The 144,179-nt window shown below is 41.9% G+C and overlaps 3 protein-coding genes across 4 annotated transcripts; all 3 read left to right on the top strand.

Moving 5' to 3' along the window:
• Positions 1-13,021: 13,021 nt before the first annotated feature.
• On the top strand, positions 13,022-104,846 carry LOC132901257 (uncharacterized). Its single transcript, XM_060943577.1, has 14 exons — positions 13,022-13,606; positions 27,941-28,036; positions 31,252-31,485; positions 31,674-31,833; positions 32,310-32,369; positions 45,274-45,785; positions 49,249-50,188; positions 53,395-53,553; positions 70,743-71,422; positions 81,081-81,176; positions 83,253-83,486; positions 83,675-83,834; positions 97,533-97,589; positions 104,280-104,846. Exons 1-14 carry the CDS (start codon positions 13,022-13,024, stop codon positions 104,807-104,809), a joined length of 4,503 nt encoding a protein of 1,500 aa, XP_060799560.1. The 3' UTR covers positions 104,810-104,846.
• Positions 17,390-23,727, top strand: LOC132864397 (uncharacterized). 2 transcript variants are annotated; one of them, XM_060897821.1, is made up of 14 exons: positions 17,390-18,342; positions 19,077-19,295; positions 19,417-19,478; positions 21,422-21,536; positions 21,643-21,777; positions 21,883-21,954; positions 22,062-22,094; positions 22,220-22,288; positions 22,377-22,457; positions 22,546-22,608; positions 22,695-22,897; positions 23,021-23,180; positions 23,271-23,358; positions 23,490-23,727. In XM_060897821.1, exons 4-14 carry the CDS (start codon positions 21,428-21,430, stop codon positions 23,521-23,523), a joined length of 1,047 nt encoding a protein of 348 aa, XP_060753804.1. In that variant the 5' UTR covers positions 17,390-18,342; positions 19,077-19,295; positions 19,417-19,478; positions 21,422-21,427; the 3' UTR covers positions 23,524-23,727. The 2 variants fall into 2 exon arrangements, with proteins under 2 accessions (XP_060753804.1, XP_060753803.1); XM_060897820.1 differs by having other exon boundaries at positions 19,077-19,478.
• Positions 104,847-116,797: 11,951 nt separating the features above from the next.
• LOC132901258 (E3 ubiquitin/ISG15 ligase TRIM25-like) lies at positions 116,798-135,178 on the top strand. The gene is made up of 3 exons (XM_060943578.1): positions 116,798-116,836; positions 127,133-127,726; positions 135,050-135,178. Exons 2-3 carry the CDS (start codon positions 127,142-127,144, stop codon positions 135,176-135,178), a joined length of 714 nt encoding a protein of 237 aa, XP_060799561.1. The 5' UTR covers positions 116,798-116,836; positions 127,133-127,141.
• The last annotated feature ends 9,001 nt before the right edge of the window (positions 135,179-144,179 follow it).

The following is a 144,179-nucleotide window of genomic DNA, read 5'->3' on the forward strand; positions in this document are numbered from 1 at the left end:
TTCACTCTCTTTAAAAAGGGCCAGCTATATAATTTATTTCATATATATATTTGAAAACTAGAAGTTTCAAGGTTTTTAATGGTGTCATATGTTTGAATGACAAAAACTCACAGGGTTACAGATGTGTTTTTGGAGAAGTGTCAAATTGCCCGCCGGCGGGCACTTGACTTGAGAGGGTTTTAACCTAAGGTTTCCTCTGCAGTGTCACATATTATAGCCGTGATCACCGAGTTCAATTGCTCTACATCATCACCGACATGTGACAGAACCCCCATAAGTTTAACATCCGCGTTCATGCTATATAGTCCCCAGTTGGCCTCTCTCATATTCCACCTAGGATGCAAATTGTCCTCCAAATGAACATAGTGCTGTTTTATCTTGACCAAAATAGGGAAGTGATCACTTCCTAAGGAGTTTTTAAGCACTTCCCACTGAGTGGTTCCTGCTACCTGTTCTGATACTATAGTGAGATCTATGGCTGAGTCCACCCCACACAATACATCATATCTTGTCCCCCTTCCATCATTCATGCACACTAAGGCCCTGTCCACACGGCAACGGATTCAGGTGACTCCGATACAATTGCTTATCGTTTAGGCCTGGCGTCCACACGGCACCGGCGTTTTGGGTGCCCAAAACGCAATCTTTTTGAGAACGGGTTCCAGAGTGGAAAGATCTGGCAACGTTGCCGTTGTGAAGTCGTCTGGATGAGTAAAACGGATTTGTTTACGATGACGTCACAACCACATGACTGTGAGTGCTTCACGCCGGGTAGAAGTGTAACGAATATCACCAGGAAAAAGCCTTACAGAGCACTAGTGAGAGTGAAACACGAGCTTAGATATTATTATTATTATTATTATTATTATGTTCAGTGTTAGTTCACAGTAGTAATGCAAGAAGCAGAATAGTGACAGTAATAGTGAAGCAAAAACATGCAATTGTACAAACACTGCAGCTCTACAGCAAAATATTCATTTATGAAATGGTCTGATTCTTAACACCAGTAGTGCCAATGAGCTTCTCATTGCGATGCGAGTTGTCAACAAATCCTATAACTTGGTTCATGAAACGCACTTACAAAATATTTTCACTGTGAATATTTATTGTGTAATGGTGCAAAGTGAGAGAGAGAGAGAGAGAGAGAGTCAATCCCGCCAGCAAAAATAGAGAAAAAAAGAGCGATCTCACCTCTTCAGATGTGGGTTTAAGTCCTACAATACATTCCTCAAAAAGGGCGTAGAGGAGCAAATTAATCATTATTTAATTAGCATTCAATTTATTCCGGACCATTAAAGACACCGCCTTCCGCGTAGAATCATAGGTCATCCTCGCCGCCATTTTGGAGAGGTCAAAGCGGAGAATAAAGATTAGCTGCGTTTAACTGTACCAACAGGTTTGCCATCCAAACAAGATCACATGGGATTACCTTTCACAGGTAAGACTGGAAAAATACTTTTCATTGTATTTGGTCATTATAATGTAATTTTACAAACATATTTTCCTGACTTTGTGGCTAATATGCATCCTTACTTCTTCTATTGTTCTGGTGTCTCCGAAGGGACCGTCTTACAGCGCCCCTAGAGGTGTGGCATGTGTATTGCATCGTTTTCAGCAAGCGTTGCGTTGCCATATGGACCTGATATTTTACTGATTGTTGCCCATTTGGACGCGATATATTTTTAAATAACATCTCGTTGCCGTTGTCGTGTGGATGTAGCCTAACTTACAATCATCCATAAACTCTTCGACTACCCGCCCATTGTCATCTGTTCTATTACTTCCCCATAGTGTGTTGTGAGCATTAAAATCCCCACAAAAAAATCAATTTGCTACTTACTTGCCCGCAGATTCTCTCAAGTAGCTCTCTTGTAATCTTTAGACATGGATTGTAAAAATTAACCACTTCAAACTTTGTATCCCCAGCCCACGCTTCAGTCCCAATAACTTCCGCTTCTATATTTAATTTTAAAGGCTTATAACTAAGACCCTGTTGGATGAACATAGCTACTCCTCCTCCTGGTCCTATACCTCTATCCTTCCGTATAGCTGTGTATCCAAATATTCTGAAGTCCAGTGATGGTTTCAACCAGGTTTCCTGTACACATATGATGTTTGGTTTATCATGTTGCTTTTCAATAAAATACTTAAATTCTTGGCCATTTGCTATTAAGCTTCTGGCGTTCCACTGCAGTATGGACAGTACCATCACAATCCGCCACCACATGACTGCTGACTTTCATTTACCTTTGCTGTTAGTATTTCATTAATTGCTTCAAAGGACAGATCTTCCATTCCAAGATACTTCTTAGCTGCTCGTATGATGATATAGGTTTTTTGTGTCCTACTTTCTACTGTTGCTGAACAATTAATACATTCCACCACAAATGCAACAAATTTCCGTTTGTCTACAATGAGGGTGTTGTCGTTGACATTGTGTCTCGGAGTTTGAACAAATGTTTGCGGTAGAGGCTGGGAGGCAGAAAGTACTCGGGCGATGGGCTTTGCTTTGCTATTCACTTTCTTAATAGCTTCAGCGTAAGACAATTTCTCCTTTACTCGCACATTCTGTACTTGCACTGCTTTTTTGTGTTCCTCGCACCCTTTATATGCCGCACTATGTTCGCCCCCACAATTACAGCACTTTATTTTTTGTACCTTCAGCGCATTTGCCATAATCATGTTCGCCCCCACATTTGGCGCAGCGGGGTTTAGCCCTGCATACCGCGGCAATGTGTCCGAATCTTTGGCATTTGTAACACCTCATGGGGGGGGGGGGGGGGGGGGGGGGGGGGATATATGGTCTAACGCTGTAACTGACATACCCAATTTTAATCCTGTCTGGCAATTTATCCTCATCCATCACCAGCATAACAGACAGACTTGCACTTTTAATTCCATTTCTTGTGATAGGTAGACGTTTCACTTTAATAACTCGTGCACCCCTCACACTAGTTTTAATCTCTTCTTCAGACATGTCGGTCGATACTCCTGAAATCACCCCCAAAACTTTTCCTCTCTCTTCCCACACCTGTGGTTTAATCGCTTTCCCCAAGAACATCTTACACTTCATTAAACCTTGTTGCTGGTTTCTATCTCGACAAACAATCATTAGATTACCATCTCTCAAAGGCAAGACTGCAAGAATATTTCCGACCAGTTTGTGAACTTCTTCACTGGCCTTTATGGGATTGACAGTACACGGGGATTGAAATCGAAGTATTACTTTTAATTCAGTTGGTTTACCTTCCTCCCTACCGCTCTCGTCAGATTCAGATGATTGTCCCTTCCTTCTCTTGTTGTGATTGACCGTCTGAAATTCACCTGCTTCAGGGCGTCTTTCATTAGCCTGTATCGGGTCAATGCCTTGCTCCATACCATCTATTTCTTCTCCCTCATCCTCGCCTGCCATCCTGCTTCCTCCCGGATCACACCTCAACCCCCCTACAGCTGGTCAGAAAACATGCGACAAAAGAAGGCGGCGAAAAAATCCGGAAAACACCGTGTTCATTTTCCGAAAAAGGCCTCTCCAGGCCACGCCTTAAAAAAAAAAGCAGCTCTCTTTAAAGCCACGCCCACTCTCTCTGCCACACAGATCCAGGAAGTCCATTTCAGGAAATAGGAGGGAAGAGATCTGAAGGGGGCGGGGTCATGGCATGCGGCTGGATTGTGAATGGACAGAGGATGGCAGGAGGAAGTGACGGATCAGGAAGTGAGCTGGGAGGAATGGATGAGGGCGGCGGGAAAGACGAAGGTTGGTGGACTGCAACTTTTAAAAATAGTCGTAAACGAAGGAAGCGGAAGCAACGAGGGAGAAATGTGAGTGTTGAAGACACGGACAGTGATGAAAGCATGGGAGCTGCAGGGAAACAAGTTGAAGAGTATAAAGTGATAATTAAACTAACTCAAGAAGGAGCGGCATTCAGTGAGTGGAACCCGATTCAACTAACCAAAGCGATAAACAAACTGGTAGGTGATGTGAAGAGCCAAGATACTACGAAGTGGAGCACTTTTAGTTGTGTGCAGAGATAGTACTCAGCAAGGGAGGGCCATCAAACTGAACAAGAATTCCTCTTTATAATATTATCAATACAATCAGCATTTGTTACCGGATCAGAGATATTTTGAGCTAATCTTGGTCCAACATTAACAAAAAACATTATTAAAACTATTAGCAACTACATCCATGTTATAATTTTCGATGTCTTTGTCATTAAAGTATTTAGGGTAATGTATTTGTCCAGAGCCATCTTTAATAATACTATTTAATATATTCCATCTTCATTTAATATTATTTTTGCTATTATCTATTAATTTGCCATAATGATCCTTCCTACATCTCCTTATGATACTCGTTAACTTGTTTTTATATATTTTTTTATATTTATTTTCTGCCTCTTTGGTTCTTAATTTAATAAATTCTCTATATAGAGTATTTTTCTTCTCACAGGCATTTTGTAATCCCTTAGTAATCCAAGGTTGGTCATTATAGTTTTGTATTATATTGCTTCAGTGGGCAATTCTTATCATATAATAATTTGAATATACTTAAAACTAGGGCTGGGTATCACCAGATACCTCACAATATGATACTATGGCGATATTTTGCCCACGATAACGATATTATCACGGTACAGTGATTCTGCGATAATCGATATATTGCAAGAAATTTCAACCACATCACGATATCTGTGTCACTGAAGAAAATCAGAATTTATTGACCACTGTAAAATTACATTTCACATACATAACTACACACTCTTGCCAGACATATATTTGTCTCTATTCTACTGCTGGCAAAACCAAGAGTTGCTTCACTACAACATACAGAAAATTCCCATTTCTGTGCTAGTATTATCAACTTTTCTGTAAGCATGGACAGTGCATAACAGTGCTGCTTAACAAGCAGAATCAAATTGTTTTATGAAAACTTAAAACTTGCACTGCAGACTGCACAGACATTTCAGTGCTAACACTAATATCAATTTGTTCTTTGTAAACTTGAGAACATATACCTGAGAACATTTAACTTGTGCTTATTTTGCAGGAACAACACACTGTCTGAAACGCATTGAAAAGTGCAGTGGGCATCTTAATTGGAGCATCTTAATCAGGGATGCAAACAGCGCGCCTTTTGGCGGATGGCGCCTTTTTCACGCCTGAATCGCGCAGATCCGATTTTTTTTTGGGGGGGGGGGCGTTGGAGTGTCTGATTATAATTTCAAAGTAAATTCTGTATTAAAATTACTAAATAAGCAAATCCGTTACAGTCCATGAAACAAGAAGTGTAAGGATGAGGAAAAAACAGTTTAAATCGGGAAGCTGCGCACATTTGCGCAGCCTGAGCGGCAGGACTGCGCAAATGTGTGCAGCTTCCCGATTTAAACTGTTTTTCCTCATTCTTACACTTCTTGTTTCATGGACTGTAATGGATTTGCTTATTTAGTAATTTTAATACAGAATTTACTTTGAAATTATAATCAGACACTCCAATGCCCCCCCTAAAAAAAAAAATTCAGATCTGCGCGATTCAGCCGTGAAAAAGGCGCTATCCGCCAAAAGGCGCGCTGTTTGCATCCCTGCTTAATTTTATTGGAGCGAAACAGGTTTTGCAAAGTGCATTCTCTTTGTCCGGCTCACTTTTTTTTTTTTTTTTTTTCTCTCCTTTCCTTTGGAATCCAAAGTGCCTCCAAACATCTGCCTTAAAGTTCGGTGGCGTCTCTAGGTTTATGTTAACAGCCATGCTTGCCTGTTTTTTTTTTTTTCCTCACTGCAACCGTCGGGGAAAAAAGAGAAGACGAAGAGTGCCTTGCAGTGAGGTAGCGGCACAGCGACACCTCGCGGAGCGGAGGTGCGGAAGTCGTACTGGATTTACAACCCGTCTGAAACATGATTTTATTATTTGAAAAAATATCGATATTCAAATTTTGAGTATCGATATTGAATCGGAAGACAAAGTATCGCGATATATCGCCATATCGATATTTTTGCACACCCCTACTTAAAACGTTATCATATGCTCTATCAATGCTATTCTCTGTATAAACTGATTCCCCGTCTTGCAGTAATAAATCATTATTTAATGCAAACATGGCTTCCTCTGTCCTAACTCTTCTGTACTTAAGTTTATGGTCTGTCACATTTCTCTTGCAATTACAGTCATAAATTGTAAAAACTGGTAGATGATCACTGATATCATTGATTAATATTCCACTTATAATGTTATCTATGTCATTGGTAAATCTATTATCTATTAAAGTAGCACTATGGTCAGTAATTCTGGTGGGTCTGGTAATTTTTGGGTGGAGACTCATACTGTACATGGTATTAATAAATTCCTCAGTCATACTGTGCTTATTAGGGTTCAACAGATCAATATTAGTATCCCCACAAATGAAGATCACTTTTTTTATTATTATCTACTGTAAATGTCTTTTCTACCCAGTCCTTAAACGCCTCTATACTAGTTTCTGGCACTCTATATATACAGCTAATTAATACATTTCTACTTTTTTTTTCAATATTAATTTCAATTGTTAAAAATTCTAATAAATGATCAATCACTGTTATCATGCCCTCTATTAACTTATAATTCAAATTACAGTCCACATACACCGCCACTCCTCCTCCACCTTTATTTTTCCTGTTTATAGAATTAAATTCATATCCAGCCAGTTCGAAATCCACTCCTTTCTCCAGGTCAATCCAGGTCTCCGATACGGCAATTATGTTGAATGGATGAGTAAACTGACTTCAGTATTTCTTGATGTGTTTGAAGTTAGTGTCCATGCTTCTGCTGTTGAAGTGTATTATTGATCATTTCCCCACAGCCTGAGTGGACTGATTGTACTGTTCCTCTGTGTAATGGTGGCAATTGTCATTAATGGTTGAGAAAAAGTTATTGTCCGGGTCTGTCATTTTCTATATCCAATAGTTTATGGTCAGTGAATTCATGTGGTTTCAGTTCCAGGTTTTCATAATCAACAAGCATTTGCTTTAGCCGAGTAGTGTTCCGAGTAATGGATGAAGAGTTATTTCAGTGTGTGTCATGGTTGAGTTTGGTGTAGCGTCATGTCAGTATCGGTTACCTTACAGTCCCGATAGCCATCACTGGTATTTGTCCAAGTCCTCGATATGACCAGAACTCTCGCCTCCTCCGGTGTACCGTTCAGCTTAATGAATACTTTGCAGTTGTTGATCCATGTAGATTTTTATTTTCTTTCTTCAGATGTCGTGCTTTTCTGGCGATGTCAGCATTGCGTTTTGCCAGGTGCTCGTTGATGTAGACGTTTGTACCTTTTCAGTTTCCTTTCTTGTTTCAGCAATGCAGCTTTGTTTCCGATTGATGAATCTCATGATGATGGCAGTGTTTTCCTTGTCTCTCCTGGGTAGAATGTGGCAGGCCTCAACGTTGCTGCAATTAGTGATGGGATGTTCGGCTCTTTTCAGAGAGCCGGCTCTTGTGGCACGGCTCCCAAAGAAGAGCCGGCTCTTTCAGCTCCCAAACGGCTCTTAATTTATTTTTATCTGTAGCCTCATATTTTAGCCTAACTTGGCAAATATGAACGCTTTGTGTGTTGATAAACCCTTTTGCATTTAGTGTTTTTATGAGAAGCCTTATAATTGACTAATTTTGTGCATTTGTTCTGTTACAAAAGCAGGCATTCTTACTTTTGTTTAATATCTTAATCAAACTTTTAATTTAACAGAAAAACAAATGAACAAAACACTGCAAACAAATCCACAGAACCAGAACAGAAACAGAACCAAACTCAGTAACCCAACAGTATGTCCTCAGTGCAGGTTGGCATTCAAAAAACTCAAATGCCTCAGCTTGGATGGGCTGATGCGGTTTCTCCTCTCAGTTAGTATCTGCCCTGTTTTTGAGAAGACTCTCTCTGAAGAAACAGATGTTGCCACAATGCACAGTCTCCCCTCCATCACCTTCACCAGGTGTGGGAAGACTGAGGCCTTGGCCTGCCACCAGCTCAGTGGGTCTTCTGCTTGTTGGATGAGGGGCTCCTCAAGATAACATCACATCTCCGTTATAACATCAGCTGTAGTATTTCTCCTTGCAGCATCTCCTGTAGCTCTTTCATCAAAGAGTCTCCACACAGCAGGAGTTTGTGGCTCCTCCTCCACTTGGCCCTCTAATGGTGGAGCTGGCTGGCTGCTGGGGGTGCATTTTGCTGCTGCCGCAGTTATTCTCTGAAGTGCCTCGTCAACAGCTCTGTTGTCACTGAATGCAAACTTTTTTTAAACCTAGGATCCAGTAATGTGGTTTCTGAAGGTCTCTGCATGCTCTTGCGACAAGGCTTTCGCAGATAGCTTTTCGCAGACAGTTGTAATTTATCATTGAGCGGGGAGTATAGGTGTGCGCGATGTTATTCACCGCAACAAGGCAAGGGGGCGCGAAATCGCTAGGAGTAGTTGGTGGGTGTGGTTAGTGGAGTGTTTATCCTCCGGTTACTGAGCAACAGGTCATTCAACACCAACAACAATGGTGAATGTCCTTATAATGACTAGAATTGGAGTTGTATAGATGCATGTACTTCCTCACTTCCTTGATCAACCACTCTTCGTGCTGCTCCATCTTCACTCGTGTTTTTAAAAATGGCGGTAGTGAAAACAAACCAAAGCGGAAGTGCGTGTACCGCGGATGTAGAGTGGACCAATCAGAGCCCTCTTGTCTGCAACGCTGTCTGCGAGGCTGTCTGTGGTGGTCACAATTTTTGGGAGGTGCGCGCAGAGCGTCTGTGAAGGCGGGGGCTTCGCAGACGCCATCTGCAAGGACTGGGTTGTCGGCATAAATTGGCCCTGAGAGGACCGTGTTGAACTCCATATGCAGAAATTTTCGGTCCATGGCTGAACAAAGAGCCGCAACCAATTCCTTTACTTTCTGCACGGTTACTGTCAGTTGGTGTTGGGCTGTCACAGGCTGAAGACCTTTGCAAAGCAGGAGCATTTTGGAGGCTGTGACATAGCTGAAGGAGAGACAACAGCAACTTTTAAAATTAGGCTTTTTAAAAATTGTGGCATATTGCTTTTTCAATTTAGTTTTGTCAATCATATGTGTTGTTTCTGCAATGTATAATAGTGACTGAATAGTAGTAGAGAAAAAAAACAATTGTCCAAGGTACCTGTCTGCACTTATCTCCACAGTCACTGAATACAAACTGTTATGTGATTCATTTTACAAGCTAATCTAACATCACATTCCTCAAGGACAGTTTGCTAGCTAGCAGCCGGTCACTGCACTGTAACCGCACTTGCTAATTGACACGGTAGCTAAACCTGCTTGCTGTTTTTGTGACCACACCCCCAGAGCGAATATTCATGAGCGAATTTCAGGGATGTGATTTTTCCGCGAATTCGCGGAATTCCGCTTTTTTCACCTCAAAACTTGAAAAAAAAAATGTTTCCGATTTTCCCCTCAAATCTATATTCGTATCCTATTCGTTCCGAATTTGTTTGAAAGATGGCAGCCTCGGATTTGCATCTTTACGCCTCGATCACGGAGGCTGCCATCTTTCAACTCTTTGTTTGAAGCGAGCGCATTCATTGGTTGTTACAGAGTGATGGGCCAATCATGTACCTCGTTTCATCTCATTGACGTAATTACGTCATTTACGCAATTACATCATTGAGATGAAACGAGGTACGTGATTGGCCCATCGCTCTGTAACAACCAATGAACGCGCTTGTTAGATAGCTGTACGTAAGCTCGCTTCAAACAGAGTTGAAAGATGGCAGCCTCCGTGATCGAGCGTAAAGTGCGCGCGCGTGAGTGAGAGAGAGAGTGCGCGCGCGAGAGAGAGTGCACGCGAGCGAGAGAGTGAGAGGGCGCGCGAGTGAGAGAGTGTGTGGCGCACGAGTGAGAGAGTGTGTGTGTGTCAGAGTTGCATGTTGACCATTAAATTGGCTTGAATTTGTTAATCATGACAAGTTTTTTCTTGTGTGTTTGCTTGCCATTTTAGTACAATTTTTAAGTCAGAAAACCCCAAAACCCAGGAGCTTCGGGGGGCTTCCCCCCTTGTCCCCCCACCAGGGTGCTGCCCTGGACCAGCTGGGGGCCTGCGGCCCCCAGACCCCCGTCTAAAATTTTCAGATAATTTCACCAGCCCCAAATCACATCCCTGGAATTTGTGTGGTGTTTCTCCCAGTGGAAACCTACAGGAACCATTTGTGTACCACGCACAGAGCAGGATTTTTTTTTTTCTTCAATCAGAAATATTGGTAGGGACATGCCCATACCCAATTCTACGCCTGTGGTCTGTACAACAGAGCAACGTGTTATTGTCTTTTCCCCATTCAGTGGATCCCCTGGCTGGATAACTGTTGCATGCTGGGAGGCCCCGCCTCTGACAGAGAGCCGTGTGAGATGACCGAAAACAGCGCAGTGTTTTATTCAGTCAATGGGTCAAGCTAATACTCTGGCGACTTCCCTGTGTTGATAAACGGTGCGTAAATGCCAAAATCGCAGTAAAAAAAATTACCGAGTTCATGTTGATTTACCGTATGATAAGTCAGTATATCGAATATCGCGACCGGCCTACTCTCACCTAGTGAGGGGGAAAGGTATTGCTTGGTGATGGTTGATATATTCTCCAAGTGGATAGAAGTTTTCCGTACAGCAAAAAAGGACTCAGACGCGGTGGCCAAGGCCTATGGGATATAATTCCCCGATGGGGCATTCCAAGGAAGATTTCCAGTGATAATGGCACGCCATTTATAAGCCAGGCGTTAAAACAATGGGGTAATTATCTGGGAATAGACTTGAGACAACATTGTGCATACCACCCTGCTAATGGAGGAACGGTAGAATGGGACATTGAAAAATAAACTGAGCAAATGCTGTGCTGAAACAGGACTAGGGTGGACAAAGGTCCTACCCATAGTATTAATGCAGATGAGAATGAGAGAGAGACCAAAGCATGGTTTGAGCCCCTCGGAGATATTGTTTGGAAGACCCCCAAACACAGGGATGGGTCCCATTACACCAGGATGCCCTGACCTTTCCTTATGTGATGTTGAATTACTGTGCAACCCTCTCTTCTGCTCTGAATAATATTCACAAACGGGTGAGATCAGCCTTACCAGTCCCGGTGCTGGGACCACTGCATGGCCTGAAATCTGGTGATGGAGTGGTGATAAAGGACTTCAGAGGGACGAAGTGGAACAAGCCCAGGTGGACGGGACCATCCCAAGTGCTGCTCACCACACAGTCAGCTGTAAAAGTGGACAACAGAGCCACATGGGTACACACCAGCCACTGCAGAAGAGTACCTGAACCAACAGACAAGCAGCACAAGGAGGCCCTGGTACAGGAAGGAGATTAAGACAGCATTCAAGAAGCCCTCAGGGGGCCTCGTCGCACCGTGAGTGGACACTCTGCTATCAAGAGCCCCTTAGGGGGACCAACGAACAATGACACATCGACACACACAGCCACATGACAGACTGTGCATTCCAACGCATTCTTCATTCTGTACCTAATTGTGAACCTCATACATGGTATAAGTAGTATTTGCTAGTTTGTCCAGTGACGGAGATTAATGCACGAGATAATGAGATGAGATTACAGGAGCAGTGTCTGACACTACAGGTACTCCAGGGGGCAGACTTCTCAGCTGGAAAAATAAGATAGAGATCAAACTGTTAACTGGGTTCATGACCTATTAACTGATCATTTCAATCACATGGTGATAGCTGAAAGAATCCATTCTGACTACACATACACTAGCGTATGATACCTAGCTGATTTAGGGAACAGGACTAAGTGCCTTAGGTGTAGAGACTTCTATAGAAAACACCCAATACCACGTAGTTCATTAACTGACTACTGCCACAGACTGGACAGTAACCAGTAGGTGAACCCTGTATGACAGTATTATAGATTTAATGTTCTCATTTACATGATAAAAGGGGGAATTGTAGAGTAAATTTTAGTGTCCCGCTGTTTTGTAATTTTCCTTTTCACTGAGCGTTTCCTCTTCAAGGACTAACGACTCAGAACATTCACCACCGCAACATGTTAATCTTATCATGCTTGTTATGTGCGTAGCAGATGTGCATACAAACCAGCGATTAGAGAAGATCCAATCAGCTTTAGAGCTGATCACGCTCCGGCATGTAATTGCAATAGATGTCTCCTTTTTATCTAGTAAAGAGTATATATAGATTTGAGAACAAAGGGACGGTATGAGTGGTGTGTTGAACCCTTATCACTATGTGTCTGTTTCTGCAATAAACCTCCTTTAACTTGCAAAAGGACGAGACTGGTGTTGGTGTTTGTCATTTTTCAACGACGTGTTGGAAAGATCTTCAGGAGCAGCATCAGGGCCATTTCTGACTTTAATTTTAGTATAATGTGTTAAATGGATGTGAACAAGAAGTCAGGAAATGAGATGAGGAGAAATTTTTATTTTTTAATTTTGATCAAAAACACTTCCACTGTTGAGGTATTTATAGATTTATTTTTAGAATGTACTTAAACACTTTTCCCCTTCTGCTTTTTCATCTTATCCTTGGGCATTTTTTGATCATTTTATTTTTACTGCTTGACCATTTTGTAGTTTTAGATTATTATGGTTTCAGAATGGGATCAGAAATTTAAACATAATGTAAGTAAACTATGTGCAAATATTACAACAAATTCAATATAAAATGTTTTTAAATTACAGTTACAGAGAATGGATGGATGATCAGATCAATTAATCACGTCAGAATCCTGTTCATGAGAGAGAGAGAGAGAGATGTGTTCATAGTTTAAATGAACAATCACTGGTAAGATTGTTCAAGTCTATACGCCCTGTAGGAAATACACACACACACACACACACACACACACACTTTCAAATCTCTTCACACTGAATAGCAATTTGCTAACATAGCCAGGCCCCTACTGACACATTACAAAAAAGCGTCTCTCTCTCTCTGCCACACAGAACACAAACAGGAAGTTCATTTCAGAGAAAACGAAACTCAGCAGAAAGTTCAGAGTCTCTCTCAGTACAGGAAAATGGCAGAGGTTGGTGTTTCAGTGGATCAGTTCAGCTGTCCAGTGTGTCTGGATCTCCTGATGGATCCTGTAGCTATTCCCTGTGGACACAGTTACTGTAAGGTGTGTATTAATGGCTGCTGGGATCAGGAGGATGTGAAGGGCGTCTACAGCTGCCCACAGTGCAGAGTGACTTTCACCCCAAGGCCTGTTCTGTGCAGGAACAACATGCTGGCTGAAGTGGTGGAGAAACTGAAGAAGACTGAACTCCAAGCTGCTTCTCCTGCTCACTGTTACGCTGGACCTGGAGATGTGGAGTGTGATTCCTGCACTGGGAGAAAATACAAAGCTGTCAAGTCCTGTCTGGTGTGTCAGGCCTCCTATTGTGAAGCTCATCTTAAACCTCACTATCAGTCTCCTGCCTTTAAGAAGCACAAGTTAGTTGAAGCCTGTGCAGAGCTCCAAGAGAAGATCTGCTCTGAACACGACAAACTGATCGAGATCTTCTGTCGTACTGACCAAAGCTTCATCTGTTATTTGTGTACAATGGATCAGCACAGAGGCCATGATACCGTTGCAGCTAAAGCAGAAAGAAATGAAAAACAGGTGAGAACTGGACATCATTCTTCTTTTCCAAGTCATTTTATACAAATTCTATTTCTACTCTAATTTCTGTTCAGTGGATTTAATTGGTTCTCTGACTGTCATTCTCTGTGAAGTAAATTTTTATTTCCAGTCAAACAGTAATATGTAAAGAAATGTGAGATGTCAGTTTGCTTTAAACAGCTAACAACCTTCTTCCAGCATTTTACAGCTAAAGTGCTCACGTGACTGTGTTAAAGCTCTGTAACTGGATATCATATTTCATAACATTTAATGATCTACAGGTTAAAAAAAATCTTTATCTTTCTGAATGTGAGTGGATTTGTGATCCATTTCTGAGAACTTCTTTGGGATGAATGATCCTGATTCTGGAAAGTTCAAATCTCTGCAGAGATTTTGGTCAAAACTTGGCGTTAATGTGAACATTCACTAGATTGATGAAGTTCAATCCCAATGTTCACTGATGGTTCCTTTAATCCGGTGGAATTGGGTGTGGTTTTGAATGTACACACAGCACCTTAAAGAAGTAAACCTGAACAAATAACTCCCATGAATCCAGATGTGCACTGTGCATGTCTCCCCCCTCTAAACTTACTGAGAAATAAAAGGGAACAGTGATGATGCGCACTGCTCTCAGATCAGTCTTCTTCTTCTGTCAGGTTTTATGGCAGTTTACAAGCAAAGTGTATTACCGCCATCTACTGGACTGAGGTGCAATCAAATGGATGTCATTTCAAAGAAAAAATTGAATAAAAAGGAAAAACAACGCAAAACAACAAACTAAATCCTATTTGCTAATTTTGTCACTTTGATAAATGTTATCATAGCACAAGTGATGTTTTCTGATCTCGGCTCACCTAATAAGGTGTCTAAAGAAAAGGCTTTCTTGACTGCGTTCACTTCCCTCTTCAGTTTTTCTCTTTGTAGAATTTTAAGCACCTTGAAAGAACATGATCTACATCCTCTCTCACTCCACAAAGTTCACTTTTTCCAGATGGATGTTTGTTTGCAACGTATAAGCTGTTATTTAATCCAGTATGGCCTATTCTCAGTCTTGTAAACCAAACCTCCTCCTGTCTGTTTGGGTAACTCGGTTTGCTACTTGAGATCTTTTTGTATATTATACAAGTGTCTACCTTTCTTCTCCTTATCCCATTCAGCTTGCCATATGTTAACTTTGTTTAATGAGTACCTTAATGTGCATATCACAGGTAAATTCAGGAGCAAGATCAATGTAATTCTCCTATTTTATATTAAACTTTGGTCAAATGTCTGTAACATTCTGCATTTAAAAAATTTTTTTTTTTTTACCTTGCACAATACCAGAAAAATTCAGTTGAAATCAAGCCGTTTGAGGTGAATTGGTCTGCCTCTGAAAAAACTTGGCATTTGAATTTCCCAGGAAACATTGATTTTCGTGACGTCATCTGCGGGACGCCTCCCTCTGAATCCTACATCAGCACTGGTTTGTTTCTGAGAAGATGACCTGGTGGTTTTCTGCAAATTTCTTCAACGTTATTGTGTAATTATTAAAATGGTTAACAGATGTATCGTAGGAGGGTGTAGCAACACCAATCTTGATGGGATTAGTACTCATCGTTTTCCAAAAGACCGGATAATGAGAGAGAAATGGGAGCGCTTGGTCTACACAGGCTGTGCACTGAAACCGGGCAAGCTCTCACATCCTGCCGGCGCTTCTGCAGGTGACCTCACGACTCTGGCTCCAGACTCCCTTGGGATTTTTCCAGATGCGTTTTGTTATTTTATTTTTTTCTGCTGTAGACAGATGGCCTTGTGCAAAATTACCCTTCTGGATGAGTGTGTAAAGGGACATACTTTCATATTAAAAAAAAAAAAACCTAAATTGGTCCAGAATATGCACTTTAACTTCTGATCTACTGAGTGGAATACTTAACTGAACCTCCTCTTCTTTGGTTGCCTCTTTTGCCAGCTTGTCTGCTTCCTCATTGCCACCAACTCCTTTATGGGCTGGAACCCATACAAACTGGATTGATATTCCCTGTTGACTGATTGCAAATAAGATATTATTAATTTCATTCAATAAGTCCTGTCGGCATGACGATTCTCCACTTTGAACGGATGTGAGAGATGACAGAATCAGAACAAATAACTGCTTTAGGGGGCCTAGTTTCTTCTATCCACTGTAATGCAATAATAATGGCTGTCATTTCAGCTGCAAATATAGACAGATGATCTGATGTTCTCTTTTTAATAGAGATTTTGTAATCAGGGATATAAACTGCAATACCTGTTTTACCCTCTGAATCTTTAGATGCATCTGTATAAACCTGTGTTGTATTATAGTACCTACTTCCTAAATATTGCTCTATGTTCTGATCCACTCCTCCAGATTTAGCTATCTCTTTGGTTTCCATGATCACCGTAGGGGAGCAAAACAACCAAGGTGGAGTTGTTACCAGGGCCACAGTCTTACTACAAATGATATCATCTATTCCCAATTGACTTGCTAATTTGTTACCATCCCATCCAAAGCTACAAATCTGGGATCTGCCATACTCCCAACACTCACTGAGAACTTTTTTTAGTAGGGTGTGATGCCTCATGTCCATTTAAATTAATCCAGTAAGCCATACTCAACTTAAGATGTCTGAGGCTTAAGGGCATTTCTCCTGATTCTACTTGCAACGCTGGTATGGAAGAAGTTCTAAATGCACCACAACATGTCCTGAGACTTTTAGCCTGCATTCTATTGAGTTCATTAAGCAATGTCTTAGATGCTGAAAGATACACAATACAGCCATAATCTGAAACTGATTTCATCAGTGCAATATAAATTATTTTAAGGGACATCCCTGAGTCTCTCCAGTTGTACCCTGATAAACATTTCAAAACATTAATGCCCTTTTTGCATTTCTCAGTTATTTTCTGAATATGTTCCTTCAATGTTAACTTGACATCAAACCAAACTCCCAAGTACCTAACAATATTAACTTGCTCTAAGGACTGGTTATACAACTTAAGCTCTAGTGTGGGACTTACTCTTTTCTTTGAAAAACAAATAACACAGAACGTTAATGTACCGTTAGCCTATGGTTCTCTAAAGGTTTGTTAGAACGTAACCAACAACTAACATTTAGAGAACGTTTCCTCATGGTTATGCATAAACCTAACGAAGCCAAACGTCCCCGAAACGTTGAGGTAACTAACCAACTGAAACGTTATCATTTGGTTACACTATAACCTCCACACAACGTTATGTTTGGTTGTTTTTTTGTTGTTCTGAGAACTATACTATCTGCTTTTCCTGATGCTGGCTAAATTATCTTTTAATCTTTTATTTCAACCTCTTTTGTACTTGTAGCCTATTTTTTTTTTGCCATAGTAAACTGTCACATATAACTTTCCTTTTGTTATGCATTGTTATGTCGTGCCATTTTGGTTTGGAATCCAACCCTCACACATTGAAAACACCATATGGTCAACAGAAATGTGTGCATACTAGGCCAGATAAATAGGCTAGTCTATGTTGAGTTGTGAGATATATTGCAAGGAAATTTTCACAAAAATAGGCGACAAACCCATGTACATTCCTGAGTAATGTGTTTTGACTGCCTAAAGCAGTGGTTGCCAACCTTTTTTGGCCTGGGACCCCATTTTTACATCACCAATTTTGACCCCATACACATTTTTTAGATTTTATAGAGATTGCACAGTGTCACATATTCTATATTTTGATCAGCAGCCTAGCCTTCAGTTATGTGGATGTTTTCTTTTCAAAGCTGATATATAGCATTTTATTTGTAATATATAACATAATTAGTTGAACATTTTTTATTTTCAGTATTTTCCTTCTATTGGTTATTTCAGGCGACTCCAATTCAATTCCAGGAGACCCCATTAAGAACGAAGGAAAGGAAGCATTTTGAGTGTTAAATGTAAAAGATATTTTACTGGGCAAGAAGGGAATGGTGAAAGCAAAAATGGACAGGTTAAATGTTTTTCTAGTTAGTGCAATGTGGGCAGAGTGTGGCTGATTTGCAGAAATAAACTTATAGGCTAAATTTGTTTGGATTGTAAGTGGTGATGTTTTTTGTGGAATTCAAGTGATCTGTAATGAGCAGGCTGCAGCATATATCATATGAAGAGGGTGAACATGGTTTGGCAATGGGTCGTTGTGACTTGGTGCACAGTCTTGTGTGGTGCAAATTGGCTCCTGATAATATGGCAGAGCAGCAACAAAAGTTTGACCTTTAAGTTGTGGTCACACATTTCGCCCTCAAAACATGCTGCATTACAATAATGCCTACATTTTCTCATGCACATACTTCTGGTACATTATCCCTATTGTTGCCCCAACTACATTTTCTCATGCACATACTTCTGGTACTATTGTTGCCCCAACTCACTCACACCCAGCTCCATTGATCAACTTATTTGTACTTTGTCCTAACAACAACCAAATCCACCCTGTACCACTAACAAAATCTGCTGCAATACAAAAATCCACTTCTCTTCTCCTCTTATTTTCTAAAAATAAAAGTCCAGCTAGGTAGCTTCGATGCATCATCATCCTGCACATTACCCAGAATTCTCTGTGCTTTCAAACAGCTCTAAGGCAAATAACAAAATGGCGGACTTAATGGATGCTACGATAGCCCTTTTATTTAGCTATTTGAAAATTTCACCGAGTCTCCTTGTTGGATTTAGAACTACCAGCGCCAGTGTACGTTATCTGGATTTACAGTACGTGCGATCAGGTAATGTGTTATTTTATTCTGTATAAATGTGAATAGTATTCACCTAGCAGTTAGCTGCTATGCGTGCAACCATCTCCGGTCACATTATACGAAGTGAATCGTTGTTGGTATCTCTAAAACACGTCTTTTCCAGTCTCCCATCTGACAAAGAACTTGTACATAATTCTTTCACCTTTGTTGTGATTTAGCACGCTGATATAATGCTATGTAGCATACCTTAGCATGGCTAACGCCATAGCGCCGAGGTTACGCATGATTACCCCATATCGATATACATGTCGTGTAGGTGACGGTGTTCTCTGTTAAAATGTCTGTGTATTTGTGCCTCAGAACAGCGGCATAACAGCAGTACGGATTTCCCCATGTATTATTTGACGAAATATAGTATGTTGGTGGATAAAACCTCATGTGATGGCCTACTTTTGTAGGCTGCAAAGATCAGCAACACATTTACTGCAGTACTCTGTTAGCCTAGCTCACTCAAACCACACTGCTTAGAGTTTAGAATATAGCACGAGACAAGCACTGTAGTTCAGAGGTTGCACAGAAAACGTAACGTAACTTTTACTGTCTGTTGAAAAACAACACTTTGTTGGTGTGAAGGGTTGTCATAAAAGTTAATAATCATCATGTATTAAATCCAATGGATAAGGGAATCTGAACTATAAAATAAGTAACTTATTTTATAGTTCAGATTCCCTTATCCATTGGATTTGTTCCCATGGGGTCTACAGGAAGAAACGAGACCTAGCCACTGTAAGTTGTTGATTGGTCAGGTTGCCTGACGCAACGGCATGTGACGCAAAACGAACACTCCTCATTGGCTGGACAGATGGATAAGAGGACGTAGGTGCGTGTAGTAAAGTCACTGCCCGGAACTTGGATTTGGAAGCAAACGTCTCTGTTGGAAGTACTGAAGCCTGCTTCTGTTCAAGTACTCTACTTTGGAAAAGGTAATTTGTGATTTCTTTCTGGTTGTGGTTATACCTTAAAGGAGAATTCCGTCTGTTTTGCAAATATGTCTCAAACGTTTGTGGTCAAGGAAAGTTGCTAATGATGCCTTTGTTTTCACAGATGAGTTCACAGACAATGCTATTGAGGTTGTGCCATCTTCATGGCTTGGACACACTTCTGAGGTACGAGTCTTTTTTTTTTTTTTTTTTTTGTCGATACATAGCAAATATGTATGCTTACATATATGCCTATATACTTTTGATAGCAAATATATATATGCTTATTTATTTATATATATATATATATATATATATATATAATAAAAAATATATATAGGGTGCGATTTGTCAAAAAACCAGAAGGGGGGATTTTTTTTTTTTTAATCATGAAACGTCACAAAATTAAGGTAACAATAGGCTAACAGCTCAATAACATCCGATGATATCAAATGAATAACACTAAATGAAAACGAACACTAAACCAGAGATAGTAAATTCATCTTCCTATCTCTCTGACTAAATACACGAACACTAACACAACAAAGTTCGCATTGCTTGTCGCGTTGCTGTGATGTTTCTCTCCCTCCGGATTAAATGGACAGTGACTCGAAAATCACTAAAATACATGAATACTAAATGAACAGTTTGCTCTGATGGCGCAGTTCATGTGGCCTTTTCTGCTTTCCCGTCGGTGCGCTATCCGCCGCGTTTCGCCCTTCTTTAATCCACATTTCTGCGAATTTCTCAGCAGGGAAGGAACGCACGTCTGGCCCATTGACAGCGAGGAAAAGAAGGCTGTCAGTGTGGATACATTCATTCTGTTGCGCTCATCAGTCAGGATGTGATTCATGGCGCTAAATCCACGTTCACACTCTGATTATCTACAATATATCTATTTGCTGGGGATGTTCGTAGGGTTGCCAACTTTCTCATATCCAAATGAGGGACACTTTGTTCCGGGTGCGGACAAGTACCGGTACAGGCCCTGTACACGCACCCCAGCGCCCCAAAATAGTTACAGTACCGATTCGCCTTTAGGTGAGGGTTTCAAATGTAGGCCACTACAAATTCATTTCTAAAATAGAGCTTTTAAAAATTAATAGACCAATTAATGGATATTTTTAAGTAACTTAATGCAAAATAACAAACAATTCTAATATTATTGTCTCATTTTTCTATTTTAAACTTTGGCCAAATAATTCATCAGGCCATATTTATGAAGGCAATGTCAAACTGAAAAAGTATTTGCTGTAGCTGTAAAACCCTGATATTTGCTTAATTGTCCATTTGAAAACCCTAAGAACCTTCTGCAATGCTTCATAGCAGAAGAAGAAGAGAGAAAGACATCACAAAGGCAGGAGTGAGGCAGAAAAGCTCCCCTACTATAGGCTGAGGTCTATCCTGTTTCGGAAGTTTTTTTTTTTTTTTAAGCTATCTGCTATCCTTATCGAACAGTTAGGCTGTATCCACTGGCTGCACCATCTGCTCTAGTTTAATTTGATGCCTATTTTGTCAGTATAGCTTAAAAATTCAGGATATGGCAACAGTGAATGGTTTTAAATCGCAGATGACCGCGACTCGCGGTAATAGCGCTTCTCACGGCAATTACGCGATTTACACCACAGCATTGGAGTGAGGGGCAGGATCTGTACCTGACGGGACAAATTAAAATTACCCCAAAAAATGGGATGTCCCGCCCAATACGGGAAGGTTGGCAACCCTAGACGTTCATGAACGTCAAAGCTGCCACTTCAGGTCATTTTGAAAGTGAGTGCAATGTAGACCATAGAAAACTGTGTCACAACATGCCTGTCATGTCAACTTTTTTTTTTGGTTTGTTTGTTTTATTGACGGGGTTGTCCCCGAGGATTTTTTTCAGCAGAGATAAAAACCAGAGGGGGGGATGATCCCCACCATCCCCCCCAGCAAATCGCGCTCTCTCTCTCTCTCTCTCTCTCTCTCTCTCTCTCTCTCTCTCTCTATATATATATATATATATATATATATATATATATATATATATATATATATATATAAAATTTATTTTTATATATATATATATATATATATATATATATATATATATATATATATATATATATATATATATATATATTTTTTTTTAGCATGGCATGGTCTGCTACTGGACGACACACAATGTGCGATTGCATGTTGTGAAGTGCCGAGCACCAAATACAACTTGGGCCAAACATCCCGTTAAGAAAACCTGGTACGAAACAGGTGAGCTATCGCTGCTATGCACTACATAGAATATACTGAATTGTTCTCTCTATGGCAGCACTTTTTTTTTTTTTTTGTGCTACTGACTAAAAGTCATTTTCCATAGATTCATACGCCAAAGCTGAACAGAAGTGTTTGCAATTGATGGAGTCCTCAAGTGTTGAGACAGAGGATGATGTGAACACTTTTGCAATAAGGCAGCGTAAGTGCCCAAGGAGGTTTGTCTCCGAATCCTCTGATGGTAAGCTCTCTTCACTAATGACAACATTAGTTACTCAATTCAGTGTTCATTTTCAAGTAATTTACAAGAAATTTACATTGCACATTGTATGGTCTTTCCTTCCAGATGATTCTGCTCCAGTGGTAGCAGCAACCAAGAAGCAACCCAAGACTCGGACTGTGGCTGGAAGCCCTGTGTGTAAGTTAACAGTTCCCAAATCATCATTCATAGCTTGGAGCTAACATTCATGATGAATAACCGGTGTATATTACGTGACTGATCTGATGTTTGTGTGCTCTTTTCAGGTCAGCAGGACCCAATGCCCCTACCACCACAATGTAAGTGTTTTTCAATTTATTTGTAAATCTCTAATGTATTATCATAGGTTCTTCTTTTGCGAATACCATGTATAAGACCCCCCCCCCAATAAATGACTTAACATCCATATGCACCATCTTTTCAGGGTCAACACCAGCTGGGACTGGAGCCAGTCCTCACCACCCTAGCCCAAGTCCTGTTGACCCTGTTCAAGGTACAGTTGCTTTCAAGTTCCCATTTACAGATGTTGGAATACAAAGTCATGAACAGGAAAACTAACATTTTCTTTTTGAAAACTTCAGCCAGCAGCCGGGCACTACACCCAATTCAGTCAGCCAGGCACCTCCAAGAATCACTGGAAACCTCTTTTGACTCTGTTCAAGGTACAGTTGCTTTCAAGTTCCCATTTACAGATGTTGGAATACAAAATCATGAACAGGAAAACTAATATTTTCTTTTTGAAAACTTCAGCCAGCAGCCGGGCACTTCATGACGGACAGGGTGTCTCGGCTATCGCAGCCATGTTTGAGAGAAGTAAGTACTTTTATACACACTAACTAGTTCACTCACTCAGGAAAGTACATTATAAATTACAACTTCCATCACATTTGTCCCCATAGTCACAGAGGCCCACATGAGTCGCTTGATGCGGAGGCTCGAGGCTAGGTTTGACAAGATCGAGTCATTGGTGGAGACCAACGCCCCGACACACACGCCTCAACTCCAGCAAGATGATGTGGTGTTGGCTAAACCATGCAGCATGGTGATGGAGCTGCTGGAGTTGGATAGGAGTCTGGAACAACCAGACAAGAGGAACAAGATGGTAATTTTTTTTATCTATCTATCTATCTATCTATCTATCTATCTATCTATCTATCTATCTATCTATCTATCGTATAAGCTCGCTACAGTAATTTTCATTGTATAATTATTTTTTTTTTTACAGCAACATTTTCTTGAAACTGTCGGAGGGGCAGGTTTAGGGGCAGCCATTCACCGTATGCTACGCCGAGCGGCAAATAATGAGGTACTCGCCCAGTACAGCTTGCGGGGCAGACGGGCCAAAATGTCCTTTGATGACCTCATTCTGTGCAAGATTATAAAGGGTAAGTGTTTATATATTGATCACATCACTTTTATGCCATGCTTGACTGACTAGGTTTTGATGTGTAACTTTCCTTTATTTTGCCTTCTAGCTGCATGTGTCAAAAAATTTCCTGGCCATACGGAAGCTGAAGTGGAGGAATGCCTTGGGCAGACTCTAAAATTTGCACCACACAGACGGTATACTTCTGCTCTCTAATTTGGTGCAATCACAGAAATTTCGTGGTTGGTAGTAGGGTGGTTTATCATGCTTTTGTGGACATGTGCTCATTGTTCTTGTTTTTAAACATTTTGTTCCTTTTTCTTTTCAGATCAGCTGGTCAGCAGCAACGGATGGACAATTGAATTGTGAACAGTGATTTTTATTCTATTTTTTGTGAAGTGATTTTTTTTTATTCTATTTTGTTTGTTATTGAATGCACAGTTACACTTTAAAAAACTGTTATTTCTATTTTATTCTGTTTTGAATGTGTTTTATTGAATGCACCGTTTCAGAAACTTTTCTATTTTATTCTGTTTTGTATATATGATTGTTTTATTGAATGCACTGTTACACTTTCAGAAACTTTTCTATTTTATTTTTTATTTTCAAACATTTTTTTTATTCAAATTTGTTATTGATATTTTCTCATTAAACTTTCAAGACCTGCCAAATTTGTCTGTTCATTCATCACTGAGTTTTCTCATGTAGATATGCTAGCAGTTGTGTTGATGTTGCTAATTAGTTGAAAGCAAAATCTAACCAAAACATAACATTCTACAACGTCAGGGGGACGTTAGGCTAACATTCAGGGAACCAAACATGCAACCAGCAAGGTTAGGGGAAGGGCAGGGGAAGGTTGTTGTTGTAACCAACAGGAAACGTTTGGGCAACGTCAGAAAAACTTTCCATGGCAACCAAGTGGCAACCAAACCTAACGTATATGCACCGTATAGGCAACCAAAGGCGTACGTGCCCAGAACGTTCTGGGAACATAAAATTGTTACTAGAGTCTTTTCTACAGACAAATGAAAACCCCACTCACATGCCCATTTTTCTACCTTGCTGATAGCTCTAATATTGCATCTTGCATTTTAGTTCTAATATCAATATTTCGTCCTTTTATCCACAAAGCTCCATCATCAGCATATAATGCTCTACTGATTCTAATGTCATCTATTTTATTAAAAACATCATTAATCAGAATGTTGAACAGTACTGGACTGCATACACTACCTTGAGATGTTCCATTTTCTATTGAATCGATGTTAGAGAAGTTAACCCCAACTCTTACTTCTATTGTTCTGTCCTTGAGGAAGTCTCTAATCCAGTTAAACATCTTGCCACCAATACCCATCCTATTCAGCTTAATTAACAACCCTGCCTTCCATAGCATATCATGCGCTTTCTCTCTATCAAAGAATGTTGCTAAAACTGATTCGTTATTGACTTGTGCTTTCCTTATTTCATTTTCTAAACATACAATAGGGTCCACTGTAGTACGTCCACTACGGAAGCCGCTCTGGTGTGGGGAGACAAGACCTCTTTTTTTCAATTTCATATACTAGCCTTCTAGTGATCATTCTTTCCATAATCTTACATAAATTAGATGTTAATGCTATTGGCCTATAACTTTTAACTTCAGTTTTATCCTTCCCTGGTTTTCCAATCGGAACCACTACAGAATGTTTCCAACACAAAGGCAATCTACCTTGCTCCCAAATCTTATTAAAAAGACTTAAAATTACATATTTAGCCACGTCATTGACTTCATTAATCATTTTATAACATATACCATCTTTCCCTGGTGAAGTGTTCCTAACCCCATTTAACACTCTCCTAAGCTCAAATAATGTAAAATCCTTATCAAGTACACTCTCACTTATTACCTGCTTTTCCAGTCATCCTCTATTCTCATCTATTACTTTAACTCTCCAAGACAATTCATCATCAGTTAAGTTCTGTGAATGATGAACCTTAACAAAACTTTTCGCAAGCATCTGTTTTCTCTTCATTAGTTACTGCCTCCACATCATTGTTTTTAATCACAGGTAAGGAAAACTCCCTTCTAATGCCTCCCATCTTTTTAATCACGCTCCAAATATCATCCCTTTTGATTTCCGCCCTATTTTAGAACAGAAATCATGCCAATATTTCCTTTTAGCTTCTCTTATAATTCTTTTAACCTTTGAATGTGATGTTTTTTTTTTTTGTATTCCATTAAATTGGTATAGGAATAGTTTGATTGAACAATTTTGAAAGCTTTATTTCTAGCTTTAATTGCTTCCTTACAATCATCTGACCACCAAGGTACCATTCTCTTTTTCCTCATCCCAGAAGATTTGCCAAGAACCTCTTCTGCTGACTCACATAATATATTTGTAATGATTGAGTTTAACTCAGAGTGGCACGGTGGTGTAGTGGTTAGCGCTGTCGCCTCACAGCAAGAAGGTCCGGGTTCGAGCCCCGTGGCCGGCGAGGGCCTTTCTGTGTGGAGTTTGCATGTTCTCCCCATGTCCGCGTGGGTTTCCTCCGGGTGCTCCGGTTTCCCCCACAGTCCAAAGACATGCAGGTTTGGTTAACTGGTGACTCTAAATTGACCGTAGGTGTGAATGTGAGTGTGAATGGTAGTCTGTGTCTATGTGTCAGCCCTGTGATGACCTGGCGACTTGTCCAGGGTGTACCCCGCCTTTCACCCGTAGTCAGCTGGGATAGGCTCCAGCTTGCCTGCGACCCTGTAGAACAGGATAAAGCGGCTAGAGATAATGAGATGAGATGAGACATACCATCTAGCATCTCTCTCAAGATTCTTTTACCAGGGTTATAAAAGTTGATAATTTTAATCTTAGTTTTACCGACCCAAATCTCAACCAGAACTGCTTCAACCTCTTTATCTATATTTAAAGCTCTGTAATTAATCCCCTGCTGAATAAATGTGGCCACTCCACCTCCTGCAGTATCCCTGTCTTTACGCACTGCTAGGTATCCATATATATTATTAAATCAAGTGATGGTTTTAACCAGGTTTCCTGTATACAGATAATGTTTGGTTTAACAACTTGTTCCTCAATAAAGTGTTTTAGTTCCTGACCATTAGCAATTAAGCTCCTGGCATTCCACTGTAGAATAGATAAAGTCATTATTAACTGCCACGTGGTGCTTGACTATCAGATACCCCTAATACCATATTGTGAATGGAATCAACTGACAATTCATGAATCTCTAGATAATTTTCCGCTGCTTTTTAAATTATTTTAATTCTGTCAATTCTACTTGCTACTTGGGCTGAGCAATTAACCACTTCCACCATAAAAGCAATGAAAATTTTTCTTCTCCACAATTCAAGTCTCTTCAGTTACTTTACAGCATTTCAGAGTCGTTTGAGTTTGACTCGGGGGTAAAACTACAGGAGTCATACTTCCTTTAACCCTTGATTTTGCTTGGTTTTCTTTGTCAACCTTTTTAATAGCTTCGGCATGAGTAACGCTCTCTTTCACCTTAACACTTTGCACTTGAATTGCTCTTTTATACATCTCACACCCTTTATAGGCCGCACTGTGTTCACCTCCACAGTTACAGCACTTGATTTTTGTTCCTTCCTCACATTTACCATATTCATGTTCGCCTCCACATCTAGCACACTAGGTTTTGACTTGCACACAGAAGAAATGTGTCCATATCGCTGACATTTAAAGTATCTAATTGGTGGGGGGATGTAAGGCCTCGTCATATAACTTAAATATTCAATCATGATCCGCTCAGGCATCTTAACCTCATCCAACACTAACAAGACAGACAAACTTGGTCCTTTAGTTCCATTCCTAATTACTGGCAAACGCTTGACTTTGTTGATTTTAACTCCTTTAACATTGCTTTTAATATCGTCCTCTAACAAGTCAGTCGATACACCTGATATCACCGCCATTACTTTACCTCTTTCTTCCCAGTCTTGGGCTTTAACGTGTTTCCCCAGTAAAGTTTTAAGCTTCATTAATCCCATTCTCTGATCTCTATCTTGACAAACAACTAACAGGTTACCATCTTTTAACGTTGTGATGGAGCGAACTTCACCTACTTGCCTATAAATGGCTTCACTGACTTTCAGTGGGTTTAGTATACAAGGGGTTTGAAATCGGATCACAACTTTAACATCAGCCCTCGATCTTTTCGCTTCATCTTGTTTAGCTTTCACCTTTCTTTTCTTCGATGTTCTTTTGAACCAAATTCCATTTACCTGACTTATCTTCACCTTCACTTTTATAGTACTCTCACTGTCATTCTCTTCTGAAAACTCCTCCAAATCATTAGTTTCACACTCATCTAGAACTCCTTTCAATCCATGATCGCACCCCAGTTCACCAAACGCCAGTTGCAATGAATCTGGCGGCTCTTTCGCATTCCCGGAAGCACTCATCGTGTTTTTTCTCAGATCAGTCTGTCTGTGAATCCCATTGAAAGTCACAGCTGCCTTTTGAACAGTTTCACTCCAGAGAATATTGCTGAACTACCTTGATGTTTCTGTCACACAAATAACATTGAAATAACAATCAGTTGACATTTTCACAGAAAACGAAACTTAGAATATCATAAGTGGTGCAAACATATGAAGATAGAAGTTACTTCATTTTGGGTGTCTTTTAATTTTAGTTAGTTCTAGAGGCGATATTTCTAGTTTTCATTGAAATGTTTTTATTGACTTTTTTTTTAGTTTTTTTTTCTTTTTGGCTATAATTGTGTAGAAGATGATGAAATGTATTTAAAATGTATTTTATTTGTTCTCAGAATGAGCTAAAGGAGGAGCAGATGAAATCCCAGCAGAGGATCCAGGAGAAGCAGGAGGAGGTGCAGGAGCTGAAACAGGCTGTGGACACTATTAAGGTGAGGAGTGAAGAGTCGCTGTGTTTCAATTAACCTGCTTAAAGGAGATACGCAGAACCATGGCCTCATTTTTTGTTTATAAATGCCTTGAGAACAGTGGCGGTTGGCCCATAGGGGGTGCTCGGGCGCCGCCCTCCCAGATGTGGAGGGGAAAAAATATATACGGTATAAACAAATGTTATTAGCAAAGTCAGTTTTACTTGGTGTGTGCCTACATGCAATCTGAATTATTTAAACATTTTCCACCAACTGACTCTCATTCAACAGTGAATTTCCACCGACAGACTCGTATCATTTCTCTTCTTGGGCACTTGTCAACGCACCCCAGAAGTGCAGTGAAATAGCCAATCGTGTATAGTTGCTAGGGAAAAATAATAAATATTTGGCCAATCAGCATCGCCGAATTTAATGGTTTTGGGGCGCTGGAAATTTCGCCTCTGCTACAGAAAATGTGGGAAAGTTTTGGTTGCTATGGTGATAAACTTGAGGTCTCGGGTCAGTCAGTCAGAGAGATGATGGCGATGATGACAGTTGAGGGGCAGCTTCCACCAAATTCAGTGAGATCTTTGTTGAACTACCCTTTCGCGAGAAGGACGATGGTGGAAAAAATCCGTGTTAAGGAGCTGCGACCCGACAAGCCCGAAATAAACATCACCCAGCCAACCAAGGAGAAAGTTAAAGCCTACAACAGGACGTTTTGCAGGAGTTGGTTCCAGCGTAAATCGTGGCTGACAGGCTGTGGATCAGCCAATGCACTTTTTTGTTTCCCCTGCATCCTTTTCAAAAGTGACAGGTGTGATTTGACGTGGACACAGTCTGGACAAACTGACTTAAAGCAGCTCTCCGAACGAATCAAGAAGCAGGAAAGATCAAGAGTTCACATGGGAAACTGCGTAAAGCTAGCTGTGCTTGGAAGGATTAGCATAGCGGCGCAGCTCGACGATGGGCACCACATTGCTGGAAGAAGGGACAATGAAGAGGTCGATAAAAACCATCATATTTTATCTAAGATCATCGATTGTGTTAAATTTTGTGGTGCTTTTGAACTAGCAATGCGGGGACAGACAGACGAGCAAAGTTCTTGTACAAATAAGAACTCTCCACCCCATTCACTCACTCATTTCATCTACTCTCTTTCTCACACACAGACATACAAATACCCACCTACTCAGACTCGCACTCACCCACTTAAAAATCACATCATACTCTCTCTCCTCACTCACTCACTCACTACACAGTCCAACTTCACAAACACACACTGACTCAAAGTAGGAACATCACTCTCTCCCTTTGGAGTTTGGACAGAGGAGATGCAAGGACTAAATCTGCCGAGTGTAAACATAACGCCACTGTTGAATCAGAACTTGTCTTTGTTATTATTGTTAGTTTTGGTTCGTGTTGTCTCTCAGTTCTGAACTGGACAGTAACTTCAAATCCTTCACTCTCTCTCACAGAAATCTTACCCTCATCTCAGAAACACACACACACACACACCACCCCTCTCTCTCTCTCTCTCTCTCTGGTTAGAGGTGATGTTCAAAACTAGACTTTTGGTTCATACTGGACAATAATCACACATCTTTCTTGTCATAGTTTGTATTCACAACAAGAGTGTCAACACTGTGTTTCACTCCCCCTCTCTCTCTCGTTTCACAGAAATACACCTAGCTCAGAACACACACACACACACACACACACCACCTCTCTTTCTTTTGAATGACCTTGACGTCCGTAACGTCACAGCAGGAAGGCTATCAGTCTCATCGCCATTTCTGCTATACTAAAACACAGAGCTAACTGCAACTTCCAGCTTCCGTTTTGAGCTAATTTATTGCCATGCCATGTAAATGTGTTGCTGGCCGGTGCAGCAACATGACAGAAGGTGGATTTATGTTGCAAATGGACTGTGGGGGAAACCGGAGCACCCGGAGGAAACACACGGGGAGAACATGCAAACTCCACACAGAAAGGCCCTCGCCGGCCACGGGGCTCGAACCCAGACCTTCTTGCTGTGAGGCGACAGCACTAACCACTACACCACCGTGCCGCCCCTGCAGTACCATTAATTAATTAAATAAAACTACAAGAAAAGGAAAAAATTTATTTTATAATTTTTTTTTTTTAAAAAAGGAAAGCAAGTTCAGTGGCACCAGCTCTCCCCCAGTTTGAGCCGAGGGTTGTTGGTAAAACCCAGGATGGAACGGGACGTGACATATTATCGCTCAGGCAGCGACCTCCCTGCGGTTGTTGCTAAAACCGGCGATGTCCCATCCCGGGTTTTAGTAATTGCCTGAGCCGAGCAGTAATGCTGGAGTACTCAGTATGGAGAAAATGGAGAATGAGTGGAGCAGCCATCTGATTTCTAAACTGGATATTGTTGCCATCTCGCCCTTACGTGGAAGAAGCGAATGAACAGAGAACTGAATGAACAACTGAATGTCAGATTGTTTCAAAACAATCGGCCACAAGATCGGCCTTCAAGAAGCGAGAACGCAGACGGGTAAGCTCCGACTCTCATTTGGATAAAAACAACAGAAACAACACATTGTTTACCTGCATTTAGATTAATACATGTAACTTGTATTGTGTATTTAAGTTACTGGTCTAAGATTTATTTAATTTGCTTCAGAATGTGATTCTCAGTTCATCTGATTATTTAATGAGCCTTTTACGTTTTATCAGTGAAAATGCATGCATGTACATGTATGTTGCATAAGTTATAACACCTATCCTGTTTTAATGAGAGTCAACCCACAATCAATGAAGTCAAATCAGTCTTAGTTGAGCAAGTCAGTAACAGTATTTCTTACTTTCACCATAAATTTTTATTTATATGACTTTGGTCTATAGCTGTCAAAGGCCTCGGCCTTAAAACCGGTTCCCGCAGTGACGTCACACGCTCAGGGCTGGCTGGCTCAGCGGGGCAGCTCCAATGCCAAATTTGGGGTCGAGTTTAACTCTCAATTTTTTTTTGATTCCCATTTATGCAGCATATAAGAGTCAAGGATGGAGATACTATCCACTCAGAAATGTATTTAAAAATAAAGGTTCTGTGTATCTCCTTAAAATAGTGAACTAAAAAAACAAGGAATCAAAACCCGGGGTTTAACAAAAACAACTCAAATATCTCGAGAGAGAGAGTTTATTTTTACAGGGTATCCCATTAGACCATTTTTTTTCTCTCTGTGTGTGTGTGTGTGTGTGTGTGCTAACAGAAGCGGTACCAGGCAGCAGTAGATGACAGTGAGAGGATCTTTACTGAGATGATCAGCTCCATGGAGAAAAAGCGCTCGGAGGTGACGGAGCTGATCAGAGCTCAGGAGAAAGCTGAACTGAGTCGAGCTGAACGACTCCTGAAGCAACTGGAGCAGGAGATTGCTGATCTTCAGAGGAGAGTCACTGAGCTGGAGCAGCTTTCACACACACACGATCACATCCACTTCCTCCAGGTAACACTCACTGTCTGATCTACAGAGGGCGCTGTTCCTCACAAAGTTTCCTCCTACAAGCTCATTACAGCAACAATAAATGTTCCTGTCTGAGATCCCAAGTGTGTCTTTGGTCTGATTCAGTCTGAGATTCATTCGTTCCTCTCCTACACTTTTCTCCTTCTCTATTCTGTGTTTCCTCTCTGTAGAGTTTCCCGTCTCTCTGTGTTTCTCCTGGATGTGACGACTCACCCAGCTTCACTGTCAATCAACATCTCTCATTTGATGGAGTGAGGAAATCTCTCTCAGATCTGAAAAAACAAGTTAAGAAAATCTGTGAGGAGGAATTCAATGTAATCCATCCACAAGGTAAACAAACAAACATTTGTTCTATATCACAGTAAAGAGAGCCATAAAATTAATGTAACCGAAATAAAACGTAAGCAGGAACAAAACCGCATCAAATCACAAAGCATTAGTATTAGCCTCAGAAATTACAAATAAATTTCCCAGATAAACAGGACCTTAATCACAAATCCACAAACTAATCTTATTGAACTTTACACATGACAAATATGATGAACATTAGATCAGAACCGAGGCCTTAATTCCTCCATAAAATCCATCAGAAAGTAAAAACACACACATTGTCAGAGCTTCAGCTGGGAAAAGTTTTTTGCTTCTCATGATTCTTACATTCAAATGCTGCACAGTGTGATGACATTTTGGCTGATCTCTAAATCATGTCTGACTGAGAGCAGTGAGGAATCTAATTTTTCATTTTCATGCTTTAAACTGTTTTCGTGTCATTTTTCAGTCTCCATTTTGTCTCTGTGTCTCTACAGCTGCAGCAGTTCACATGATTTTACCCTCAAAACCAAAGAGCAGAGAAGATTTCCTGCAGTGTAGGTGTAACACACACACACACACACACACACTCTTCAACTCAGAGGAGGACCGCCCACATAAAGACCTTTCTTTTGTTCAACACACACACACACTGTGTATCAATAATAGTTTATTTATATCACACACACAAATCTAATACATACAAAGGATAAAATGCTGCCTTTTATTGGCTGCTGTTCTCTGGAACAGTATTGATGAATCTTTCCAGAGTCTTAGCTTCAGCAATTTCAAAAGTACGATTATCGCTTCTAACTAGTAATCTAATCTCACTCGGCAGAAAAAAATAATGGATTACTGTTATAAAGAAGAAAGCTAGTCGCACAGAGACACAATGATAAAATACAATATTTCAACAAATACAATAAAACAATAAAAAGAGGGAAAAAAATGAAATGACAGTGTGAGGAAAAGAGAAAGGAATGCTGATCTGAAGCGATAATCGTACTTTTGATAGAACGCTTGAAATTGCTGAAGCTAAGACTCTGGAAAGATTCATCAATACTGTTCCAGAGAGCAGCAGCTTTGAAGCGAATATTAAACTTGCCATCGTTAGTTCTGGCTGAAGGAACACAAAATGAAGATCTCGAAGCCAGTCAAGTTTTATACTTGTGCCTTGATGCTAAAAGTGTCAAAAAGTTATCAAAGGCAGGCAGCAAATAAACTAGAATGAAATTTAAATGTAAAAATACTGTTTAAGTACAACCCCGATTCCAAAAAAGTTGGGACAACGTACAAATTGTAAATAAAAACGGAATGCAATGATGTGGAAGTTTCAAAATGCCATATTTTATTCAGAATAGAACATAGATGACATATCAAATGTTTAAACTGAGAAAATGTATCATTTAAAGAGAAAAATTAGGTGATTTTAAATTTCATGACAACACATCTCAAAAAAGTTGGGACAAGGCCATGTTTACCACTGTGAGACATCCCCTTTTCTCTTTACAACAGTCTAAACGTCTGGGGACTGAGGAGACAAGTTGCTCAAGTTTAGGGATAGGAATGTTAACCCATTCTTGTCTAATGTAGGATTCTAGTTGCTCAACTGTCTTAGGTCATTTTTGTCGTATCTTCCGTTTTATGATGCGCCAAATGTTTTCTATGGGTGAAAGATCTGGACTGCAGGCTGGCCAGTTCAGTACCTGGACCCTTCTTCTACGCAGCCATGATGCTGTGATTGATGCAGTATGTGGTTTGGCATTGTCATGTTGGAAAATGCAAGGTCTTCCCTGAAAGAGACGTCGTCTGGATGGGAGCATATGTTGCTCTAGAACCTGGATATACCTTTCAGCATTGATGGTGTCTTTCCAGATGTGTAAGCTGCCCATGCCACACGCACTAATGCAACCCCATACAATCAGAGATGCAGGCTTCTGAACTGAGCACTGATAACAACTTGGGTCATCCTTCTCCTCTTTTGTCCGAATGACACGGCGTCCCTGATTTCCATAAAGAACTTCAAATTTTGATTCGTCTGACCACAGAACAGTTTTCCACTTTGCCACAGTCCATTTTAAATGAGCCTTGGCCCAGAGAAGACGTCTGCGCTTCTGGATCATGTTTAGATACGGCTTCTTCTTTGAACTATAGAGTTTTAGCTGACAACGGCGGATGGCACGGTGAATTGTGTTCACAGAATGTTCTCTGGAAATATTCCTGAGCCCATTTTGTGATTTCCAATACAGAAGCATGCCTGTATGTGATGCAGTGCCATCTAAGGGCCCGAAGATCACGGGCACCCAGTATGGTTTTCCGGCCTTGACCCTTACGCACAGAGATTCTTCCAGATTCTCTGAATCTTTTGATGATATTATGCACTGTAGATGATGATATGTTCAAACTCTTTGCAATTTTACACTGTCGAACTCCTTTCTGATATTGCTCCACTATTTGTCGGTGCAGAATTAGGGGGATTGGTGATCCTCTTCCCATCTTTACTTCTGAGAGCCGCTGCCACTCCAAGATGCTCTTTTTATACCCAGTCATGTTAATGACCTATTGCCAATTGACCTAATGAGTTGCAATTTGGTCCTCCAGCTGTTCCTTTTTTGTACCTTTAACTTTTCCAGCCTCATATGGCCCTTTTCCACTACCCTTTATCAGCTCACTTCAGCCCGACACGGCTCGCGTTTCGACTACCTCAGAACAGCACGACTCAGCTCGCTTCAGCCCTGCTTAGCACCCAAAACTCGCACTGTTTTGGAGTGGGGCTGAAGCGAGCCAAACCGAGCCGAGTGGGGCTAGGGGCGTGAGGAGACACTCCCCTGTGCACTGATTGGTGAGGAGGCGTGTCCTCACATGCCCACACACGCCCCGTGAGCACGCTGGGATCTGTAAACACCGTAAACCCGGAAGAAGAATAATTACGAATTACGAGAATTTCTGAAGCCTTGTGCGCCTCGCCTCATCTATACGCTCTTGCCAGTATCTGTTGGCCTTGTCGGTGGCACCAAGACCAGCAACACTAACGACTCCATGTCCTCCATGTTTATTGTTTACTATCCGGGTCGTGAGACTACCGTTTAAAAGATCACTGATGTCACTGTTTGCGCCGCCTAACAACATCACGTGACGTCCACCCACTTTCGCTAACTCCACCCAATGTGTCCACCCACTTCCAGCCAGCACGGTTCAGCGCGGTTGTAGTCGAAATGCAACTCCAACAGCCCCACTCAGCTCGACTCAGCACGGCACGGCTCAGCCCAACTCAGCCGCGTTTGTAGTGGAAAAGCGGCATTATTGCCCCTGTCCCAACTTTTTTGAGATGTGTTGGTGTCATGAAATTTCAAATGAGCCAATATGTGTCATGAAATTTCAAAATGTCTCACTTTCGACATTTGATATGTTGTCTATGTTCTATTGTGAATACAATATCAGTTTTTGAGATTTGTAAATTATTGCATTCCGTTTTTATTTACAATTTGTACTTTGTGCCAACTTTTTTGGAATCGGGGTTGTAATCTATAAAATCAGAGAATTTCATCATCTCCAGCTTTTTAAAAATAGGAGGTGTGTGTTCATTAAAAGAAGCTAAATTAATAATTCTGACAGCTTTCTTCTGGAGTACAGTTATCGGTCGAAGGGTAGTTTCATAAGTATTACCCCAAACTGTATCACCGTATATTAAAAAAGAATAAATAAGAGAGTAGTACAGCTGAGTTAGAATACTTTGAGAAACATAGTGATGAAGCTCAGCAATAATTCCAAAGCCTCTGGAGATTTTCTTGCTCTACTGGTGGATGTGTTTCCTCCTGATGAGGTGAGAGTCGAAAACTACTCCAAGATACCTGATGTGGTTCTTCTGTTTAATCGGCTTATAATTAATTTTCAGGAAATGGTTCTGCTCAATTTCTTTTGGGGTGGATTTAAAAAAAAGAACAAATTGTTTTGTCGACATTCAGAGAGAATTTATTTGCACAAAGCCACGCGATGATATCAGAATTACTTTATTAATCCCCGGAGGGAAATTCAAATTTGCAACCAAGCTCCCGAATATTGACTAATTCAGAATTTACCCTGGCTTCTAGAGAATCTAAAGATGAATCTGCCAGGAATAAATTTGAGTCACCTGCAAAAAGATGAAAATCAAATATATTGGAGCAGTTCACAAAATCATTTATGTATAAGAGAAATAGAAGGGGGCCATGAAGTGAACCCTGTGGTACTCCACATGAAATTGGTAAAGAGCTGGATGAAATATTACCGATTGAAACAAACTGATGTCTATTTGATAGATATGAGGCAAACCAATCATGGACAACCCCACGTATGCCATAAGAATATAACTTTGCTTACAAAATATCATGATCTATGGCATCAACGGCTTTACTCAGACAAAGAATGATACCACAGGAAAATTTGCCATCTTCAATTGCTCTTTGGATTTTATCAGTGATTTAGTAAAAGTGCATGTTCTGTAGATCTGTTGTCATGGAAACCAAACTGACCAGAATATATTAAATCAAACTTCTCTTGATATGTATTCAGCCTATTTTACATGAGTTTTTCGAATATTTTTGATAAAAATTGACAAAAGAGAAATTGGTCTATGATTAGAAGTTAACAGTTGAGCTCCTGCTTTAAACACGGGTCTGAGACGAGCAAGTTGAAAAGAATCAGGAACAGTACCAGAAGTAAAGGAGAAGTGATGTAGGATCTCCACAGGCTTTGAGATTGAGTTTAATATCTTGAACAGGGCTACAGAAATACTAAAGGGGCCACAAGCCTCTCCAGACTTGAGCTGGAGAAAAAAGCCTTGAATTTCTTGTGTCCATGTAGGACTAAGAAGAAAGCTGTCGCTTGTCAGAGAAGCAAGAAAATCTGAAAATATTTTGTTGACCTTTGGTATTGCTTGGCTGATACTTTTACCAATGTCTGCAAAATAAACATTGAACTCATTTGCTAGATTCTTTTACCTATAGGAGTCAAATGGTTTAGCTTATTTCTCTACACTTTGTACTGAGCATACAGGCACTGATTTCTCGTCTTGATCGATTTTTCTATACAATTTGATTTTATAATTCATTGTTCTAAGACTGAAGGGAAATCCAAGGTTCAGATTTGAGTTTGATTTCCTTCCTTGACATGGTTTTTCAGAGGAACATGAGTGGTAATAATTTAATCAGAGTTTTCAAGAAAGCTGGAGAATGTCATGAATATCAGGCTCACCATCGGACTGGCTAGAGCAGTCAATTTGTTGAAAATCATAAATGAATGCATCTTCATTGAACCATATGAAATCTATCCATTATCCATAACCGCTTATCCGGTGCAGGGTTACAGGCAAGCTGGAGCCTATCCCAGCTGACTATGGGCGAGAGGCAGGGTACACCCTGGACAAATCACCAGGTCATCGCAGGGCTGACACATAGAGACAAACAACCATTCACACTCACATTCTCACCTACAGTCAATTTAGAACCAACAATTAGCCTAACCTGCAGGTCTTTGGACGGTGAAGGAAACTCACACAGACACAGGGAGAACATGCAAACTCCACACAGAAAGGCCCCCATTGCCCACTGGGCTTGAACCCAGAACCTTCTTGCTGTGAGGTGATAGTGCTAACCACTACACCACTGTGCCACCTGCCATAGGAACTCTCTTCTCTAAACTTGCTTATTCAATGGGGAGGGTGAATTGAGTCAAAAGACAAAAAGTTGGGAAAATGGTTAGTTAGGTCATTATAAAATATTCCCATTATATGTAGCATATTTAAAGGATATGGGACATGAAACATAAATGCACGCTATATCAGTTTCTTTCCATTAAAAATATGAATTTATTGCATCAACAAATACAAAATCATCTATTAAGTTCAGCAAAATCGTTATATTCGTGATGATTATATGGCATTTCTGCTCGACTTCCGATATGCATTTTTTGCAACCGGAAGAGCCGCTGTCACGTGATCATACGTCACAAAAACTTTCAGGCACAGCACAAGCGGGTAGATGAATGGAGAAGTGGATGACAAGAAAATTTTTTTATGGTCTTTAAAGTACATTGGACATCATACATTGGACATCATGGTGTATTGTGCTGCTTATGGTTGCAATAATTCCAATGGGAAATGCCCTGGAGTAAGTTTTTTTGCATTCCCCAAGGACCCGAAGCTGAGGAAAGTGTGGGCTCACCTGCGCATGCGCAGTAGGCTTCACGCATGTGCAGTAGGCTTGGTAGGACAAATCCAAGAGGTAGGATAACTTTACAGAACACCTGTTGAAAAAACTTTGCACCTACTGTTTCCCACAAACTGTGTTCGGACCATTTCACTGAGGATTCTTTCAACATTAATACTCAGGTACTGAGCGATATTAATTCATGAAACAGGAAGTATAAGGATGAGAAAAAAACAGTTTAAATCGGGAAGCTGCGCACATTTGCGCCAGGCTGCACAAATGTGTGCAGCTTCCCGATTTAAACTGTGTTTTTCTCGTCGTTATACTTCATGTTTCATGAATTAATATTGCTATTTTTTTTAAAAAATCGGATCTGCGCGATTCAGCCGTGAAAAAGGCAGCATCCTCCGAAAGGCGCGCTGTTTGCATCCCTGCACGGAGGCCAGGGGACAGGGCAGGAATATTTTTGTTGATATGAGTGATCCGGTGCAATTTCGCGACCCCCCTGTTGAAGACCTCTGCGCTAAGCGTCTGAAAGCCGAGGTAAGGATTAGTATTATAATTTTGGGTGTATCAATTATTATCATAATTCTGACTCGTTTCGCCATTTTGAATGTTTTCATCTCGGACTCTGGAAGCATTGTATCTCAATCTAGAAAAATATCAACAAAAAAAACTAGCTTGCAACGGACTTTAGCTAGATCTATGATGAACTTTCAATGTATGATACAAAAATAATACTTCTTTCAACAGATCATTAGCCTTTGAGAAGAATTGTTTTTAACTTACCAGGAAGTGTTATCCAGCCGACCGCTTTCAGTTTCATGAGGGCTGAATGAACTCTCACTCTCAGAATCATCTGACCCGTCAGAGTAAAGACAAGATCTATGTTCATGTGAATTTCCAGCTATCGGTTCGAATTGATAGGGTCTAACTTCACATCTCTGTGAAACATCGGGAATATCACTGTCGATGGTGTCCATTTCGGTAACCTGTTTACATTAGATTCCCAAGCGCTGGCTCCTTGGAAAGTTTTTGTTACGTCACGGGTCACGTGACCACCTAGCTCATTAACGAATCCTTGTTTTACGCTGATGTATAAAAAAACTTGAATAATGTGATGATTTTCACATTTTTGATGCCCTGCAGTGATTTAGATGGCATTTCTTATGTCCTTTATACATAATTATGCCCAGGTAAAAATCCATGTCCCATATCCTTTAAGTCATCTGACCATCCATTATCCTTAACCGCTTATCCTGTGCAGGGTCAGCTGGGATAGGCTCCAGCTTGCCTGTGACCCTGCACAGGATATTTAAGTGAATTAAAATATATATCGTCAATAAACATGGCTGAAACAAATAGGAAGGTAAAGTATTGATAAATTCACCTGTAGGTATCCGAGTGTCTGAATTCATCAGATTTAAGTTTAGGTTGCTCACAAAAATACAAAGCTTTGACTCCTCATGGATTTTATCAATTATTATTGAAAGCTTATCCAGAAATGGCTGAAAAGAACTGTTTCGGTGTCTGTATCTCACACCACAAACTATGTTCTTACTGCCTTCATTATGGAGCTCAGCAGAAACTGATTCGTCTTGATCAGAAGTATTAAGGTCATCTCTTAGATTATAACTTCAGGAATTTATGAAGAGTCCAATTTGGAGTGTTGGGAAATGTAATTAAAGTCAGGTAAGTAAAAATTGACAACTATCTTTGAGTTGAATGCCAGGTTTCTGAAAGGCAAAGGATCTTCAATAGATGATCTAAAGTACTGAGTATGTGTTGAAATTCATCAAATTTAGCTGAGAGGCTCCTGATAATATAGTGAAGGAAAGAGAACAACTTGTCAGATAAACAAGAAGATAGTCATCTATATCCCCCGCACTATATACCAAGTTTCAAGGAATTATTTGTCATGTTTTTCAAGTTCTGCTGCAGGAAACTAACCCTACCTCTTTACACTGACCTCAGCAGCCCATGACATAAACCCACCGGACCTTTGGTCCAGGTGAGCTAAAAATTAAAATTTCACGTCTTAGTATCAAAAGGCACATACACATTACTTCATCAACACATATACCAACTTTCAAGACCAAACCACTCATAGTTTTCAAGTTCTGCTCTGAAAACCAAACCTACCCGATAGACAAAGTCTGAATTTTTTTTTCTTTCAATTACGTTCATTATGTCATATATTAAATATAGTTAGTTTTTTTTTCTTTATCAGACATCTAGTTTTTAGGTTTGTTTACCTGACATGTTTCGACGTACGACTGTCGTCTTCCTCAGAGTGTCACCGGATGTTATTGGTGACGCATCTTTTTATCAGCTGATGTTTCCGAAGGCGTGGCCTTCCTGTCTGGTTTGACAGGTCGGTCACGCCTTATACTGTCTGTTCGTCCCCTGCAAGATGGCACTCCAGGTATGGGAGAGCATGTATGCTCCCTCATCCCGGTTGATGGTCCTCGGACTTCGCTTACGGATCTCCATGGCCTCCCTGATCCAGCGCTGATGTTTATTATCTTCTGTGCGGATGACTCTGGCATTCCCCCAGTCCATAATATGATTTTCCCTTTTGCAGTGATCTGTTATGGCTGACTTGTAATTTTCCTGTTGTGCCTTTTCTTTTATTGTTCGGGTTTGTCTTGTAGCTGTCTCCTTTTCGCACTCTTTCTTATGTTCATTTTTTCTTGTGTTGAAACTCCTTCCTGTCTCCCTGATGTAAGTTTTATTGCATAATTGACATGGAATCTCATATATGGTGTTGCATCTGTTGTCCGGATGTATTCTGTCTTTGGGATGAACCAGGATCTGACGGAGTGTTGTGTGTGGTTTGACAGGTGTGTTAATGTTGTGTTTCCTCATTGCTCTTTGAATGCGTTCCGTTATTCCTCTAATGTATGGTAATGTCACTACTCCCCTGTGTTCTTGTTTGTTGGTTTGTTTTTTCTCTTTCTTCTGTGTTTTATTGTTTTTGACCTGTTCCTCCCCTTTGGATATTGCCCATTGTGGATATTGACATGCCTTCAGTGCATGTTGTATATGTTGTTCCTCCTGTTCTTTGTCCTGTGGATCTGTAATTATTGCTGCGCGTTCATGTAATGTTCTAACTACTGACATTTTGTGCATTATGGGGTGTTCGGAAGTCCAGTTTAAATATTGGTCGGTGTGTGTGGGTTTTCTGTGTACTTTTATTTTGATGTCCCCATCGTCCGTGTGATGTATTTTTAAGTCCAAAAATGTTATTGACTGCTCCGTTTCCTCTTCATGTGTGAATTTTATATTACCGGTATTGTCTATGGTGTTGAGATGGTCGGTGAGTTGTTGAGTGTGTCCCCTCTTAACTTTTTCCAGTATGTCATCCACGTAACGTTTCCAGAGTGTTGGCCTGTATTCTGCTGGTATTGTAGTGAGTGCTTTCTGCTCCAGATCTTCCATGAAAAGCCACACACGATGGCTGATAGTGGGTCTCCCATGGCAAAACCTTCCTTCTGTCTGTAAATTGTATTCCTGAACTGAAAGTATGTGGATGTGGCGATGAATTGAAGGAGCTGAGTGATGTCTTGTACTGTGAGGTTTGTGCGTTTCTTGAGCATCCTATCTGTTTTTAATTTTTCTTGTACTACCTGTATGGTGGCTTCCGTGGGTGTTCTGGTGAAAAGAGATATGACGTCGTGTGATATGAAAACTTCGTCTTGCTGCATTTTGATGTTTTTAAGTTCTTCTGCCAGTTGTTTTGAGTTTTTGCAGTGTTGGTCTGTGAGTCCTAGTAATGGTTTAATTATTTCGGTGAGTGCTTTTGATAAGTTGTGTGTCACTGAACCAATGCTATCTACTATGGGGCGTAATGGTGTTCCTGGTTTGTGTATCTTTGGTGTGCCGTAAATCCTGGGGATGACGTTGGCTGTGGGTACTAAATGATTGTATGCCTGTTTATCTATTTTATTTTCATCGAGTAGCGGTTTGAGTAGTGCTTTAAGTTTCTTTTTCTTGTCTTCAGTTGGGTCTTTTCTTAATATCTCAAATGCGTTGTCACTGAGTAATTAAATCATTTTCTTTTCATATTCATCAGTGTCCATAATAACTGTTGTCCTGCCTTTATCTGCTGGGAGAATTGTGATGTCATTATTTTTTGCTAATGCTGGATCAGGGAGGCCATGGAGATCCGTAAGCGAAGTCCGAGGACCATCAACCGGGATGAGGGAGCATACATGCTCTCCTATACCTGGAGTGCCATCTTGCAGGGGACGAACAGACAGTAGAAGGCGTGACCGACCTGTCAAACCAGACAGGAAGGCCACGCCTTCGGAAACATGAGCTGATAAAAGATGCGTCACCAATAACATCCGGTGACACTCTGAGGAAGACGACAGTCGTACGTCGAAACATGTCAGGTAAACAAACCTAAAAACTAGATGTCTGATAAAAAAGAAAAAAAAAACTAACTAAAGTCTGAAATTGTTTCTATGGAAACATGAAAAATTAAAATTTCTCAAATTTCTTAGTAGGAAAAGGCACATCTACATCACCTTGTTAACGTGTATACCAAGTTTCAGAGCCGTATCATGAATCGTTTTGGATATATGCTCCGGAAACGAACTTTGCTCAAAGTCAAAATCTATTGCTATGTAAAAATTTGAAAAATACTTTTTTCCAAAAATCGAAAATAGCAAAAGGCACCAGTTCACATGTTGCTTGATATGTATACAAAGGTTCATGAAGATATCTTCAGTAGTTTTAAAGATATGGCCCAGAAACGAAAACGTGACCAGACGGATGGGTTGATGGACAGAACCTGTTTCTATATCCTTCTCCAACCTTCGTTTGGGTGGGGGATAATTATGAAGTTCTTGAGAAGAATGAAAATCGTGTGGGCAATAGGACCTAGAATTAATATGACGAGTATTCACGTCAGGATTGAAATCATTTAGCTTTAGTGATAATTCTAATCATCATAATTAATCTAATATTTATAAGCAGTAATAACGTCAGCTTGATTCACGCACAATTATACTGACAAAGTTAAGGTCAAACAGAAAAAGACGCCACGATACAACACTAAAGATTGAAGTATTTTGTGTGTACAGAATGCTGAGGGAAAAGGGAGGAAAAGAAAAAAATGGCTGAATGTGAAAGCTGTTTGGAGTGGTTCCATCAGGAATGTGAAGGGACCCCAGGGCCTGTTTTTCACGATGGGGGGCAGCAACTGCAGAATCTAAAGGGGATGAGCTGCAGTGGGTGAAGACGGACCACCAAAAGCAAGATTTTGTTCATTAACTTGGTTATTAATGCATAAACAACAATTTATTAACACATCAGCACCATCTTTTAAACTTGAATGGTCTTCAGAAGTCACAAATCTAAGCTTGAAGGTTGATTTTATAGACATGGTATCTACATTTTAAGCTGGGATTTTATAAAGCTCCTGAGCTGACATCGTTATGGCTGAGAATTATGGCGATGACACGATCAATCTCAGAATTCCAGACATGATAAACAAAAGTACAACACTTATTCAGAAGGTCATTAAAGGAACCGCCTCGATCCAAACACAGTGAGGAGAAATCCTGTTCCTCAATAAAAATCAATAAAGGTTCTCTGAAATGTTACTACGGCTACAGAAGGACTCTGAATCCAACACGCACACGTTATCCTCTTCATGTTTATCTAAACCTTTTCCTGTGCAGACACAATTATACTGAGCATAAATTCATACAGAGACTGTGTGTGTGTGTGTGTGTGTGTGTGTGTGTGTGTGTGTGTGTGTGTGAGAGAGAGAAAATAAGAGTACTGAATAACAAAGGTATATAAAAAACTAATGTTTATAAGTTATTTTAAAATGGAAAACTGTGTGAATAATAATGTAAAGTGTCAGAACACTGTTGTGATGTAGGAATTAAAACATGCTGTACATTTCTCTGAACAGTAGGTGTCGCTAGTGAACTCTGTTGAATGAGACTCCGAGTCATGAATCTTTTCGTGAATCACAACCACTGAGCTCTATATAAAACCTGGAGGGCTCCGAACCCATTCCCCTCTGTAGAGACGAGTGAAGCCATCTGGACGCCGTCTTACCACTCGCATAGCGTGGATTTGGTTTGTGTGTTAAACCGTCGTCTCATCTCATTATCTGTAGCCGCTTTCTACAGGGTCGCAGGCAAGCTGGAGCCCATCCCAGCTGACTACGGGCAAAAGGCGGGGTACACCCTGGACAAGTCGCCAGGTCATCACAGGGCTGACACATATAGACAGACAACCATTCACACTCACATTCACACCTACGGTCAATTTAGAGTCACCAGTTAACCTAACCTGCATGTCTTTGGACTGTGGGGGAAACCGGAGCACCCGGAGGAAACCCACGCGGACACGGGGAGAACATGCAAACTCCGCACAGAAAGGCCTTTGCCGGCCACGGGTCTCGAACCCGGACCTTCTTGCTGTGAGGCGACAGCACTAACCACTACACCACCGTGCTGCTATGAGAGATAATAATAATAATAATAACACAAAAGGCTGTACAATACTTCCTTTCTATTTAGGACAGCTGTTGAAACAGGATTATTTTCTCATGTTATTTGCCATTTTCACTTCATTCTCACAGTCATGTCTTAACAGTATTTATTCATCACATAATTCACTGTCATTTTAGACACAAATGATTCAGTTTTAATGCTTTTTCTTTTTAAGACGACACAGTGTTTAGCAAATGGGGTAACTTTTAACGTGGCAAATGTAATAAGAAACACAGCGTCTGACAGTATGGATGCCGGATGCACCGTCTGGCCAAATGCTTCAGCGAGATGACGACTGGACTGAACCCACACTCCACAAGCAGTTAACAAAACTCATCTTGCATAGGCGTGAATTATTTTATTTTCCAATGCATACATCATTCATAATTCTGATTAAAGTTGTATTTGTTTGCCACATTAAAAGTTACCCCATTTGCTGAACAGTGCGTGGGCTTAAAAAGAAAAAGCTTCATTCTCACATGTTTTAACAGTATTTATTGGTCACAATTTTGCTAATTGAATCTTTTGTGTCTAAAATGTGACCAATAAATACTGTTAAAACAGAGGGGAATGGGTTCGGAGCCCTCCAGATTTTATATCGAGCCGAGGCCTCTTTCGTCATCGGTCACGTGGTTCGTCTGCCACGCCCCCTTCTACTCCATTCGCGCTTCGGAGCCTCACGACAGACAGGTGTCTCACACACACTTCTTATAAATCCTGTGATTAACATCTAACCTGTGGATATTTTATTGTTTTAGATTTCTGTTATCTGACTCTGGATCCAAACACAGTAAATCCTAACCTCATTCTGTCTGAGAAGAACAGAGCGGTGACACACAGTGAGACAGAACAGAGATACTCTGATCATCCAGAGAGATTTGACTCCTGGCCTCAGGTGTTGTGTAAGGAGAGTGTGTGTGGACGCTGTTACTGGGAGGTGGAGTGGAGGGGTGCTGTGGAAATATCAGTCTCATATAAAGAGATCAGCAGGAAAGGAGGGGGTAATGAGTGTGGGTTTGGATACAACAGTCAGTCCTGGAGTCTGTGGTGTTTTTATTCCTCTGTCTGTTTCCGACACAACAACATTCAGACTGATCTCCGAGGTCCAGCATCCTCCAGAATAGGAGTGTATGTGGATCACAGTGCAGGAACTCTGTCCTTCTACAGCGTCTCTGACCCGATGAGGCTCCTCCACAGAGTCCACACCACATTCACTCAGCCTCTATACGCTGGGGTCGGGATTGGTTTTGTCTCATCTGTGAGGTTTTGTGATCCGATGAAAAAATGAAATGTTGGTAAAAGTTGAAATGTTGAGTAAAATTATAACTGAGGTGTCAGATTGAATTTCTCCCTGAAATACAAAGACACTTTTGTGTGCAGAAACTGTGGCACTAATGAATTATTATTTTCAGAGTGCATCTGTTTTATAGATTAATAAGAAAATAAGTTACATAAATGTCTTAATGCAGAATATAAGATGTTTCTAGAAAAAAATTCAGACTATTTCACATGTCTGCACTATTATGAGATTTATTACACTGATATGAAAGTTTAGAATGTCTCAAATTCTGTTTTTTCTTTGGCAAAATCTGTTTCTTCAGAAATAAAACTTCCTCAAACTACTGCGTCTTTCTGTCCTGCTGCTGGTGGAAACACACCCTACTGTGTGTAAGAACACTTTTAACAATTTTGTGTCTTGAACCATTTTCTGTTAAAAAAATAATAATTACACTCACTGTATTCAGACCCCTTTAAAAAATATTTAAAATATGGAATAAATACAGGGTTATTTTGCAGGTTTTGGAATCTATCCATATAAAGATTATTTACAAATTATTGTTTTCAGTTTTAATTTCAATTTCCACATACAATATCACCTTTTTCTGATTTGGGGCTGTTTTTCCTCTCAGATGCCTGATTTAATGTCAGTGATGTGTCTCTCTCCCCATGTTCTAAACTCATTTGTACTAGTTTATTGTACTTTAAAACTAATAAATGATGTAATCAATTAAAACAATAAAATAGTGTTAATTTTAATTACCGGGGCATAAAAACTCCCTTTGTGTTTCTACTTTTCTATTTCCATTTAAAGGCCAAATGACGACTATTAATCAAACTCAGGTTTATAAAAGATGCTTCATAAACTCAAGATCCAAACACTGTGTCAAAACAAAACTTTATTAAACAGAGATCAGTTTAAATCCCAGAGGGAGCGCTCGTGTCTCTCTCCATCACTACACACTGGGAACTGCACACACTTCAGGCCTCACACACCACACACTGGTTTCCTGTGAGGCCTTCACTAATGTGCAGCTCCACACGTGCGCTAGCGTACGGGGAAAAACCACAAACGCCACCGATCCAGTATCGTCAGGATTCTCTGTTCAGACACAAATATACAGTACAAAACAACAAAAAGCAAAATAAAACTACAGTTTCAGATGGAACAGCTGGAAAAGGGCTGATGATCAGGAGAAGGACGCCTGGGATCCAGTCCTGTTCTAAAGGAATGCCATAATTAGGTGTAAATCATGATACGATGATGAGACTTAAGATCGGCCCACGCCTAGTCGAAACCTGAAGAGGTGAATTAAACAACAAGGTGGAAAAGGATGAAGTGATTTCATTATGAACTTTGTTTGGATGACGAGAACATTAATTCTTCTTATAAGTCTTCTATAACTGGACACTGTAGAGTCAAAGTGTTAAGTGTGTTTGAAAGGTCTTCAGGAGCAGCATCAGGGCCATTTCTGACTTGAATTTTAGTATAATGTGTTAAATTGGTGTTAACAAGAAGTCAGGAAATGAGATGAGAAATTTTTATTTTTTAACTTTGATCAAAACATTTCCACTGTTCAGGTATTTATAGATTTTATTTTTAGAATATAGTTCTCTCTCTCTCACACACACACACACACACACACACACACACACACACACACACACTTTTCCCCTTCTGCTGTTTCATTTTATCCTTGGGCATTTTTCTGATCTTTTTATTTTTACTGCTTGACCATTTTGTAGTTTATTAGATTATTATGGTTTCAGAATAGGATCAGAAATTTAAACATAATGTAAGTAAACTATGTGCAAACATTACAACAAATTCAATATAAAAGATGTTTTTAATTGTCCAGTCATATGTGACACAACAAATAAAATAAATGACAAAAGAAAAGTACACATGGGGGAAAAGTGTAAAGGAATAGCAGTGTTTGGTCAGATCAATCCCACAGTCCAAAGACATGCAGGTTAGGTTAACTGGTGGCTCTAAATTGACTGGAGGTGTGAATGTGAGTGTGAACGGTTGTGTGTCTCTGTGTGTCGCCCTGTGATGATCTGGTGACTTGTCCAGGGTGAACCCCACCTCTCACCCATAGTCAGCTGGGATAGGATCCAGCTTACCCACGACCCTGCACAGGATAAGCGGCTACAGAGAATGGATGGATGGACAGATCAGTTAATCACTTCAGAATCGTGTTCCTAAGAGAGAGAGAGAGAGAGAGAGAGAGAGAGATGTGTTCATTGCTCACTGAAAGGAATAGAAAATGTAAAGTAAATACATGCATGGGTTGGTAGCTTGTAATATTGAGAGCCTGTAAGAAAAGTTTCAGGCATGTTTGACCATTTATAAGAAAGTTGTGAGCGTTTTTGTATCGCTGCTCTAATGCCACCAGGAGGCCGCCATGTTGCCTGTTGGAAGGGCGATGCGTGACGTCATTTGGGCGCAAAGCTGAGTGTAGCTCTTCAGTACTGAAGGAGCAAAGCGAAAGGTCTGCTAAGGTGAGAATGTCGATTTTTTCACTATACATCTGAAATAGTGTATTAATGAGCTGCAACCCTGATTTCTGGACAAACCTGAACTCTTTACCTGTAAAACGAGGCTGAAACTGCGTTATACTACTCGTTAGCACGCTTAGCATGCTCTCGACTCATTCATGAAAAACTTCATCAAGACGTCCCCAGGCTAGCCGACCGTAATTACCGTGGTAGACAGTCCAACTCCCGCAGCAACGCAGAAAGAGGGTAAACAAACACTGCTTTACTATACAGGATTCATCTGAACATTACAGCAGGATGCACTTGTACGAGAAAAGGCAGAAATATTGCCAGAAACCCCCGAGCTGCTGGTATGGGATGGATTTATCTGGTAAAATTCATACATGGAAAGCCTGGGTGCCCACTACGTCGATCGCGATCGACCGGTTGATCTCGAAGGCAGGGATGGTAGTTCTCATGATTGATATGTAAATATTAATATATTTGTTATGAAATTTAAAAAAAAAAAACGTCATGGTCATTTTTACATGTAAACAAATTCGCTTTTTCCCTGAAGCAAAATGTCAGCCAAGCGCTGCGTCAAAAAAATTGTTACATTAGGTTACCATGACAACCAGGTTGCGCGAGAGACTCATAACACTGAGGCGCTAAACAACAAAACTGTCTGAAACAGCAGCAAAATGAATGAAGAGCCATCGAAGAAAAAGGCCAAAACTTACTATTTTCATGAGGAATGGGAGGAGGACTTTTTTTTCATGACGTCACACAGTAAATGTCTGTGTCTCATCTGCAATGGCAGCATTTCCATACCGAAGAAGGGAAATATTGAGAGACACTATTGTACGGTCCACAGGAGTTACGACAATGACTTTCCTCCGAAAACTGAGTTGAGGAAGAGGAAGGTGAGAGAATTAAAATCTCAGTTAGTTGGACAACAATCTCTCTTCACAAAGCCGAATTCAAAGGCGAAAGCGGCCACCGAAGCGTCATTCCGGGTGAGTCACTCCATCATCAAACACAAAAAGTCTTTCCAAGATGGAGAGGTGATGAAAGAGGCATTCCTTGAGGCAGCGGACCCACTTTTTCGTGACTTCAAGAACAAAGCCGACATACTCGCTTCAATCAAGGCAATACAGTTGTCTAGAAACTCAGTTACAAGGCGCTCTGAAATGATGTGCGAGAATCTGACAGAGCAGCTTCAGAAGGATATTGCGAACTGTGAGTGTTTCTCACTGCAGTTAGACGAGTCAACAGACATCGGTGACACTGCGCAATTGTGCCTGTACATTCGCATGGTTTTCTCAGATATGACGGCAAAAGAGGAGCTTTTGACGATCCTGCCCATGAAGGAACACACAAGGGGAGAGGACATTTTCAAGACCTTCATGGACTTTGCGGAGAAAGCCCAACTCCCGTTGTGTAAACTCGTGTCAGTCACAACAGACGGTGCGCCTGCCATAGTGGGCCGTGCCAATGGATTCATTGCAAAATGCAGAGAGCACGACGCATTCCCAAACTTCCTGAACTACCACTGCATAATTAACCAGCAGGCATTGTGCGCAAAAATGCTGAACATGAACGAAATCATGGATGTGACTACCAAGATAGCCTGTTCAATTCGAGCGAGGTCCCTCCAAAGACGGCTGTTCCGTGCGCAATTGGAGGAGGCTGACTGTGAGTACTCTGACCTCTTACTGCACACGGACGTGAGATGGCTTAGCAGGGGCAAATTTTTGCAGCAGTTTCGAGACCTCTGTCTGGAGATCAGGCAGTTTTTTCTGGACAGTAAGCAGCTAGAACACAAACAGCTTAATGATAGCCAGTGGCTGCTCGACTTGGAGTTTTTAACAGACCTGACAAACATGCTGAACGATCTTAATTTGGAGTTGCAAGGCAAAGACAAAAGCGTTGTCAACATGATCAGCTCAGTCAATGCATTTAAAAGCAAAATGAAACTGCTGGTTTCAAAGATGCAGCGCCGTGATTTAGGAAACTTCCGAAACCTCGCCTCGGAGCTGGAGATGCAAGGGAGGGCGTTTGCGCAACTTAACAGTGCGCACTACACTGAGCAGATTGAAATTCTCCAGTCAGAGTTTGAGAAGCGATTTCAAGACTTTGCTTTGCTCGAGCCACTAGCTACATTCATGCGCCACCCATTCGGGGAAGATACTGAGGTGGATTCCCTCGCCTCAAAAGTTGCGGCACTGTTTCAGCTGAACACGTCTGCCGTGGAAGACAAGATGCTGATGCTGCAGTCTGACATCGAGTTGAAGTCCAGGGCGCATGGGCCGTTTTGGAATTTACTCACGGAGGCGAAGTACCCGAACATGCGGCAATGTGCCACCTCCTTAACTGCATTGTTCGGCTCCACTTATTTGTGTGAGTCGGCCTTTTCGCATATGAAGATCATTAAGCCCAAATACCGCTCCAGTATGTCCGACGATCATCTCGAGGCCTACTTGAGGCTCGCTACCAGCAGCTACTGTCCGGACTATGCAGCCCTCTCTGACTCCCTCCAGTGCTGATCATCATCGGATTAAGATCTGATTTAGGGCCTACATCAGTATGCTATGTATTAAAGTTGTGCTGTTGCTAAGTTCCACGGTAAAAAAAAAAAAGAAAAGAAAGAAGGAAAAAAATATAAAAGAAGGAAAAATGTTTTTATATAAAATTGTTGTAAATGTCAAATCTCTGTCTAGCAGGCTATACAAAAGTCAGTTGATGTGAACAAAAATGTTTTGGGGTTTACAATGCCTGTCTGGATGCATTTAACTTTTTTTTCTAAACATAGCCCATTTTTTTTTTTACAGTGGGCTTGTTTCATGTTTACATATTAGTAGTTTGCGGTTTATAAAAGTTAACAGTGATTTGAACAAAAATACATGTTTAGGAGTACAAAGCTTATGCATTTAACATAATTTGAATGCAAATTTCAGTCACCTTTTTGTATGCATGTTTGCATATTATTAAACAAATTGCATATAAATTTTTATAAATCAAAACAAGTGTCATTATTGTTATTATTATTATTATTATTATTAGTAGTAGTAGTAGTAGTAGGCCTAGTAGTAGTAGTAGCAGTACTAGTAGTCATAGTAGGCCTAGTAGTGGTAACAACCTAGTCCGAGTAGATCATATTAACATGGTCATTATAAAAGTAGCTCGCGAATCAAAATATTGTGGGCACCCCTGATGTAAAGGATACAGTATAAATAGCACCGAGGACAACACAAAGAATAAAATACACTTATTGCCAATATGGTCCTCTTGATGACAGCAGGAAACAATAAAATATACCAGACAATAATAAATTGACAAAATTCTATCAACAATGATGAAAGTCATAAACAAAAATATGCTAACTGTAATTATCACAGAGTACAACTAGATTACAGAAATAGCACCAAAATTATTAAAAATTAGTTACACACACAAAACTGGGTTTGGAATTTACTCCATAAAATTTAAGAAACAGGTGAAACAGTTATCACGTGTTTGACGTCACTTACAATCCACGGCCGTATTCGATAAAATGGACCACAGCGCCAGCGACATTTCTTCACTGATTTCCTCGAGTATTTCGGACAATGACACGAATAACGATGAGGATGATGATAAACAAGCATTACCGTATCAATTAGTTACACACAAGTGAACAATATTTATAGAGTTGTTTTAGTCAGTCATTACTGAGGCTTTTCTGAGAACACTGAATCAAAGCAAGACACCCAACAAACATCGAGCTGCTTAGCTGCATCAGCAATTATTACGTTTACGCCCAAAGGAACTCAAAATAACATCACGCTTGATAAAAACTTAGGGAAGCCATAAAGTGTTTTCTTACCCTTTGAATTTCTCTTTTGCGGACTACTGACCGTTTTGTCTCGTTTGTAAGCTTCAAGTCTTACTCGCTATGCGGAGCTTCCGTGTCTTGCACCCAAATGATGTCAGAATTGCCGGAAACGATCGGGGGGAATTTTCTGATTAGTTAAAATATTTTCAATGGCGGTATCCATGAACTCATCCATTCTGCATAGAAACTGACTTTCGGAGATGGAGATCTTTGTTGTGTGAGCTCCTAATTTTCAATTATTCACATGAATCGTTAGTTTATGAGATAAACTATCTTCATAATTGCATTTTAAAAATGGATTTTCTTTTCTTTTAAACTACCACTGGCAAGATTGTTCAAGTTTATATGCCCTGCAGGAAATACACACTCACACACACTCAGTGCGTTTACATGCACATAGAGAAAATCGAATTTCTGCTGTTGCTCGACTGAAATCGAAGTTCTAAATGGCATGGAAACACCTTAGCTCGGCTGAAATTGAACCGAACTTGATTTCTCGTAATCGAGCTACACGACCTAGATTATACGATTTTTGCCGAGCTACTTAGTGCATGTAAACCCTATCGAGCTACGGAGTCGAGCTACTTACTTCAGCACTGCCCCTTCTGGAAGTGACGAGTGACGAGACCACAAGAGGGAAACACAACAGCCTCAGTCGAAAAAAAAAAAAACTAGCCTCGGTCGGCATGACACTTCAAATCAACTTCAACTTAGTGCCCATTTTATTAGGAACACTTCTGTTCGTACATACAAACTACAAACACTCTTTTTGTGAACACGGAACTGATAACTTTGTTTATACTCTTGAACAATGTTGCCAGATACTGCTGACGTTTTCCAGCCCAAAATATGTTTAAAACCCACCAAAATGCACTTAAAACCGCCCAATTAGGCGGGAAACCACCCAATCTGGCAACACTGCGAATAGCTCTTCTTCATGACGACAACCAGAAGTGTACCAACACGATGGGGCGTGTAGCGCCACCTGTGGCTCGGGTGCACAATGTACCTCACACAATTGCTCGATTTCTTTGTGTGCATGTAGGATTGGATTTCTCTGGCACCCCTGCTGGGACCCTTAGCTCGATTACCGACAGTAGCTCGATTTGGATGTGCATGTAAACGTACTGTCTGTTTCAAATCTCTTCACACCGAATAGCAATTTGCTAACATAGCCAGGCCACGCCTTACACATTACAAAAAAGCAGCTCTCTCTAAAGCCACGCCCACTCTCTCTGCCACACAGAACCAGGAAGTCCATTTCAGGAAAGAGGAGGGAAGAGATCTGAAGGGGTCGGGATCATGGCATGCGGCTGGATTGTGAATGGACAGAGGATGGCAGGAGGAAGTGACGGCTCAGGAAGTGAGCTGGGAGGAATGGATGAGGGCGGCGGGAAAGACGAAGGTTGGTGGGCTGCAACTTTTAAAAATAGTCGTAAATGAAGGAAGCGCAAGCAACGAGGGAAAAATGTGAGTGTTGAAGACACGGACAGTGATGAAAGCATGGGAGCTGCAGGGAAACAAGTTGAAGAGTATAAAGTGATAATTAAACTAACTCAAGAAGGAGCGGCATTCAGTGAGTGGAACCCGATTCAACTAACCAAAGCGATAAACAAACTGGTAGGTGATGTGAAGAGCCAAGATACTACGAAGTGGAGCACTTTTAGTTGTGTGCAGAGATAGTACTCAGCAAGGGAGGGCCATCAAACTGAACAAGAATTCCTCTTTATAATATTATCAATACAATCAGCATTTGTTACCGGATCAGAGATATTTTGAGCTAATCTTGGTCCAACATTAACAAAAAACATTATTAAAACTATTAGCAACTACATCCATGTTATAATTTTCGATATCTTTGTCATTAAAGTATTTAGGGTAATGTATTTGTCCAGAGCCATCTTTAATAATACTATTTAATATATTCCATCTTCATTTAATATTATTTTTGCTATTATCTATTAATTCGCCATAATGATCCTTCCTACATCTCCTTATGACACTCGCTAACTTGTTTTTATATTTTTTATCTTTATTTTCTGCCTCTTTGGTTCTTAATTTAATAAATTCTTTATATAGAGTATTTTTCTTCTCACAGGCATTTTGTAATCCCTTAGTAATCCAAGGTTGGTCATTATAGTTTTGTATTCTATTGCTTCAGTGGGCAATTCTTATCATATAATAATTTGAATATACTTAAAACGTTATCATATGCTCTATCAATGCTATTCTCTGTATAAACTGATTCCCAGTCTTGCAGTAATAAATCATTATTTAATGCAAACATGGCTTCCTCTGTCCTAACTCTTCTGTACTTACGTTTATGGTCTGTCACATTTCTCTTGCAATTGCAGTCATAAATTGTAAAAACTGGTAGATGATCACTGATATCATTGATTAATATTCCACTTATAATGTTATCTATGTCACTGGTAAATATATTCTCTATTAAAGTAGCACTATGTTCAGTAATTCTGGTGGGTCTGGTAATTTTTGGGTGGAGACTCATACTGTACATGGTATTAATAAATTCCTCAGTCATACTGTGCTTATTAGGGTTCAACAGATCAATATTAGTATCCCCACAAATGAAGATTACTTTTTTTATTATTATCTACTGTAAATGTCTTTTCTACCCAGTCCTTAAACGCCTCTATACTAGTTTCTGGTGCTCTATATATACAGCTAATTAATACATTTCTACTTTTTTCAATATTAACTTCAATTGTTAAAAATTCTAACAAATTATTAATCACCATTGTCATGCCATCTATTAACTTATAATTCAAATTACAGTCCACATACACCGCCACTCCTCGTCCACCTTTATTTTTCCTGTTTATAGAATTAAATTCATATCCAGCCAGTTCGAAATCCACTCCTTTCTCCAGGTCAATCCAGGTCTCCGATATGGCAATTATGTTGAATGGATGAGTAAACTGACTTCAGTATTTCTTGATGTGTTTGAAGTTAGTGTCCATGCTTCTGCTGTTGAAGTGTATTATTGATCATTTCCCCACAGCCTGAGTGGACTGATTGTACTGTTCCTCTGTGTAATGGTGGCAATTGTCATTAATGGTTGAGAGAAAGTTATTGTCTGGGTCGATGTCATTTTCTATATCCAATAGTTTATGGTCAGTGAATTCATGTGGTTTCAGTTCCAGGTTTTCATAATCAACAAGCATTTGCTTTAGCCGAGTAGTGTTCCGAGTAATGGATGAAAGAGTTATTTCGGTGCGTGTCATGGTTGAGGTTGGTGTAGTGTCATGTCGGTATTGATTACCTTGCAGTCCTGATAGCCATCACTGGTATTTGTTCAAGTCCTCGATATGACCAGAACTCTCGCCTCCTCCGGTGTACCGTTCAGCTTAATGAATACTTTGCAGTTGGTGATCCATGTAGATTTTTATTTTCTTTCTTCAGATGTCGTGCTTTTCTGGCGATGTCAGCATTGCGTTTTGTCAGGTGCTCGTTGATTGTAGACGTTTGTACCTTTTCAGTTTCCTTTCTTGTTTCAGCAATGCAGCTTTATGTTTCCGATTGATGAATCTCATGATGATGGCAGTGTTTTCCTTGTCTCTCCTGGGTAGAATGTGGCAGGCCTCAATGTTGCTGCAATTAGTGATGGGATGTTCGGGTCTTTTCAGAGAGCCGGCTCTTGTGGCACAGCTCCCAAAGAAGAGCCGTGTCTTTCGGCTCCCAAACGGCTCTTAATTTATCATCTGTAGCCTCATATTTTAGCCTAACTTGGCAAATATGAATGCTTTGTGTTAGGGGTTGACCGATAATCGGCCTGGCCGATATATCGGGCCGATATTCTGCATTCTTAGGGTTATCGGTATCGGCCATAATTTCCAACGATATGCCAATAACATGCCTTTTTGCAGCCATTTCGTTCCTAATGCGACTGTCACTGCACGTCCTTTCCTGCACTCGCCTCTCTGAGTTCAAGAACACGGTCCCGCCCACCACAACATCTGATTTGTTTGGCACAAGAGATATAGCCAATCGACACGTGTAGCTAAACACTGAACTGTTTCAAGGCGGCCGTACGGGCACTCGAGCAGAAGCGGCACAAGGGATACAGCCAATCAACACGCGTAGCTAAACACTGTGAACTGTTTCAAAGCGGCCGTATGGGCACTCGGGCAGAAGCAGATCCCACTTCAAGGTAAGGACACGCTGCTTTTGCCGCAATAAGTCACAAACGCACAAGTTGCAAAAGCACAACATCATTATATGTTTACATTCTTCATCTACTACTCGTTAAAATTGTCCATTTGCATCTGTGTAGCCAGGCAAACTTGGCTTACGGAAGGAAGCACTTGAATTAGCCTACAACCAACTAGTCTCGCTGAAACTACATGTAATGTTGTCCATAGTAAGCAGTCCCCAGCATAACGTAGGCTGCAGTCATTTTTAAATCCCCGTCTGGAAATGTTGTGAATGTGTCAGTAGTTCTACTCGAACAGTAGAATGACAGCCATACAGAGAGGTGGTCAAGGGAAGACGAAATAAAACGTAGTGTTTGTGTTCTGTAGGCTAGCGCAAGCCTACTGGCTATTTGTTATGGTGATGAGTAAACTTCATGACGTGACTCGTGCTCAAAAAGCGCATTGCACTTGTATGTGTTAGGTAACTTTAAAAAGCGCTATTTGAACATTTAAACAAGCCAGGTGTGATATGGTGCTAGTAGGCTATGTAATACTGTAGGGAGGGCATTAAAAGCATTAGAATGTAGATGGTTACTTGTTAAGTTGTTACATAATAGGGAGTGATAGCCTACTTTATGTTTGATTTTACTTTTTAAAAAATGCTGCAGGCAGCTCCCTACACTTGATTTGTTATTTAAAAACTACTTCAAGTTGGTAAGTCTTACTTAGTTCTTAGTGTAAAAGAATCCAGAGTGTATTTTCATTTATTTTCCACTGAAAATGGTGAGCTGTAATATAGTAGGGAGTGATTTATTTTTTTTATTGGTGAAGATTTTATTATTATTTTATTTCTCATTTTATTCTAACTGTTTGACTTTATTGTACAAATGCTGCTGGCATCTCCCTGCACAAAATTTCATGTTCAATTTTACAATTAAACATGCATTTCATGGATATGAAGGTCTGTGTCAGTGTGTGCTATGTTTAATTTCATGTGAATTATAATGTTTACATTTATCGGTTGCACATATCGGTTATCGGCATCCCAATTCCATAATAATCAGTATCGGTATCGGCCCTGAAAAAACATATCGGTCGATCCCTACTTTGTGTGTTGATAAACCCTTTTGCATTTAGTGTTTTTATGAGAGGCCTTATAATTGCCTAATTTTGTGTATTTGTTCTGTTACAAAAGCAGGCATTCTTACTTTTGTTTAATATTTTAATCAAAATTTTAATTTAAATTTAACACACAAACAAATGAACAAAACACTGCAAACAGATCCACAGAACCAAACTCAGTAACCCAACAGTATGTCCTCAGTGCAGGTTGGCATTCAAAAAACTCAAATGCCTCAGCTTGGATGGGCTGATGCGGTTTCTCCTCTCAGTTAGTATCTGCCCTGTTTTTGAGAAGACTCTCTCTGAAGGAACAGATGTTGCCACAATGCACAGTCTCCCCTCCATCACCTTCACTAGGTGTGGGAAGACTGAGGCCTTGGCCTGCCACCAGCTCAGTGGGTCTTCTGCTCGTTGGATGAGGGGCTCCTCAAGATAACATCGCATCTCCATTATAACATCAGCTGTAGTATTTCTCCTTGCAGCATCTCCTGTAGCTCTTTCATCAAAGAGCCTCCATGCAGCAGAAGTTTGTGGCTCCTCCTCCACTTGGCCCTCTAATGGTGGAGCTGGCTGGCTGCTGGGGGTGCATTTTGCTGCTGCGGCAGTTATTCTCTGAAGTGCCTCGTCAACAGCTCTGTCGTCACTGAATGCAAGCTTTTTAAACCTAGGATCCAGTAATGTGGTTTCTGAGAGGACAGTGTTGAACTCCATACGCAGAAATTTTCGGTCCATGGCTGAACAAAGAGCTGCAACCAATTCCTTTACTTTCTGCACGGTTAGTGTCAGTTGGTGTTGAGCTGTCACGGGCTGAAGACCTTTGCAAAGCAGGAGCATTTTGGAGGCTGTGACATAGCTGAAGGAGAGAAAACAGCAACTTTTAAAATTAGCCTTTTTAAAAATTATGCGGCATATTGCTTTTTTCAATTTAGTTTTGTCAATCATATGTGTTGTTTCTGCAATGTATAACAGTGACTGAATAGTAGTAGAGAAAAAACAATTGCCCAAGGTACCTGTCTGCAGTTATCTCCACAGTCACCTCCTCAAATGGTTGCAGGACGGTGCAGACCTCTTTCACCAGCTCCCATTCCTCTTGACTGAACGTATCAACAGGTGCATTGATGAGGGCCAGGGTGAAGATCAAGTCAAGTTCATTTGTATAGCGCTTTTAACAATAAACATTGTTGCAAAGCAGCTTTACAGAATTTGAATGACTTAAAATATGAGCTAATTTTATCCCTTATCTATCCCCAATGATGAAGCCTGTGGCGACTGTAACACCATATATTAAAAAAGAATAAATAAGAGAGTCGTATAGCTGAGTTAGAATACTTTGAGAAACATAGTGATGAAGCTCAGCAATAATTCCAAAGCCTCTGGAGATTTTCTTGCTCTACTGGTGGATGTTTCTCCTCCTGATGAGGTGAGAGTCGAAAACTACTCCAAGATACCTGATGTGGTTCTTCTGTTTAATCGGCTTATAATTAATTTTCAGGAAATGGTTCTGCTCAGTTTCTTTTAGAGGTCTGCGCGGGTCGGATTTTTCAGTCCCGCTCCTGCCCGCGCCCACATTGTGCAGTCCCGCTCCCGCCTGCGCCCACAAAGAATTGATTTTTCAGTCCTGCCCACACCCGCAAAGAATTATGATTTTCAGTCCCGCTCCCACCCGCGCCTGCCATATTTTGTCCCGCTCCTGCCCGCAAATCCTGCATGATGCAGACGTTCGCGTTATTTCTTAGGAAAGTTCTTGTCTTGACACAGCGTGATGGTGCCCCGCCCCCTACTTTGAGTGGATTTGAGTATAAATATCTACAGCTCACGTTCACATTTATTATTTACCTTGTTTCTGAATTCGGAATGTTGGAATGGCAGCATGTAGACCTAATAATAATAATAATAATAATAATAATAATAATAATAATAATAATAATAATTATTATTATTATTATTATTATTATTATTATTATTATTTAAGTAGGCTAATCATTTAAGTATGCGCTCTCCCGTGGTGCGTTTCCTATGAATAATTAGTGTGAAAGGAGAGATGGATCGCACTCTTGAACTTATTCTTTTAGTTACATTTCTTTTCAGTTGTTTTTAGCAGCAGAAGGAGACAAACATTTCGGCTGTTGCCTTTGTCAGTGTCTCTAATAATAATAATAATAATAATAAACAATAAAAAAAGACAGGTGAGCACGTAATTCCAAGTGGAAATTTGGTATATTTATTGTTCAGCCATACAAAACATTAGGCTAACCCAGTTTACATTTGTAAAGCATTTCTAACTAAAATGTCCGATTTCAGGACTCTTGACTTTTTAACGGTAAATGTACCTCTTTTTAAAGCAGCACTTACTTTTGAAGCACTGTGAGCTTCAGTAAAGGAGCTCTGCTCTTCTGCCATGATCGGAGATCTCAAACATGGAAGAGGAAAGGAATCGGAAACGTACGAGAGATATTTATCCTCTCCTGGATCAGAATCAGAATTCTGATGACCAGCTCATCTAAGGTGTCATTGAGGCATCATGTTAGTGTGCGTCACTGGAGGCTGGGTGTGAACGGCAAGTCATTAGAGTGATCAAAGGATTGCCCGTTAGGGTGATCAATGGAAAATTTAAGATGCCATTCCTCACTCAATCTGGCAATCTGACTCTCTCAGCAAATTTAGGCATCTTAAAATGTTTTTATTAATGCCAAATAAAATATCCAGCACAAATTATATATCTCATCTCATTATCTCTAGCTGCTTTATCCTGTTCTACAGGGTCGCAGGCAAGCTGGAGCCTATCCCAGCTGACTACGGGCGAAAGGCGGGGTACACCCTGGACAAGTCGCCAGGTCATCACAGGGCTGACACATAGGCCAAGTTTACATTAGACCGTATCTGTCTCGTTTTCTTCGTGGATGCACTGTCCGTTTACATTAAACCGCCTGGAAACGCCGGGAAACGGGAATCCACCAGCGTCCACGAATTCAATCTAGATCGTGTCTGGTCCGGTGCTGTGTAAACATTGAGATACGCGGATACGCTGTGCTGAGCTCTAGCTGGCGTCGTCATTGGACAACGTCACTGTGACATCCACCTTCCTGATTCGCTGGCGTTGGTCATGTGACGCGACTGCTGAAAAATGGCGCGGACCTCCGCCTTGTATCACCTTTCATTAAAGAGTATAAAAGTATGAAAATACTGCAAATACTGATGCAAGTACTGCCCATTGTGTAGTTATGATTGTCTTTAGGCTTGCCATTCTTCCACTTGCAAGTGGTAAGTGATATGCGCTGGGATCACACACACAGCGGCTCAGTCCCGAAAACACTGCTTGTGCACTTCACTCGCGCGCTCTGTGAGCTGCGCAGGGCCGGAGTGCGCACCCTCCAGAGGGCACTCGCTGTTCAGGGCGGAGTGATTTGGAGCGCAGGATGCCTGCGGAGCCGAGCGTATCCGTGTATTGGTGTTGCTGTGTGCACGCGAATCGTGTATTGGTGTTGCTGTGTGCACACTAATCGTTTTAAAAACGTTAATCTGATGATCCGCTGATACGGTCTAATGTAAACCCCACCATAGACACAGACAACCATTCACATTCACACCTACGGTCAATTTAGAGTCACCAGTTAACCTAACCTGCATGTCTTTGGACTGTGGGGGAAACCGGAGGAAACCCACGCAGACACGGGGAGAACATGCAAACTCCACACAGAAAGGCCCTCACCGGCCACGGGGCTCGAACCCGGACCTTCTTGCTGTGAGGTGACAGCGCTAACCACTACACCACCGTGCCGCCCCACAAATTATATATGATAGACATAAATTAATAATTTATAAATTTTATTTTAAACACATTTTTAGTTAGCAGGACTGCAGCTTATCACCGCCCGCGCCCGCATATGTGCACTCCTGCCTGCGCCCGCAATGAGCTTTCAAAATTTGTCCCGTGCCGCACTGCTTTGCGGCGGGTCCCGCGGGACTCCCGCGGGAGTGCAGGGCTCTAGTTTCTTTCCATAAATTAATGCATTTTCATTGAGCCTCATGAACTCTCTTCTCTAAACTTGCTTATTCAATGGGGAGAGTGAATTGAGTCAAGAGACAAAAAGTTGGGGAAATGATTAGTTTGGTCACTTATAAAATATTACCATTATATGTAGCATATTTAAGTGAATCAAAAAATATATTGTCAATAAATGTGGTTGAATAGTCAAGTCAAGTTCATTTGTATAGCACTTTTAACAATAAACATTGTCGCAAAAGCAGCTTTACAGAATTTGAACGACTTAAAACATGAGATAATTTTATCCCTAATCTATCCCCAATGAGCATGCCTGTGGCGACAGTGGCAAGGAAAAACTCCCTCAGACGACATGAGGAAGAAACCTCGAGAGGAACCAGACTGAAAAGGGAACCCATCCTCATTTGGGCAACAACAGACAACATGACTATAACATTAACAGTCCTAACATAAAGTCAGCTTTGTTGATGTGTTAGGACTGGGACTGTTTTGGCCTCTAGAGGCCGCTGTTATTTCCTGTTTTTTGTCTGTTTGTTTTGGCCTCTAGAGGTCGCCACTGTGTCCTGTGTTTTGGGTTGGTGTTGATTGCCTGTTTTCATTAGTGTCACCTGTTTCCAATTTATTTTGTGTATTTAGACCCCCTGAGTTCCGTCCTCTTGTCACGGATTCTTTGTGCTGTTATGTTTAAGCTCCAGTTACCTCTGTTCCGATTTCCTCGTCCATGTCCTTGTGTTCTTTGTATTTTTGCTTTCTTTTGGACTTTGTGGATTTTGTTTTTTGACTTTGTGAATCTTCTGAGCGTTTGGTATTTTTGCCTTTTCTAGTTTTTTTTGGCTTTTGTATTGACTTTGAACTTTTGGATTTTTTATTTTTTCCCTTAAGATCTTCTGAGTGTTTTGGATTATACTTTTTGGATTTTTTTGTAAATATTGTAAATAAACCTTTTGATACCTTTTTCTACTTCCGCCTCACGCCTCTGCATTTGAGTCATCCCCCTGGTGGCCTAGTGGGGGTTTGCTGGATTATCACACCAGCGAACCAGGTTTGAATCCCAGCAAAACCCTAACATGATGCTATAAACCCCCCACCGATGGAAACCCGAGCGCAAAACCTTTTCACAACAACGGCAGTCCCAAAGTCAGCAAGTCAACTGCAGTCGCCAGCCACAAAAGCACCACTGCGAGAGTCCAGAGCGTCCTCCAGGCGCGACCCCCAACTGTCCACATGGGGCCGCCCTCCACAGGAGCGATGTGATGAGACTCCAACCAGACACAGGGCACCAGGATGGATCAGGCAGGTCCAAGGAGTAGAAGAGGTCAGCATCTCGATCCCAGGACCGACATGTAACTCAGAGGGACAGATTTTTTTTTTGGGGGGGGAGGAAAAAAAACCCCTGGCATCTGGAGATGATGGCATCTTTTGTTTCAAGAATGCGTTTCAACATATAAAATGTTGAGTTCCACCTGGTAGCACACTCTTGTTTGGGCCTCAGTTCGGGCAACTCCATCTGGCGCTGTGTGGACTTCAGCCTCTCTGCAGCTACTGTGCTTCTGTGGAAAAACTCCACAATAGCCTTTACCTTGTCCACGGTTGTTTTCACCACCTTCAGGGAATCTCTTATCAGGTTTAATGTATGCGCCAGACATGGGTGGTGGGTCCACTTCAGATTTTTTATGGCTTTGGTGATGTTTGCAGCGTTATCACTCACACAGCACACCACTTTGTCCTGTACTTGCCACTCATTTACCACTCCTTAATAGCTCCTCTACCAAGTTTTCTGCAGTGTCTGTCAGTGAACTCAAAGCAGTCCAGCAGGCAAGATGTCATCTTGTAATTTTCAATAAAGTGGCAAGTGACGGACATGAAAGAGCAGGTGGTTCTAGAGGTCCAGCAGTCAGTTGTCAGGCAAACTGATGGAGCTTTTTTCACCCTGTCTTGCCATAATGAACGTTTTGTGTCCTATAGTTTTGGGATCATTGTTAGGGACAGTGTTTTTCTACTGGGTAGAGTGTACGTGGGATTTAAGGCTTTGACAAAACTTTTAAAACCTTTGTCCTCCACAATGGAAAAGGGCTGGAAATCAGTGGCAATCAACTCATCAATACTGTGCTGTTTGGCTGGGGTCATCTGCTTTGGTATAAACTGACTTATTTTGCTTTGAGTTGCAGTAGGAGGGGTTATTATACTTGCACTACTAGTAGCTGCTGCAGCAGTTGTTGGTTTGGGACCAGACACACCAGGGTCAGTAGACGTTGAGCCAGCTTGCCCTCTCTCCTCCAACTGCACTGTGGGATGGACAGTTCTGATGCGTCTGTGCAGGTTTGTGGTGGAACCTGCTCTTACTGTTATTTTCATTTTACAGTGAAGGCACTCTGCTCTGCTATTCCCAATATCTTTAAACTACAGTCAGATGCTGCTTCGTTTATGGGTGTCGGTCATATTTACGTGTTTTTGAGACGCGCTCGCACTGTCCTCCTCACCGCTGTCTACTGTCTCACTCACTGATGGGGACGGACAGACACTCCACCTGACTGTCACATCTGTCCCCCCCTCTGTTTTCACATAATGGTATGATCCTATATCCTCACATGTGATTGGCCACAAGGCCACCATGCTGCCAATCAAAACAAAGTTCTGCCATGAGCAGAGCTGAGCCACTGAGAGTGAGAGCTGAGCAGCAAAAGGGGGGGAAAAAAGTGGGGAGCCGGCTCTCACTCGATGGGAGTCGGCTCTTCTGATTCACTACAAAGCTTTTGCGCATGACACATCACTAGCTGCAATCAATATCCATTCCCTTTGAGTGTAGGAATGCCAACACTTGTTACTCCATGGAGTTGCTGCCCAGTTCATCAGATTCTCCCTCCCTTGTCACTGCTTTTGCATATGACCTGGGTTTAATCTGAATCCCAGTGACGATGATGTCCTTCATCCTGGTGTCCTGTTCCAGTTCAGCAACTCTGCTTTCCAGGTGGGCGAAACGCCGCCGGTCCTTCTCGGCGTTCTGCAGCCTGAGCGACTTCACTTCTGTCACCAGGTCCATGATGGCTTTCTGTTGTTTAATCACAGAAACTTCCTCCGCCAGAAAGTCAAGTGACTTTTTTTTAATGTCCTCACCTTCCTCAGCTGTAAAGTTATTTTTTTGGAAGCATAATTCACCAATAAAGCCATCCAATTCGTTGAAATGTTTGGAGAGTCGTTTCCTCGCTTCGCTGCCTTTCTGAAGTTTCCCGCCAGAGGAGTTTTACTTGGCAACAGAATGTATCTGAATTCTGATTGGTTGTTATATTATTGCCCTTTTGTCCTCTTCTGGAGAGGAGAGGAGGGGGGAGTGAGTGAGTGACAGGGTTCTACAGAGAGAAGTTTTTCGCCACTGCTTTCAAATGAACCCCCTCGAAAACCAATCAGTTCAGCGGATGTGTCGACTCGGTATGTGACGTTTTCAAAAGAGACGCGGAGTAACCAAAAACTTCTGATCAAGAAGGCGGAGGCTGTTATGTTTATTACATGAAAATGTTTTGATTGTTCGTGGCCCAGACACCTTTTAATGTCCACATCACCATCAGGTTGTTGTTTTATAAAAGTTTATTTACATGAACTCGGTCAGGGCTCTGCAGGTCTTAACTGAAGCACTTCAAATTCAGGGTTAGCGGGCTGCTAAAGTTTGCAGGTGCTTCACAAGCAAGACTCGGTGCAATATTAGCCAACATTAGCACAATTTTAAATGATGTAATAATGTCTTTGTGACCTTAAAGAACACCGGTTGTTGTCAGTATCAAGTCAGATTATTATTTATATGCCACAAAAACTTAGAAAAAGTCATAATTGTATGTTGTCGTTTTTACACACTGAATACAAACTGTTATGTGATTCATTTTACAAGCTAATCTAACATTACATTCCTCAAGGATAGTTTGCTAGCTAGCAGCCGGTCGCTGCACTGCAACCGCACTTGCTAATTGACACGGTAGCAACACCTGCTTGCTGTTTTCGTGACCACGCCCCCAGAGCAGATATTCATGAGCAAATTTGTGTGGTGTTTCTCCCAGTGGAAACCTACAGTAACCATTTGTGTACCGCGCACAGAGCAGGATTTTTTTTTTTCTTCAATCAGAAATATTTGTAGGGACATGCCCATACCCAATTCTACACCTGTGGTCTGTACAATGGAGCAACGTGTTATTGTCTTTTCCCCATTCAGTGGATCCCCTGGCTGGATAACTGCTGCATGCTGGGAGGCTCCGCCTCTGACGGGGAGCCGCATGAGACGACAGAAAACAGCGCAGTGTTTTATTCAGTCAATGGGTCAAGCTAATACTCTGGTGACTTCCCTGTGTAGATGTACAGCGCGTAAATGCCAAAATCGCAGTAAAATAAATTCGAGTTCATTTTCATTTACCGTACGATAAGTCGGTATATCGAATATCGCGACAGGCCTACTCTCACCTAGTGAGGGGAAAAGGTATTGCTTGGTGATTGTTGATATATTCTCCAAGTGGATAGAAGTTTTCCCTACAGCAAAAAAGGACTCGGACGCGGTGGCCAAGGCCTATGGGATATAATTCCCCGATGGGGCATTCCAAGGAAAATTTCCAGTGATAACGGTGCGTTATTTATAAGCCAGGCGTTAAAACAATGGGGTAATTATCTGGGAATAGACTTAAGACAACATTGTGCATACCACCCTGCTAATGGAGGAACGGTAGAATGGGACATTGAAGAATAAACTGAGCAAATGCTGTGCTGAAATAAGACTAGGGTGGACAAAGGTCCTACCCATAGTATTAATGCAGATGAGAATGAGAGAAAGACCAAAGCATGGTTTGAGCCCCTTTGAGATATTGTTTGGAAGACCCCCAAACACAGGGATAGGTCCCATTACACCAGGATGCCCTGACTTTTCCTTATGTGATGTTGAATTACTGTGCAACCCTCTCTTCTGCTCTGAATGATATTCACAAACGGGTGAGATCAGCCTTACCAGTCCCGGTGCTGGGACCATTGCATGACCTGAAACCTGGTGATGGAGTGGTGATAAAGGACTTCAGAGGGACGAAGTGGAACAAGCCCAGGTGGATGGGACCATCTCAAGTGCTGCTCACCACACAGTCAGCTGTAAAAGTGGACAACAGAGCCACGTGGGTACACACCAGCCACTGCAGAAAAGTACCTGAACCAACAGACAAGCAGCACAAGGAGGCCCTGGTACAGGAAGGAGATTAAGGCCCTGTCCACTCGGAAACGGATTCAGGTGACTCCGATACAATTGCTTATCGTTTAGGCCTGGCATCCCCACGGCACCGGCATTTTGGGTGCCCAAAATGCAATCTTTTTGAGAACGGGTTCCAGAGTGGAAAGATCTGGCAACGTTGCTGTTGTGAAGTCGTCTGGATGAGTAGAACGGATTTGTTTACGATGACCTCACAACCACATGACTGTGAGTGCTTCACGCCGGGTAGAAGTGTAACGAACTCGATGCGAGTTGTCAACAAATCCTATAACTTGGTTCATGAAACGCACTTACAAAATATTTTCACTGTGAATATTTGTGTAATGGTGCAAAGTGAGAGAGAGAGAGAATAGCCCTTAGGGCAGAGTCAATCCCGCCAGCAAAAATAGGGAAAAAAAGGAGCGATCTCACCTCTTCAGATGTTGGTTTATGTCCTACAATACATTCCTCAAAAAGGGCATAGAAGAGCAAATTAATCCATCAACGTGTAGCATTCAATTTATGCCGGACCATTAAAGACGCCGCCTTCCGCGTAGAATCATACGTCATCCTCGCCGCCATATTGGATAGGTCAAAGCGGAGAATAAAGATTAGCTGCGTTTAACTGTACCAACAGGTTTACCGTCCAAGCAAGATCACATGGGATTACCTTTCACAGGTGAGACTGGAAAAATACTTTTCATTGTATTTGGTCATTATAATGTAATTTTACGAACAGATTTTCCTGACTTTGTGGCTAATATGAAGTCTCGCACATAATAGTTTATGTGCATGCGTCCTTACTTCTTCTATTGTTCTGGTGTCTCCGAAGGGACCGTCTTACAGCGCCCCTAGAGGTGTGGCATGTGTATTGCATCGTTTTCAGCAAGCGTTGCGTTGCCATATGGACCTGATATTTTACTGATCGTTGCCCATTTGGACGCGATATATTTTTAAATAACATCTCGTTGCCGTGTGGATGTAGCCTAAGACAGCATTCAAGAAGCCCTCAGGGGGCCTCGTCGCACCGTGAGTGGACACTCTGCTATCAAGAGCCCCTTAGGGGGACCAACAACACATTGACACACACAGCCACATGACAGACTGTGCATTCCAACGCATTCTTCATTCTGTACCCAATTGTGAGCCTCATACATGATATAAGTAGTATTTGCTAGTTTGTCCAGTGATGGAGATTAATGCACGTATTACAGGAGCAGTGACTGACACCACAGGTACTCCAGGGGGCAGACTTCTCAGCTGGAAAAATAAGATAAAGAGATCAAACTGTTAACTGGGTTCATGACCTATTAACTGATCATTCAAATCACATGGTGATAGCTGAAGGAATCCATTCTGACTACACATACTCTACCGTATGATACCTAGCTGACTTAGGGGACAGGACTAAGTGTCTTAGGTGTAGAGACTTCTATAGAAAACACCCAATACCACGTAGTTCATTAACTGACTACTGCCACAGACTGGACAGTAACCAGTAGGTGAACCCTGTATGACAGTATTATAGATTTAATGTTCTCATTTACATGATAAAAGGGGGAATTGTAGAGTAAATTTTAGTGTCATACTGTCTTGTAATTTTCCTTTTCACTGAGCGTTTCCTCTTCAGGGACTAACGACTCAGAACATTCAGCATGTTAACATGTTAATCTTATCATGCTCGTTACGTGCGTAGCAGATGTGCGTACAAACCAGCGATTAGAGAAGATCCAATCAGTTTTAGAGCTGATCACGCTCCGGCATGTAATTGCAATAGATGTAATGCAATAGATGTCTCCTTTTTATCTAGTAAAGAGTATATATAGATTTGAGAACAAAGGGACGGTATGAGTGGTGTGCTGAACCCTTATCACCATGTGTCTGTTTCTGCAATAAACCTTCTTTAACTTGCAAAAGGACGAGACTGGTGTTGGTGTTTGTCATTTTTCAATGACGTGTTGGAAAGATCTTCAGGAGCAGCATCAGGGCCATTTCTGACTTTAATTTTAGTATAATGTATTAAATGGATGTGAACAAGAAGTCAGGAAATGAGATGAGAGGAGAAATTTTTATTTTTTAATTTTGATCAAAAACACTTCCACTGTTGAGGTATTTATAGATTTATTTTTAGAATGTACTTTCACACTTTTCCCCTTCTGCTTTTTCATCTCATCTCATTATCTCTAGCCGCTTTATCCTGTTCTACAGGGTCGCAGGCAAGCTGGAGCCTATCCCAGCTGACTACGGGCGAAAGGCGGGGTACACCCTGGACTAGGGTGACCACCTGCTCATAAGCCCAAGGGGGGACAAGGGGTATGTTTTTGAGGGACAATGTGGGACGCCGCCCCCACTGCGCCACGCCAGCCGCTGGAAGACTCACACATGGTGGTTTACCCATTTCTAGCACATGCTACCTTACATGGTATATCAATAATACCCTATTCTGCTGTTATTGGTGATGAATGGTCATGAACAGGCCACCAAATGTTTGTTTATTTAAAAAAAAAAATTCATAATATTTTGACCATTCAATGACTTGACAGACACACTTCCACTTATGATTTACTGAAGCTACTCAATTTTATTTATTTTCCATTACAATTTATTCACTTTAAATCAATCATAATATAATATTGAGTCTGAGGCTTTGCAGTGCATCAGAACAGCAGGAATAGTGACAAATCTCCATTTAGTTTTCAGTGGATTAACAGGAATTGTAGTGGCTCAGCACCACAGAAACAGTAGAAAAAAAAGTCTCTTAACTCACAACCACAGCTTTGTGCCACAATCTCCTGCCTGATATGATATTGCGTGTTGGACAGTGTGATACACACTCGTCACCTCTGCCGCAGTCACTTTGTCAGCTAGAGAGTCGTTTTTAGGTCGGAGGAAAGCATCCATAGATTTAGACGTTTCTTTCTGTTCCACACGTTTCTTGTGAGTCTCCGCGAGCCTGTGTCATTTCACATCGTATTCCCCGCCATGTCCGATTGAGAAAGATGTTTTGCAAAGGTCACAAAAAGCCCTCTCGGTATCCCCCTCAACCCCTTTCAGCCACAAATATTCATTTTCCCACTCTTTCCTGTACATACACCTCTTTTTAACTGGAGGTGGCGGTGCCTCACCTGCCATCCCCCCTGTACCTTTCTCCATTTTTTAATATGAAAGCAATGCATGCGTTGCACCTGCGTCCCTCGTCACTGTCTGTGCACGTGAGTGCGGTGTCATGGCAACAACAAAAAGTTGACAACAACCAGTCAGTTGTGAGGGGTGTGTGTGTGGTTTTGTTCTACAGTCTATAGTGGCGACGGTGGTGTGCTGAAATGTCAAGTACTCGTAATATTCGTTTGGCTGCCTGGGTGGCCCGGGGAGAGCGACAGCCCCCTCAGCAAGCATCGATTATGTGGGACACGTTCTGAATTTGCGGGACGCATAAATTCGGCTTCAAATGCTGTACGCGCACGCGCTATGCGGGACAGGTGGTCACCCTACCCTGGACAAGTCGCCAGGTCATCACAGGGCTGACACATAGACACAGACAACCATTCACATTCACACCTACGGTCAATTTAGAGTCACCGGTTAACCTAACCTGCATGTCTTTGGACTGTGGGGGAAACCGGAGCACCCGGAGGAAACGCACGTGGTTTCATCTTATCCTTGGGCATTTTTTGATCATTTTATTTTTACTGCTTGACCATTTTGTAGTTTATTAGATTATTATGGTTTCAGAATGGGATCAGAAATGTAAACATAATGTAAGTAAACTATGTGCAAACATTACAACAAATTCAATATGAAAGATGTTTTTAAATTACAGTTACAGATAATGGATGTATGGTCAGATCAATTAATCACTTCAGAATCCTGTTCATGAGAGAGAGAGAGAGATGTGTTCATAGTTTAAATGAACAATCACTGGTAAGATTGTTCAAGTCTATACGCCCTGTAGGAAATACACTCTCTCTCACACACACACACACACACACACACACTTTCAAATCTCTTCACACTGAATAGCAATTTGCTAACATAGCCAGGCCCCTACTGACACATTACAAAAAAGGGGCTCTCTCTTTAAAGCCACGCCCACTCTCTCTGCCACACAGAACACAAACAGGAAGTTCATTTCAGAGAAAACGAAACTCAGCAGAAAGTTCAGAGTCTTTCTCTCTCTCAGTACAGGAAAATGGCAGAGGCTGGTGTTTCAGTAGATCATTTTTCACTTGATCGGTTCAGCTGTCCAGTGTGTCTGGATCTCCTGAAGGATCCTGTGACTATTCACTGTGGACACAGTTACTGTAAGGTGTGTATTAATGGCTGCTGGGATCAGGAGGATGTGAAGGGCGTCTACAGCTGCCCCCAGTGCAGAGTGACTTTCACCCCAAGGCCTGTTCTGTGCAGGAACAACATGCTGGCTGAAGTGGTGGAGAAACTGAAGAAGACTGAACTCCAAGCTGCTTCTCCTGCTCACTGTTACGCTGGACCTGGAGATGTGGAGTGTGATTCCTGCACTGGGAGAAAATACAAAGCCGTCAAGTCCTGTCTGGTGTGTCAGGCCTCCTATTGTGAAGCTCATCTTAAACCTCACTATCAGTCTCCTGCCTTTAAGAAGCACAAGTTAGTTGAAGCCTGTGCAGAGCTCCAAGAGAAGATCTGCTCTGAACACGACAAACTGATCGAGATCTTCTGTCGTACTGACCAAAGCTTCATCTGTTATTTGTGTACAATGGATCAGCACAGAGGCCATGATACCGTTGCAGCTAAAGCAGAAAGAAATGAAAAACAGGTGAGAACTGGACATCATTCTTCTTTTCCAAGTCATTTTATACAAATTCTATTTCTAATCTAATTTCTGTTCAGTGGATTTAATTGGTTCTCTGACTGTCATTCTCTGTGAAGTAAATTTTTATTTCCAGTCAAACAGTAATATGTAAAGAAATGTGAGATGTCAGTCTGCTTTAAACACCCAACACCCTCCTTCCAGCATTTTACAGCTAAAGTGCTCACGTGACTGTGTTAAAGCTCTGTAACTGGAGATCATATTTCATAACATTTAATGATCTACAGGTTAAACATCTTTATCTTTCTGAATGCGAGTGGATTTGTGGTCCATTTCTGAGAACTTCTTTGGGATGAATGATCCCGATTCTGGAAAGTTCAAATCTCTGCAGAGATTTTGGTCAAAACTCGGCGTTAATGTGAACATTCACTAGTTTGATGAAGTTCAATCCCAATGTTCACTGATGGTTCCTTTAATCCGGTGGAATTGGGTGTGGTTTTGAATGTACACACAGCACCTTAAAGAAGTAAACCTGAACAAATAAATAACTCCCATGAATCCAGATGTGCACTGTGCATGTCTCCCCCCTCTAAACTCACTGAGAAATAAAAGGGAACAGTGATGACGCGCACTGCTCTCAGATCAGTCGTCTTCTTCTGTCAGGTTTTATGGCAGTTTACAAGCAGTGTATTACCGCCATCCACTGGACTGGGATGCAATCAAATGGATGTCATTTCAAAGAAAAAATTGAATAAAAAGGAAAAACAACGCAAAACAACAAACTAAATCCTATTTGCTAATTTTGTTTCTTTGATAAATGTTATCATAGCACAAGTGATGTTTTCTGATCTCGGCTCACCTAATAAGGTGTCTAAAGAAAAGGCTTTCTTGACTGCGTTCACTTCCCTCTTCAGTTTTTCTCTTTGTCTGTAGAATTTTAAGCACCTTAAAAGAACATGATCTACATCCTCTCTCACTCCACAAAGTTCACATTTTCCAGATGGATGTTTGTTCACAACGTATAAGCTGTTATTTAATCCAGTATGGCCTATTCTCAGTCTTGTAAATCAAACCTCCTCCTGTCTGTTTGGGTAACTCGGTTTGCTACTTGAGATCTTTTTGTATATTATATAAGTGTCTACCTTTCTTCTCCTTATCCCATTCAGCTTGCCATATGTTAACTTTGTTTAATGAGTACCTTAAAGTGCATATCACGGGTAAATTCAGGAGCTAGATCAATGTAATTCTCCTATTTTATATTAAACTTTGGTCAAATGTCTGTAACATTCTGCATTTTTAAAAATATTTTTTTTTACCTTGCACAATACCAGAAAAATTCAGTTGAAATCAAGCCGTTTGAGGCGAATTGGTCTGCCTCTGAAAAAACTTGGCATTTGAATTTCCCGGGAAACATTGATTTTCGTGACGTCATCTGCGGGACACCTCCCTCTGAATCCTACATCAGCACTGGTTTGTTTCTGAGAAGATGACCTGGTGGTTTTCTGCAAATTTCTTCAACGTTATTGTGTAATTATTAAAATGGTTAACAGATGTATCGTAGGAGGGTGTAGCAACACCAATCGTGATGGGATTAGTACTCCTCATTTTCCAAAAGACAGGACAGTGAGAGAGAAATGGGAGCGCTTGGTCTACACAGGCTGTGCACTGAAACCGTGCAAGCTCTCGCAGCCTGCCAGCGCTTCCGCAGGTGACGTCACGATTCTGGCTCCAGACTCCCTTGGGATTTTTCCAGATGCGTTTGGTTTTTTTTTTTTTTTCTGCTGTAGACAGATGGCCTTGTGCAAAATTACCCTTCTGGATGAGTGTGTAGAGGGACATACTTTCATATAAAAAAAAAAAAACAAAACCTAAATTGGTCCAGAATATGCACTTTAACTTCTGATCTACTGAGTGGAATACTTAACTGAACCCAGGGGCGCAGATAGGATTTTTGAACTGGGGGGGACTGAGCTGTCAGCAAATGATTCCATTTTGTGTGTAATATATATATGTGTGTGTGTGTGTGTGTGTGTGTGTGTGTGTATATATATATATAATATACACACACACACACTCTACCGTTCAAAAGTTTGGGGTCACTTTGAAATGCCCTTATTTTTGAAAGAAAAGCACTGTTCTTTTCAATGAAGGTCACTTTAAACTAATCAGAAATCCACTCTATACATTGCTAATGTGGTAAATGACTATTCTAGCTGCAAATGTCTGTTTTTTGGTGCAATATCTCCATAGGTGTATAGAGGCCCATTTCCAGCAACTCTCACTCCAGTGTTCTAATGGTACAATGTGTTTGCTCATTGCCTCAGAAGGCTAATGGATGATTAGAAAACCCTTGTACAATCATGTTAGCACAGCTGAAAACAGTTGAGCTCTTTAGAGAAGCTATAAAACTGACCTTCCTTTGAGCAGATTGAGTTTCTGGAGCATCACATTTGTGGGGTCGATTAAATGCTCAAAATGGCCAGAAAAATGTCTTGACTATATTTTCTATTCATTTTACAACTTATGGTGGTAAATAAAAGTGTGACTTTTCATGGAAAACACAAAATTGTCTGGGTGACCCCAAACTTTTGAACGGTAGTGTGTATACATGTTATTTCACCTCCCTCACTGCCATCACCAGGAACTACCTGCACGCCAGGACAATGATAACATTTTAACATAGCCTATGGAAATCCAAAGTTTACACATTATCATCACGCACAGAAATTGCAAAACTAGTTTTAAAACCGCTAAGTTCCAACTGTTAACCATAGCGAGAGGCTGGGCTACGTGTGTGTGTGTAAAGTGTAAACCAGCGCATCCTGACTTTCTAACTATGCCTGTGTGTTGCGTGAGCGGCAGTCAGTCAACAGCTCTTCGCAAAGTTTCCTTATGAAACAATATGCTCGCTGAAATTATGGCAGGGAACGCCAGATTAAACATTAAAACTGCCTTCTGAGCACTGTATCTACAGGCTACCACCGAACGAAGGAGGCTACCAGAAAGGCTTCTCTACTCCGTACGATTTTACTTTCACTACGACATTACTTTGAACAGACTATCAAAAAATTGCAAGGTGATATGATAAAGTAAGGCACAGTTTACTTACAGTCGTTGGTTTTTTTTTAAAAAACGATGCAATCGTTTTCTGCCTTTTGGCACCCTTCATCATGCCGTGTTGGGGTCCTGAACTAGGAGGAGCTGTCCCCGATATGCCTGTCAAACTTGTTGTGGGTAACCAAAGCAACCAAGCTCGAGCTCGCAACCTGTGCAGTCTGCACAGTTGCAACTATGTATGTATTTCGAGGACCACAATGGAAATAAGTATTTTTACTTTTTGTGTTATCCTCCTCAATATTTATATTTGTTCACATGTTATGTATATGTTTCTATTGCGAAATCAATCAATCAAAAAAAAAAAAATGTACTGCTGTGCACCTCTGGTAATTAGTCTTTTGATTTTTCTGTGAGGTTTGCCTTATGCAAAGAAAGACAGCATAGACGTTTTTTCCTCCCTATAAGTGGGGGGGACCGAACGAGGTGAATTTAAATCTGGGTGGGACGAGTCCCACCCTCTATCTGCGCCCGTGACTGAACCTCCTCTTCTTTGGTTGCCTCTTTTGCCAGCTTGTCTGCTTCCTCATTGCCACCAACTCCTTTATGGGCTGGAACCCATACAAACTGGATTGATATTCCCTGTTGACTGATTGCAAATAAGATATTATTAATTTCATTCAATAAGTCCTGTCGGCATGACGATTCTCCACTTTGAACGGATGTGAGAGATGACACAGAATCAGAACAAATAGCTGCTTTAGGGGGCCTAGTTTCTTCTATCCACTGTAATGCAATAATAATGGCTGTCATTTCAGCTGCAAATATAGACAGATGATCTGATGTTCTCTTTTTAATAGAGATTTTGTAATCAGGGATATAAACTGCAATACCTGTTTTACCCTCTGAATCTTTAGATGCATTTATATAAACCTGTGTTGTATTATAGTACCTACTTCCTAAATATTGCTCTACGTTCTGATCCACTCCTCCAGATTTAGCTATCGCTTTGGTTTCCTTGATCACCGTAGGGGAGCAAAACAACCAAGGTGGAGTTGTTACCAGGGGCACAGTCTTACTACAAATCATATCATATATGATATGATTTGCTAATTTGTTACCATCCCATCCAAAGCTACAAATCTGGGATCTGCCATACTCCCAACACTCATTCAGAACTTTTTTTAGGAGGGTGTGATGCCTCATGTCCATTTAAATTAATCCAGTAAGCCATATTCAACTTAAGATGTCTGAGGCTTAAGGGCATTTCTCCTGATCCTACTTGCAACGCTGGTATGGAAGAAGTTCTAAATGCACCACAACATGTCCTGAGACTTTTAGCCTGCATTCTATTGAGTTCATTAAGCAATGTCTTAGATGCTGAAAGATACACAATACAGCCATAATCTGAAACTGATCTCATCAGTGCAATTTAAATTCTTTTAAGGGACATCCCTGAGGCTCCCCAGTTGTACCCTGATAAACATTTCAAAACATTAATGCCCTTTTTGCATTTCTCAGTTATCTTCTGAATATGTTCCTTCAATGTTAACTTGACATCAAACCAAACTCACAAGTACCTAACAATATTAACTTGCTCTAAGGACTGGTTATACAACTTAAGCTCTAGTGGGACTTGAAAATCAAATAAATTGAGTCTTTTCTACAGACAAATGAAAACCCCACTCACATGCCCATTTTTCTACCTTGTTGATAGCTAATTGCATTTTAGTTCTAATATCAATATTTTGTCCTTTTATCCACAAAGCTCCATCATCAGCATACAACCCCTGGCAAAAAGTATGGAATCACCAGTCTTGGATGAGCACTCATTCACACGTTTTATTCTGTAGAACAAACTCAGATCACAAACATGATACAATAATAAAGTCATTCCAAAGTGCAACTTCTTGGCCTTCAGAAACACTAAAATAAACGAAGAAAATACATTTGCGAGAGTCAGCAAATGTTACTTTTATAGACCAAGCACAAGGAAAAAAATATGGAATCACTCAATTCTGAGGAAAAAAATATGGAATCACTCAATTTTCAGGTAGAAAATAAGGACTCACCCAGTCAATTTCCTTTCCCTAAATTGACACCTGCCTCAGATTAGATCTGCTCGTTAGTCTGCAGTTAGAAACAGCGCAGTTATCACACCTTGGAGGGCTGCTGGACCAAGTGGATTGGTAAGAATCATGGCTCCAACAAGAGAGATGTCTCTTGAAACAAAAGAGAGGATTGTCAAACTTCTTAAAGAAGGTAACTCTTCATGCATGGTTGCCAAAGATGTGGGCTGTTCACAGTCAGCTGTATCTAAGATATGGACCAAGTACAAACAGCATGGGAAGGTTTTTAAAGCCAAGCGTACTGGTAGACCAAGGAAGACATCAAAGCATCAAGACAAAAAACTTAAGGCCATATGTCTTGAAAACCGAAAAAGTACAACAAAACAAATGAAGCATAAATGGGAGGAAGCTGGAGTCAATGTACAAGTATGTGACCGAACCGTGAGAAATCGCCTAAAGGAAATGGGATTTTCATGTAGGAAAGCTAAAAGAAAACCATCATTAACACCTAAACAGAAAAGAACAAGACTACAATGGGCTAAGGAGAAGCAATCATGGACTGTGGATGACTGGATGAAAGTTGTCTTCAGTGATGAATCACGAATCTGCATTGGACAAGGTGATGCTGGAACGTTCCAGTGAGACTTATGAAGAGGACTGCCTGAAGTAAGCATCCAAATTTCCACAATCCTTGATGATATGGGGCTGCATGTCAGGCAAAGGCACTGGGGAGATGGCTGTGGTTACTTCAATAAATGCACAGGTTTACATTGACATTTTGGACAGTTTTCTTATCCCTTCAATTGAAAAGATGTTTGGGGATGATGAAATAATTTTCCAAGATGACAGTGCATCGTGCCATAGAGCAAAAACTGTGAAAGCATTCCTTGGTGAAAGACACATCCAGTCAATGTCATAGCCTGCAAATAGTCCAGATCTCAACCCAATAGAAAACTTTTGTGGTGGAAATTGAAAAAAAAATGGTCCACGACAAGGCTCCGGCCTGCAAAGCTGATCTGGCAACTGCAATCAAAGAGAGTTGGCACCAGATTGATGAATACTGTTTGTCACTCAAGTCCATGCCTAAGAGACTGCAAGCCGTTATAAAAGCCAGAGGAGGCGCAACTAAGTACTAGTGATGTGTTTTGAATGTTCTTTTGTTTGTCTGTTTTTCATGATTCCATATTTTTTTCCTCAGAATTGAGTGATTCCATATTTTTTTTCCCTGTGCTTGGTCTATAAAAGTAACATTTACTGACTTCCACAATGCTTTTTCTTCATTTCTTTTAGCGTTTCTGAAGGCCAAGAAGTTGCACTTTGGAATGACTTTATTATTGTATCATGTTTGTGATCTGAGTTTGTTCTACAGAATAAAACGTGTGAATGAGTGCTCATCCAAGACTGGTGATTCCATACTTTTTGCCAGGGGTTGTATAATGCTCTATTGATTCTAATGTCATCTATTTTATTAAAAACATCATTAATCATAATGTTGAACAGTACTGGACTGCATATACTACCTTGAGATTTTCTATTGAATCGATGTTAGAGAAGTTAACCCCAACTCTTACTTCTATTGTTCTGTCCTTTAGAAAGTCTCTAATCCAGTTAAACATCTTACCACCAATACCCATCCTATTCAGCTTAATTAACAACCCCTCCTTCCACAGCATATCATACGCTTTCTCTCTATCAAAGAATGTTGCTAAAACTGATTCGTTATTGACTTGTGCTTTTCTTATTTCATTTTCTAAACATACAATAGGGTCCACTGTAGTACGTCCACTACGGAAGCCGCTCTGGTGTGGGGAGACAAGACCTCTTTTTTTTTTTTATTTCATACACTAGCCTTCTAGTGATCGTTCTTTCCATAATCTTACATAAATTAGATGTTAATGCTATTGGCCCATAACTTTTAACTTCAGTTTTATCCTTCCCTGGTTTTCCAATCGGAACCACTACAGAATGTTTCCAACACAAAGGCAATCTACCTTGCTCCCAAATCTTATTAAAAAGACTTAAAATTACATATTTAGCCACGTCATTGACTTCATTTAATCATTTGATAACACATACCATCTTTCCCTGGTGAAGTGTTCCTAACCCCATTTAACGCTCTCCTAAGCTCAAATAATGTAAAATCCTTATCAAGTACACTCTCACTTATTACCTGCTTTTCCAGTAATCCTTTATTCTCATCTATTACTTTAACTCTCCAAGACAATTCATCATCAGTTAAGTTCTGTGAACTATGAACCTTAACAAAACTTTTCGCAAGCATCTCGGTTTTCTCTTGATTAGTTACTGCCTCCACATCATTGTTTTTAATCACAGGTAAGGAAAACTCCCTTCTAATGCCTCCCATCTTTTTAATCATGCTCCAAATATCATCCCCTTTGACTTCCGCCCTATTTTAGAACAGAAATCACGCCAATATTTCCTTTTAGCTTCTCTTATAATTCTTTTAACCTTTTGAATGTGATTTTTTTTTTTTTTTTTTTTTTTTTTTTTTGTATTCCATTAAATTGGTATAGGAATGGTTTGATTGAACAATTTTGAAAGCTTTATTTCAAGCTTTAATTGCTTCCTTACAATCATCTGACCACCAAGGTACCATTCTCTTTTTCCTCATCCCAGAAGATTTGCCAAGAACCTCTTCTGCTGACTCACATAATATATTTGTAATGATTGAGTTTAACTCAGGGCGGCACGGTGGTGTAGTGGTTAGCGCTGTCGCCTCACAGCAAGAAGGTCCGGGTTCGAGCCCCATGGCCGGCGAGGGCCTTTCTGTGCGGAGTTTGCATGTTCTCCCCGTGTCCGCGTGGGTGCTCCGGTTTCCCCCACAGTTCAAAGACATGCAAGTTAGGTTAACTGGTGACTCTAAATTGACCGTAGGTGTGAATGGTTGTCTGTGTCTATGTGTCAGCCCTGTGATGACCTGGCGACTTGTCCAGGGTGTACCCCGCCTTTCACCCGTAGTCAGCTGGGATAGGATCCAGCTTGCCTGCGACCCTGTAGAACAGGATAAAGCGGCTAGAGATGATGAGATGAGATGAGACATACCATCTAGCATCTCTCTCAAGATTCTTTTACCAAGGTTATAAAAGTTGATCATTTTAATCTTAGTTTTACTGACCCAAATCTCAACCAGAACTGCTTCAACGTCTTTATCTATATTTAAAGCTCTGTAATTAATCCCCTGCTGAATAAATGTGGCCACTCCACCTCCTGCAGTATCCCTGTCTTTACGCACTGCTAGGTATCCATATATTATTAAATCAAGTGATGATTTTAACCAGGTTTCCTGTATACAGATAATGTTTGGTTTAACAACTTGCTCCTCAATAAAGTGTTTTAGTTCCGGACCATTAGCAGTTAAGCTCCTGGCATTCCACTGTAGAATAGATAAAGTCATTATTAACTGCCACGTGGTGCTTGACTATCAGATACCCCTAATACCATATTGTGAATGGAATCAACTGACAATTCATGAATCTCTAGATAATTTTCCACTGCTTTTTAAATTATTTTTATTATATCAATTCTACTTGCTACTTGGGCTGAGCAATTAACCACTTCCACCATAAAAGCAATGAATTTTTTCTTCTCCACAATTAAAGTCTCTTCAGTTACTTTACAGCATTTCAGAGTCGTTTGAGTTTGACTCGGGGGTAAAACTACAGGAGTCATACTTCCTTTAACCCTTGATTTTGCTTGGTTTTCTTTGTCAACCTTTTTAATAGCTTCGGCATAAGTAACGCTCTCTTTCACCTTTACACTTTGCACTTGAATTGCTCTTTTATACATCTCACACCCTTTATAGGCCTCACTGTGTTCACTTCCACAGTTACAGCACTTGATTTTTGTTCCTTCCTCACACTTACCATATTCATGTTCACCTCCACATCTAGCACACCTAGGTTTTGACTTGCACACAGAAGAAATGTGTCCATATCGCTGACATTTAAAGCATCTAATTGGTGGTAATTCCATTTACCTGACTTATCTTCACCTTCACTTTTATAGTACTCTCACTGTCATTCTCTTCTGAAAACTCCTCCAAATCATTAGTTTCACACTCATCTAGAACTCCTTTCAATCCATGATCGCACCCCAGTCCACCAAACGCCAGTTGCAATGAATCTGGCGGCTCTTTCGCATTCCCGGAAGCACTCATCGCGTTTTTTCTCAGATCAGTCTGTCTGTGAATCCCATTGAAAGTCACAGCTGCCTTTTGAACAGTTTCACTCCAGAGAATATTGCTGAACTACCTTGATGTTTCTGTCACACAAATAACATTGAAATAACAATCAGTTGACATTTTCACAGAAAACTAAACTTGTATCATAAGTGGTGCAAACATATGAAGATAGAAGTTACTTCATTTTGGGTGTCTTTTAATTTTAGTTAGTTCTAGAGGCGATATTTCTAGTTTTCATTGAAATGTTTTTATTGACTTTTTTAAATTTTTTTTTTCTTTTTGGCTATAATTGTGTAGATGATGATGAAATGTATTTAAAATGTATGTTATTTGTTCTCAGAATGAGCTAAAGGAGGAGCAGATGAAATCCCAGCAGAGGATCCAGGAGAAGCAGAAGGAGGTGCAGGAGCTGAAACAGGCTGTGGACACTATTAAGGTGAGGAGTGAAGAGTAGCTGTGTTTCAATTAACCTGCTTAAAGGAGATACGCAGAACCATGGCCTCATTTTTTGTTCATAAATGCCTTGAGACCCCAAGAATGGCACAGGAATAGCTTTAAGCATTAACAATAAATCTAATATCGTAATATTTATGATTAAAATGATTAATATAGGTAGTGGCCTGAGTGAATGACCTTGACGTCTGTAACTTCACAGCAGGAAGGCTATCGGTCCCATCGCCATTTCCACTATACTAAAACACAGAGGTAGCTGCAACTTCCAGCTTCCGTTTTGAGCTAATTTATCGCCATGCCATGTAGATGTGTTGCTGGCTGGTGCAGCAACATGACAGAAGGTGGATTTATGTTGCATTCATGGCCCAAAAATGTTCAAACTGCAAAGATTTGGATGCATTTTGCGAGAAGTTCACAGGCACATTGGGCGCCTACGAAGTGGTCTCTCCTCTGCTCTGCATATTTTACTGAAGACTCGTACGAAACCTCTGATCTGTTGAGGAGCGTTGGCTGTAAGCCAGTTTTGAAAGAGGGTGCAGTATCAACAATTAAATAAAACTATGAGAAAAGGAAAAATAAAAATAATTTTTTTTGAAAAAGGAAAGCAAGTTCAGTGGCACCAGCTCTCCCACAGTTTGAGCCGAGGGTTGTTGGTAAAACCCAGGATGGAACGAGACATGACATATTATCGCTCAGGCAGTGACCTCCCTGCGGTTGTTTCTAAAACCGGCGATGTCCCGTCCCGGGTTTTAGTAATTGCCTGAACCGAGCAGTAATGGTGGAGTACTCAGTATAGAGAAAATGGAGAATGAATGGAGCAGCCGTCTGATTTCTAAACTGGATATTGTTGCCATCTCGCCCTTACGTGGAAGAAGCGCATGAACGGAGAACTGAATGAACAACTGAACATCAGATTATTTCTAAACATTCGGCCACAAGATCGGCCTTCAAGAAGCGAGAACACAGACGGGCAAGCTCCGACTCTCATTTGGATACAAAACAACAAAAACAACACGTTTACCTGCATTTAGATTAATCCATGTAACTTGTATTGTGTATTTAAGTTACCGGTCTAAGATTTATTTAATTTGCTTCAGAATGTGATTGTCTCAGTTCATCTGATTATTTAATGAGCCTTTTACGTTTTATCAGTGAAAATAGATGCATGTGGGCAGCACGGTGGTGTAGTGGTTAGCGCTGTTGCCTCACAGCAAGAAGGTCCTGGGTTCGAGCCCCGTGGCAGGCGAGGGCCTTTCTGTGCAGAGTTTGCATGTTCTCCCCGTGCCCGCGTGGGTTTCCTCCGGGTGCTCCGGTTTCCCCCACAGTCCAAAGACATGCAGGTTAGGTTAACTGGTGACTCTAAATTGAGCGTAGGTGTGAATGTGAGTGTGAATGGTTGTCTGTGTCTGTGTCAGCCCTGTGATGACCTGGCGACTTGTCCAGGGTGTACCCCGCCTTTCGCCCGTAGTCAGCTGGGATAGGCTCCAGCTTGCCTGCGACCCTGTAGAACAGGATAAAGCCACTAAAGATAATGAGATGAGAATGAATAGATGCATGTACATGTATGTTGCATAAGTTATAACACCTATCCTGTTTTAATGAGTCAACCCACAATCAATGAAGTCAAATCAGTCTTAGTTGAGCAAGTCGGTAACGGCATTTCTTACTTTCACCATAAATTTTTATTTATGTGACTTTGGTCTATAGCTGTCAAAGGCCTCGGCCTTAAAACCGGTTCCCCCAGTGACCTCACGTGCTCAGGGCTGGCTGGCTCAGCGGGGCAGCTCCAATGCCAAATTTGCGGTCGAGTTTAACTCTCAAAAAAATATTTTTTGATTCCTATTTATGCAGCATACAAGAGTCAAGGATGGAGATACTATCCACTCAGAAATGTATTTAAAAATAAAGGCTCTGCGTATCTCCTTAAAATAGTGAACTAAAAAAACAAGGAATGAAAACCCGGGGTTTAACAAAAACAACTCAAATATCTCTTGAGAGAGTTTATTTTTACAGAGTATCCCATTAGACCTCCTGTGTGTGTGTGTGTGTGTACTAACAGAAGCGTTCACAGGCAGCAGTAGATGACAGTGAGAGGATCTTTACTGAGATGATCAGCTCCATGGAGAAAAAGCGCTCGGAGGTGACGGAGCTGATCAGAGCTCAGGAGAAAGCTGAACTGAGTCGAGCTGAGCGACTCCTGAAGCAACTGGAGCAGGAGATTGCTGATCTTCAGAGGAGAGTCACTGAGCTGGAGCAGCTTTCACACGCACACGATCACATCCACTTCCTCCAGGTAACACTCACTGTCTGATCTACAGAGGGCGCTGTTCCTCACAAAGTTTCCTCCTAAAAGCTCATTCCAGCAACAATAAATGTTCCTGTCTGAGATCCCAAGTGTGTCTTTGGTCTGATTCAGTCTGAGATTCATTCGTTCCTCTCCTACACTTTTCTCCTTCTCTATTCTGTGTTTCCTCTCTGTAGAGTTTCCCGTCTCTCTGTGTTTCTCCTGGATGTGACGACTCACCCAGCTTCACTGTCAATCAACATCTCTCATTTGATGGAGTGAGGAAATCTCTCTCAGATCTGAAAACACGAGTCGAGGAAATCTGTGAGGAGGAATTCAATGTAATCCATCCACAAGGTAAACAAACAAACATTTGTTCTGTATCACAGTAAAGAGAGCCATAAAATTAATGTAACGGAAATAAAACGTAAGCAGGAACAAAACTGCATCAAATCACAAAGCATTAGTATTAAGGCCAATTTATGCTGACAACCCAGTCCTCGCAGATGGCATCGCAGATGGCGTCTGCGAAGCCCCCCCCCCCTCGCAGACGCTCTGCGCGCACCTCCCAAAAATTGTGACCACCGCAGACAGCCTCACAGACGAGTGCTCTGATTGGTCCACTCTACATCCGCTGTACACGCACTTCCGCTTCCCTACTTTCCCGGTTTGGTTTGTTTTCACGACCGCCATTTTTAAAAACACAAGCGAAGATGGAGCAGCATGAAGAGCGGTTGATTGAGGAAGTGAGGAAGTACGTACATCTATACGACTCCAGTTCTAGTCATTATCAGTAACCGGAGGATAAATACTCCATTAACCACACCCACCAACTACTCCTAGCGATTTCGCAACTTCGCGCCCCCTTGCGTTGTGGTGGTGAATAACATCGCGCACGCCTATTGCTCCCTGTTCGACGATAAATTACAACTGTCTGCGAAAAGCTATCTGCGAAAGCCTTGTCGCAAGAGCATGCAGAGGCCCTTAGCCTCAGAAATTCATCTCATCTCATTATCTCTAGTGGCTTTATCCTGTTCTACAGGGTCGCAGGCAAGCTGGAGCCTATCCCAGCTGACTACGGGTGAAAGGCGGGTGTGGGTGCAATCAGTTAATTATTGGTATTAAATGATCAATCTCGTTAAATCAGTCTCATTAAATTTGAAGGTTAATAATTAAAATGAATCAATCCCATTGAATCATTTACTTTGACTCATTTGAAGTGAATCATACCATAGAATCAGTCTCATTTGAAGTGAATCGTTTAGTGAATCGTTTAGTGAATCATACCATTAATCCTGGTGCTTAATAATAAATTACCAAACAGCTAAATTATGGTATATTTCCAAATTATTAAGATCACTTGCCATATTACATAACATATACACCCTTTTGAATTCTTTGAGAAGATTGGGGACTTCAAATATTGTTCACACCAATAAACACAGTTTGTTTAATAAATGAATTTATTATAACAAAGATAAAAATACTAAATCAATATATACAAGCAGTGAGGTGTGTGTATATACATGTGTGTGTGTGTGTGTGTGTGTGTGTGTGTGGCCTAGCTTGTTGCTAGCTAAAAGAAAGGAATGTTATCTAAATAGAACAAAGGATTAGCTCTGTTGCTAATGTGTGCTCGTGTGTAGGACTCGACCCTGTGTTTAGCCTCGTGTAGCTAACTACACGTGGTGGAGGCCTAGATTAGCCTTGTGTTGCTAGTGTGTTTGTAAAGGACTTGACCATGTGTTTAGCCTCGTGTAGCTAACTACACGTGGTGGAAGCCTAGATTAGCCTTGTGTTGCTAGTGTGTATTTGTGAAACGCCCTATGGCCTAGCTAAAGTGTGTTTGTTAGGCCTGGTGAGGCCTACTGAGCACGTGTTGCTAAAGACAAAGGGAAGTTGTCTAAAGTGTATCAGGCCTGGTCAGGCCTGTTGAGCACGTGTTTTCTCAGTAACAAAAAGATTCCACACTCATAACATTACCAAACTCACTGAAACCTTGATAAGGTCAAAATGTATGACAAGGAAATCAAAGTGTTAGTCAGAATAAGAGAGAGAGAAGGATGCGCAGCCTATCTATTAAACAATTGAGAGAGCATAGAACCAAAATAAATCAACACGCTGCGTGTCTAACAGTGTAACATAAACCTGGGTTTAAATTCACACTATTTCAAAGAAAAGCAAATTCCTAAGACTATCCTAATTATGCCCAAATGCCAAAATCTTACTTAATCCTGCCTTTAGCAAGATATGAAGAACTATTCGCCGGTGTAGTTTCGGGCCTCACCGTGGGAGCACGTGAGACGCTCGTGATGGAGGCGTAGAGAAACTTTTGGGTCCAGCGGAGCACTTGGGTGGTTCCCGTAGAAAGCAGAGGATTCTTGGTCCGAACCTCAGCGTTCGTGAGGAAAAGTCTCTGATCAGAATAAGATGCACAGCGCTTTTGAGTTAAAAAGGATTCAATCGCTTTTTAACTTTTAACTGCCTGGGCTGCAGTCGTGACGTCACTTCTAATACAAGTAAACCGGTTGTAACTCAGGTTGAGTTTAAAGATCGCACGACTCTAGAGTACCTTTGCCAAGGGTAAGTAAGAAAATCACGCTGAGTGATGGATCTTGCAAGAAAGAAGACGTCTTTTTGGGTGGAGAGCATCCCTTTATGCGTCCAGACTCGTCGGAAACCGGACGCGAGAGACAAAATGGCAGAGCTTCCGCCTGGACTTATACGCGCATGGCGGACTGACGTAGATGATCCCGCCCACGCATGACATAGGTCACGTGGAAGTTGCCTGGAAATTGTAGTTCTGACACAAGATGGCGGCATGATATCTACACGGGGTACACCCTGGACAAGTCGCCAGGTCATCACAGGGCTGACAAATCAAATCAAATCAAGTTTATTTGTACAGCGCTTTTAACAATAAACATTGTCGCAAAGCAGCTTTACAGAATTTGAACGACTTAAAAGATGAGCTAATTTTATCCCTAATCTATCCCCAATGAGCAAGCCTGTGGCGACGGTGGCAAGGAAAAACTCCCTCAGACGACATGAGGAAGAAACCTCGAGAGGAACCAGACTCAAAAGGGAACCCATCCTCATTTGGGCAACAACAGACAGCCTGACTATAATATTAACAGTTTTAACAGGTATAACCCTCAACTGTCCTCATGGGGCCGTCCTTCACAGGAGTGGGGCGATAAAACTCCGACCAGACACAGGGCACCAGGATGGATCAAGCAGGTCCGAGGGGCAGAAGAGGCCAGCATCTCAATCCCAGGATCAACATGTAACTCAGAGGGACAGATGGGGGGGGGGAGAGAGAAAGAAAACATGTTGTTAGGTATGCCCTAAAAATGACAAGTATTAAATCTGTGTGGTAGGCTCGCAGAGACGAGAGTCTTTACATCAGGCATGACACACAATGGCATGTTAATATGGTAAAAAAAATATATCATGACCTGCTCTGGCTGGATGCTTGATTGGGTGATGGGAGCACACTCCTCAGCAATGATGAGATGCAGATGGGACCCTTAGGCCTGGCCAAGACAATTCAGTTACATTTCACCGGGTCTGGGACATGCGACAGAATGTCTGATGGCCGATTCCCTGCAGGCTACGATAGCCAGTCGAGGTCCCCACCGTCTCCACCAAAAGATTTCCTGTTGACTCCATGTAACTCAGAGGGACAGATTTGGAGTGGGGGGGGAGAGAAAGAAAACACAGGTGGTTAGGTATGCCCAATGTCACCTGAATAAGTAGGAACAGTATACATATTGCACCGAGTACAAGCAGGGACTCCGGCAACTAACTATGACAGCATAACTAAAAGGAGAGAGCCAGAAGGTAACACAGGCATGAGGGAGCCCCGGGACATAAAGCAGCCAGCCACTGCACCGTCAACAAACTCGAGTGAGCAAGCGAGTGGGGACTGACAGCATCCATACATCCCAGTTTACCAAAACACTCTATGTCTGAGGACCCTCCAGATCTACTCCTTTACCTCATAAACACCATTAATAAAAGGCTTGACTAAACAGATATGTTTTCAGCCTAGACTTAAATGCTGAGACTGTGTCTGATTCCCGAACATTACTTGGAAGGCTGTTCCATAACAGTGGGGCTTTGTAAGAAAAGGCTCTGCCCCCTGATGTAGCCTTCACTATACGAGGTACCAGCAGATAGCCTGCACCTTTTGATCTAAGTAGGCATGGCGGGTCATAGAGGAGCAGAAGTTCACTCAGGTACTGTGGTGCGAGACCATTTAGTGCTTTAAAGGTCAATAGTAGTATTTTATAATCAATACGAAATTTGATTGGGAGCCAATGCAGTGTGGATAAGACAGGCGTGATGTGGTCATATTTTCTAGTTCTAGTAAGGACTCTTGCTGCGGCATTTTGAACTAACTGGAGCTTGTTTATGCACTTATTGGAACATCCAGACAGTAAGGCATTACAATAATCCAACCTGGAGGTAACGAAAGCATGGACTAGTTTTTCTGCATCATGCAATGACATTACATTTCTTATCTTTGCAATATTTCTGAGATGAAAGAAAGCTATCCGGGTGATGTTATCAATGTGAGTTTCGAATGAAAGACTGGGGTCAATAATCACTCCGAGGTCTTTTACTGCTGCACGTGAAGAAACAGAAAGGCCATCCAGAGTTACTGTGTAATCAGAAAACTTACTTCTAGCTGTATGTGGTCCTAGCACAAGTACTTCAGTCTTGTCAGAGTTAAGCAGAAGGAAATTTATAAGCATCCAGTGTCTAATGTCCTTCACACATTCCTCAATTCTATTAAGCTGGTGTCTCTCATCAGGTTTTGCAGAGACATACAACTGTGTGTCATCAGCATAACAGTGGAAACTAATACAATGTTTACGAATAATATCGCCCAGAGGTAACATATATAGAGAAAAAAGCAGTGGACCCAAGACAGAACCTTGTGGAACACCAAACTTTACCTCGGTACGTCTAGAAATATCACCATTTATATCAACATACTGATAACGATCAGTTAGATAAGACCTGAGCCAGGAGAGGGCCATTCCCTTAACTCCCACAACATTTTCTAGTCTATCCAGAAGAATGGAATGATCAATGGTATCAAATGCTGCACTAAGGTCAAGCAACACAAGTAGCGAGACACAGCCCTGATCAGACGCCAACAGTAGGTCGTTTACTACTTTAACCAGTGCTGTCTCTGTGCTATGATGAGGTCTAAATCCTGACTGATACATTTCATGGATGTTATTCCTATGTAAATATGAGCATAACTGCTGTGCCACAGCTTTTTCAAGGATCTTGGAGATAAAGGGGAGGTTTGATATTGGCCGATAATTGGACAGCTGACAGGGATCAAGGTCAGGTTTTTTAATCAGGGGTTTGATAACTGCTAGTTTAAAGGATTTGGGTACATAGCCAATCATAAGAGAAGAATTTATTATTTTTAGAAGCGGTTCAATTACTCCAGGCATTATCTGTTTGAATAGATGTGTCGGTAAGGGATCTAGTACGCAAGTTGAGGCTTTTGATGTAGAGATTAATGAAAGTAATTCAGTTTCTTTTAGGGGAGTAAAACATTCTAACTGATGATCTGATACAGTTATATTGTTAACTACGAGGTCACTTTCATTGTCTAACCTTAAATTAGTAGTTTGAATTTTTTGTCGGATATTCTCAATTTTGTCATTAAAAAAATTCATGAAGTCGTTGCTACTACATACTGCAGGTGTGCATCTGTCTATAGTGGACTTATTCCTGGTTAATTTTGCTACAGTATTAAATAGGAATCTAGGATTATTTTTGTTATCTTCTATTAGGGAGGAGAGATATGTTGATCTCGCAGCACTAAGAGCTTTTCTATACTTCAGGAAGCTCTCCTTCCACGCCAATTTGAACACTACCAATTTTGTTTGACGCCATTTACGTTCCAATTTTCGAGTGGTCTGTTTTAAAGTGCGAGTGTCATCATTATACCAGGGTGCTAATTTTTTGTCTCTGACCATTTTCCTTTTTAGAGGAGCTACATTATCTAAAGTATGGCGGAATGTTGACTCTAAGCATTCAGTTGCCTGATCGAGTTCTGCAGGGGCTGACAGTGACCCAATCAAAGTTGACAGCTCTGGGAGATCATTTATAAAGCTCTGTGCAGTAGTTGACGTGAAAGTACGTTTAATACAGTAGCGTGGTGAGGTGCATATATTATTACTCAGACATATTTTGAATGAGATGAGACAATGATCTGAGATAACTTCAGACTGTGGAAGTATGACTATATTGTCTACGTTTAATCTGAATGTTAGTATTAGATCAAGGGTGTGACCACCATTATGGGTCGGTCCTATGACATTCTGCTTAATCCCGACTGAATCTAAGATGGACACAAACGCTGTTTTTAAAGGGTCTTCTGGGTTATCAAAGTGAATATTAAAATCTCCGACAACTAAAGCTTTGTCTAAGGAAATAACCAAATCTGAGATAAAATCTGCAAATTCAGAAAGAAACTCAGAATATGGCCCTGGGGGCCTGTAAATAATAAGTAATGGAATTAACTGGGTAGACTTATTTTTCGAGGCTACATACATTATATGAGTATGAAGAACTTCAAATGTATTAAATTTATAACCAGGTTTGTGTGTTACACCTAGATAATCGTTATAAATAACCGCGACGCCTCCTCCTCTGCCAGTTAGACGAGGCTGGTGTACAGTGGGGCAAAAAAGTATTTAGTCAGCCACCAATTGTGCAAGTTCTCCCACTTAAAAAGATGAGAGAGGCCTGTAATTTTCATCATAGGTACACTTCAACTATGAGAGACAGAATGGGGGGAAAGAATCCAGGAAATCACATTGGAGGATTTTTAATGAATTAATTGGTAAATTCCTCGGTAAAATAAGTATTTGGTCACCTACAAACAAGCAAGATTTCTGGCTCTCACAGACCTGTAACTTCTTTAAGAGGCTCCTCTGTCCTCCACTCGTTACCTGTATTAATGGCACCTGTTTGAACTCATCATCAGTATAAAAGACACCTGTCCACAACCTCAAACAGTCACACTCCAAACTCCATTATGGCCAAGACCAGAGAGCTGTCAAAGGACACCAGAAACAAAATTGTAGACCTGCACCAGGCTGGGAAGACTGAATCTGCAATAGGTAAGCAGCTTGGTGTGAAGAAATCAACTGTGGGAGCAATTATTAGAAAATGGAAGACATACAAGATCACTGATAATCTCCCTCGATCTGGGGCTCCACGCAAGATCTCACCCCGTGGGGTCAAACTGATCACAAGAACGGTGAGCAAAAATCCCAGAACCACACGGGGGGACCTAGTGAATGACCTGCAGAGAGCTGGGACCAAAGTAACAAAGGCTACCATCAGTAACACACTACGCCGCCAGGGACTCAAATCCTGCAGTGCCAGACGTATCCCCCTGCTTAAGCCAGTGCATGTCCAGGCCCGTCTGAAGTTTGCTAGAGAGCATTTGGATGATCCAGAAGAGGATTGGGAGAATGTCATATGGTCAGATGAAACCAAAATAGAACTTTTTGGTAAAAACTCAACTTGTTGTGTTTGGAGGAGAAAGAATGCTGAATTGCATCCAAAGAACACCATACCTACTGTGAAGCATGGGGGTGGAAACATCATGCTTTGGGGCTGTTTTTCTGCAAAGGGACCAGGACGACTGATCCGTGTAAAGGAAAGAATGAATGGGGCCATGTATTGTGAGATTTTGAGTGAAAACCTCCTTCCATCAGCAAGGGCATTGAAGATGAAACGTGGCTGGGTCTTTCAGCATGACAATGATCCCAAACACACCGCCCGGGCAACGAAGGAGTGGCTTCATAAGAAGCATTTCAAGGTCCTGGAGTGGCCTCGCCAGTCTCCAGATCTCAACCCCATAGAAAATCTTTGGAGGGAGTTGAAAGTCCGTGTTGCCCAGCGACTGCCCAAAAACATCACTGCTCTAGAGGAGACCTGCATGGAGGAATGGGCCAAAATACCAGCAACAGTGCGTGAAAACCTTGTGAAGACTTACAGAAAACGTTTGACCTCTGTCATTGCCAACAAAGGGTATATAACAAAGTATTGAGATTAACTTTTGTTATTGACCAAATACTTATTTTCCACCATAATTTGCAAATAAATTCTTTAAAAATCAGACAATGTGATTTTCTGGATTTTTTTTTTCTCATTTTGTCTCTCATAGTTGAAGTGTACCTATGATGAAAATTACAGGCCTCTCTCATCTTTTTAAGTGGGAGAACTTGCACAATTGGTGACTGACTAAATACTTTTTTGCCCCACTGTATATAACTCTATCCAGGAGGACTCGCTTCATTTAATGCTATATATTCATTTGGCTTAATCCATGTTTCTGTTAAACACAGTACATTAAACTCCTGATCAGTAATGAGTTCATTAACCATTAGCACTTTAGATGTAAGAGATCTAATATTTAATAGCCCCACCTTTAGATCAAAGGTGCTGGCAGCAGCTGTACAGTCAGTCTGATCTAATTTTATATTGATTAGGTTACTGGAACAAACTCTCTGAAAATTTCTACCTTTTTGTTGAGCTCGGGGAACAGACACAGTCTCGATGTAGTGGGCCCTGAGTGACGACTCTGTGCAGCTAGCAGACAGTCGGTTTAGCCTGTTCGTCTGCTCCCTGGCCTTGGCTCTGGATTGTCAGAAATTAACTAGGCCTGTTCTGAGACTATGACCTATGCTGCAGGAAATGAGAGCAGCACCTTCCCGAGTGGGATGGATACCGTCCCGCCCTAACAGGCCAGCAGTGCCCTCAAAATTAGCCCAATTATCTATAAAGCCCACACTGTTTTCAGAGCACCACCTGGACAGCCAGCAGTTCAGCGACCATAACCTGCTGTAAGCTACATCGCCACGCCGCGTTGGGATGGGGCCAGAGCATACTACAGCATCGGACATCGCCTTCGCTAATTTAAACACCTCTACAAAGTTACTCTTAGTAACCTCAGACTGATGAAGGCGTATATCATTAGCTCCTGCATGGATAACTATCTTTGAGAACCTGTGCTTGCCTAGGACCCTAAGATTACCTGCTATGTCCGGCGCCCTGGCTCCCGGAATACACCTGACTAAAGCTGCTGGTGCCCCTAAAGGCTGAGCTAATTTCACATGCCGTATGATAGAGTCCCCTATAACCAGAGCTCTTTCAGGTTTCTCAGTGGGTGCATCACTAAGGAGAGCAAACCTGTTCGACACGTGACGCGGAGAGGAGTGGTGCTCCCGTGGGCGAGCCTCAGTGGTAGCTTTGGCTCTACGCTTATGCCGCCGAGCCGTCACCCATTCGCCCCGCTGTAAGGGCTCTAATGCCGGAGTTGGGGGATTGCTAACTCCACCTAGGGCGTCCAGACTTTCCCTAACAGAAACTACACTGTTCTCACGCTCACTAACCTGCTCTAAAGCCTGGACACGCGCTTCTAGCACTGAAATCTTCTCCGTCAGAGAGCTAACTAATCTGCACTTATCACAAGTAAAGCTAATAAAGCTATCGCTAGTGACGGAGGAAGAATGACTAAACATCCTGCACTCAGCACACTGAACAGGCTGAAGGTGTGCCATGATGAAAAGATTCACGTACCTTAAATGAAGATCTGTTGATATTAAAGCAGATCAGATGGCCTCCGCTGACACATAGACACAGACAATCATTCACACTCACATTCACACCTACAGTCAATTTAGAGTCACCAGTTAACCTAACCTGCATGTCTTTGGACTGTGGGGGAAACCGGAGCACCCGGAGGAAACCCACGCGGACACGGGGAGAACATGCAAACTCCGCACAGAAAGGCCCTCGCCGGCCACTGGGCTTGAACCCGGACCTTCTTGCTGTGAGGCGACAGTGCTAGCCACTACACCACTGTGGGTGCAATCAGTTAATTATTGAAATTAAGTGATCAATCTCATTAAATTTGAAGGTTAATAATTAAAATGAATCAATCCCATTGAATCGTTTACTTTGACTCATTTGAATTGAATCATACCATAGAATCAGTCTCATTTGAAGTGAATCATTCAGTGAATCATTTAGTGAATCGTTCAATTAATCATTTAGTGAATCATACCATTAATCCTGGATAAATTACCAAACAGCTAGATTATGGTATATTTCCTAATTATTATTGATCACTTACTATATTACATAACTTATGCACCTTTTTGAATTCTTTGAGGAGATTGGGGACTTCAGAAATATTGTTCACACCAACAAGATGAATACACACAGCTTTGATAATAAATGGATTTATTATCTCATCTCATCTCATTATCTCTAGCCGCTTTATCCTTCTACAGGGTCGCAGGCAAGCTTTAGCCTATCCCAGCTGACTACGGGCGAAAGGCGGGGTACACCCTGGACAAGTCGCCAGGTCATCACAGGGCTGACACATTGACACAGACAACCATTCACACCTACGGTCAATTTAGAGTCACCAGTTAACCTAACCTGCATGTCTTTGGACTGTGGGGGAAACCGGAGCACCCGGAGGAAACCCACGCGGACACGGGGAGAACATGCAAACTCCACACAGAAAGGCCCTCGTCGGCCCCGGGGCTCGAACCCAGGACCTTCTTGCTGTGAGGCGACAGCGCTAACCACTACACCACCGTGCCGCCCTGGATTTATTATAACAAAGATAAAAATGGATAATCAATATATACAAATATGATATGGTGTGTATGGCCTAGCTTGTGCTAGCTAAACAAAGGAATGTTATCTAAATAGAACAAAGGATTAGCTCTGTTGCTAATGTGTGCTTGTGTGTGTGTGGGAAGGACTTGACCATGTGTTTAGCCTCGTGTAGCTAACTACACGTGGTGGAGGCCTAGATTAGCCTTGCGTTGCTAGTGTGTTTGTGAAAGGCCCTATGGCCTAGCTAAAGTGTGTTTGTTAGGCCTGGTGAGGCCTACTGAGCACGTGTTGCTAAAGACAAAGGAATTAGCCATAGCTAACGTGTGCTAAAAGAAAATCAACCATAGGCCTATTTCACTAGCTTATAACAGTACTGAATCCACTGAAATCTTGATGAGATCAAGATGTATGATAAGGAAATTAAAGTGTTAGTCAGAGAGGAGCATGCACAGCCTATCTATTAAACAACTGAGAGAACATAGAACCAAAATAAATCAACACGCTGTTGTAGGTATCATGCCGCCATTTTGTCTCTAAGAACTACAATTCCCAGTCCTCTGCCGCTTGACCTACGTCACGCTTGGGCGGGATCATCTACATCAGTCCGCCATGCGCGCATAAGTCCCGGCGGAAGCTCCGCCATTTTGTCTCTCGTGTCCGGATTCCCAGGAATCTAGACGCACAGAAGAGATGCTCTCCACCAAAAAGACGTCTTTTTCTTTCTTGCAAGATTCACCATTCAGCGCGATTTCTTACCCTTGGCCAAGGTAAACTCTAGAGTCGCACGATCTTTAAACTCAACTTGAGTTACAACTGGTTTATTCGTATTAGAAGTGACGTCACGACTGCAGCCCAGGCAGTTAAAAGTTAAGAAGCGATTGAATCCTTTTTAACTCAAAAGCGCTGTGCATCTTATTCTGATCAGAGACTTTTTCCTCACGAACGCTGAAGTTCGGACCAAGAGTCCTCTGCTTCCCACGGGAACCACCCAAGTGCTCCGCCGGACCCAAGAAGACTCTGCACTTTCTACACGGGCGGCTCACGTGCTACATGAACAGCAAAGCTCTGCAACGGCGAACATCTTCATATCTTGCTAAAGGCAGGATTAAGTAAGATTTTGTCATTTGGGCATAATTAAGATAGTCTTAGGAATTTGCTTTTATTGAAATAGTGTGAATTTAAACCCAGGTTTCTGTTACACTGTTAGACACGCAGCGTGTTGATTTATTTTGGTTCTATGTTCTCTCAATTGTTAGGCTGTGCATGCTCCTCTCTGACTAACACTAATTTCCTTATCATACATTTTGACCTTATCAAGGTTTCAGTGAGTTTGGTAATGTTATGAGTGTGGAATCTTGTTGTTACTGAGAAAACACGTGCTCAACAGGCCTGACCAGGCCTGATACACTTTAGACAGCTTCCCTTTGTCTTTAGCAACACGTGCTCAGTAGGCCTCACCAGGCCTAACAAACACACTTTAGCTAGGCCATAGGGCCTTTCACAAAGACACACTAGCAACACAAGGCTAATCTAGGCCTCCACCACGTGTAGTTAGCTACACGAGGCAAAACACATGGTCAAGTCCTTCCCACACACACACACACACAAGCACACATTAACAACAGAGCTAATCCTTTGTTCTATTTAGATAACATTCTTTTGTTTTAGCTAGCAACAAGCTAGGCCATACACACACACCTCTATCTATCTATCTATCTATCTATCTATCTATCTATCTATCTATCTATCTATCTATCTATCTATCTATCTCACATATATATATATATATATATATATATATATATACACACCTCACTGCTTGTATATATTGATTTATTATTTTTCTTTGTTATAATAAATTCATTTATTAAACAAACTGTTTATTTGTGTGAACAATATATGAAGTCCCCAATCTCTCAAAGAATTCAAAAAGGTGCATATAAGTTATGTAATATGGTAAGTGATCATAATAACTTGGAAATATACCATAATTTAGCTGTTTGGTAATTTATTATTAAGCCCCAGGATTAATGGTATAATTCACTAATAAATGATTCATTGGTATGATTCACTAAATGATTTATTGAACGATTCACTAAATGATTCACTGAATGATTCACTTCGAATGAGTGATTCTATGGTATGATTCAATTCAAATGAGTCAAAGTAAACGATTCAATGGGATTGATTCATTTTAATTATTGACCTTCAAAATTTAATGAGACTGATTTAATGAGATTGATCACTTAATTTCAATAATTAACTGATTGCACCCACACTGTGTGTTTTAACAGTGTAACAATAAACCTGGGTTTAAATTCACACTATTCCAATAAAAGCAAATTCCTTAGACTATCTTAATTATGCCCAAATGCCAAAATCTTACTTAATCCTGCCTTTAGCAAGATATGAAGAAATATTCGCCGGTGTAGTCTCGGGCCTCGCCGTGGGAGCACGTGAGCCGCTCGTGATGGAGGCGTAGAGAACTTTCAGGTCCAGCGGAGCACTTGGGTGGTTCCCGTAGAAAGCAGAGGATTCTTGGTCCGAACCTCAGCGTTCGAGAGGAAAAGTCTCTGATCAGAATAAGATGCACAGCACTTTTGAGTTAAAAAGGATGCAATCGCTTCTTAACTTTTAACTGCCTGGGCTGCAGTCGTGACGTCACTTCTAATACGAATAAACCGGTTGTAACTCAGGTTGAGTTTAAAGATCGCGCGACTCTAGAGTTTACCTTGGCCAAGGGTAAGAAATCGCGCTGAATGATGGATCTTGCAAGGAAGAGGTGTTTTCGGGTTTGAGAGCATCTCTTTATGTGTCTAGACTCCTCGGAAACCGGACGCGAGAGACGAAATGGCGGAGCTTCCGCCCGGACTTATGCGCGCATGGCGGACTGACGTAGATGATCCCGCCCACGCGTGACGTAGGTCACGCGGAAGAGGACTGGGACTTGTAGTCCCCAGAGACAAAATGGCAGGATAATGATACCTACACCCCCGTGCTGCCCGCCTCAGAAATTACATGTGCAAATTACAAATAAATTTCCCAGATAAACAGGACCTTAATCACAAATCCACAAACTAATCTTATTGAACTTTACACATAAATATGATGAACATTAGATCAGAACCGAGGCCTTAATTCCTCCATAAAATCCATCAGAAAGTAAAAACACACACATTGTCAGAGCTTCAGCTGGGAAAAGTTTTTTGCTTCTCATGATTCTTACATTCAAATGCTGCACAGTGTGATGACATTTTGGCCGATCTCTAAATCGTGTCTGACTGAGAGCAGTGAGGAATCTAATTTTTCATTTTCATGCTTTAAACTGTTTTCGTGTCATTTTTCAGTCTCCATTTTGTCTCTGTGTCTCTACAGCTGCAGTTCACATGATTTTACCCTCAAAACCAAAGAGCAGAGAAGACTTCCTGCAGTGTAGGTGTAACACACACACACACACTTCAACTCAGAGGAGGACCGCCCACATGATGGTCTTTCTTTTGACCTACAACACACACAATGTGTATCAATAAGTTTATTTATATCACACACACAAATCTAATACATACGAAGGATAAAATTCTGCCTAGAAATAACTAGTAATCGAATCTCACTCGGCAGAAAAAAATAATGGATTACTGTTATAAAGAAGAAAGCTAGTCGCACAGAGGCACAATGATAAAATACAATATTTCAACAAAAACAATAAAAAGAGGGAAAAAATGAAATGACAATGTGAGGAAAAGAGAAAGGAATGCTGATCTGAAGCGATAATCGTACTTTTGATAGAACGCTTGAAATTGCTGAAGCTAAGACTCTGGAAAGATTCATCAATACTGTTCCAGAGAGCAGCAGCTTTGAAGCGAATATTAAACTTGCTATCGTTAGTTCTGGCTGAAGGAACACAAAATGAAGATCTTGAAGCCAGTCAAGATTTATACTTGTGCCTTGATGCTAAAAGTGTCAAAGTTATCAAAGGCAGGCACCAAATAAACTAGAATGAAATTTAAACATAAAAATCCTGTTTAAGTAATCTATAAAATCAGAGAATTTCATCATCTCCAGCTTTTTAAAAATAGGTGGTGTGTGTTCATTAAAAGAAGCTAAATTAATAATTCTGACAGCTTTCTTCTGGAGTCCAGTTATCGGTCAAAGGGTAGCCTCATAAGTATTACCCCAAACTGTAACACCATATATTAAAAAAGAATAAATAAGAGAGTAGTACAGCTGAGTTAGAATACTTTGAGAATCATAGTGATGAAGCTCAGCAATAATTCCAAAGCCTCTGGAGATTTTCTTGCTCTACTGGTGGATCATGTGTTTCCTCCTGATGAGGTGAGAGTCGAAAACTACTCCAAGATACCTGATGTGGTTCTTCTGTTTAATCGGCTTATAATTAATTTTCAGGAAATGGTTCTGCTCAGTTTATTTGGGGTGGATTAAAAAATAACAATTTTTGTCGACATTCAGAGAGAATTTATTTGCACAAAGCCACGCAATGATATCAGAATTACTTTATTAATCCCGGGAGGGAAATTCAAATTTGCAACCAAGCTCCCACATATTGACCAATTCAGAATTTACCCTGGCTTCTAGAGAATCTAAAGATGAATCTGCCAGGAATAAATTTGAGTCACCTGCAAAAAGATGAAAATCAAATATTGGAGCAGTTCATAAAATCATTTATGTATAAGAGAAATAGAAGGGGGCCACGATGTGAACCCTGTGGTACTCCACATGAAATTGGTAAAGAGCTGGATGAAATATTAACGATTGAAACAAACTGATGTCTATTTGATAGATATGAGGCAAACCAATCATGGACAATCCCACGGATGCCATAAGAATATAATTTTTCTTACAAAATATCATGATCTATGGCATCAACGGCTTTACTCAGACAAAGAATGATACCACAGGAAAATTTGCCATCTTCAATTGCTCTTTGGATTTTATCAGTGATTTACTAAAAGTGCATGTTCTGTAGATGTGTTGTCACGGAAACCAAACTGACCGGAATATATTAAATCAAACTTCTCTCGATATGTATTCAGCCTGTTTTACATGAATTTTTGTCATATTTTTGATAAAAATTGACAAAAGAGAAATTGGTCTATGATTAGAAGTTAACAGTTGAGCTCCTGCTTTAAACACGGGTCTGACACGAGCAAGTTTAAAAGAATCAGGAACAGTACCAGAAGTAAAGGAGAAGTGATGTAGGATCTCCACAGGCTTTGAGATTGAGTTTAATATCTTGAACAGGGCTACAGAAATACTAAAGGGGCCACAAGCCTCTCTGGACTTGAGCCGGAGAAAAAAGCCTTGAATTTCCTGTGTCCATGTAGGACTAAGAAGAAAGCTGTCGCTTGTCAGAGAAGCAAGAAAATCTGAAAATATTTTGTTGACCTTTGGTATTGCTTGGCTGATACTTTTACCAATGTCTGCAAAATAAACATTGAACTCATTTGCTAGATCCTTTTACCTATAGGAGTCAAATGGTTTAGCTTATTTCTCTACACTTTGTACTGAGCATACAGGCACTGATTTCTCGTCTTGATCGATTTTTCTATACAATTTGATTTAATAATTCATTGTTCTAAGACTGAGGGGAAATCCAAGGTTCATATTTGAGTTTGATTTCCTTCCTTGACATGGTTTTTCAGAGGAACATGAGCGGTAATAATTTCATCAGAGTTTTCAGGAAAGCTGGAGAATGTCATGAATATCAGGCTCACCATCGGACTGGCTAGAGCAGTCAATTTGTTGAAAACCATAAATAAATGCATCTTCATTGAACCATATGAAATCCATCCATTATCCTTATCCTGTGCAGGGTCAGCTGGGATAGGCTCCAGCTTGCCTGTGACCCTGCACAGGATATTTAAGTGAATTAAAATATATATTGTCAATAAACATGGTTGAAAAGAATAGGAAGATAAAGTATTGATAAATTCACCTGTAGCTATCCGAGTGTCTGAATTCATCAGATTTAAGTTCAGGTTGCTCACAAAAATACAAAGCTTTGACTCCTCATGGATTTTATCAATTATTATGGAAAGCTTATTCAAAAATGGCTGAAAAGAACTGTTTCGGTGTCTGTATCTCACACCACAAGCTGTGTTCTTACTGCCTTCATTATGGAGCTCAACAGAAACTGATTTGTCTTGATCAGAAGTATTAAGGTCATCTCTTGGATTATAACTTCAGAAATTTATGAAGAGTCCAATTTAGAGTGTTGGGAAATGTAATTAAAGCCAGGTAAGTAAAAATTGACAAAACTATCTTTGAGTTGAATGGCAGGTTTCTGAAAGGCAAAGGATCTTCAATAGATGATCTAAAATACTATGTCTTGAAATTCATCAAATTTAGCTGAGAGGCTCCTGATAATATAGTGAAGGAAAGAGAACAACTTGTCAGATAAACAAGAAGATAGTCATCTATATCCCCCGCCCTACATACCAACTATATACCAAGTTTCAAAATATTGTCACGTTTTTCACGTTCTGCTGCAGGAAACCAACCCTACCTCTTTACACTGACCTCAGCAGCCCATGACATAAACCCACCGGACGTTTGGTCCAGGTGAGCTAAAAATTAAAATTTCACATTTCTTAGTATCAAAAGGCACATACACATTACTTCATCAACACATATACCAACTTTCAAGACCAAACCACTCATAGTTTTCAAGTTCTACTCTGAAAACCAAACCTACCCTAGAGACCAAGTCTGAAATTGTTTCCATGGAAACATGAAAAATTAAAATTTCTCAAATTTCTTAGTATAAAAAGGCACATCTACATCACCTTGTTAACATGTATACCAAGTTTCAAATCCGTATCATGAATAGTTTTGGATATATGCTCCGGAAACGAACATTGCTCAAAGTCAAAATCTATTACTATGTAAAAATTTGAAAAATACTTTTTTCCAAAAATCGAAAATAGCAAAAGGCACCAGTTCACATATTGGTTGATATGTATACAAAGGTTCATGAAGATATCTTCAGTAGTTTTAAAGATATGGCCCAGAAACGAAAACGTGACCGGATGGACGGATGGATGGACAGAACCTGTTTCTATATCCTTCTCCAACCTTCGTTTGGGTGGGGAATAATTACGAAGTTCTTGAGAAGAATGAAATTCGTGTGGGGAATAGTACCTAGAATTAATATGACGAGTATTCACGTCAGGATTGAAATCATTTAGCTTTAGTGATAATTCTAATCATCATAATTAATCTCATAATAATTCTAAGCAGGAACAACGTCAGCTTGATTCACGCACAATTATACTGACAAAGTTAAGGTCAAAACAGAAAAAGACGCCACGATACAACACGAAAGATTGAAGTATTTTGTGTGTACAGAATGCTGAGGGGGGCGGCACGGTGGTGTAGTGGTTAGCGCTGTCGCCTCACAGCAAGAAGGTCCTGGGTTCGAGCCCCAGGGCCGGCGAGGGCCCTCCTGTGTGGAGTTTGCATGTTCTCCCCGTGTCCGCGTGGGTTTCCTCAGGGTGCTCCGGTTTCCCCCACAGTCCAAAGACATGCAGGTTAGGTTAACTGGTGACTCTAAATTGATCGTAGGTGTGAATGTGAGTGTGAATGGTTGTCTGTGTCAGCCCTGTGATGACCTGGCGACTTGTCCAGGGTGTACCCCGCCTTTCGCCCGTAGTCAGCTGGGATAGGCTCCAGCTTGCCTGCGACCCTGTAGAAGGATAAAGCGGCTAGAGATAATGAGATGAGATGAGATGAGAATGCTGAGGGAAAAGGGAGGAAAAGAAAAAAATAGCTGAATGTGAAAGCTGTTTGGAGTGGTTCCATCAGGAATGTGAAGCGACCCCAGGGCCTGTTTTTCACGATGGAGGGCAGCAACTGCAGAATCTAAAGGGGATGAGGTGCAGTGGGTGAAGATGGACCACCAGAAGCAAGATTTTGTTCATTAACTTGGTTATTAATGCATAAACGTTTGAATTTTTTTCTTTCTTTCGCCTCGACTGTCGTGACATGCGTGGATTAAATGTACATTATCCTCTATGCGTCAAGTTGGAGCTTAATCTTATTTTTATGTAATAAAAAAGGGCTTCATATTTAACAACAAATGCACTGGACTTGGAAAACTGATCTACATTCCTCGCCACAGTTTATTAACACATCAGCACCATCTTTTAAACTTGAATGGTCTTCAGAAGTCACAAATCTAAGCTTGAAGGTTGATTTTATAGACATGGTATCTGCATTTTAAGCTGGGATTTTATAAAGCTCATGAGCGGACATCGTTACTGCTGAGAATTATGGCGATGACACGATCAATCTCAGAATTCCAGACATGATAAACAAAAGTACAACACTTATTCAGAAGGTCATTAAAGGAACCGCCTCGATCCAAACACAGTGAGGAGAAATCCTGTTCCTCAATAAAAATCAATAAAGGTTCTCTGAAATGTTACTACGGCTACAGGAGGACTCTGAGTCCAACACACACACACGTTATCCTCTTCATGTTTATCTAAACCTTTTCCTGTGCAGACACAATTATACTGAGCATAAATTCATACAGAGACTGTGTGTGTGTGTGTGTGTGTGTGTGTGTGTGTGTGTGAGAGAGAGAGAGAAAATAAGAGTACTGAATAAAAAAGGTATATAAAAAACTAATGTTTATAAGTTATTTTAAAATGGAAAACTGTGTGAACAATAATATAAAGTGTCAGAACACTGTTGTGATGTAGGAATTAAAACATGCTGTACATTTCTCTGAACAGTAGGTGTCGCTAGTGAACTCTGTTGAATGAGACTCCGAGTCATGAATCTTTTCTTGAATCACAACCACTGAGCTCTATATAAAACCTGGAGGGCTCCGAACCCATTCCCCTCTGTAGGGACGAGTGAAGCCATCTGGACGCCATCTTACCACTCACATCGCGTGGATTTGGTTTGTGTGTTAAACCGTCATCTCATCTCATTATCTGTAGCCGCTTTATCCTGTTCTACAGGGTCGCAGGCAAGCTGGAGCCTATCCCAGCTGACTACGGGCGAAAGGCGGGGTACACCCTGAACAAGTCGCCAGGTCATCACAGAGCTGACACATAGACACAGACAACCATTCACACTCACATTCACACCTACGGTCAATTTAGAGTCACCAGTTAACCTAACCTGCATGTCTTTGGACTGTGGGGGAAACCGGAGCACCCGGAGGAAACCCACGCGGACACGGGGAGAACATGCAAACTCCGCACAGAAAGGCCCTCGCCGGCCCCGGGGCTCGAACCCGGACCTTCTTGCTGTGAGGCGACAGCGCTAACCACTACACCACCGCGCCGCCATGACAGATGATGATAATAATAATAATAATAATAACACAAAAGGCTGTACAATACTTCCTTTCTATTCAGGACAGCTGTTGAAACAGGATTATTTTCTCATGTTATTTGCCATTTTCACTTCATTCTCACAGTCATGTCTTAACAGTATTTATTCATCACATAATTCACTGTCATTTTAGACACAAACGATTCAATTTTGATGCTTTTTCTTTTTAAGATGACACAGTGTTTAGCAAATGGGGTAACTTTTAACGTGGCAAATGTAATAAGAAATACAGCGTCTGACAGTATGGATGCCGGATGCACCATCTGGCCAAATGCTTCAGCGAGATGACGACTGGACTGAACCCACACTCCACAAGCAGTTAACAAAACTCATCTTGTATAGGCGTGAATTATTTTATTTTCCAATGCATACATCATTCATAATTCTGATTAAAGTTGTATTTGTTTACCACATTAAAAGTTACCCCATTTGCTGAACAGTGCGTGGGCTTAAAAAGAAAAAGCTTCATTCTCACATGTTTTAACAGTATTTATTGGTCACAATTTTGCTAATTGAATCTTTTTGTGTCTAAAATGTGACCAATAAATACTGTTAAAACAGAGGGGAATGGGTTCGGAGCCCTCCAGATTTTATATCGAGCTGAGGGCTCTTTCGTCATCGGTCACATGGTTTTGTCTGCCACGCCCCCTTCTACTCCATTCGCGCTTCGGAGCCTCACGACAGACAGGTGTCTCACACACACTTCTTATAAATCCTGTGATTAACATCTAACCTGTGGATATTTTATTGTTTTAGATTTCTGTTATCTGACTCTGGATCCAAACACAGTAAATCCTAAACTCATTCTGTCTGAGAAGAACAGAGCGGTGACACGCAGTGAGACAGAACAGAGATACTCTGATCATCCAGAGAGATTTGACTCCTGGCGGCAGGTGTTGTGTAAGGAGAGTGTGTGTGGACGCTGTTACTGGGAGGTGGAGTGGAGGGGTCGTGTGGAAATATCAGTCTCATATAAGGAGATCAGCAGGAAAGGAGCGGGTAATGAGTGTGCGTTTGGATACAGCAGTCAGTCCTGGAGTCTGTGGTGTTTTTATTCCTCTGTCTGTTTCCGACACAACAACATTCAGACTGATCTCCGAGGTCCAGCATCCTCCAGAATAGGAGTGTATGTGGATCACAGTGCAGGAACTCTGTCCTTCTACAGCGTCTCTGACCCGATGAGGCTCCTCCACAGAGTCCACACCACATTCACTCAGCCTCTATACGCTGGGGTCTGGATTGGTTCTGACTCATCTGTGAGGTTTTGTGATCCGATGAAAAAATGAAATGTTGGTAAAAGTTGAAATGTTGAGTAAAATTATAACTGAGGTGTCAGATTGAATTTCTCCCTGAAATACAAAGACACTTTTGTGTGCAGAAACTGTGGCACTAATGAATTATTTTCAGAGTGCATCTGTTTTATAGATTAATAAGAAAATAAGTTACATAAATGTCTTAATGCAGAATGTTAGATGTTTCTAGAAAAAAAATCAGACTATTTTAAATGTCTGCACTATTATGAGATTTATTACACTGATATGAAAGTTTAGAATGTCTCATTCTGTTTTTTTCTTTGGCAAAATCTGTTTCTTCAGAAATAAAACTTCCTCAAACTACTGCGTCTTTCTGTCCTGCTGCTGGTGGAAACACCCTACTGTGTGTAAGAACATTTTTAACAATTTTGTGTCTTGAACCAGTTTCTGTTAAATAACAGTTACAGTCACTGTTCAGATGCCTTCAAAAAAAAATTAAAATAGTTATTTTGCAGGTTTTGGAATCTATCCATATAAAGATTATTTACAAATCATTGTTTTCAGTTTTAATTTCAATTTCCACATACAATATCACCTTTTTCTGATTTGGGGCTGTTTTTCCTCTCAGATGCCTGATTTAATGTCAGTGATGTGTCTCTCTCCCCATGTTCTAAACTCATTTGTACTAGTTTATTGTACTTTAAAACTCATAGATGATGTAATCATTTAAAACAATAAAATAGTGTTAATTTTAATTACCGGGGCATTAAAACTCCCTTTGTTTCTCTACTTTTCTATTTCCATTTAAAGGCCAAATGACGACTATTAATCAAACTCAGGTTTATAAAAGACGCTTCATAAACTCAAGATCCAAACACTGTGTCAAAACAAAACTTTATTAAACAGAGATCAGTTTAAATCCCAGAGGGAGCGCTCGCGTCTCTCTCCATCACTACACACTGGGAACTGCACACACTTCAGGCCTCACACACCACACACTGGTTTCCTGTGAGGCCTTCACTAATGTGCAGCTCCACACGTGCGCTAGCGTACGGGGAAAAACCACAAACACCACCGATCCAGTATCGTCAGGATTCTCTGTTCAGACACAAATATACAGTACAAAACAACAAAAAGCAAAATAAAACTACAGTTTCAGATGGAACAGCTGGAAAAGGGCTGATGATCAGGAGAAGGACGCCTGGGATCCAGTCCTGTTCTAAAGGAATGCCATAATTAGGTGTAAATCATGATACGATGATGAGACTGAAGATCGGCCCACGCCTAGTCGAAACCTGAAGAGGTGAATTAAACAACAAGGTGGAAAAGGATGAAGTGATTTCATTATGAAACTTTGTTTGGATGACTAGAACATTAATTCTTCTTACAAGTCTTCTATAACTGGACACTGTAGAGTCAAAGTGTTAAGTGGGTTGGAAAGGTCTTCAGGAGCAGCATCAGGGCCATTTCTGACTTGAATTTTAGTATAATGTGTTAAATTGGTGTTAAGAAGTCAGGAAATGAGATGAGAAATTTTTATTTTTTAACTTTGATCAAAACATTTCCACTGTTCAGGTATTTATAGATTTTATTTTTAGAATATAGTTCTCTCTCTCTCTCTCTCTCTCTCTCTCTCACACACACACACACACTTTTCCCCTTCTGCTGTTTCATTTTATCCTTGGGCATTTTTCTGATCTTTTTATTTTTACTGCTTGACCATTTTGTAGTTTATTAGATTATTATGGTTTCAGAATGGGATCAGAAATTTAAACGTAATGTAAGTAAACTATGTGCAAACATTACAACAAATTCAATATAAAAGATGTTTTTAATTGTCCAGTCATATGTGACAACAAATAAAATAAATGACAAAAGAAAAGTACACATGGGGGAAAAGTGTAAAGGAATAGCAGTGTTTGGTCAGATCAATCCCACAGTCCAAAGACATGCAGGTTGGGTTAACTGGTGGCTCTAAATTGACTGGAGGTGTGAATGTGAGTGTGAACGGTTGTGTGTCTCTGTGTGTCGCCCTGTAATGATCTGGTGACTTGTCCAGGGTGAACCCCACCTCTCACCCATAGTCAGCTGGGATAGGATCCAGCTTACCCACGACCCTGCACAGGATAAGCGGCTACAGAGAATGGATGGATGGTCAGATCAGTTAATCACTTCAGAATCCTGTTCCAGAGAGAGAGAGAGAGAGAGAGATGTGTTCATTGCTCACTGAAAGGAATAGAAAATGTAAAGTAAATACATGCATGGGTTGGTAGCTTGTAATATTGAGAGCCTGTAAGAAAAGTTTCAGGCATGTTTGACCATTTATAAGAAAGTTGTGAGCGTTTTTGTATCGCTGCTCTAATGCCACCAGGAGGCCGCCATGTTGCCTGTTGGAAGGACGACGCGTGACGTCATTTGGGCGCAAGGCTGAGTGCAGCTCTTCAGTACTGAAGGAGCAAAGCGAAAGGTCTGCTAAGGTGAGAATGTCGATTTTTTCACTATACATCTGAAATAGTGTATTAATGAGCTGCAACCCTGACTTTTGGACAAACCTGAACTCTTTACCTGTAAAACGAGGCTGAAACTGTGTTATACTACTCGTTAGCACGCTTAGCATGCTCTCGACTCATTCATGAAAAACTTCATCAAGACATCCCCAGGCTAGCCGACCTTATTTACCGTGGTAGACAGTCCAACTCCCGCAGCAACGCAGAAAGAGGGTAAACAAGCACTGCTTTACTATACAGGATTCATCTGAACATTACAGCAGGATGCACTTGTACGAGAAAAGGCAGAAATATTGCCAGAAACCCCCGAGCTGCTGGTATGGGATGGATTTATCTGGTAAAATTCATACATGTAAAGGATACAGTATAAATAGCACCGAGGACAACACAAAGTATAAAATACACTTATTTCCAATGTGGTCCTCTTGATGACAGCAGGAAACAATAAAATATAACAGACAATAATAAATTGACAAAATTCTATCAACAATGATGAAAGTCATAAACAAAAATATGCTAACTGTAATTATCACAGAGTACAACTAGATTACAGAAATAGCACCAAAATGATTAGAAATTAGTTACACACACAAAACTGGGTTTGGAATTTACTCCATAAAATTTAAGAAACAGGTGAAACAGTTATCATGTGTTTGACGTCACTTACAATCCACGGCCACATTCGATAAAATGGACCACAGCGCCAGCGACATTTCTTCACTGATTTCCTCGAGTATTTCGGACAATGACACGAATAACGATGAGGATCATGATAAACAAGCATTACCGTATCAATTAGTTACACACAAGTGAACAATATTTATAGAGTTGTTTTAGTCAGTCATTACTGAGGCTTTTCTGAGAACACTGAATCAAAGCAAGACACCCAACAAACATCGAGCTGCTTAGCTGCATCAGCAATTATTACGTTTATGCCCAAAGGAACTCAAAATAACATCACGCTTAATAAAAACTTAGGGAAGCCATAAAGTGTTTTCTTACCCTTTGAATTTCTCTTTTGCGGACTACTGACCGTGTTGTCTCGTTTGTAAGCTTCAAGTCTTACTCGCTATGCAGAGCTTCCGTGTCTTGCACCCAAATGACGTCAGAATTGCCGGAAACGATCGGGGGGAATTTTCTGATTGGTTAAAATACTTTCAATGGCGGTATCCATGAATTCATCCATTCTGCATAGAAACTGACTTTCGGAGATGGAGATCATTGTTGTGTGAGCTCCTAATTTTCAATTACTCACATGAATCGTTAGATTATGATATAAACTATCTTCATAATTGTATTTTAAAAATGGATTTTCTTTTCTTTTAAACTACCACTGGCAAGATTGTTCAAGTTTATATGCCCTGCAGGAAATAAACACACACACACACACACACACACTGTTTCAAATCTCTTCACACTGAACAGCAATTTGCTAACATAGCCAGGCCACGCCTTCTTCTTCTGTGTTTTTTATTGGCAGCTTGCATACGACGTGCACTACCGCCATCTACAGGGCTGAGGTGTGATCCTTGAGGGAGTTATACTACTGCTTTATCAAACTGATATAAAAAAAAAAATTGGAGAGCAGTGAAAACTTCAGATTCTATTGGCTAATCCTGTTTCCATCAGGTACCTGACTATAGCTGCTGTCTGTCTGTTGGGTGCACTAAGCAAGGTACTCAGTGATATGGGTGTCTTAATTGCCCTTTGCATCTTCTCCCTCTCATTAGAGTACGCTGAACAGTGAACTAAAACATGTCCCACTCCCTCCCTTTCTCCACAATGCATACAGGCTCCTGTCTGGTGCTTTCCCACAATGTGTAACCCACTATTCAGACCTGTATGTCCAATCCTCAGCCTTGTAATCCACACTTCCTCTCTACGTTTCAGTTCCCCACTCCATCTAATGCCAACCTTCTTCTGTAAGCTGTACAGATGTCTTCCCCTTTCCTCTTGGTCCCATCGATCCTGCCACAATTTGTTAATGTTTTCCTTAAGTATAATTTTCATTTCTGATCTACTTAAAGGAACTTCAAGTTCTACGTGCTCAGCCCCAGTTGCTTCTTTTGCCAACTTATCTGCTGCCTCATTACCCTGAATTCCTCCATGGGCAGGAACCCAAAAAAACTGCAGAAATGTTTTTTGCTGTGTTATCTTGTATATTATCTGATGTATTTCTTCCAAAAGATCCTGACGGCTTGAAGACCTTCCGCTAAGAATACTAGTTAATGAAGGCATTGAGTCTGAACATACTACCGCTTTACTGGGTTTTGTCTCCTCTACCCATTGCAGGGCCAATATTATCGCTATCATTTCAGCTGAAAAAACTGAAAGAAAATCTGATGTCCTTTTTGTAATTTGAACATTAAATTGAGGGACGTGTACTGCCGCACCTGTTTTGCCATCTTGGGCCTTTGAAGCATCGGTATAAATTTGGACTGTGTCATCAAACATTATATCGATATAATGTTGTACAGTCTGATAAACACCTCCAGGTTTAACAATCTCCTTTGCTTCCATGTTGACTTGGGGAAAACAAAAAAACCAAGGGGGAATGATAGGTCTGGCAGAAGTTTTGCATACAAGGATACCACCTAACCCCACCTGATTTGCCTGCTGGTTTCCCTCCCACTAGAGATGCACCGATACCACATTTGTGAAAACCGATACGCATATGAGTACTATCATTTCAGTACTTGCCGATACCGAGTACTACCGATACCGGAAATTTTGGAATTTGAATTGAACGCATATTTATAAACACACACAGGCCATTTACGATATAGGGTTTGTTAAAAAAAAAAAAAAATTTTTTCAAAAATTGCAGCATTTGAATATTTAATAGGCCTACTTTATCTATTTCCCGTGAATGTTGTTTTCTAACTGGAGTGATCATGCACACGGGTTCACATTGACAATCTCCGCTGCTCCAGAAGCGCAGAGTAGCCTTGAGTCCACGTCACACAGCGCCTCTTCACGGTAGCGCTTATCTTTTGCAACATTGTTACAATAATGTTGCAAAACCTAAGCGCTGCTGCGCTAGGCCTACATAATGTTGCAAAAGAAGCGCTACCGTGAAATGAAGAGGCGCTGTCTGCTGGCAGTGTAACGTGGACTACAAGGCTATCTGCGCTTCCGTGTGCAACCTCTCTCGATTGTCGCGCAACATTCACTCCCAGAAAACTACACTCATTGCAAATAGCCTACACAAAGAATTAAATATTTAGCTGCTGCAATTTCTGAAAAAGGCTGCTATTTATTTGGATTAGATTACAATGTCCAACTTTCGAAGTCAAGAAAGACTTGCACTCTTGCAACATGTAAGACCAATTGTTGATGAAGGGAGGAGAGAGCAGTGAGTTACCACATGCAGCGTGATCATTTCACTCCGCTGGTCACTTACCCCCTCTATCATCGGCCTTCCGCAACATTGTGGTCTTGGTTGACTTATGGCCCTTTTCCACTACCCTTTTTCAGCTCACTTCAGCCCGACACGGCTCGCGTTTCAACTACCAAAAACCAGCACGACTCAGCTCGCTTCAGCCCTGCTTAGCCCCTAAAACTCGCACCGTTTTGGAGTGGGGCTGAAGCGAGCCAAGCCGTGCCGAGTGAGGCTGGGGGTGTGAGCAGACACTCCCCTGTGCACTGATTGGTAAGGAGGAGTGTCCTCACATGCCCACACACGCCCCGCGAGCACGCTGGGATCTGTAAACACCGCAAACCCGGAAGGAGAAGAATTACGAATTACGAGAATTTCTGAAGCCTTATGCGCCTCGCCTCATCTATACGCTCTTGCCAGTATCTGTCCGCGTTGTCGGTGACAACAAGCCACAGCACCAAGACCAGCAACACTAACGACTCCATGTCCTCCATGTTTATTGTTTACTATTCGGCTCGTGAGACTACCGCTTAAAAGCTCACTGATGTCACTGTTTGCGCTGCTTAACGACATCACGTGACGTCTACCCACTTTCGCTAACTCCACCCAATGTGTCCACCCACTTCCAGCCAGCACGGTTCAGCGCGGTTGTAGTCGAAATGCAACTCCAACAGCCCCGCTCAGCCCGACTCAGCTCGACTCAGCATGGCACGGCTCAGCCCAACTCAGCCGCGTTTGTACTGGAAAAGCGGCATTAAGGGTTGTTCTGGTGGTGCGCTTAAACTACTCCAATTACATTTAGCAACAAGACAAGGGCGTGAAAGGGAGGAGCAGTGACCATCGCAACATCACAGAGAGCGCACAAGATAACAGTGGCGGCCGGCGACGATGTATTATTTAATTTCCATCGCCAGTAATGCAGACTAAAATATATAAAAATCTATAAGTACTCTTTTGGTAGGGTGACTGTCGTTGTGTCCCTGAAGGGTTAACCAGTACATACTTGATAACTGAAGCCTTCTGAGATCCAGTGGCATCTCCCCTGATTCCACCTGAAGCGCTGGGATGGATGAGGTCCTGAAGGCACCACAGCATATGCGTAAGGCTTTAGCTTGCACTCTGTCCAGTTCTAGAAGAGAAGTCTTAGTTGCTGAATTATACACTATACACCCATAATCAAGGGCCGGTCTGATCAGTGCAGTGTATATTCTTTTTAGGGATGTACTTGTTGCCCCCCAGTCACTTCCTGATAAACATTTCAATATGTTAATACTCTTCTTACATTTGTCTACTGTTTTCTGTAAATGTACTTTAAAAGAAAGTTTCACATCAAACCATACACCTAAGTACCTTATACTTTCTACCTGCTTAAGTAGCTGCCCATACAATCCAAGATCCATCTTAGGATTGAGCCTTTTTTTGGAGAAACAAATGACCTGCGTCTTTTCTACAGACAAATGAAAACCCCACTCATGAGACCATTTCTCCACTTGACTTATAGCAGCTTGCATCCTACTCTTTAGGCTACAGATGCCTTTACCCCTCATCCATAGGGCCCCATCGTCAGCATAGAGGGCCCTATCAATTCTAAGGTCTACATCATTAATCGTAATATTGAACAAAATAGGGCTGCACACACTCCCTTGTGGAGTTCCATTTTCAATATTATATGTACCAGAAAAACTTGCTCCAACCCTCACTTCTATAGTCCTATTATTCAGAAAGTCCTTAATCCAGTTATACATTTTCCCACCAATTCCCATTTTGTTCAATTTAATTAAAAGGCCCTCTTTCCATAACATATCGTAGGCTTTTTCTATGTCGAAAAAGGTTGCCAAAACCATTTCCTTGTTCACCTGGGCCTTCCTAATTTCGTTCTCTAAAATGACAATTGGATCCATGGTGGTGTGCCCAGTCCTAAAACCGCTCTGATGCGGAGAGAATAGACCTCTCCTTTCAATTTCATACACCAATCTCCTAGTCAACATTCTTTCCATTAATTTGCACAAGTTTGACATTAGAGCTATTGGCCTATAGCTCCTGACCTCTGTTTTGTCCTTGCCTGGCTTTGGTATAGGGACAATTATAGAATGCTTCCAACAGGAAGGTAGCCGTCCCTGTTCCCACACCTTATTATATAGTTTTAGTATTACACTCTTAGACATATCAGATAGCTGTTCAATTAGTTTATAACACACTCCATCTTTGCCTGGAGAAGTATTTTTTGCACCAATGAGAGCTCTCTTCAGCTCAAATAATGTAAAATCTTTATCAGGTGCGTTATCACTGACTTCCTTCCTGCCCAGTAGTTCTGCATTATCCTGTATCACCTGTTTCCTCCATACTAGTTCATCAGTAGACAGATTGTGGGAGCTATGAACTTTCACAAAGTCTGCTGCAAGCATCTCTGCTTTTTCAGTATTCGTTACTGCTTCAGAATCATTAAGTACTGGCAAAGAAAAATCCCTCCTTATTCCTCCCATCTTCCTAATCATGCCCCACACATCCTCACTTTTAGTATCTGATCCAAGGGTGCCGCAAAATTCCCTCCAGTATTTCTTTTTAGTGTCTTTAATAATCCTTCGAGCTTTAGACTGAGCTTGTTTATATGCTATTAGGTTATCAAAGGAGTGATTTAATTTCATCTTCTTAAATGCTTTGTTCCTAGCCTTAACAGCTGCTTTGCAATCATTTGTCCACCAAGGGACCATTTTCCTTTGCCTGACACCACTCTGAAGTCTAAGGCCTTTCAGAGACTTTGAGGCTGTTTGCAACACCCTGACATTTTCAAGTATTTCAACTAACTGTAAACATCTATGCAAAAGTGGCACATATGGTTGTATTCTGAAAAGCCTAACAAAAAATAATATGAAAGTAAAGTGAATGTAATACAAACACGATTGAGTGTAAACACAACTGTACAAAAAACAGGTTTTAGAGGTCTTCAAACAGTGCAAGAAAACACACAATAAATATATCTAGCCAAGACTTTTGAAGTTTGAACCTTGTAAACAAAAGTGTTGGCTGTATAAAAGTAAAAAGAGCATTTAGAAATGTTTTGTTGTTTCCATACAAAATGTAAAAAAGTAATTGTATGTCAAGCCAATGTCTCTGTTAGTCGAATACTAATTAGATGGGCGTGAAACACCTCTGATGGCCCCCACCCCCCTGTCACTTTCCATGTGCTCTGGCAGGACATTGCCTTTGCCTTCTGGCTGAATGGGGCGTGCTCTCACCTCTGAATAGCCACTCAAGCACCGGGTACAAGCACCTGGTACTTTACATGTGAATAGCGATAGGTGTGGCCTCGGGGGCTGCTGGAGTCAGACAGTACAGAAAATCCAAAGATTTCTTTTCACTCTCTTTAAAAAGGGCCAGCTATATAATTTATTTCATATATATATATATATATATATATATATATATATATATATATATATATATTTGAAAACTAGAAGTTTCAAGGTTTTTAATGGTGTCACATATGTTTGAATGACAAAAACTCACAGGGTTACAGATGTGTTTTTGGAGAAGTGTCAAATTGCCCGCCGGCGGGCACTTGACTTGAGAGGGTTTTAACCTAAGGTTTCCTCTGCAGTGTCACATATTATAGCCGTGATCACTGAGTTCAATTCCTCTACATCATCACCGACATGTGACAGAACCCCCATAAGTTTAACATCCGCGTTCATGCTATATAGTCCCCAATTGGCCTCTCTCATATTCCACCTAGGATGCAAATTGTCCTCCAAATGAACATAGTGCTGTTTTATCTTGACCAAAATAGGGAAGTGATCACTTCCTAAGGAGTTTTTAAGCACTTCCCACTGAGTGGTTCCTGCTACCTGTTCTGATACTATAGTGAGATCTATGGCTGAGTCCACCCCACGCAACACATCATATCTTGTCCCCCTTCCGTCATTCATGCACACTAACTTACAATCATCCATAAACTCTTCGACTACCCGCCCATTGTCATCTGTTCTATTACTTCCCCATAGTGTGTTGTGAGCATTAAAATCCCCACAAAAAATCAATTTGCTACTTACTTGCCCGCAGATTCTCTCAAGTAGCTCTCTTGTAATCTTTAGACATGGATTGTAAAAATTAACCACTTCAAACTTTGTATCCCCAGCCCACGCTTCAGTCCCAATAACTTCCGCTTCTATATTTAATTTTAAAGGCTTATAACTAAGACCCTGTTGGATAAACATAGCTACTCCTCCTCCTGGTCCTATACCTCTATCCTTCCGTATAGCTGTGTATCCAAATATTCTGAAGTCCAGTGATGGTTTCAACCAGGTTTCCTGTACGCATATGATGTTTGGTTTATCATGTTGCTTTTCAATAAAATACTTAAATTCTTGGCCATTTGCTATTAAGCTTCTGGCGTTCCACTGCAGTATGGACAGTACCATCACAATCCGCCACCACATGACTGCTGACTTTCATTTACCTTTGCTGTTAGTATTTCATTAATTGCTTCAAAGGACAGATCTTCCATTCCAAGATACTTCTTAGCTGCTCGTATGATGATATAGGTTTTTTGTGTCCTACTTTCTACTGTTGCTGAACAATTAATACATTCCACCACAAATGCAACAAATTTCCGTTTGTCTACAATGAGGGTGTTGTCGTTGACATTGTGTCTCAGAGTTTGAACAAATGTTTGCGGTAGAGGCTGGGAGGCAGAAAGTACTCGGGCGATGGGCTTTGCTTTGCTATTCACTTTCTTAATAGCTTCAGCGTAAGACAATTTCTCCTTTACTCGCACATTCTGTACTTGCATTGCTTTTTTGTGTTCCTCGCACCCTTTATATGCCGCACTATGTTCGCCCCCACAATTACAGCACTTTATTTTTGTACCTTCAGCGCATTTGCCATAATCATGTTCGCCCCCACATTTGGCGCAGCGGGGTTTAGCCCTGCATACCGCGGCAATGTGTCCGAATCTTTGGCATCTGTAACACCTCATGGGGGGGGGGGGGGGGGGGGGGGGGGATATATATGGTCTAACGCTGTAACTGACATACCCAATTTTAATCCTGTCTGGCAATTTATCCTCATCCATCACCAGCATAACAGACAGACTTGCACTTTTAATTCCATTTCTTGTGATAGGTAGACGTTTCACTTTAATAACTCGTGCACCCCTCACACTAGTTTTAATCTCTTCTTCAGACATGTCGGTCGATACTCCTGAAATCACCCCCAAAACTTTTCCTCTCTCTTCCCACACCTGTGGTTTAATCGCTTTCCCCAAGAACATCTTACACTTCATTAAACCTTGTTGCTGGTCTCTATCTCGACAAACAATCATTAGATTACCATCTCTCAAAGGCAAGACTGCAAGAACATTTCCGACCAGTTTGTGAACTTCTTCACTGGCCTTTATGGGATTGACAGTACACGGGGATTGAAATCGAAGTATTACTTTTAATTCAGTTGGTTTACCTTCCTCCCTACCGCTCTCGTCAGATTCAGATGATTGTCCCTTCCTTCTCTTGTTGTGATTGACCGTCTGAAATTCACCTGCTTCAGTGCGTCTTTCATTAGCCTGTATCGGGTCAATGCCTTGCTCCATACCATCTATTTCTTCTCCCTCATCCTCGCCTGCCATCCTGCTTCCTCCCGGATCACACCTCAACCCCCCTACAGCTGGTCAGAAAACATGCGACAAAAGAAGGCGGCGAAAAAATCCGGAAAACGCTGTGTTCGTTTTCCGAAAACGGCCTCTCCAGGCCACGCCTTAAAAAAAGCAGCTCTATTTAAAGCCACGCCCACTCTCTCTGCCACACAGAACCAGGAAGTCCATTTCAGGAAATAGGAGGGAAGAGATCTGAAGGGGGCGGGGTCATGGCATGCGGCTGGATTGTGAATGGACAGAGGATGGCAGGAGGAAGTGACGGATCAGGAAGTGAGCTGGGAGGAATGGATGAGGGCGGCGGGAAAGACGAAGGTTGGTGGACTGCAACTTTTAAAAATAGTCGTAAACGAAGGAAGCGGAAGCAACGAGGGAAAAATGTGAGTGTTGAAGACACGGACAGTGATGAAAGCATGGGAGCTGCAGGGAAACAAGTTGAAGAGTATAAAGTGATAATTAAACTAACTCAAGAAGGAGCGGCATTCAGTGAATGGAACCCGATTCAACTAACCAAAGCGATAAACAAACTGGTAGGTGATGTGAAGAGCCAAGATACTACGAAGTGGAGCACTTTTAGTTGTGTGCAGAGATAGTACTCAGCAAGGGAGGGCCATCAAACTGAACAAGAATTCCTCTTTATAATATTATCAATACAATCAGCATTTGTTACCGGATCAGAGATATTTTGAGCTAATCTTGGTCCAACATTAACAAAAAACATTATTAAAACTATTAGCAACTACATCCATGTTATAATTTTCGATATCTTTGTCATTAAAGTATTTAGGGTAATGTATTTGTCCAGAGCCATATTTAATAATACTATTTAATATATTCCATCTTCATTTAATATTATTTTTGCTATTATCTATTAATTTGCCATAATAATCCTTCCTACATCTCCTTATGATACTCGTTAACTTGTTTTTATATTTTTTTATCTTTATTTTCTGCCTCTTTTGGTTCTTAATTTAATAAATTCTCTATATAGAGTATTTTTCTTACAGGCATTTTGTAATCCCTTAGTAATCCAAGGTTGGTCATTATAGTTTTGTTTTGTATTCTGTTGCTTCAGTGGGCAATTCTTATCATATAATAATTTGAATATACTTAAAACGTTATCATATGCTCTATCAATGCTATTCTCTGTATAAACTGATTCCCAGTCTTGCAGTAATAAATCATTATTTAATGCAAACATGGCTTCCTCTGTCCTAACTCTTCTGTACTTAAGTTTATGGTCTGTCACATTTCTCTTGCAATTACAGTCATAAATTGTAAAAACTGGTAGATGATCACTATCATTGATTAATATTCCACTTATGTTATCTATGTCACTGGTAAATATATTCTCTATTAAAGTAGCACTATGGTTAGTAATTCTGGTGGGTCTGGTAATTTTTGGGTGGAGACTCATACTGTACATGGTATTAATAAATTCCTCAGTCATACTGTGCTTATTAGGGTTCAACAGATCAATATTAGTATCCCCACAAATGAAGATAACTTTTTTTATTATTATCTACTGTAAATGTCTTTTCTACCCAGTCCTTAAACGCCTCTATACTAGTTTCTGGCACTCTATATATACAGCTAATTAATACATTTCTACTTTTTTTCAATATTAATTTCAATTGTTAAAAATTCTAATAAATGATCAATCACTGTTATCATGCCCTCTATTAACTTATAATTCAAATTACAGTCCACATACACCGCCACTCCTCCACCTTTTATTTTTCCTGTTTATAGAATTAAATTCATATCCAGCCAGTTCGAAATCCACTCCTTTCTCCAGGTCAATCCAGGTCTCCGATATGGCAATGATGTTGAATGGATGAGTAAACTGACTTCAGTATTTCTTGATGTGTTTGAAGTTAGTGTCCATGCTTCTGCTGTTGAAGTGTATTATTGATCATTTCCCCACAGCCTGAGTGGACTGATTGTACTGTTCCTCTGTGTAATGGTGGCAATTGTTATTAATGGTTGAGAAAAAGTTATTGTCCGGGTCGATGTCATTTTTTATATCCAATAGTTTATGGTCAGTGACTTCATGTGGTTTCAGTTCCAGGTTTTCATAATCAACAAGCATTTGCTTTAGCCGAGTAGTGTTCCGAGTAATGGATGAAGAGTTATTTCGGTGTGTGTCATGGTTGAGTTTGGTGTAGCGTCATGTCGGTATCGATTACCGTACAGTCCCGATAGCCATCACTGGTATTTGTCCAAGTCCTCGATATGACCAGAACTCTCGCCTCCTCCGGTGTACCGTTCAGCTTAATGAATACTTTGCAGTTGGTGATCCATGTAGATTTTTATTTTCTTTCTTCAGATGTCGTGCTTTTCTGGCGATGTCAGCATTGCGTTTTGCCAGGTGCTCGTTGATGTAGACGTTTGTACCTTTTCAGTTTACTTCCTTGTTTCAGCAATGCAGCTTTGTTTCCGATTGATGAATCTCATGATGATGGCAGTGCTTTCCTTGTCTCTCCTGGGTAGAATGTGGCAGGCCTCAACGTTGCTGTAATTAGTGATGGGATGTTCGGGTCTTTTCAGAGAGCCGGCTCTTGTGGCACGGCTCCCAAAGAAGAGCCGGCTCTTTCGGCTCCCAAACGGCTCTTAATTTATTTTTATCTGTAGCCTCATATTTTAGCCTAACTTGGCAAATATGAACGCTTTGTGTTGATAAACCCTTTTGCATTTAGTGTTTTTATGAGAAGCCTTATAATTGCCTAATTTTGTGTATTTGTTCTGTTACAAAAGCAGGCATTTTTACTTTTGTTTAATATCTTAATCAAACTTTTTTAATTTAACAGCAAAACAAATGAACAAAACACTGCAAACAAATCCACAGAACCAGAACAGAAACAGAACCAAACTCAGTAACCCAACAGTATGTCCTCAGTGCAGGTTGGCATTCAAAAAACTCAAATGCCTCAGCTTGGATGGGCTGATGCGGTTTCTCCTCTCAGTTAGTATCTGCCCTGTTTTTGAGAAGACTCTCTCTGAAGGAACAGATGTTGCCACAATGCACAGTCTCCTCTCCATCACCACCAGGTGTGGGAAGACTGAGGCCTTGGCCTGCCACCAGCTCAGTGGGTCTTCTGCTCGTTGGATGAGGGGCTCCTCAAGATAACATCGCATCTCCATTATAACATCAGCTGTAGTATTTCTCCTTGCAGCATCTCCTGTAGCTCTTTCATCAAAGAGCCTCCACACAGCAGGAGTTTGTGGCTCCTCCTCCACTTGGCCCTCTAATGGTGGAGCTGCTGGGGGTGCATTTTGCTGCTTCGGCAGTTATTCTCTGAAGTGCCTCGTCAACAGCTCTGTTGTCACTGAATGCAAACTTTTTATACCTAGGATCCAGTAATGTGGTTTCTGAAGGCCTCTGCATGCTCTTGCGACAAGGCTTTCGCAGATAGCTTTTCGCAGACATTTGTAATTTATCATTGAGCGGGGAGTATAGGCGTGCGCGATGTTATTCACCGCCACAAGGCAAGGGGGCGCGAAATCGCTAGGAGTAGTTGGTGGGTGTGGTTAGTGGAGTGTTTATCCTCCGGTTACTGAGCAACAGGTCATTCAACACCAATAACAATGGTGAATGTCCTTATAATGACTAGAACTGGAGTTGTATAGATGTATGTACTTCCTCACTTCCTTGATCAACCACTCTTCGTGCTGCTCCATGTTCGCTCGTGTTTTTAAAAATGGCGGTCGTGAAAACAAACCAAAGCGGAAGTGCATGTACAGCGGATGTAGAGTGGACCAATCAGAGCCCTCTTGTCTGCAACGCTGTCTGCGAGGCTGTCTGTGGTGGTCACAATTTTTGGGAGGTGCGCGCAGAGCGTCTGCGAAGGGGGGGGGCTTCGCAGACGCCATCTGCGAGGACTGGGTTGTCGGCATAAATTGGCCCTGAGAGGACCATGTTGAACTCCATATGCAGAAATTTTCGGTCCATGGCTGAACAAAGAGCCGCAACCAATTCCTTTACTTTCTGCACGGTTACTGTCAGTTGGTGTTGGGCTGTCACAGGCTGAAGACCTTTGCAAAGCAGGAGCATTTTGGAGGCTGTGACATAGCTGAAGGAGAGAAAACAGCAACTTTTAAAATTAGGCTTTTTAAAAATTGTGGCATATTGCTTTTTCAATTTAGTTTTGTCAATCATATGTGTTGTTTCAGCAATGTATAATAGTGACTGAATAGTAGTAGAGAAAAAAAAACAATTGTCCAAGGTACCTGTCTGCACTTATCTCCACAATCACTGAATACAAACTGTTATGTGATTCATTTTACAAGCTAATCTAACATTACATTCCTCAAGGACAGTTTGCTAGCTAGCAGCCGGTCACTGCACTGTAACCGCACTTGCTAATTGACACGGTAGCTAAACCTGCTTGCTGTTTTTGTGACCACGCCCCCAGAGCGAATATTCATGAGCGAATTTGTGTGGTGTTTCTCCCAGTGGAAACCTACAGGAACCATTTGTGTACCGCGCACAGAGCGGGATTTTATTTTTTTTTTCTTCAATCAGAAATATTGGTAGGGGCATGCCCATACTAGGGCTGTGCGATGTCCCCTTAATTGGCATCGACGATGTTTACAGTGCAAACATCGTGATGGACGATGATATCGTGGGCGGGGGGGGGATTTTAATACCACGTTATTAAATATATTATTATTATTATTATTATTATTATTAAAAGTATTAGATACTCATCCGAGGCTTTGGCACGTAAAGGAAAAAAAAAGCGCTAGGTGATGTGGAATATTTGGCCTTGACAACGGATATGTGATCCAGCTGCAACATGATGCCCTATATGTCAGCTACCGTACATTATGTGGACCGAGAGTGGGCAATGCAGTCCAAATGCCTGCAGACGAGTTTCATGCCAGAGACACATTCAGCGGACAATTTAGAAGACGCATTGCGCAAGACGCATTGCGCGAGACACTTGCCGAATGGAAAATAGAGGAGAAAAAGATCGCCTGCATAACAACGGGGTGAATATTGTCACAGCCATCAGGCAATTGAAATGGCCGTGGTTAAGGCTACGTTTACATTACGTCGAATCAGCGGATCATCAGATTAATGTTCTTAAAACGATTCGCGTTTACACTAAAACTGTTAGCCGTGCACACAGCAACACCAATACGCGGATACGCTTGGCTCCGCAGGCATCCTGCGCTCCAAATCACTCCGCCCTGAACAGCGAGTGCCCTCTGGAGGGTGCGCACTCCGGCCCTGCGCAGCTCACAGAGCGCGCGAGTGAAGTGAACAAGCCACGATTCGGGACTGAGCCGCTGTGTGTGTGATCCCAGCGCACATCACTTACCACTTGCAAGTGGCAGGATGGCAAGCCTAAAGACAATCATAACTACACAATGGGCAGTATTTGCATCAGTATTTGCAGAATTTTCATACTTTTATACTCTTTAATGAAAGGTGATACAAGGCGGAAGTCCGCGCCGTTTTTCAGCAGTCGCGTCACATGACCAACGCCAGCGAATCAGGAAGGTGGATGTCACAGTGACGTTGTCCAATGAGACGCCAGCTAGAGCTCAGCACAGCGTATTCGCGTATTCTGAATGTTTACACAGCACCGGAGCTGACACGATCTGGATTGAATACATGGACGCTGGCGGATTCCCGTTTCCTGGCTTTTCCAGGGGGTTTAATGTAAACGGACAGTGCGTCCGCGAAGAAAACGAGACAGATACGGTCTAATGTAAACGTAGCCTAAGTTGTTTTGGGCACAATTTGAACCTGGCCATAACCAACTCGCTTGCGCAACAGAGGGCCAGTACAGACCGAGCGTTTGGAGTTTGCCGAGCAGTCAACACTGCGTTTGCGCACAGCTGGCTTCGGAGAAATGAGCTGCGCAAAGCGCAGGTGGAAATGAACCTCCCCGAGCACTCACTGATCACGGCAAGATATTAATCTGCTCTAACAATGAAAGACTAGTATTCAAACTATGAGAAGAAACTACACTTAAGCTATTACTCATTGTTTATTTACACCATATCAATTGAAGATGCATTTCGGCCTTTAGTGCGCACTTGAACGCGCTAATTTTTCCAATTTATTAGTGTTTGAATTATTGCAGCCGCTTTTAAAATCATAATTTAATATTTTTTTTTTACTGTCTTTACATTTATCAGAATCACCTTCATTCTTCCATTTGGTTTGACATTATGGCTTAGAGTGGACCATTTTGTGTCTGAAAGTAGGCCTATTTACCAGATTAAAGTTATTTGACTTCTGCCGAAGTCTGCGCTTCACTGCCGTTTGATAAGGTGCAATATTTCCCGACTGAAGTCGTTAATAGTGGCTATTTGTTTGAACAACATGACAAATTTTACATTAAAAGTATAGTGTAGGCTAAAAAATGAAGTCGAAATTTATTATTAGTAGCATACTGTATTTGTGTAACCACGTTATGTTCACTAGCACGTCCCTGCACCATAGCCTACGTGAACAAGCGGTAATAGGATATTACTTTATAATGATTTATATAATTGTGTGTGTGTGTGTGTGTATATATATATATATATATATATATATATATATATATATATATATATATATATATATATATATATTTGTTATATATTAAACAAAACTAACTAACTAAACTAACAAAAAACTAACTTTTTAGGTTAAATAGGCCCAGATGATACCGTATATGCATGTTTATGACAGGAGGGGGCGTGGTATCACGATGGTGGCTCTCCATCGTGATGGATGACCACCATCGTCAATGGACGATGGCATCATCTATCCGCACAGCCCTAGCCCATACCCAATTCTACGCCTGTGGTCTGTACAACAGAGCAACATGTTATTGTCTTTTCCCCATTCAGTGGATCCCCTGGCTGGATAACTGTTGCATGCTGGGAGGCCCCGCCTCTGACAGAGAGCCATGTGAGATGACCGAAAACAGCGCAGTGTTTTATTCAGTCAGTGGGTCAAGCTAATACTCTGGCGACTTCCCTGTGTTGATTAACAGTGCGCAAATGCCAAAATCGCAGTAAAAAAAATTACCGAGTTCATGTTGATTTACCGTACGATAAGTCGGTATATCGAATATCGCGACCGGCCTACTCTCACCTAGTGAGGGGGAAAAGGTATTGCTTGGTGATTGTTGATATATTCTCCAAGTGGATAGAAGTTTTCCGTACAGCAAAAAAGGACTCAGCCGCGGTGGCCAAGGCCTATGGGATATAATTCCCCGATGGGGCATTCCAAGGAAGATTTCCAGTGATAATGGCATGCCATTTATAAGCCAGGCGTTAAAACAATTGGGTAATTATCTGGGAATAGACTTAAGACAACATTGTGCATACCACCCTGCTAATGGAGGAATGGTAGAATGGGACATTGAAAAATAAACTGAGCAAATGCTGTGCTGAAACAGGACTAGGGTGGACAAAGGTCCTACCCATAGTATTAATGCAGATGAGAATGAGAGAAAGACCAAAACATGGTTTGAGCCCCTCAGAGATATTGTTTGGAAGACCCCCAAACACAGGGATAGGTCCCATTACACCAGGATGCCCTGACCTTTCCTTATGTGATGTTGAATTACTGTGCAACCCTCTCTTCTGCTCTGAATAATATTCACAAACGGGTGAGATCAGCCTTACCAGTCCCGGTGCTGGGACCACTGCATGGCCTGAAATCTGGTGATGGAGTGGTGATAAAGGACTTCAGAGGGACGAAGTGGAACAAGCCCAGGTGGACGGGACCATCCCAAGTGCTGCTCACCACACAGTCAGCTGTAAAAGTGGACAACAGAGCCACATGGGTACACGCCAGCCACTGCAGAAGAGTACCTGAACCAACAGACAAGCAGCACAAGGAGGCCCTGGTACAGGAAGGAGATTAAGACAGCATTCAAGAAGCCCTCAGGGGGCCTCGTCGCACCGTGAGTGGACACTCTGCTATCAAGAGCCCCTTAGGGGGACCAACGACACATCGACACACACAGCCACATGACAGACTGTGCATTCCAACACATTCTTCATTCTGTACCTAATTGTGAACCTCATACATGGTATAAGTAGTATTTGCTAGTTTGTCCAGTGACGGAGATTAATGCACGAGATAATGAGATGAGATTACAGGAGCAGTGTCTGACACTACAGGTACTCCAGGGGGCAGACTTCTCAGCTGGAAAAATAAGATAGAGATCAAACTGTTAACTGGGTTCATGACATATTAACTGATCATTTAAATCACATGGTGATAGCTGAAAGAATCCATTCTGACTACACAGACACTAGCGTATGATACCTAGCTGATTTAGGGAACAGGACTAAGTGCCTTAGGTGTCGAGACTTCTATAGAAAACACCCAATACCACATAGTTTATTAACTGACTACTGCCACAGACTGGACAGTAACCAGTAGGTGAACCCTGTATGACAGTATTATAGATTTAATGTTCTCATTTACATGATAAAAGGGGGAATTGTCGAGTAAATTTTAGTGTCACGCTGTTTTGTAATTTTCCTTTTCACTGAGCGTTTCCTCTTCAAGGACTAACGACTCAGAACATTCAGCACCGCAACATGTTAATCTTATCATGCTCGTTATGTGCGTAGCAGATGTGCGTACAAACCAGCGATTAGAGAAGATCCAATCAGCTTTAGAGCTGATCACGCTCCGGCATGTAATTGCAATAGATGTCTCCTTTTTATCTAGTAAAGAGTATATATAGATTTGAGAACAAAGGGACGGTATGAGTGGTGTGCTGAACTCATCACCATGTGTCTGTTTCTGCAATAAACCTTCTTTAACTTACAAAAGGACGAGACTGGTGTTGGTGTTTGTCATTTTTCAACGACGTGTTGGAAAGATCTTCAGGAGCAGCATCAGGGCCATTTCTGACTTTAATTTTAGTATAATGTGTTAAATGGATGTGAACAAGAAGTCAGGAAATGAGATGAGAGGAGAAATTTTTATTTTTTAATTTTGATCAAAAACACTTCCACTGTTGAGGTATTTATAGATTTATTTTTAGAATGTACGTATTTTTCGGACTATAAGTCGCACTTTTTTTCATGGTTCGGCTAGCCATGCGATTTATACTCCGGTGCGACGTATATATGTTTTTTTTTCACCGCGGAATAACTGGAGCTGATGCTGAGTCTGACGACAGCCACGCAGAAGAAGAGGAAACGGCGCTTCATCTGCCGCTGGAGTTGGCAGAGTTGCTCAGAAGCGACACCGAGGATGAGGAATTCAATGGATTTGCTGATTTGGAGTGAAATCATCAGCTTGATAAACTTGATTGACCTGTGTTTTATTATTAATGATAGGCCTATAGTTATTTAAATAAGTTATGTAATGATTTTAGGCAGTGCTTAATTTGTGAAGTGGGAGGTCGCAGGAGGTGGGTGGGTCCGGCGACTCAAAAAAAAAAAAAAAAAGGTGGGGGATGGTTTACTATAACTTTACGCACACGCGCTTATTGTGTGTGTAAAATAATAATAATATCAGACATTATGATCTTAGAAAACGCTTTAGTGACGAACAGTTACAGACAGTAATATGTCGTGATATGTTATAAAATATTTTTATTAGGCTATATATTAAATTTATCTTCTAAAATAACAGACTACTCATATCACAACCGGTTTATTTCACCATTGGAGATCAGATCACACAAGACATGAGTTAAATTACTCTTTTTAAGGATTTAAGTAGGGGATTTAAAAGCGGTTGTTGTTTTTTTTCACTAGACGGTTGTCTTTGGAGATGATATACCTATAGCCTACTTGACCTCTGATTTAATGAAATAAAATTCGACAAAAATGAAGAATGACTCTCCTCGATGATGACTACAGCTTTAATAACACAGATGAAAGAGCCATGGGGCGATAATAAGCCCTACCGGTAAAAATATTCTAAAAGCAAACTGATTAATGCATCAGTAATAGGTTACTAATATTAGTTATAATAATAATAATAATAATATAGGCTATTAGTAATAACGATAGTGATAGTATTAAAGATAGTAGTAGATATTTAAAATAATCAGACGAGGCTACTTACAGGGCAAAGGGCGCGTTATCACTGCTCAGCTGTTCGGTTATTAAATAAGCAATGCAGTCGCGCAGTAACCATGCGCCGCTTATCAGACAGAGTCACAGATTCTATGGATAGAATAACCCTTCAAAAAAGTGCGACTTATAGTCCGGTGCGACGTATATATGTTTTTTTCGTCTTCATAATGCATTTTTTGGCTGATGCGACTTAAACTCCGGAGCGACGTATAGTCCGGAAAATACGGTACTTACTTTTCCCCTTCTGCTTTTTCATCTTATCCTTGGGCATTTTTTGATCATTTTATTTTTACTGCTTGACCATTTTGTAGTTTTAGATTATTATGGTTTCAGAATGGGATCAGAAATTTAAACATAATGTAAGTAAACTATGTGCGAACATTACAACAAATTCAATATAAAATGTTTTTAAATTACAGTTACAGAGAATGGATGGATGGTCAGATCAATTAATCACGTCAGAATCCTGTTCATGAGAGAGAGAGAGAGAGAGAGAGATGTGTTCATTGTTCATTTAAACGATCACTGGTAAGATTGTTCAAGTCTATACGCCCTGTAGGAAATACACACACACACACACACACTGTTTCAAATCTCTTCACACTGAACAGCAATTTGCTAACATAGCCAGGCCACGCCTTACACATTACAAAAAAGGATCTCTCTCTCTCTCTCTCTCTCTCTCTGCCACACAGAACACAAACAGGAAGTTCATTTCAGAGAAAACGAAACTCAGCAGAAAGTTCAGAGTCTCTCTCTCTCAGTACAGGAAAATGGCAGAGGTTGGTGTTTCAGTGGATCAGTTCAGCTGTCCAGTGTGTCTGGATCTCCTGAAGGATCCTGTGACTATTCCCTGTGGACACAGTTTCTGTAAGGTGTGTATTAATGGCTGCTGGAATCAGGAGGATGTGAAGGGCGTCTACAGCTGCCTCAAGTGCAGAGTGACTTTCACCCCAAGGCCTGTTCTGTGCAGGAACAACATGCTGGCTGAAGTGGTGGAGAAACTGAAGAAGACTGAACTCCAAGCTGCTTCTCCTGCTCACTGTTACGCTGGACCTGGAGATGTGGAGTGTGATTCCTGCACTGGGAGAAAATACAAAGCCGTCAAGTCCTGTCTGGTGTGTCAGGCCTCCTATTGTGAAGCTCATCTTAAACCTCACTATCAGTCTCCTGCCTTTAAGAAGCACAAGTTAGTTGAAGCCTGTGCAGAGCTCCAAGAGAAGATTTGCTCTGAACACGACAAACTGATCGAGATCTTCTGTCGTACTGACCAAAGCTTCATCTGTTATTTGTGTACAATGGATCAGCACAGAGGCCATGATACCATTGCAGCTAAAGCAGAAAGAAATGAAAAACAGGTGAGAACTGGACATCATTCTTCTTTTCCAAGTCATTTTATACAAATTCTATTTCTATTCTAATTTCTGTTCAGTGGATTTAATTGGTTCTCTGACTGTCATTCTCTGTGAAGTAAATTTTTATTTCTAGCCAAACAATAATATGTAAAGAAATGTGAGATGTCAGTTTGCTTTAAACGGCCAACAACCTTCTTCCAGCATTTTACAGCTAAAGTGCTCACGTGACTGTGTTAATGCTCTGTAACTGGATATCATATTTCATAACATTTAATGATCTACAGGTTAAAAAAATCTTTATCTTTCTGAATGTGAGTGGATTTGTGGTCCATTTCTGAGAACTACTTTGGGATGAATGATCCCAATTCTGGAAAGTTCAAATCTCTGCAGAGATTTTGGTCAAAACTCGGCGTTAATGTCAACATTCACTAGATTGATGAAGTTCAATCCCAATGTTCACTGATGGTTCCTTTAATCCGGTGGCAAAAAAAAAGCAAAGGGGAGTCCCATATACGTTTTCGTACATTGGGGGAGTGCCTGTTAGAGAGCGCACTTGTCCTGGGCCATCGGCATAGTGAGGTAGGGTGGCCAGTTCCTTTCCTCGCCGCCTTTAACTTCCCCAGTGTTTCCACCAGGTCCCCATTCACTGCTGGGTGGACAGGGAGCGAGCCCCAGATCCCCGTCGAGCCGAGGCTCGAACCAGGGACCGTTCGCTTAGCGGTCAAGCGCTCTAACCACTTGGCCACCTGCGCTCCTAATCCGGTGGAATTGGGTGTGGTTTTGAATGTACACACAGCACCTTAAAGAAGTAAACCTGAACAAATAAATAACTCCCATGAATCCAGATGTGCACTGTGCATGTCTCCCCCCTCTAAACTCACTGAGAAATAAAAGGGAACAGTGATGACGCGCACTGCTCTCAGATCAGTCTTCTTCTTCTTCTGTCAGGTTTTATGGCAGTTTACAAGCAAAGTGTATTACCGCCATCTACTGGACTGAGGTGCAATCAAATGGATGGCATTTCAAAGAAAAAATTGAATAAAAAAGAAAAACAACAAACTAAATCCTATTTGCTAATTTTGTTTCTTTGATAAATGTTATCATAGCACAAGTGATGTTTTCTGATCTCGGCTCACCTAATAAGGTGTCTAAAGAAAAGGCTTTCTTGACTGCGTTCACTTCCCTCTTCAGTTTTTCTCTTTGTCTGTAGAATTTTAAGCACCTTAAAAGAACATGATCTATATCCTCTCTCACTCCACAAAGTTCACATTTTCCAGATGGATGTTTGTTCACAACGTATAAGCTGTTATTTAATCCAGTATGGCCTATTCTCAGTCTTGTAAACCAAACCTCCTCCTGTCTGTTTGGGTAACTCGGTTTGCTACTTGAGAGATCTTTTTGTATATTATAAGTGTCTACCTTTCTTCTCCTTATCCCATTCAGCTTGCCATATGTTAACTCTGTTTAATGAGTACCTTAAAGTGCATATCACAGGTAAATTCAGGAACAAGATCAATGTAATTCTCCTATTTTATATTAAAATTTGGTCAAATATCTGTAACATTCTGCTTTTTTTTATTTTTTATTTTATTTTATTTTTTATTTAACACCTTGCACCATACCAGAAAAATTCAGTTGAAATCAAGCCATTTGAGGCGAATTGGTCCGCCTCTGGAAAAAATTTGGCATTTGAATTTCCCGGGAAACATTGATTTTCGTGATGTCATCTGCGGGACGCCTCCCTCTGAATTCTACATCAGCACTGGTTTGTTTCTGAGAAGATGACCTGGTGGTTTTCTGCAAATTTCTTCAACGTTATCGCGTAACTATTAAAATGGTTCATAGATGTATCGTAGGAGGGTGTAGCAACACCAATCTTGATGGAATTAGTACTCATCGTTTTCCAAAAGACAGGACAGTGAGAGAGAAATGGGAGCGCTTGGTCTACACAGGCTGTGCACTGAAACCGTGCAAGCTCTCACAGCCTGCCGCTGCTTCCGCAGGTGACGTCACGATTTTGGCTCCAGACTCCCTTGGGATTTTTCCAGATGCATTTGGTTATTTTATTTTTTTTCTGCTGTAGACAGATGGCCTTGTGCAAAATTACCCTTCTGGATGAGTGTGTAAAGGGACATACTTTCATATAAAAAAAACCTAAATTGGTCCAGAATATGCACTTTAACTTCTGATCTACTGAGTGGAATACTTAACTGAACCTCCTCTTCTTTGGTTGCCTCTTTTGCCAGCTTGTCTGCTTCCTCATTGCCACCAACTCCTTTATGGGCTGGAACCCATACAAACTGGATTGATATTCCCTGTTGACTGATTGCAAATAAGATATTAATTTCATTCAATAAGTCCTGTCGACATGACGATTCTCCACTTTGAACGGATGTGAGAGATGACGCAGAATCAGAACAAATAGCTGCTTTAGGGGACCTAGTTTCTTCTATCCACTGTAATGCAATAATAATGGCTGTCATTTCAGCTGCAAATATAGACAGATGATCTGATGTTCTCTTTTTAATAGAGATTTTGTAATCAGGGATATAAACTGCAATACCTGTTTTACCCTCTGAATCTTTAGATGCATTTATATAAACCTGTGTTGTATTATAGTACCTACTTCCTAAATATTGCTCTACGTTCTGATCCACTCCTCCAGATTTAGATATCTCTTTGGTTTCCTTGATCACCGTAGGGGAGCAAAACAACCAAGGTGGAGTTGTTACCAGGGGCACAGTCTTACTACAAATGATATTATCTATTCCCAATTGACTTGCTAATTTGTTACCATCCCATCCAAAGCTACAAATCTGGGATCTGCCATACTCCCAATACTCACTGAGAACTTTTTTAGTAGGGTGTGTTGCCTCATGTCCATTTAAATTAATCCAGTAAGCCATACTCAACTTAAGATGTCTGAGGCTTAAGGGCATTTCTCCTGATTCTACTTGCAACACTGGTATGGAAGAAGTTCTAAATGCACCACAACATGTCCTGAGACTTTTAGCCTGCATTCTATTGAGTTCATTAAGCAATGTCTTAGATGCTGAAAGATACACAATACAGCCATAATCTGAAACTGATCTTATCAGTGTAATATAAATTCTTTTAAGGGACATCCCTGAGGCTCCCCAGTTGTACCCTGATAAACATTTCAAAACATTAATGCCCTTTTTGCATTTCTCAGTTATTTTCTGAATATGTTCCTTCAATGTTAACTTGACATCAAACCAAACTCCCAAGTACCTAACAATATTCACTTGCTCTAAGGATTGGTTATACAACTTAAGCTCTAGTGGGACTTACTCTTTTCTTTGAAAAACAAATAAATTGAGTCTTTTCTACAGACAAATGAAAACCCCACTCACGTGCCCATTTTTCTACCTTGTTGATAGCTAATTGCATTTTAGTTCTAATATCAATATTTTGTCCTTTTATCCACAAAGCTCCATCATCAGCATATAATGCTCTATTGATTCTAATGTCATCTATTTCATTAAAAACATCATTAATGATAATGTTGAACAGTACTGGACTGCATGCACTACCTTAAGATGTTCCATTTTCTATTGAATCGATGTTAGAGAAGTTAACCCCAACTCTTACTTCTATTGTTCTGTCCTTGAGGAAGTCTCTAATCCAGTTAAACATCTTGCCACCAATACCCATCCTATTCAGCTTAATTAACAACCCCTCCTTCCATAGCATATCATACGCTTTCTCTCTATCAAAGAATGTTGCTAAAACTGATTCGTTATTGACTTGTGCTTTCCTTATTTCATTTTCTAAACATACAATAGTGTCCATTGTAGTACGTCCACTACGGAACCCACTCTGGTGTGGGGAGACAAGACCTCTTTTTTTCAATTTCATACACTAGCCTTCTAGTGATCATTCTTTCCATAATCTTACATAAATTAGATGTTAATGCTATTGGCCTATAACTTTTAACTTCAGTTTTATCCTTCCCTGGTTTTCCAATCGGAACCACTACAGAATGTTTCTAACACAAAGGCAATCTACCTTGCTCCCAAATCTTATTAAAAAGACTTAAAATTACATTTTTAGCCACATCATTGACTTCATTAATCATTTTATAACATATACCATCTTTCCCTGGTGAAGTGTTCCTAACCCCATTTAACTCTCTCCTAAGCTCAAATAATGTAAAATCCTTATCAAGTACACTCTCACTTATTACCTGCTTTTCCAGTAATCCTCTATTCTCATCTATTACTTTAACTCTCCAAGACAATTCATCATCAGTTAAGTTCTGTGAACTATGAACCTTAACAAAACCTTTCGCAAGCATCTCTGCTTTCTCTTGATGAGTTACTGCCTCCACATCATTGTTTTTAATCACAGGTAAGGAAAACTCCCTTCTAAGGGCCAATTTATGCTGACAACCCAGTCCTCGCAGATGGCGTCTGCGAAGCCCCCCCACTTCGCAGACGCTCTGCGCGCACCTCCCAAAATTTGTGACCACTGCAGACAGCATCGCAGACAGCATCACAGACAAGAGGGCTCTGATTGGTCCACTCTACATCCGCTGTACATGCACTTCCGCTTCCCTACTTCCCCGGTTTGGTTTGTTTTCACGACCACCATTTTTAAAAACACGAGCAAAGATGGAGCAGCACGAAGAGCGGTTGATCGAGGAAGTACGTACATCTATACGACTCCAGTTCTAGTCATTATAAGGACAGCGGTGTTGAATGACCTATTGCTCAGTAACCGGAAGATAAACACTCCACTAACCACACCCACCAACTACTCCTAGCAATTTCGCGACTTCGCGCCCCCTTGCGTTGTGGCGGTGAATAACATCGCGCACGCCTATTACTCCCCGCTCAACGATAAATTACAACTGTCTGCGAAAAGCTATCTGTGAAAGCCTTGTCGCAAGAGCATGCAGAGGCCTTAATGCCTCCCATCTTTTTAATCATGCTCCAAATATCATCCACTTTGACTTCCGCCCCTATTTTAGAACAGAAATCATGCCAATATTTCCTTTTATCTTCTTTTAATTCTTTTAACCTTTTGAAGGTTTTTTTTTTTGTATTCCATTAAATTGGTATAGGAATAGTTTGATTTAACAATTTTGAAAGCTTTATTTCTAGCTTTAATTGCTTCCTTACAATCATCTGACCACCATGGTACCATTCTCTTTTTCCTCATCCCAGAAGATTTGCCAAGAACCTCTTCTGCTGACTCATAATATATTTGTAATGATTGAGTTTAACTCAGGGCAGCACGGTGGTGTAGTGGTTAGCGCTGTCGCCTCACAGCAAGAAGGTCCTGGGTTCGAGCCCCGTGGCCGGTGAGGGCCTTTCTGTGCAGAGTTTGCATGTTCTCCCCGTGTCTGCGTGGGTTTCCTCCGGGTGCTCCGGTTTCCCCCACAGTCCAAAGACATGCAGGTTAGGTTAACTGGTGACTCTAAACTGACCGTAGGTGTGAATGTGAGTGTGAATGGTTGTCTGTGTCTATGTGTCAGCCCTGTGATGACCTGGCGACTTGTCCAGGGTCTACCCCGCCTTTCGCCCATAGTCAGCTGGGATAGGCTCCAGCTTGCCTGCGACCCTGTAGAACAGGATAAAGCGGCTAGAGATAATGAGATGAGATGAGACATACCATCTAGCATCTCTCTCAAGATTCTTTTACCAGGGTTATAAAAGTTCATAATTTTAATCTTAGTTTTACCGACCCAAATCTCAACCAGAACTGCTTCAACCTCTATATTTAAAGCTCTGTAATTAAATCCCTGCTGAATAAATGTGGCCACTCCACCTCCTGCAGTATCCCTGTCTTTACGCACTGCTAGGTATCCATATATTATTAAATCAATTTTTCTTATCCACAATTAAAGTCTCTTCAGTTACTTTACAGCATTTCAGAGTCGTTTGAGTTTGACTCGGGGGGTAAAACTACAGGAGTCATACTTCCTTTAACTCTTGATTTTGCTTGGTTTTCTTTGTCAACCTTTTTAATATCTTCGGCATAAGTAACGCTCTCTTTCACCTTAACACTTTGCACTTGAATTGCTCTTTTATACATCTCACACCCTTTATAGGCCGCACTGTGTTCACCTCCACAGTTACAGCACTTGATTTTTGGTCCTTCCTCACATTTACCATATTCATGTTCGCCTCCACATCTAGCACACCTAGGCTTTGACTTGCACACAGAAGAAATGTGTCCATATCGCTGACATTTAAAGCATCTAATTGGTGGGGGGATGTAAGGCCTCGTCATATAACTTAAATATCCAATCATGATCCGCTCAGGCATCTTAACCTCATCCAACACTAACAAGACAGACAAACTTGGTCCTTTAGTTCCATTCCTAATTACTGGCAAACGCTTGACTTTGTTGATTTTAACTCCTTTAACATTGCTTTTAATATCGTCCTCTAACAAGTCAGTCGATACACCTGATATCACCGCCATTACTTTACCTCTTTCTTCCCAGTCTTGGGCTTTAACGTGTTTCCCCAGTAAAGTTTTAAGCTTCATTAATCCCATTCTCTGATCTCTATCTTGACAAACGACTAACAGGTTACCATCTTTTAACGTTGTGATGGAGCGAACTTCACCTACTTGCCTATAAATGGCTTCACTGACTTTCAATGGGTTTAGTATACAAGGGGTTTGAAATCAGATCACAACTTTAACATCAGTCCTCGATCTTTTCGCTTCATCTTGTTTAGCTTTCACCTTTCTTTTCTTCGATGCTCTTTGAACCAAATTCCATTTACCTGACTTATCTTCACCTTCACTTTTATAGTACTCTCACTGTCATTCTCTTCTGAAAACTCCTCCAAATCATTAGTTTCACACTCATCTAGAACTCCTTTCAATCCATGATCGCACCCCAGTCCACCAAATGCCAGTTGCAATGAATCTGGCGGCTCTTTCGCATTCCCGGAAGCACTCATCGCGTTTTTCTCAGATCAGTCTGTCTGTGAATCCCATTGAAAGTCACAGCTGCCTTTTCAACAGTTTCACTCCAGAGAATATTGCTGAACTACCTTGATGTTTCTGTCACACAAATAACATTGAAATATCAATCAGTTGACATTTTCACAGAAAACTAAACTTATAATATCATAAGTGGTGCAAAAATATGAAGATAGAAGTCACTTCATTTTGGGTGTCTTTTAATTTTAGTTAGTTCTCGAGGCGATATTTCTAGTTTTTATTGAAATGTTTTTATTGACTTGTTTAGTGTTTTTTTTCTTTTTTTTTTTTCTTTCTTCTTTTTGGTTATAATTGTGTAGAAGATGATGAAATGTATTTAAAATGTTTTTTATTTGTTCTCAGAATGAGCTAAAGGAGCAGCAGATGAAATCCCAGCAGAGGATCCAGGAGAAGCAGAAGGAGGTGCAGGAGCTGAAACAGACTGTGGACACTATTAAGGTGAGGAGTGAAGAGTCGCTGTGTTTCAATTAACCTGCTTAAAGGAGATACGCAGAACCATGGCCTCATTTTTTTTGTTTATAAATGCCTTGAGACCCCAAGAATGGCACAGGAATAGTTTTAAGCATTAACAATAAATCTAATATCGTAATATTTATGATTTTAAAATGATTCATATAGGCAGCGGCCTGAGTGAATGACCTTGACGTCTGTAACGTCACAGCAGGAAGGCTATCGGTCTCATCGCCATTTCCGCTATACTAAAAAACAGAGCTAACTGCAACTTCCAGCTTCCATTTTGAGCTAATTTATCACCATGCCATGTAGATGTGTTGCTGGCTGGTGCAGCAACATGACAGAAGGTGGATTTATGTTGCATTCATGGCCCAAAAATGTTCAAACTGCAAAGATTTGGATGCATTTTGCGAGAAGTTCACAGGCACATTGGGCGCCTACGAAGTGGTCTCTCCTCTGCTCTGCACATTTTACTGAAGACTCGTACGAAACCTCTGATCTGTTGAGGAGCATTGGCTGTAAGCCCGTTTTGAAAGCGGGTGCGGTATCAACAATTAAATAAAACTATGAGAAAAGGAAAAATAATTTTTTTTAAAAAGGAAAGTAAGTTCAGGGGCACCAGCTCTTCCACAGTTTGAGCTGAGGGTTGTTGGTAAAACCCAGAATGGAATGGGACGTGACATATTATTGCTCAGGCAGTGACCTCCCTGCAGTTGTTTCTAAAACCGGCGATGTCCAGTCCCGGGTTTTAGTAATTGCCTGAGCCGAGCAGTAATGGTGGAGTACTCGGTATGGAGAAAAGGGAGAATGAATGGAGCAGCTGTCTGATTTCTAAACTGGATATTGTTGCCATCTCGCCCTTACGTGGAAGAAGCGAATGAATGGAGAACTGAATGAACAACTGAACGCTAGATTGTTTCAAAACAATCGGCCACAAGATCGGCCTTCAAGAAGCGAGAATGCAGACGGGTAAGCTCCGACTCTCATTTGGATACAAAACAACAAAAACACGTTTACCTGCATTTAGATTAATACATGTAACTTGTATTGTGTATTTAAGTTACCGGTCTAAGATTTATTTAATTTGCTTCAGAATGTGATTGTCTCAGTTCATCTAATTATTTAATGAGCCTTTTACGTTTTATCAGTGAAAATAGATGCATGTGGGCGGCACGGTGGTGTAGTGGTTAGCGCTGTCGCCTCACAGCAAGAAGGTCCTGGGTTCGAGCCCCATGGCCAGCGAGGGCCTTTCTGTGCAGAGTTTGCATGTTCTCCCCATGTCCGTGTGGGTTTCCTCCGGGTGCTCCGGTTTCCCCCACAGTCCAAAGACATGCAGGTTAGGTTAACTGGTGACTCTAAATTGACTGTAGGTGTGAATGTGAGTGTGAATGGTTGTCTGTGTCTATCTGTAAGCCCTGTGATGACCTGGCGACTTGTCCAGGGTGTACCCCGCCTTTCGCCCGTAGTCAGCTGGGATAGGCTCCAGCTTGCCCGCGACCCTGTAGAACAGGATAAAGCGGCTAGAGATAATGAGATGAGAATGAATAGATGCATGTACATGTATGTTGCATAAGTTATAACACCTATCCTGTTTTAATGAGTCAACCCACAATCAATGAAGTCAAATCAGTCTTAGTTGAGCAAGTCGGTAACGGTATTTCTTACTTTCACCATACATTTTTATTTATATGACTTTGGTCTATAGCTGTCAAAGGCCTCGGCCTTAAAACCGGTTTCCGCAGTGACGTCACGCGCTCAGGGCTGGCTGGCTCAGCGGGGCAGCTCCAATGCCAAATTTGTGGTCGAGTTTAACTCTCAAAATATTTTTTGATTCCTATTTATGCAGCATACAAGACTCCAAGGATGGAGATACTATCCACTCAGAAATGTATTTAAAAATAAAGGTTCTATTTCGTTTCTACTGACCGCCAGAGGCGGTGCTTTCAGCACATGGATATCCATCACACGAACGTGCAGGTCGAGTAATAGTAACAACAAAGTCACGTGTGACCTGGGTGACGTCACCCCGTGACCCCGGCATAAAAGACCGGTAAACCCAGGAAGTGACCTCTTACATCTTCTCGCGTTTGCAGGTTGCGAGTTGGATTGAAATTTGGACAGAGCGCTGTGGTAGTTTCATTACCCGTAGGGTTGGGGCTGTGCTTATGCATCCTCCAAGAAACTGCGCTAAGTCCACCAACTCTTTTCTTCTTGTCGTTATATTCGTATTGATTTATTACTCCGTAAGCTGAGCGCCCTCGCTCGGTGGAGTTAGCTGATTAGCCCTCCGGGGCGGTGTCCTCACCGCTGGAGGCCGGCTTGTTTTCATTCAGGTAAGCGGTTTTCATTTATTTAAATTAAAGCGGCGTTTCTCTCACCGCTGTTTATCAGTCCTGTGGCGCTCGGCGCCTATCCTTGTTAATATTATTAACCACCTTGTTTTGTGTAGCCTTGCCTCCGGCCTGCTCACAGGCCGGCTGTCTTGTGTGTTGTATTCGTATTGTTTGTTACTCCGTTAAGCTGAGCGCTCTCGCTCGGTGGAGTTAGCTGACTAGCCTTCACCGCTGGAGGCCGGCTTGCTTTCGTTCAGGTAAGCGGTTTTCATTTATTTAAATTAAAGCGGTGTTTCTCGCCGCTGTTTATCAGTTCTGTGGCGCTCGGCGCCTATCCTTGTTAATATTATCGACCGCCTTGTTTTGTGTAGCCTTGCCTCCGGCCTGCTCACGGGCCGGCTGTCTTGTGTGTTGTATTCGTATTGTTCGTTACTCCATTAAGCTGAGCGCTCTCGCTCGGTGGAGTTAGCTGACTAGCCCTCCGGGGCAGTATCCTCACCGCTGGAGGCCGGCTTGTTGTCGCTCAGGTAAGCGGTTTTCATTCATTTAAATTAAAGCGGTGTTTCTCGCCGCTGTTTATCAGTTCTGCGGCGCACGGCGCCTATCCTTGTTAATATTCCCGACCACGGGTGTGTTCGCCCGGTCGTTTTTCATTACCGCCTGATTGTTTATTTTGGGCTACTTACTTGGGGTGTTCTCGCCCTATTTTTTAAGTTCCCTTCTGCCAGCCAGGTGTCACGGACCTATTCCCTCGCTGCACCAACTGCCGGGCCCCCCTCGAACTGGAGGACGGCCACCGTGAGTGCCCCTCGTGCCTGAGTATTGATCACCTGCGGCAGGGGCTGACGGACATGGCCTGCGCAGACTGCATGTTGGAGAGCTTTGACTGCAGTGGGTCTGACGGTCACGACTCCACCTCTCCGGCCGGTTCCCAGGCCACCAGCCATGGCACCGTGGCAGCGTCGGAAGGCGGATGCTCATCCGTCCAGCCAACACTGAGGGCTGCATTGGGCTGTCTGGGGTTGGACACGCCCCCGGTGGCCCAGCATCAGAGCACTTTCTTCAGAGGTCCCGCATAGCCTTCCTCGTTGTCCGTTCTGCCCTCGGCCCCATACATCGAGGAGTTACAGAGGTGTTGGGCGGACCCTAGACGCCTTTCCCACCTCCCTAGTGACTGCAGGGCCCTGGCGGCAATGCAGGACACCCCTACCTACGGCCTCCAGCAGATGACCAACATTGAGAAGCGGCTTTCATTCATTTAATTTAAAGCGGTGTTTCTCGCCGCTGTTTATCAGTTCTGTGGCGCACGGCGCCTATCCTTGTTAATATTCCCGACCACGGGTGTGTTCGCCCGGTCGTTTTTCATTACCGCCTGATTGTTTATTTTGGGCTACTTACTTGGGGTGTTCTCGCCCTATTTTTTAAGTTCCCTTCTGCCAGCCAGGTGTCATGGACCCCCAGACGCTGGAGGGGACGAGCGCGGCATCACGGGAGTTGTGTGACGCGGCTCCAGGCCTTTGCCTACTCGTCGCGGGAACTGGGCCGGCTGATGTCGTATCTCGCCCTCGCCCGCCGGCAGATATGGCTGGCACAGTCCCCTCTGGCCGAGCCCGACCGGCGTGTGCTGTGCTCTCTCCCTGTTGTCCCCGGGGAGCTGTTTGGCGAGGCCGCTCAGCAGGCCCTGGACCGGAGTGCCCAGGTCGTCCAGGCGCAACAGCAGTTCGCTGGCTTCCGCCAGGTCCACCACCATGGCAATGCTGCCCAGTCCTTCAGGGGGGCCCACACCGACTCTGTCTCGGCCACGCACCCGCCAGGAGACCAGACGGGTTGATGACTTTCGTCGCCCCACCACTTCCCGGACCCGCGGTGCTGCCCCCTACACCCAGTCCGCCCCTCGTCGCCCCCATGGTGACCGACGGGGGCGCTCTGGACGGCGCGGACATCAGCGCGCCGGCGGTCGGCCGCTTTTCCAGCAAACAGCTCCAAAGCTGGAGAGCGTTGACCCCAGACCCCTGGGTGCTGGTGACCCTCACCGAGGGTTACCGCATCCAGTTCTGCTGCCGACCGCCGCGTTTTCAGGGGGTCAAACACCACCGTGAGCCATCCGGGGAAGTCCCTCGTCCTCCGGCAGGAAATCGCCACCCTCCTGGAGAAAGGAGCAATCTCTCCCGTCGACAGGCAGAGACAGCAAGGTGGGTTCTACTCCAGGTATTTTCTGGTTCCGAAGAAGGACGGCGGTATCCGCCCGATCCTCGACCTGAGGTCCCTCAACTCCCACTTGAAGACCATGAGATTCTGCATGCTGCATACAGTGGGTGTCTTGCACCACATCCAGGCGGGCGACTGGGTTGTCACTATCGACCTGAAAGACACCTACTTCCATGTTCCCATTGCGCCACACCACAGGCAGTTCCTGCGGTTTGCCTTCGAGGGCCAGGCTCGAGTTCGATGTTCTGCCCTTTGGGATATCGCTGGCACCCCGTGTGTTCACCAGGTGTGTGGCAGCGGCATTGGCACCACTTCAGGCAAGGGGTTTGCGTGTCCCGCCTTACCTGGACGACTGGCTCGTCTGTTCACGGTCAGCAGCTCAGGCCCGCACTGACATCGTGACTGTGCTCTCGCATGTCGCAGAGCTGGGGCTCAGGGTGAATTACAAGAAGAGCTCGTCTGTTCACGGTCAGCAGCTCAGGCCCGCACTGACATCGCGACTGTGCTCTCGCATGTCGCGGAGCTGGGGCTCAGGGTGAATTACAAGAAGAGCTCGCTGGTGCCCAGCCAGGAGACGACTTTCTTGGGCATGCACCTGGATTCGAGGTCGTTGATGGTAACCCCCTCCCAGACCAGGATCCACAACATCCGCCTACTGCTTGGCCGCTTCGGACGGGGCAGGTCACTCGCCCTGAAGACCTTTCAGCGCCTGCTGGGCATGCTTACGGCAGCCTCCTCTCTGGTCCCGCTGGGACTCCTGGACTTACGCTGCCTCAGAGGTGGCTCAACGGTCTCCACCTCCACCCGGTGCTGCACGGGCACAGGCTCGTGAAGGCGACAGATACTTTTTTCAGGCTCCTCCGTCCATGGAGGAGGAGGGCTTACCTTCTGCGGGGTGTTCCGCCGGCGGCTATCCCCTCCCGGAGGGAGGTCATCACCACAGATGCTTCCCTGGGAGGCTGGGGTGCAGTCTGGCAATGCCGGACCGTCAGAGGCTACTGGAGTCCAGGGCAGCGACAGCAGCACATCAACGTGCTGGAACTGCGGGCTGTGTTCCTCGGCCTACAGCACTTCCTCCCAGGCCTGGCCGGCAGACACGTTCTGGTGCGGACGGACAACGCTATGGCAGTGTACTACATCAACCACCAGGGAGGCACCAAGTCCCTCCAGTGCTTGGAAGTGGCCGGCCAACTTCTGCGGTGGGCCCATCGACATCTCTTGAGCCTGTGTGCCATGTACTTGCCAGGCACTGCCAACAGGGCAGCGGATCTGCTGTCCCGCCAGGACCCCGATCCCGGGGAATGGAGACTCAACCCGGCGGTGGTTCTCGCCATCTGGGAACGTTTTGGCAGGGCAGAGGTGGACCTCTTTGCCTGCCAGGAGTCGACACACTGCCCTCTGTGGTTCAGCCTCCACGGCCCCAGTCCCCTGGGCCAGGATGCGCTGGCGCATGCTTGGCCGAGGCAACTGCTGTATGCCTCCCCCCCTCTGCCACTGATCGTGCCAACCCTACACAGGGTTGCGATGGACCACCACGGGCTGCTGCTTGTCACCCCCGGTGGCCGGGCCGAGTGTGGTTCCCAAGTTGCTGCAACTTCTGAAAGGCGACCCCTGGTGCCTGCCAGTGAGGACGAACCTGCTATCACAGCTGGGAGGGCAGATCTGGCACCCGGATCCAGCCCGTCTGCAGCTCTGGGTGTGGCCGCTGAAGGGCCGGACCCCCTGCTAGGTCCTTGTGAGCCGGCAGTGGTCAACACCATTGCAAGCTCTCGGGCACCCCCCACCAGTGCCCTCTACGCCAACAGATGGAGGCTTTTCTCCAACTGGTGCTTAACTCAGGGGGAGGAGCCTACATGCTGCCCCCTGCCGACCATTCTACTGTTCCGCCAGTCTCTGTTGATAAGGGTCTTACCCCTGCCACCATCAAGGTCTATGCAGCTGCCATCTCTGCTCAGCATGCCGGAGTTGGGGGAAGGACTGTGGGGTCCCACCCCTTGGTGGCACGTTTCTTGAAGGGTGCTCTCCGGTTGAGACCCCCCCGACGGAGCCGGGTACCCACATGGGACCTTCACTGGTGCTGCAGGCTCTCTGCGACGCACCGTTCTGAGCCCCTGCTCACGGCAGACATTTCATGGCTCTCCCTGAAGACTGCTTTTCTTCTGGCCATTACATCGACGAGGCGCGTCGGGGAACTACACGCGCTGTCAGTCAGTGGGGAGTGCCTGCAGTGGCACTCCGGCGACAGTGGGGTCACCCTGTGGCCTAACCCCTCTTTCCTCCCGAAGACCCTCTCTGCTACCTTCATCAACCAGCCCCTTAGCCTTGCGGCGTTCGAGGCGGGCCATGGTGAGAGGTTGGAACTTTTGTGCCCAGTTCGCGCCCTCAGGGTGTACGTGCCCCGTACAGAGGGCTTCCGTAGGAGCGACGCCCTGTTCCTGTGCCACACAGGGCCAAGGAAGGGCCTGGCGCTCTCTAAGCAGAGGCTATCCAAGTGGATAGTCGAGGCCATATTACATGCCTACAGGCACAGTGGCTCCCCGATTCCTCCGGCTGTCAGGGCGCACTCTGCACCGGGCGTGGTGGCCTCATGGGCATCACTGAAGGGCGTGCCCCTTTCAGACATATGCAGCGCAGCCTCCTGGGCTTCCAGCTGCACCTTCACCAGGTTTTACCGTCTTAATGTCGTCCCACATAATCCTGTGGCGACGGCTGTCATTCCAGGCCATCGCAGCAGCACTGAGTACGGGTAGGCACTCCTCATGACCTGGTTGGTATTAGTCATCCATGTGCTGAAAGCACCGCCTCTGGCGGTCAGTAGAAACGAAATAGAACGAGGGTTATGTATATAACCGCGGTTCTATGAGTTTCGGATGACCGCCAGAGCTTGGCAGTCACTCGGAGTGTACACGAGAAGATTTGCCAAGAGGTCACTTCCTGGGTTTACCGGTCTTTTATGCCGGGGTCACAGGGTGACGTCACCCAGGTCACACGTGACTTTGTTGTTACTATTACTCGACCTGCACGTTCATGTGATGGATATCCATGTGCTGAAAGCACCGCCTCTGGCGGTCATCCGAAACTCATAGAACCGCGGTTATATACATAACCCTCGTTCTGCGTATCTCCTTAAAATAGTGAACTAAAAAAAAAAACAAGGAATGAAAACCCGGGGTTTAACAAAAACAACTCAAATATCTTGAGAGTGAGTTTATTTTTAGAGTATCCGATTAGACCTCCATTTTTTGTGTGTGTGTGTGTGTACTAACAGAAGCGTTCACAGGCAGCAGTAGATGACAGTGAGAGGATCTTTACTGAGATGATCAGCTCCATGGAGAAAAAGCGCTCGGTGGTGACGGAGCTGATCAGAGCTCAGGAGAAAGCGGAACTGAGTCAAGCTGAACGACTCCTGAAGCAACTGGAGCAGGAGATTGCTGATCTTCAGAGGAGAGTCACTGAGCTGGAGCAGCTTTCACACACACACGATCACATCCACTTCCTCCAGGTAACACTCACTATCTGATCTACAGAGGGCGCTGTTCCTCACAAAGTTTCCTCCTAAAAGCTCATTACAGCAACAATAAATGTTCCTGTCTGAGATCCCAAGTGTGTCTTTGGTCTGATTCAGTCTGAGATTCATTCGTTCCTCTCCTACACTTTTCTCCTTCTCTATTCTGTGTTTTCTCTCTGTAGAGTTTCCCATCTCTCTGTGTTTCTCCTGGATGTGACGACTCACCCAGCTTCACTGTCAATCAACATCTCTCATTTGATGGAGTGAGGAAATCTCTCTCAGATCTGAAAAAACGAGTCGAGGAAATCTGTGAGGAGGAATTCAATGTAATCCATCCACAAGGTAAACAAACAAACATTTGTTCTGTATCGCAGTAAAGAGAGCCTTAAAATTAATGTAACGGAAATAAAACGTAAGCAGGAACAAAACTGCATCAAATCACAAAGCATTAGTATTAAGGCCAATTTATGCTGACAATCCAGTCCTCGCAGATGGCATCACAGATGGCGTCTGCAAAGCCCCCCCCCCCCCCCCCTTGGCAGACGCTCAGCGCCACCTCCCGAAAATTGTGACCACCGCAGACAGCCTCGCAGACAAGGGCTCTGATTGGTCCACTCTACATCCGCTGTAGACGCACTTCCGCTTCCCTACTTTCCCGGTTTGGTTTGTTTTCACGACCGACATTTTTAAAAACACAAGCGAAGATGGAGCAGCACGAAGAGCGGTTGATCGAGGAAGTACGTACATCTATACGACTCCAGTTCTAGTCATTATCAGTAACCGGAGGATAAACACTCCACTAACCACACCCACCAACTACTCCTAGTGATTTCGCGACTTCACGCCCCCTTGCATTGTGGTGGTGAATAACATCGCGCACGCCTATTGCTCCCCGCTCGACGATAAATTACAACTGTCTGAGAAAAGCTATCTGCGAAAGCCTTGTCACAAGAGCATGCAGAGGCCCTTA

The sequence above is a fragment of the Neoarius graeffei genome, chromosome 17, assembly GCF_027579695.1.
Source record: "Neoarius graeffei isolate fNeoGra1 chromosome 17, fNeoGra1.pri, whole genome shotgun sequence".
NCBI classification, from domain to species: Eukaryota; Metazoa; Chordata; class Actinopteri; order Siluriformes; family Ariidae; genus Neoarius; species Neoarius graeffei.

Coding starts and splice junctions, on each gene's coding strand:
- LOC132901257 (XM_060943577.1), top strand. CDS start 13,022: ATGGCAGAGGTTGGTGTTTCAGTGGATCAGTTCAGCTGTCCAGTGTGT. Junction 31,486..31,673: donor ATCACATCCACTTCCTCCAG/GTAACACTCACT, acceptor TCCTCTCTGTAG/AGTTTCCCGTCTCTCTGTGT. Junction 81,177..83,252: donor AGGCTGTGGACACTATTAAG/GTGAGGAGTGAA, acceptor GTGTACTAACAG/AAGCGTTCACAGGCAGCAGT.
- LOC132864397 (XM_060897820.1), top strand. CDS start 21,428: ATGGTCTGCTACTGGACGACACACAATGTGCGATTGCATGTTGTGAAG. Junction 21,537..21,642: donor GAAAACCTGGTACGAAACAG/GTGAGCTATCGC, acceptor CATTTTCCATAG/ATTCATACGCCAAAGCTGAA. Junction 22,609..22,694: donor CGCAGCCATGTTTGAGAGAA/GTAAGTACTTTT, acceptor TTGTCCCCATAG/TCACAGAGGCCCACATGAGT.
- LOC132901258 (XM_060943578.1), top strand. CDS start 127,142: ATGGCAGAGGTTGGTGTTTCAGTGGATCAGTTCAGCTGTCCAGTGTGT. Junction 127,727..135,049: donor CAGAAAGAAATGAAAAACAG/GTGAGAACTGGA, acceptor ATTTGTTCTCAG/AATGAGCTAAAGGAGCAGCA.